General features: G+C 47.4%; 31 protein-coding genes across 31 annotated transcripts; 14 read left to right on the top strand and 17 right to left on the bottom strand.

Annotated features, from left to right (window-relative positions):
• Positions 1 to 7,560: 7,560 nt before the first annotated feature.
• Positions 7,561 to 8,278, top strand: DFJ58DRAFT_846336 (uncharacterized protein; the record flags this gene model as incomplete). The annotated part of the gene is made up of 4 exons (XM_041393293.1): positions 7,561 to 7,700; positions 7,896 to 7,908; positions 7,959 to 8,112; positions 8,163 to 8,278. 4 exons carry the CDS (start codon positions 7,561 to 7,563, stop codon positions 8,276 to 8,278), a joined length of 423 nt encoding a protein of 140 aa, XP_041237811.1.
• Positions 8,279 to 21,189: 12,911 nt separating this feature from the next.
• Positions 21,190 to 21,504, top strand: DFJ58DRAFT_862205 (uncharacterized protein; the record flags this gene model as incomplete). The annotated part of the gene is made up of 1 exon (XM_041394066.1): positions 21,190 to 21,504. The coding sequence occupies one exon, from the start codon at positions 21,190 to 21,192 to the stop codon at positions 21,502 to 21,504; it is 315 nt and encodes a 104-aa protein (XP_041237810.1).
• Positions 21,505 to 23,768: 2,264 nt separating this feature from the next.
• Positions 23,769 to 25,029, top strand: DFJ58DRAFT_734176 (uncharacterized protein; the record flags this gene model as incomplete). Its single annotated transcript, XM_041386444.1, has 3 exons — positions 23,769 to 24,059; positions 24,112 to 24,237; positions 24,283 to 25,029. The coding sequence occupies 3 exons, from the start codon at positions 23,769 to 23,771 to the stop codon at positions 25,027 to 25,029; spliced, it is 1,164 nt and encodes a 387-aa protein (XP_041237809.1).
• Positions 25,030 to 29,012: 3,983 nt separating this feature from the next.
• On the top strand, positions 29,013 to 31,130 carry DFJ58DRAFT_862195 (Mmp37-domain-containing protein; the record flags this gene model as incomplete). The annotated part of the gene is made up of 4 exons (XM_041394065.1): positions 29,013 to 29,177; positions 29,569 to 30,093; positions 30,148 to 30,706; positions 30,759 to 31,130. The coding sequence occupies 4 exons, from the start codon at positions 29,013 to 29,015 to the stop codon at positions 30,899 to 30,901; spliced, it is 1,392 nt and encodes a 463-aa protein (XP_041237808.1). The 3' UTR covers positions 30,902 to 31,130.
• A 76-nt stretch (positions 31,131 to 31,206) lies between these two features.
• Positions 31,207 to 31,942, bottom strand: DFJ58DRAFT_815193 (uncharacterized protein). The gene is made up of 3 exons (XM_041391686.1): positions 31,781 to 31,942; positions 31,513 to 31,728; positions 31,207 to 31,456 (listed from the first exon to the last, which is right to left on the bottom strand). The coding sequence occupies exons 1-3, from the start codon at positions 31,910 to 31,912 to the stop codon at positions 31,235 to 31,237; spliced, it is 570 nt and encodes a 189-aa protein (XP_041237807.1). The 5' UTR covers positions 31,913 to 31,942; the 3' UTR covers positions 31,207 to 31,234.
• Positions 31,943 to 35,572: 3,630 nt separating this feature from the next.
• Positions 35,573 to 37,748, top strand: DFJ58DRAFT_734171 (cytochrome P450; the record flags this gene model as incomplete). The annotated part of the gene is made up of 15 exons (XM_041386443.1): positions 35,573 to 35,584; positions 35,631 to 35,772; positions 35,823 to 35,952; positions 36,007 to 36,198; positions 36,248 to 36,314; positions 36,367 to 36,399; positions 36,462 to 36,569; positions 36,627 to 36,756; positions 36,810 to 36,823; positions 36,873 to 37,062; positions 37,113 to 37,169; positions 37,220 to 37,244; positions 37,293 to 37,429; positions 37,490 to 37,622; positions 37,676 to 37,748. 15 exons carry the CDS (start codon positions 35,573 to 35,575, stop codon positions 37,746 to 37,748), a joined length of 1,443 nt encoding a protein of 480 aa, XP_041237806.1.
• A 2,690-nt stretch (positions 37,749 to 40,438) lies between these two features.
• On the top strand, positions 40,439 to 42,759 carry DFJ58DRAFT_862165 (cytochrome P450; the record flags this gene model as incomplete). The annotated part of the gene is made up of 12 exons (XM_041394063.1): positions 40,439 to 40,907; positions 40,958 to 41,087; positions 41,136 to 41,327; positions 41,377 to 41,528; positions 41,582 to 41,697; positions 41,755 to 41,884; positions 41,938 to 41,951; positions 41,999 to 42,188; positions 42,239 to 42,295; positions 42,346 to 42,370; positions 42,425 to 42,561; positions 42,623 to 42,759. The coding sequence occupies exons 1-12, from the start codon at positions 40,697 to 40,699 to the stop codon at positions 42,757 to 42,759; spliced, it is 1,491 nt and encodes a 496-aa protein (XP_041237805.1). The 5' UTR covers positions 40,439 to 40,696.
• Positions 42,760 to 44,643: 1,884 nt separating this feature from the next.
• DFJ58DRAFT_136642 (uncharacterized protein) lies at positions 44,644 to 45,723 on the bottom strand. The gene is made up of 4 exons (XM_041378829.1): positions 45,483 to 45,723; positions 45,397 to 45,423; positions 45,269 to 45,346; positions 44,644 to 45,213 (listed from the first exon to the last, which is right to left on the bottom strand). Exons 1-4 carry the CDS (start codon positions 45,549 to 45,551, stop codon positions 44,848 to 44,850), a joined length of 540 nt encoding a protein of 179 aa, XP_041237804.1. The 5' UTR covers positions 45,552 to 45,723; the 3' UTR covers positions 44,644 to 44,847.
• A 3,266-nt stretch (positions 45,724 to 48,989) lies between these two features.
• Positions 48,990 to 50,021, top strand: DFJ58DRAFT_136614 (uncharacterized protein). The gene has a single exon (XM_041378828.1). The coding sequence runs from the start codon at positions 49,179 to 49,181 to the stop codon at positions 49,803 to 49,805; it is 627 nt and encodes a 208-aa protein (XP_041237803.1). The 5' UTR covers positions 48,990 to 49,178; the 3' UTR covers positions 49,806 to 50,021.
• A 1,754-nt stretch (positions 50,022 to 51,775) lies between these two features.
• On the bottom strand, positions 51,776 to 53,948 carry DFJ58DRAFT_734167 (cytochrome P450; the record flags this gene model as incomplete). The annotated part of the gene is made up of 12 exons (XM_041386442.1): positions 51,776 to 52,029; positions 52,081 to 52,217; positions 52,266 to 52,290; positions 52,341 to 52,397; positions 52,448 to 52,637; positions 52,684 to 52,697; positions 52,751 to 52,880; positions 52,937 to 53,052; positions 53,106 to 53,257; positions 53,307 to 53,506; positions 53,560 to 53,681; positions 53,732 to 53,948. The coding sequence occupies 12 exons, from the start codon at positions 53,946 to 53,948 to the stop codon at positions 51,776 to 51,778; spliced, it is 1,614 nt and encodes a 537-aa protein (XP_041237802.1).
• A 2,124-nt stretch (positions 53,949 to 56,072) lies between these two features.
• Positions 56,073 to 57,575, top strand: DFJ58DRAFT_709451 (terpenoid synthase; the record flags this gene model as incomplete). The annotated part of the gene is made up of 5 exons (XM_041383803.1): positions 56,073 to 56,280; positions 56,342 to 56,380; positions 56,432 to 56,606; positions 56,657 to 56,939; positions 56,993 to 57,575. The coding sequence occupies 5 exons, from the start codon at positions 56,073 to 56,075 to the stop codon at positions 57,377 to 57,379; spliced, it is 1,092 nt and encodes a 363-aa protein (XP_041237801.1). The 3' UTR covers positions 57,380 to 57,575.
• A 66-nt stretch (positions 57,576 to 57,641) lies between these two features.
• DFJ58DRAFT_668688 (uncharacterized protein) lies at positions 57,642 to 57,812 on the bottom strand (the record flags this gene model as incomplete). The annotated part of the gene is made up of 1 exon (XM_041382727.1): positions 57,642 to 57,812. The coding sequence occupies one exon, from the start codon at positions 57,810 to 57,812 to the stop codon at positions 57,642 to 57,644; it is 171 nt and encodes a 56-aa protein (XP_041237800.1).
• A 565-nt stretch (positions 57,813 to 58,377) lies between these two features.
• Positions 58,378 to 60,582, bottom strand: DFJ58DRAFT_734165 (cytochrome P450; the record flags this gene model as incomplete). Its single annotated transcript, XM_041386441.1, has 11 exons — positions 58,378 to 58,673; positions 58,725 to 58,862; positions 58,911 to 59,042; positions 59,093 to 59,282; positions 59,331 to 59,344; positions 59,398 to 59,527; positions 59,584 to 59,699; positions 59,753 to 59,904; positions 59,954 to 60,142; positions 60,192 to 60,321; positions 60,372 to 60,582. The coding sequence occupies 11 exons, from the start codon at positions 60,580 to 60,582 to the stop codon at positions 58,378 to 58,380; spliced, it is 1,698 nt and encodes a 565-aa protein (XP_041237799.1).
• Positions 60,548 to 61,462, bottom strand: DFJ58DRAFT_815122 (uncharacterized protein). Its single transcript, XM_041391685.1, has one exon. The coding sequence runs from the start codon at positions 61,133 to 61,135 to the stop codon at positions 60,752 to 60,754; it is 384 nt and encodes a 127-aa protein (XP_041237798.1). The 5' UTR covers positions 61,136 to 61,462; the 3' UTR covers positions 60,548 to 60,751.
• Positions 61,463 to 61,599: 137 nt separating this feature from the next.
• On the top strand, positions 61,600 to 62,889 carry DFJ58DRAFT_136519 (proteasome complex subunit Rpn13 ubiquitin receptor-domain-containing protein). The gene is made up of 5 exons (XM_041378827.1): positions 61,600 to 61,972; positions 62,077 to 62,336; positions 62,389 to 62,400; positions 62,451 to 62,608; positions 62,673 to 62,889. Exons 1-5 carry the CDS (start codon positions 61,939 to 61,941, stop codon positions 62,728 to 62,730), a joined length of 522 nt encoding a protein of 173 aa, XP_041237797.1. The 5' UTR covers positions 61,600 to 61,938; the 3' UTR covers positions 62,731 to 62,889.
• Positions 62,793 to 63,148, top strand: DFJ58DRAFT_815119 (uncharacterized protein). Its single transcript, XM_041391684.1, has 2 exons — positions 62,793 to 62,844; positions 62,888 to 63,148. The coding sequence occupies exons 1-2, from the start codon at positions 62,806 to 62,808 to the stop codon at positions 63,068 to 63,070; spliced, it is 222 nt and encodes a 73-aa protein (XP_041237796.1). The 5' UTR covers positions 62,793 to 62,805; the 3' UTR covers positions 63,071 to 63,148.
• A 165-nt stretch (positions 63,149 to 63,313) lies between these two features.
• DFJ58DRAFT_668710 (uncharacterized protein) lies at positions 63,314 to 63,463 on the bottom strand (the record flags this gene model as incomplete). The annotated part of the gene is made up of 1 exon (XM_041382728.1): positions 63,314 to 63,463. A coding segment is annotated over one exon (150 nt), but the record flags the coding sequence as incomplete, so codon positions are not given.
• A 701-nt stretch (positions 63,464 to 64,164) lies between these two features.
• On the bottom strand, positions 64,165 to 66,246 carry DFJ58DRAFT_668679 (cytochrome P450; the record flags this gene model as incomplete). Its single annotated transcript, XM_041382725.1, has 10 exons — positions 64,165 to 64,340; positions 64,392 to 64,549; positions 64,645 to 64,708; positions 64,759 to 64,948; positions 65,072 to 65,191; positions 65,248 to 65,363; positions 65,417 to 65,568; positions 65,618 to 65,806; positions 65,856 to 65,985; positions 66,036 to 66,246. The coding sequence occupies 10 exons, from the start codon at positions 66,244 to 66,246 to the stop codon at positions 64,165 to 64,167; spliced, it is 1,506 nt and encodes a 501-aa protein (XP_041237794.1).
• Positions 66,247 to 67,039: 793 nt separating this feature from the next.
• On the top strand, positions 67,040 to 68,438 carry DFJ58DRAFT_908239 (adhesion regulating molecule). The gene is made up of 5 exons (XM_041395098.1): positions 67,040 to 67,425; positions 67,487 to 67,498; positions 67,549 to 67,706; positions 67,764 to 67,876; positions 67,926 to 68,438. Exons 1-5 carry the CDS (start codon positions 67,135 to 67,137, stop codon positions 68,270 to 68,272), a joined length of 921 nt encoding a protein of 306 aa, XP_041237793.1. The 5' UTR covers positions 67,040 to 67,134; the 3' UTR covers positions 68,273 to 68,438.
• Positions 68,439 to 69,828: 1,390 nt separating this feature from the next.
• DFJ58DRAFT_815100 (Arl8a protein) lies at positions 69,829 to 71,147 on the bottom strand. The gene is made up of 11 exons (XM_041391683.1): positions 71,023 to 71,147; positions 70,924 to 70,969; positions 70,822 to 70,866; positions 70,619 to 70,764; positions 70,533 to 70,554; positions 70,396 to 70,476; positions 70,288 to 70,346; positions 70,204 to 70,237; positions 70,141 to 70,149; positions 70,069 to 70,094; positions 69,829 to 69,993 (listed from the first exon to the last, which is right to left on the bottom strand). The coding sequence occupies exons 1-11, from the start codon at positions 71,058 to 71,060 to the stop codon at positions 69,954 to 69,956; spliced, it is 546 nt and encodes a 181-aa protein (XP_041237792.1). The 5' UTR covers positions 71,061 to 71,147; the 3' UTR covers positions 69,829 to 69,953.
• Positions 71,148 to 74,230: 3,083 nt separating this feature from the next.
• Positions 74,231 to 75,484, bottom strand: DFJ58DRAFT_917285 (uncharacterized protein; the record flags this gene model as incomplete). Its single annotated transcript, XM_041395523.1, has 7 exons — positions 74,231 to 74,378; positions 74,495 to 74,512; positions 74,573 to 74,711; positions 74,769 to 74,862; positions 74,932 to 74,951; positions 75,015 to 75,157; positions 75,404 to 75,484. 7 exons carry the CDS (start codon positions 75,482 to 75,484, stop codon positions 74,301 to 74,303), a joined length of 573 nt encoding a protein of 190 aa, XP_041237791.1. The 3' UTR covers positions 74,231 to 74,300.
• Positions 75,485 to 76,370: 886 nt separating this feature from the next.
• Positions 76,371 to 77,865, bottom strand: DFJ58DRAFT_846320 (uncharacterized protein; the record flags this gene model as incomplete). The annotated part of the gene is made up of 6 exons (XM_041393292.1): positions 76,371 to 76,550; positions 76,798 to 76,822; positions 76,940 to 76,985; positions 77,400 to 77,544; positions 77,590 to 77,656; positions 77,699 to 77,865. The coding sequence occupies 6 exons, from the start codon at positions 77,863 to 77,865 to the stop codon at positions 76,371 to 76,373; spliced, it is 630 nt and encodes a 209-aa protein (XP_041237790.1).
• DFJ58DRAFT_815067 (uncharacterized protein) lies at positions 77,701 to 78,833 on the bottom strand. Its single transcript, XM_041391682.1, has 3 exons — positions 78,534 to 78,833; positions 78,227 to 78,467; positions 77,701 to 78,170 (listed from the first exon to the last, which is right to left on the bottom strand). The coding sequence occupies exons 2-3, from the start codon at positions 78,400 to 78,402 to the stop codon at positions 78,098 to 78,100; spliced, it is 249 nt and encodes an 82-aa protein (XP_041237789.1). The 5' UTR covers positions 78,403 to 78,467; positions 78,534 to 78,833; the 3' UTR covers positions 77,701 to 78,097.
• A 42-nt stretch (positions 78,834 to 78,875) lies between these two features.
• On the top strand, positions 78,876 to 83,073 carry DFJ58DRAFT_815064 (mitochondrial protein Pet127-domain-containing protein). Its single transcript, XM_041391681.1, is given in 13 exon segments — positions 78,876 to 79,593; positions 79,658 to 79,873; positions 79,936 to 80,005; positions 80,059 to 80,191; positions 80,248 to 80,394; positions 80,656 to 80,784; positions 80,908 to 81,030; positions 81,127 to 81,249; positions 81,394 to 81,491; positions 81,554 to 81,797; positions 81,855 to 82,146; positions 82,210 to 82,658; positions 82,678 to 83,073. 13 exon segments carry the CDS (start codon positions 78,924 to 78,926, stop codon positions 82,804 to 82,806), a joined length of 2,823 nt encoding a protein of 940 aa, XP_041237788.1. The 5' UTR covers positions 78,876 to 78,923; the 3' UTR covers positions 82,807 to 83,073.
• An 8,968-nt stretch (positions 83,074 to 92,041) lies between these two features.
• Positions 92,042 to 93,391, top strand: DFJ58DRAFT_136028 (WD40-repeat-containing domain protein). The gene is made up of 4 exons (XM_041378826.1): positions 92,042 to 92,594; positions 92,648 to 92,740; positions 92,799 to 92,954; positions 93,007 to 93,391. The coding sequence occupies exons 1-4, from the start codon at positions 92,211 to 92,213 to the stop codon at positions 93,301 to 93,303; spliced, it is 930 nt and encodes a 309-aa protein (XP_041237787.1). The 5' UTR covers positions 92,042 to 92,210; the 3' UTR covers positions 93,304 to 93,391.
• Positions 93,392 to 94,420: 1,029 nt separating this feature from the next.
• On the top strand, positions 94,421 to 96,804 carry DFJ58DRAFT_749379 (cytochrome P450; the record flags this gene model as incomplete). The annotated part of the gene is made up of 14 exons (XM_041387652.1): positions 94,421 to 94,631; positions 94,682 to 94,811; positions 94,861 to 95,049; positions 95,098 to 95,249; positions 95,302 to 95,417; positions 95,467 to 95,596; positions 95,655 to 95,668; positions 95,717 to 95,734; positions 95,775 to 95,907; positions 95,958 to 96,014; positions 96,142 to 96,279; positions 96,336 to 96,468; positions 96,527 to 96,624; positions 96,737 to 96,804. The coding sequence occupies 13 exons, from the start codon at positions 94,421 to 94,423 to the stop codon at positions 96,612 to 96,614; spliced, it is 1,509 nt and encodes a 502-aa protein (XP_041237786.1). The 3' UTR covers positions 96,615 to 96,624; positions 96,737 to 96,804.
• Positions 96,805 to 98,786: 1,982 nt separating this feature from the next.
• Positions 98,787 to 100,054, bottom strand: DFJ58DRAFT_734156 (uncharacterized protein; the record flags this gene model as incomplete). The annotated part of the gene is made up of 5 exons (XM_041386440.1): positions 98,787 to 99,320; positions 99,389 to 99,504; positions 99,539 to 99,563; positions 99,615 to 99,817; positions 99,865 to 100,054. 5 exons carry the CDS (start codon positions 100,052 to 100,054, stop codon positions 98,787 to 98,789), a joined length of 1,068 nt encoding a protein of 355 aa, XP_041237785.1.
• A 126-nt stretch (positions 100,055 to 100,180) lies between these two features.
• Positions 100,181 to 101,015, bottom strand: DFJ58DRAFT_734155 (uncharacterized protein; the record flags this gene model as incomplete). Its single annotated transcript, XM_041386439.1, has 3 exons — positions 100,181 to 100,414; positions 100,464 to 100,772; positions 100,839 to 101,015. 3 exons carry the CDS (start codon positions 101,013 to 101,015, stop codon positions 100,181 to 100,183), a joined length of 720 nt encoding a protein of 239 aa, XP_041237784.1.
• Positions 101,016 to 101,335: 320 nt separating this feature from the next.
• DFJ58DRAFT_668681 (uncharacterized protein) lies at positions 101,336 to 102,268 on the bottom strand (the record flags this gene model as incomplete). The annotated part of the gene is made up of 1 exon (XM_041382726.1): positions 101,336 to 102,268. A coding segment is annotated over one exon (933 nt), but the record flags the coding sequence as incomplete, so codon positions are not given.
• Positions 102,269 to 105,012: 2,744 nt separating this feature from the next.
• DFJ58DRAFT_734153 (uncharacterized protein) lies at positions 105,013 to 105,701 on the bottom strand (the record flags this gene model as incomplete). The annotated part of the gene is made up of 3 exons (XM_041386438.1): positions 105,013 to 105,041; positions 105,098 to 105,309; positions 105,364 to 105,701. 3 exons carry the CDS (start codon positions 105,699 to 105,701, stop codon positions 105,013 to 105,015), a joined length of 579 nt encoding a protein of 192 aa, XP_041237782.1.
• A 276-nt stretch (positions 105,702 to 105,977) lies between these two features.
• DFJ58DRAFT_734152 (uncharacterized protein) lies at positions 105,978 to 107,878 on the bottom strand (the record flags this gene model as incomplete). The annotated part of the gene is made up of 2 exons (XM_041386437.1): positions 105,978 to 106,376; positions 107,783 to 107,878. 2 exons carry the CDS (start codon positions 107,876 to 107,878, stop codon positions 105,978 to 105,980), a joined length of 495 nt encoding a protein of 164 aa, XP_041237781.1.
• Positions 107,879 to 109,377: the final 1,499 nt, after the last annotated feature.

The following is a 109,377-nucleotide window of genomic DNA, read 5'->3' as shown; positions in this document are numbered from 1 at the left end:
AAGAGATGGGAGGATGCGTCGAGATGTTAGAAATAGAAGTTGAAGGCATCAAAAGTTGGGTGCACACTTATGTCATACCAGACGCACCCTATCACCTGCTTTTGGGACACCCTGGCAGAAACTCGTTTGCCTTTCCAAGGTCGAAGACACAGACAAGGTATATATCATGATCCAAGACCCTATGAATAGTTCCAACACTTGTACCATAGAAACTCTCCCCTGTCCTTGGCCGCATCCATCCCTTGCCCTCACCACTGCAGCCATAATCATTCCAACTGATCAGCCAGCTCTACCCGCCCTGCATATCCCACCGACCAGCTCAACAGATATTTATCACACAATCAAATCAACCAATTTGACCGATATATATCACACCACCCTACTGACCAGCTCAAAGGACATTTATCATGCAATCAAACCAACCAGCTCAACTGATATCTATCATGCCATCAATCCAGCCAGCTCAATGGATACATATTGTGCCATCCTACCAACCAGCTTGACTGATAGCTATCCTACCATTCCACCAATGAGTTCCACCAACATATCCTCCTACCAACAAGTTCCACCAACACATATCATGCAATCAAATCATCCACACCTACAACACCTATTCCCATATCCCATCTCACCTTCACCTCCTTTGCCAAATTTCTTCTTCAATCACACTTCAAAATCAACCCAGCTCACTGCACTTTCGCCTACAAGAAGGTGGCCAACAAGGTAAAGCCTGTACCTATGACTGTGCCAGCACATGCGTGTATCATCTGTTGATTGAATGAAGATCCACTCTTCTCACTTTCTTCTTTATCTACCACTCCTCCTGAATTTCTTCCTGGCATCTGACTCACCTGAGAATGAATGAATGAGCTCAGGATCCTTCAAAATGACTTTCTCTTGCCCGAAGAATGGAAGCTCGCTGTACAGTACTGATGAACAATGAGTTAGCATTGGCCTGGGACAAGTTGGAGAAAGGCCATTTTTGGGATGACTACTTCCCTCCTGTGATTATCCCTACCATTGAGCATGTACCTTGGGCACACCGTCAGCCTCCCATTCCTCCAGGTATCAAAGAAGAAGTAATCAAACTCATCAAATCAAAGATCATGTCCAGCGTTTATGAACCGTCAAACTCATCCTATCAATCTTGCTGGTTCTGCATTGCGAAGAAAAGCAGAGCTGTTCAAATCGTGCATGACCTCCAACAGCTTAATTCCATCATGGTCAAAGACACTGCAACAATGCCTTATGTCGAGTTATTCATGGAACAATGCACAGGCTGTTCAATTTACTCAATGATGGACTTATTTGTAGGATTTGACCATCGAGCCTTAGCAGAGGAGTCTCGCAATATCACAACCTTCCAAACCCCTCTTGGCACTTATTGTCTCACAGTCCTTCCCCAAGGCTGGACTTATTCCCCCTCTGTCTTCCAAAATGACATCGCATTCATCCTTCAAGCCAAAATTGAAATTGTGCCAAACTTTCAAGATGACATCAATGTCCTGGGACCCTGCACACAATATGAGCTTCCTGATGGCTCATAAGAGCTCATTTCTGAGAACCCTGGCATTAGAATGTTCATTTGGGAACACGTGTGGACGTCAATTGAGTCCTGTACTGTCTTAAGCATGCAGGAGCCACCATTTCCGCAAAGAAACTGTTTCTATGCATTCACAAAGTCCTCATCATTGGACAACTCTGCAACTATGAGGGACACATCCCAGACAAGACCAAAGTCTCGAAGATTAGGAACTGGCCACCCTGTACAACACGAACCGAAGTTCGTGGATTCCTCAGCACTGCAGGCACAGTTTGAAACCGGATCAAAGACTATGCCAGGATTGCAAGACCCCTCACGAACCTTACATGTCTCAACACTCCTTTTGTGTGGGATTCATCCACACAAAACACCATGGACTCCCTCAAAGACGCAATCATCCATTCTCCTGCAATTCACCCCATCGACTACTCCTCCTCACTCAAAGTCATCTTAGCAGTGGACTTGTCTCATATAGTGTCCAGATGGATTCTTTTCCAAGTCAATTCAGAAGGTTGTCATTGTCCCTCAAGATTTGGTTCCATTACTTGGAACGAGCATGAGTCACAGTACTCTCAAGCCAAAATTGAGCTATATGAGTTATTTCGAGCCTTGTGTGCAGCAAAGATATGGCTCATAGGATTTAAGATCTTCTCCATCAAAGTGGACACCAAGTATATTCACGGTATGCTTAATCATCCTGATATTCAACCTAACGCTGCTGTCAACTGTTGGATCACTGGCATATCCCTTTTCAACTTCACCCTCAGACATGTCCCTGCAAACAAACATGTAGCACCAGATGGCCTATCTCGACAACCCATGGCACCCAGAGACCAAGAAGACCTTGAGGAGATGCAGGAAAACATGGAAGACTTGATAGATGAAATTTTAGGATGTGGGATGTGGATAGTGAAGGAAGTTGATAACAAGTGGTTAGCCAAGATGAAGAACAGCAGACTCATCCTTATGACTGCGGGACTCCCACACTCCCTTCATATTGAACCTCCCTCCAATGACATCTTGACATGCCTCAATAATGAACTTCTTGCCATTCATACTTACCTGGACACACTCTCCTTCCATTCCTCAACTTCCAGCAAAGATCATATCTGTCTTGCCAAACGGGCACATCAGTTTTTCATTCAACGAAAGTGTTTATGGCGAAAAGAGGCAGGAGGATGCCACCAATTGATAATCTTTGCTCCAGAACAAGCTTACATCCTTCATGATGTTCATGACAAGCTCAGCCATAAAGGCTTTTACCATACTCAACGGACAATTGCAGATCGCTTCTGGTGGCCCTCCCTTGACAAGGACGTCTCCTGGTACCTTAAGACCTGTCACCAATGTCAAACTTGTTCTGTCAAAAAAGTTGTCCTTCCTCCCAACATCCTGATTCCTGCAACTCTCTTCCAAAAAGTTTTCACTGACTCTATGTATTGCCTGCAGCCCATGGATTTTCCTACATCATTCAAGCACAATGCTCATTGACTAGGCTACTTGGCCCGAATTTAGAATGTTGAGGAGAGAAACTGGGAGGACACTAGGTGCATTTTTATTTGAAGATATTCTTTGCTGGTGTGACAATCATATTTCAACTGGGCTTGTATGAAGCCACTATGCAATTTGCGTCCATACCCCATGTTGTCTGACTCACCCCTAGTCATCCCCAATGCAACCCGACAACCCCAATGCAACCCGACAACCCCAATGCAACCCGACAACCCCAATGCAACCCGATGATCAGACCTGCTCAGATACCCTGTGGACTCATCCTACCTATGTCCTGTCCAGTCATGCTTTACCCCACTAGGTGTGTAGTCATTTATTTTCTTATTACTGATGCAGTAGACAGCGCTATTACATGTATTCCCACTGGCCACAGCACCTCATGGCCTTTTACATATTTTGTCAGCCACGATGATGTGCTACTACTTTTGCCTACAGTACTCCAGACTTTCACATAGCTAGTTAAATAGGACTCAGTAGGAGATTGTTGTGAAAGAGAAATAGCGACTAGGCCAGTTAGAAACTAGCGCTACTTATCCCAATAGGCGTGAGTGTAGTATTCGATCCAAGAGGACTGCTATTGAAGCAACTCCCTACTAATATGCAAGGGAAGTGATAGCGCGAAGGACTAATAACCTATAGTGACCTAAGACCAAAAACCAATAAGTAGCGCTATAGCGATCAGCGACAAGTGAGTTCCGACAGAGAAATGTGCGTATAAGTGAGAAGCGCTATCCAAGCTGTTTTATGCGATAGCGCTATGCGACATCCAACTAGCGACAGCGAGTAGAAATCAAAAGGAGTGAAAGCGAGGAGTAAGGTAAGACAGTGCAAGTGAAATGCCCGATAGCGACTAGATTATAGCTCAACTACCGATAGCGATCCCAACGTTGCGAAAGTCAAACTTAAGAGGGAAACTTTAGCGATGTGCACTTAAAGCAAGTCAAGCGACACACTGTGGTGTTCAAGCTCGGGCTAGCCTCGCAGAACCCCATTTCGCTATAGGAGTCAAGCAGCCTAGATATCCACATCACATCCATACACCACTTTCTTGCAAAGTCTCAACTCACTCGACTCACCTATGTCGCGCCGGTCTATGTCCGACTTGGCCGATACAGATCTGTGGTCTCGGTCTCTCGCAGAAGAGCCAGGGTTGTCTTAACCGTCCCTTGCTTGTTGGATCGGCCATCACGCACCTTGGCCGACCGTTCCGTCCCATCGGTACCAAATCCTCCCATGTCCTACCCATGTCCACCTATCTCCATTGGTGCGTTTTAAGCTTATTTTACTATTACTGAACGAACAGCAGGCATTATTACATGTATTCCCATGGCCGCAGCACTCGTGAGCCTTATTACATATCGACCCGAGTACCTCGTGTTTCGCTACTACTCTTGCCTGTGCGATTCCGGACGTTCACGCAGTTAGATAAATAGGACTCAAGTTCGTATTATCCACTACTTCCCTTCCTTGGACATTCCTGGTACTGTTGTAGGAGTCACCTTAGTTAGTCTTTGATTGTGCAATTGATCCCCTTTGCCTTTATCATCGGACGTGCCTTGACTGCTCTAAGTGCACTCTATCTAAGGTTTCTATATCTAGGCCTTGTGAGATCCGGACCGCTACCGGTAGTCTTACGTCGGCAACCCATACCTAGTCTTACCTCGTCATACCTAGTTATACCTGGGCTCTCCTTACCTTGGCCTAGACTTACCTGCTGCTCATCGGCATTGGACTCCTCACCTCGCATCGATATCTTGCATCGGTGTCTTTCATCGGTATCTATCTCACGTCAGTGCCCTTCATCGGTATCTCATGTTGCGTCAGACATTCTCGGACTCGGACCTTGGTCGGTTGGATATCTCAGGTCTTAGATCTTAGTTTCTTCCTTTCTCTTCCCTCGCACTATTAGAAGGAAGTGCTTCAATAGCAGTCCCCTTGGGTCGAAGTACTGCACTCGCTGTGGCGATCACAACCTGGCAGGCACATATAAGAAAAGTGCTCAACCAGTATAAGTGAGTCTCAGCTCTGCCTAGCTGCTATACTCGCAGAATGCAAGAACGTTCGACCCTAAAGGAGAAGCAAGGAAAGCAAGGATCCACGGAATGATGCTGAACAACCCTGGTGAATGGTGGTGGAAGCGCGAGAAATGCACTGAAGGCGCGCGCAGGAAAGCGAAGTGCGAAAGTGCGCGGAGCACGGGAAGGTAGTGCAAGCGGTGCACAGGTGTAAAAGATATATACTGAGACTGATAAGAGGAAAAGTGCGGATCTTGACGGATACTGATAGTGCCACTAGCTATAGACTGATGCTAGGGCCTCAAGACGATGATGGACACATGCATTGCATGGAACTAACTGGTGATAGATACTGAGTGGTAGGAAGCTAAGGTGGAAAATGGTAAGAAGCTAAGGTCCAAAAGTTGGGTGTAAAACGAACATGAAGGTATGTAAGTTTTACCTAAGTGCTCTCCCAGGGCTCGGAGCCGAATAGGGAGCACTCTAAGTATGTAAGTGAGGTAAAGTGATGTAAAATAAGGGTGCATAATGAAATGGGAAGTGTAATATGCCAAATATGGTCAGATAATGAAAAGGGACATACATACCAAGGGACTGGTTGGATGATGGATGGATGCTCCTGGATGCTGTGTGACGTAGTGCGCTTAAGCGCGAGAAAGCGCGCAAGGCGCGCATGCGGGAATGCTGCGCATAGTGTGGGAAAGTAGCGCGCCTATGGTGTGTTTTTGCGGGAAAGTGGTGTGCTCTATAGGGAAGTCATAGTGGATGATAGTGCAAGTTGGCCATGAAGGCCAGTTGTCAGAATTTGTAAAATGAGCCCATATGAGCCCACAGAAAGCAGTCTCTACATCGCACCCATTAGGATTTAGCAAGTTAGTTGGTATACCCAGCTGACTACTATTTTCTTTCACCACACGATCAAAGAGATTGGCAAGAGTGGAATCGATTGCACCAAGACTAGGATATAGCGACTAAAGTGACTCCAACACCAGCAAGGTCCAGGGAAGGGAAGTACTGTACTGTATGTGCGACGGGTCATTTTATCATACTGCGTAAGAGTTTGGAATTGTGTAGGCAAGTATAGTAGCGACACTGGCGAGGACATGATTAGCGACAGGTAATAAAACATGCAGCGCTGCAGAACACAAGGATACATGTAATAAGACCTGCGACTGATGAGTAGCGACATTTAAGGAAAATAATGCACCAGCAGAGGTAGGTGGACATAGGCAGGACATGGGAGGATGGAATACCTAGGCGTCGGACCGGGTAGCGTGCTGTAAAGAAAGTGGTTCCAAAGCGATAGCTTGGGAGCTGAATAGCGCTGGTGACTAGCGCCTTACTCTTTTCCTCTAGACAAGGCAAAATATGCCTATGACACTCATATGCACCTAGCACTGGTATGATTGTCACATCTGCGGGAGACTCGAATACCAACTGTCCCCAGTTGGTCTCATGTCGCGACTTGGACTTAGCAAAATTTTTGTCCATTGATAAGGGCACATGATCAATGGCGACCTGATATGGAAGTGATGATCGGGGTGCGGAAATTTGATAGAAGCGGTGGACACAATCAATAAGCCGGAACAGTGGGTGGAAGTGTAAACACACGGTGGTCGTGATTGGTGGACTAGAACAATGCAAGGAATAATAGGCATGCGGTGGTCGCGAAGAGTGGGTCGGGGTCAATGGAAGTGTGGGCTGGATCGCAATTCCCTATAAGAACCCTCCGACCTTTCCTTCATCCGCTCCTTCATCTCATACTTTCAATCATGTCTTCATTCACCTTCTCAGAAGTCATTAACCCCAACGTCGACAAACTGCAATGTGCCTTTGCTGACCTCAGACTTAAACTAGTGCACCTGGTCGAGGCTATCCCCGAGGACCACTGTAGGGATTGGATTCTCTCTGGGTGCAGACTGACACTTTTACTTAGCCTTACTTACTCTTACTTTCCCTTGTTTATGTTCGCATTTTTACTGCTTACATAAGCATCAAATCTTCGCCCTACACTTCCACTCACTAGCTGGACTTTCAGTTATATTTCTGGTAGCTCTCCTTCTAGGATTCAGTAGCTTCCCCAGACTTGCAGCTTATTAGTTTTAGTAGTAGCTCAATAGCTCACTATAAAGCTCCTGATACACAGTCTTGCCTCATTGTCTGGAGTGACATTTTCATACCCTTTCTCTCTCTCTCTCTCTCTCTCTCACACACACACACACACACACTCTCTCTCTCTCTCACTCTCTCTTGAGCTTAGCCTAGTCAGAAGTCCTTTGGGCTCATACTGCCCCTGCTCTCCTGTCTTGCACTGGCAGCAGCCTTTTATCTCTTCACTGCCCTGAATTGATCCAGCGAAAGGAAGAGTGGGTCCGTGACTGGACTAAGCTTGTGGTGAGTTCCCATTTCCGACTTAGCTCTTTTCTTGATTTCTAACTCTCTTTACAGCAGGAACTTAGCGACAATGCGCTAAACTGCAAGACATATAACATGAACCTTCCGCTCTCATCGGATGAGGTCGCATTTGGTCGCAAGGTGGAAGAGGCCAACAAACTATACTCTGGTCAAGTCCATGCCTACAAGGTGGAGGTCCAGCGACTTGTGGACGAGCAGGCGGCGCTTGAGCGGGAGTAGAGTAAGGAGCAGGAGATGGAGTTAGAGAAGGAGAAAGAGAAAGAGAAGGAGACAGTCGGGCGAGACAGATGAGGCCATGGGCGACGCGGATGCCGACGCTGAGCGGAAGGGGAGTTGGATGAAGAGGAGGTGGATGTTCGTCCTCTGTTGGTCACTAAACACGCTGCAACTGTTGGCGCTGTGGCGGGTAGGAGGAAGCCATTGGTAAGTGGGATCGGTTACCTTGCCTTTGGCATCCTGACTTCGGTTTCTAGAAGACCCCACGCGCTGTTGTGCCTGTTGTGCATCCTGTCCCTTGCGCTCGATGCGTAAAGGCCAAGAAGCCTTGCGTTGGCAAGCCAGGAAATTCCTGTGAGCTGTGCAAGGATGCTTGCAAGAAATGCGAGTACTCTACTCATAGGCATGGAGGTAAGTGGTCCCGGCTTGTAGGGTCGCAACTTTACTGATACTTGTCGCAGTCGCAAAGGAGAAGGGCTGCTGCATGCGCTGTTGCGCAAAGGCAGCGGTAAAAGGCGCCCTCTGCTCCCACTCCAAGTTCCTCTGCGGGGCGGTGAAGGATCTTCAACTCAGCTGAGGGTGCAGCTGATATAATTGTTGAAGGGAGGAAAATATGAGTGCGATATGTTCATCCCTTAGGGGAAGCGGAGAAAGCAAATATCCACTGGTCAACTCTAGGGGGAATGCGCAAAGCTCGTGATAAGGCGGAAAGCGCGGGAACAAAGGCGCTATAGGCGCGCGAAGTGCGGGATAGTCGCGCGTCGAAAAGCGGAACTGGGTGAAAGCGGTATGCGAGCGATAGTGAGATGTTAAGACGTGTACTGAGACGCTGATAAGACAACTGATGTGGATATGGCCACTAGAGCTAACTGCTACTAGGGCTTGCGATGATTTATTCAAAACATAATAAAAACTCGGAGATGGTGACTGTCTATGATGATGGTGGTCTGTGGTAATGTGTGTTCTGTAAAGTAAAAAAAATGTGTAATGAAAAATGTGTACCAAGTGAAAATAAACATGGTACGATGTTGAAATAAATGATAAATGGAGAAATGCATACCTGGGAACTTGATTGGACATGGGAAAACACAGTGGGAAGTCAGGCGCCCTATAGCGCTTAGGCGCGGGAAAATTCGCCTAAAGCGCGCGCAAGTCGCGCAAGTGTCGCCTATGTCGCGGAAGTGTCGCCTAAGTCGCGTGCGTCGCGCGAACGTCGCGTTTATCGCGCTAGTGTCGCGTTGCATACATAGTATTGTAGACTCGACCTACAGTGCAATATATGCCATTGTGAGGCTACTCAGGATCGAGTCTCTACAGCGGGGTGTCCTTATCCGCCATCCTAGGGAGACTCCAGAGGATGGGACTACTGCCAACTCTGAAGATGAGGAGGAGGAAGAAGAGGAGGAGGAAGAGGAAGAGTCGGTAGAGGACTCGCAAAAGCGGAAGTCGCCAGAGAGTCGGGAGGTTGAGTTCAACCTCTTGGCAGATGCTGATGCCGACAACGAAGACATCTATCTGGAAGGCAAGGTGCGGGCGCTATACACCAAGATGCTGACTATGCAGGGGATGCTTATGGAAATGATGACGGAGGTGGATTCCTTGGTGGTGCGCTGTAAGAAGAGGAGGAGGCTTCGGTAGATAGGGTTCCCTAGGTCGCATGTTTGGACTTTGTTAGCGCTAGTGTACAATGTAGACTGGAATTAAATAGCGCATGAATTGGAATGTCGGTCGCATGAATATCCTGAGTGATCGCATGTCTTGGTCCAGGTAATCTTGAATCCTATGTCCCATGTCCAAATCCAATGTGCCGATCCTAACTCCACTGGGTGCCTAAGAGACAAGTAAGGTAAAATGAGCACGCGGTCGCGATGCAGAAGAAGGTGAATGATACTAGTCGCAGTCGGGTCAATTGGTGGGATACCACCTGACTTGGCTTCTTTGTTGCGCTTCCTTGTCTATTCCTCCTGTCGCTATTTGTGCACAACTTAATCCCTAAACCATGTCAATGTGCGTGGTGCGCTGCCTATGCGTTCAAAGAGAAAATGTATGGTAATTGATCTTTCGCATGAAATAGTCCAATCCTTTGTAATGTCTGTGTTGCAATATAAAGTCTATGCGCGGATGGCGCGCAACATATGTGAGTCCTTTGAGAGCAGAAGAATGAAACTGAGACACCAGACTAAACCCAGGGGTGGAACTGAGACTATCGTACTAAGAGCGGTATTGTTTTTGTGTTTTTGTTTTTATGAGAGAAAGCAGATGTCGGGAATGGGTCTATTGGCGGTGTTTGAGGAGTGCTGGCGGTTCATGCATCGAAGTCGAAATCGAGCACTTCGTCGGGTGGTTCTTCTATGTCTTCACTTGCTAGAGTATTCAGTGCTTCATTGTCTAGACCTGTGATGCTAGTAACTGAGACTTTAGTTTCGCTGCACAGAAGATAAGGGAGTAGGCAGAATGCTGCATAGTGCAGTCGGGACACAGAACCATCTAGTTCCACAAGGATGTATGACCCGCCCTTAGTGCAGTGGATGACTATCATAGGACCTAGATAGCGTGGCTTCATCTTGTGACTTAGCTTGTACTCAACCTTAGAGTTGTGGACTAGAACGAGTGCGCCAGGCGCGAAGTCGTAATCTATGATCGAGCGACGATAGCGCTGCTCAAAGTTGCAGATAGACTGATAGCGTGCCTTGAGTACTTTCTCCTTGATATTGTTGAGGTCTTCTTGTCACTTCTGCAGTTGTCGGGCTCTCCATGCGACTAGATCCATCGTTGAAAAGGTGTCTTGGTCAGGTAGCACTACTAGAAATGTTCCTTCAGCAAGGTCAAACGGAAAGATAGGCTCGACGCCATGAACCATGAAATAAGGCGTAAGTCCTGTCGCTTGATGAACAGTGATGTGTTCTGCCCAAAGTACTGAGTGCGCGGACTGATACCAGTGCGCCTCATCCCCATCGCAACTTTTCATGATGGCCTCCCGGACATCATAGTGATGTCGCTCAACAATACCATTAGCTTGAGAGTTGTACGCTGAGACATGGATCGGGTGAATTCCATAGCGGGCTGCAAGTTCATCAGCTGCTGCACGGAACGCAGGTCCATTGTCGGTAATGATTTTGGTAATAGGTCCCCATCTGCAAAGAAGTTCCTCGAATAAGAATGCGACAAGGGTTTTGGTATTCTCCTTGCGTAACATGCGCCATTCTGGATATCCGGTTAGCGCGCAACGTGCATGGACTAGTCGGTCGAATCCGCCTGCTTTAGGCATCATCATACAATCAATATGCACTCTCCTGAAAATACCGCCTGGGATCGGGACAGTCGGAGGAATGTGCAACTTGCAACTTTGCCTGACTTGGCATTCATGACATGTCCTATTGTACTATTTGATGTCATCAATAATCATAGGCCGCCAGAAGCGTAAGAGAAGTCGGGCTCGAATTGAATATACTCCCTTATGTCCAAGGTCGTCATGTGCTTCCTTTAAGATGCAAAAATGTTGCGATTCGAGAACTACTAGCTGGTGCTTTCCTTGAGAGTTGTGTCTCCACAATTTCTTGTCGAGGATGAAGTACCGTGCAGCGGATGAGACAAATGACTTGTAGTCGTCATCCGATAGGTCTGTGGGTCGCTTGCGGGTCTCTAAAAAGCATTGGATCTCGATTAATCTGGCGTCAAGCGCTTGTGCATTTTCTGAGCAGGGTATGGTTAGACTTGCGGAATCGGGTTCTAGGGTGTTTAGGTATGCAATGAGGGCAGGTAAACAGGTCAGCGGGTAAGGTACAGGGTGCGGCATATGGGTATCACATGATATCAGCTCCTGCACCTGTGATAGCACAACTACGATCATTCAGAATTTCGATGCCAAAAGAATATGAGCAGTCAAGCCAATCCTTGTGATCATCATCCTCGTCAGGATCTTCCTCAGTGGGTGGTCTCCTTGAGAGTCTGTCTGCTCCAGTATGCTTGGTAGCGGGTACGTGAACAAGCGCGAAAGAAAATAACAATATACCTGCGATCCACTGATTGATGGTCGCATTAGGCTGAAGGTCAGGGTTATTGATCATTCCTTTAATATACTTCGCATCGACCTCAACCGTAAGGTTGGCGACACTGAAGATAAAACGTGAACTGCGCGAAGCGCACGAAATAGGCCATAAAGCTCAAGTTTCGCTTGAGAGTAGTGACTTTCGACTTCCGTGAGGGATATGGATCCGAAGCGGTTTGGATAGCGCTTGCCATCTTCCCTGACTTGAAGGAGGATAAACCCTACAGCGATGCAAGAGGTGTCAACAGCAAGGATAACTTCGCGACCGCACTCATAATCAAGTGGAAGGAGTGCGGGAGATTCTAATATTGAGTCCTTCAGAGTCTGCATAGCTACCTGTTGGTCTTCACCCCATTCGAAGGGTACGTCTTTGCGGGTAAGATTGGTAAGGGGTTCCACGATCTTGGAGAAGTCCTGAATGAAGATGCGTAAGACTCCGCAAGTACCTAGAAAGCCCCGCACTTGCGTGACGGTATGACATTCCGGCCAATCGCAGATCTTTTGCACTTTGGAATCTTCCGGCACTCGCCCTTCGAAGGTACACTTGTGTCCGACTATGACAGCGGTAGGAGTGGCTAGAACAAACTTAGTAGTGGATATGGTTACACCAACATTCTCAAGTCGCTGGAGTATGCAGTTGATGACCACACAATGCTCCCATATGAAGCGACATATGCCCTGGTTTAGCGCTATGGTTTCGTATGAGCCGTCAGCTCTTTGATACCGCGTTTTAACCAACTTGACAGGTACATCATCAATAAATGGCGATGTGAACTCTGGAATTTTGTCCTGCAGAATGAAAGCGGTATCACCTTGGTATACTTGTACCGCGTTAGCATGACCTTGCAGAAGTGTTGTCAACCGATGCGGGCCCAATGGCATTCCAAAGGAAGTGAGGTCACGTGATTCCTCATGTAGCGCGCACTGGTCGTAACCTGAATATAAGTCCATCATACCATATACCGCATACCCGGCAAAGGATTCAGCTAACTGTTCGACAAAAGGAGGGAGGGTTGAGTCTCGGATAGTTACTGCTGACACGCACGAAACCTGTTTCGTACATGGTCATGGCAAATTTATGATACATGTAACTCCTTACTATAGTCTATGCACTTCCCCTGAATTTTCTATACCTTACTTCAATTTACTTTGGACATTTCTGAGCATGTATGTATCACCAAGATACGACTTAGCGGTTCAAATTAAATACTTAACGTACCCTTTATCCTTTCCATAATTCTTTACTTTATTTACCCCTATGACAAACATATGCCATGCCACTTCATTTGTATTTGTGTACTTAAAGCTGTGGTACCAAACAAGTTGACAATACAAATAAACAACTTTGGATTGGTAACCAAACAGATGAGTCACAATGAGTCACAATGAGTCACAATGAGTCATAATGAGTCATGTCTGCTATGACTCATACTGAGTCATCTTTCTTACTAACTCATTCTATGACATTCCATGACATTCTATAGTTCTTTCTCAATAATTCTGACACATTCTGGAATATTCTATAGTACATTAGTAATCAGTAGCACAGCCACTAGTCTAGTAGTATATCAGGGGGCTCATTTTCCCCTCTTTTGAAGTAATCAATTTGATTCCCAAGTATTAACAGAGTGAAGCACAGTTAGGGGAACATAGGGGAACATTCTTTCACCCCTTAGATTCTTTGTCCCCATTATTTGAGTGAACATTCAAGTGAATATCAGGAGAAATATTAGCTTATTCAGCTCCATTGTTTTGACATTATACTTCACATTCTTCAGAAGTATCTGGCCACATTCTTGAGCCACATTTGATTACATCATCTTCAATTAGCACATTCTTAAAGCACATTCTTCAGAAGTATTTGGCCACATTCTTGAGCCATCTTTGATTCTATTGTCTTCAATCATTCTAGTTCTCTTTTAGACACAGGAAAAGTTCTGTGGGGAGAATTTCATGTATTATTCATCAATTAGGGTAGACACAAATAAGACCTACAATCTGTCAACGAATATTAAGAGCTTGGCCACTTAAGACTACATCAAGAAGGTGTACTCTATTCTGGACTGCGTCATTACTCATTGTGAGATCCTGAGCAGCAGAGAGTTGGTTTCAAGGCCACGTATTGGGACGATCCCGCTAGTGAATTTGTTCTCCATTGCTGAAGTATAAGTAAGGAATATCCAAGAGGGATATAATATAGCTTTAGTTCATTGCATACAGCTGCAACATATTATTCTAAAGGTTATAGCACTACCTTGTGCTACTTATTGGTTTCTATCGTTATTAGTTTCTATCATTTCTTTGCCCCTTTTACATCACTAGTGTTCGCTTGAAAAGTTCAACACACCTTGTCCCCCACGAACGACCACGTTATCAACTGTTGGTAATTGTCTGAACCATTGACTGTGGAGGATTGTGAAATTTGGAGAATTTTCTTGCCTTTCACATCCTAGTAAGACACCGTGTTCAGCGGTTGAAGATCGTGAACTAGGTGCAATGATTTTCTGTCTTTCTTGACTATGCAGAACCAGCGCGATCGGTATGCAGCAGTAGACAGTTCGTATACACCTGATTGGATCTTTTCTTTGATGATGCGGATAACTTCTCCAAGGGTTGTGGGCAGGATAGGGATATTGCGTTGAGACCAAGGAATGTGAGGGATGGTAGGGATTTTGTATGGCGGGAAATATGTTTCATTGAGATGGCCGCGCTCGGTCGCGTCCCATGTGAATGCTAATTCATGAACCTGAACAAGCCAGCATATAAGCTTCAACTCGTCGGGCCATAACCAATTAGTGGGGTCTAAGTCCAATTTGTCCGCTCTTTCTTGAGTGAAGCAGACACCTGGAACGAAATCAGGCGGGTGGGTAGGCAGTGTAGGCATGCCGGTCAAAGGATTGTCAGGTAACCGTCGCGTTATTCTATATTCAGGGGGCATAGAAGTTTGTACCGTGTGGACTTTCTTCGTGACTGGCTTGTAAACCAGCGCGCGTCGGGTCTTGTCAAAGGAATATACACTGTTAAATGTGTCGACGGACGTGCGGTCAATTACTGAGCAGGTAGAGACGAGGTGGGTATATTGCGCTGTAAATAGCACAGCGGAAAACGAGTCATGTTTGCTCCGTAAGAGCGGGTGATGCGCGGATGGTGCGAGACGATAGTTAGAACCAGAAAGTAAAGTATTAGGACGTGAAATAAGAGAGAGGGGCGGGTGTGTATGAGTCCATTTGTCTCCTCACGGTATGAGCAGATCATCAATCATCAAAATCCCTTCTTGCAATCGCTAGGAGGCAGGTGCGACCCTTTTTTGCATTCAGGACATCTCTTTACCCAGCAGTTGGTAGGAATGCGGATTACCTTCCCTGAGTTCGGGTCGTTCAGAGTGATGTCTTGTTCCCCATTGGGCAAATGCTCAGTGTGACAACTGGTAAGCGTGAAGAACGGGTGACCTAGCAAGATCTTGAAGTTAGCAGTCGGAACAACTTGGACCTGGAACAGCATTTCTCCCATGCCAAAGTCTAGCGGAAGATTCTCTATAACGCCAAGCATCTCGTCGGTAGAAGTATTGACTGATTCCATGACCAGTTTATGGTCAGATCTTAATGGAATGCCGCCAAGCGACCACCAAACAGATCGCGGCATTACAATGCACTTGGCGCCCTGATCAAGAACACAGAAAAGAACCCGGCCATGACTCATAACCGCTCTGATACATCGCAGTGACTCAAAATGTTCAGCAACAATGCAACCATCGTTGCTCCTTTGCAAACAACCATCGTACTTCCTCAGGAAATTGTGCATTTCGGGTTGGCTGTTCAGCTCGTTCACTGATACCGACCTGACAGTAACGCGCTTGGTGGTAGTCATTTCATTGAGCACCTTGTGGACGTCAGTAGATACTGCAATCAACTCCCGCATTGGTATGCTGATGCTGGAGTCTAGCATCCAATTGATTACCTTCTTGTCAGCTTCCTTATCTTCAAGCGGATGGGTATACCTAAACTGCGTAGAGGAGGGATTAGCGGTAGGCAGATCATAGGATGAAGAAGAGGTCGCGGGTAGCGATGATGAGGATGAAGTACTAGGTGCGGATGATGAGCTTGCTGGTGTCACCACTACTGTACCTTTGTTAGGCACACTGGTGGTCTTCGACCCAGATGCCTTAACCTGCGGAGATGCGACTTCCTATACTACGTTGGTAGTCTTAGAGGATGGTCCCAGTTTTGGGTGTGGCGGAACATTAACGCCTTCAAACCGTACATTCTTACCCTTGTCCTTGCGGTTAGTGCGATCTGCTTTCACCGCTGCGAATGCATCGCGGGCTCGGGTTGCTTCTCTCTCTAGGCGGGCTAATTTTTCATTGTCGGAATTGCTATCCTCTACACTGGTGCATGTGTGCATGAATGCGCAAGGCTCGATATCCAGAGTCGCTTGAGTAGTGGGCTCAGCGTGACAATACATCAACCCTAGCACTGTCAAGTTAGAACCTGTAGCGGGTCCATCGCGCAGGAATATGTCTATGCGCTCCTTGAAATTCCCGTCAGAGAGTCTTCCAGGGATGTTGCTACCATCGGGCATTACAATTTTCTTTTCCGGTGTGATGTGGATCTTACCCTCGCTGGCATATTGGTCGCGTAAAGCACAGCAGTTCGTATAGTGATCTCCTCCGTAGAAATAACACGCATTGTTGGAGAGAGGTCGCGTCTGGCTATACTCCCGCTTTACCACAGTTCCTGTGGCGGGTTGCTGATTAGTGGCAGATGCGCTAGGAGGTGAAACAGCGACTGCCGTAGGTGCGATACTGGGTAGCAAGAATACCGCTGTGTCGTATACTTCTTCCAAGGTGTATGGGTCGTCAGGATGGTGGTCGACTAGCTTGATCTCTAGCCTTCGCTTGATGGTGGTATTGGCCGTGGAATGGATTCCTTCTAAGTAGCGACCAAGCTCGAGTTCTGCTATCCTACTCTTGTCTAGGAGGTATTGCAAAACGTGAAGGAACTTGCAGTAGAACTGTCCAAGTTCTTCCTTCGAGCAGATTGGTTTGCGGACATGTTCTCTGCAAAGGTTTTCCAAATCAGTGTGTGCATAGCGATGATCGCCTTCGCATCCTGGGTACATAGCCTTGATGGCTTCGACAAACTTGTCCCAATCTTTACCTTTCGCGGCGGGTCTTGATGCCCATGTTTCCGATTAATCTATGGGCGTGTATCAGATCGCAGCCTTGATGCACTGCTCAGCGGTAAGTCCTGCATAGTCAGCAAGTAATTCCACATCCTCAAAAAATGGTATGAGGCGCATTGGTGTGCCATTGAACTTTGGCGCAGTGTTGGTTCCTCTAAGAGGCATCTTGAATGGTGCAGAAGACATGATGGCAGGTTGGACAGGTTGAGCGGGTTGAGTGGGTTGAGCAAAAAGAGCGGGTTGTACGACTGGAGGAAGGGCAGTAGTAAATGGTGCTGTCGAGGAAGATGCGGTATGGATAGCAGGGTCGGGTATGGACGGAGGGAGAGTGCTTAGTCACTTGTGCGGAGACGGGATAGAGCTAGGTATGAAGGAGGCGGGTATGAAAAGGTTCTGCCTTTTGGGTGACTCGTCGCAAGACGGAGTAGAGGGGGGTAAGTGATGATGCAGTGGAGGGAGTGTCTACAGTAATGAACGGAACTCGAGGGAGTGGAAGGTAATGTGATGTTAATTGTCCAAGGGGTTCTTCCTCTTCTTCGAAGTCGGGAGTAAGATGGCAGATAACAGTAGCTTCTGAAGATGAGCAGGATCGTGAGTCGAATGCAGTGCACTCGACTTCTTCGTTGGTGGAATCTATTACTGAGTAGAAAAAATCTTCTTGCGAAATGTCGCTAAGATCGCGAGGTTTTTGGGTCTCGGTAGGTCTAGGCGGTGTGCCTTCCAGCTTCAAATGGCCCCCTCACGGTGGGCTTCAGTTGTGAAATAGAAATAGCGACTAGGCCAGTTAGAAACTAGTGCTACTTATCCCAATAGGTGTGAGTGTAGTATTCGATCCAAGAGGACTGCTATTGAAGCAACTCCCTACTAATATGCAAGGGAAGTGATAGCGCGAAGGACTAATAACCTATAGTGACCTAAGACCAAAAACCAATGAGTAGCGCTATAGCGATCAGCGACAAGTGAGTTCCGACAGCGAAATGTGCATATAAGTGAGAAGCGCTATGCGACGTCCGACTAGCGACAGTGAGTAGAAATCAAAAGGAGCGAAAGCGAGGAGTAAGGTAAGACAGTGCAAGTGAAATGCCCGATAGCGACTAGATTATAGCTCAACTACCGATAGCTATCCCAATGTTGCGAAAGTCAAACTTAAGAGGGAAACTTTAGTGACATGCAATCAAAGAGATTGGCAAGAGCGGAATCAATTGCACCAAGACTAGGATATAGCGACTAAAGTGACTCCAACACCAGCAAAGGTCCAGGGAAGGGAAGTACTGTACTGTATGTGCGACAGGTCATTTTATCATACTGCGTAAGAGTTTGGAATTGCGTAGGCAAGTATAGTAGCGACACTGGCGAGGACATGATGTAGCGACAGGTAATAAAACATGCAGCGCTGCGGAACACAAGGATACATGTAATAAGACCTGTGACTGATGAGTAGCAACATTTAAGGAAAAATAATGCACCAGCAGAGGTAGGTGGACATAGGCAGGACATGGGAGGATGGAATACCTAGGCGTTGGACCGGGTAGCGCGCTATGGGAGAAAAGTGGTTCCAAAGCGGATAGCTTGGGAGCTGAATAGCGCTGGTGACTAGCGCCTTACTCTTTTCCTCTAGACAAGGCAAAATATGCCTATGACACTCATACGCACCTAGCACTGGTATGATTGTCACATCATACTTCACCACTCTGTAGATGGGAGAAATTCCCTGATACTGGTCACACTACCAAGTCTCTACCCCTATAACTGCTGAATATACCTGATTTCCTCTCCTTACGATCTGAACCTCAGTCACTCATTATCCCTAAACATTCCTTTGCATTCCAATCCTAACCCCACACTTTTCCCTACTCATCCCTTGCTTTCCCATCCTCCCCGATCCCCAAAACATCGGACTCGATAAACCCTACGTCGGACTTCATCTCCTACCTTCAGACTCGTACCTTCCACTCTCGGGTTTCATTCCTTGTGTAGTACTGACATATTCTAACTTAACTAGACAGCAGGCCCCTTTAGGGTCAAACACTCTTGCTTGCAAGTGAAGCAGCTAGGCAGAGCTAAGACCTCATATACTGGTGAAGTACTTTTACTAGTGCCTAGTCAGGTTGTGATTTCCACACCGGTGGGTAGCTGTAGAAGAGATTGTAACAGATAATGGGTCTCCTTTTGTTGCTGCACTTGCTTGGCTCGTGCACAAGTATCACATCTGGCACATTCGCATCTCAGCGTACAATTTGAGGGCAAATGGCCTCATTGAACACTCGCATAGGACAATTCAAGACTCGCTCGTCAAAACCTGTAACAGCAATATCACTCAATGGCCAACTCTTGCTCACTATGTCTTTTGGGCTGACCACATTACAACATGAAAATCCACCAGTCATACTCCCTTCTTCATGGCACACAGCATAGAACCGCTCCTACCCTTCAATATCACCGAAGTGGCATTCCTCCTTCCCGATATTCCTGTTCAACTCTCCACAACCCAGCTTATCACAATACAGGGTCGTCAATTAGCTAAACAAGAGGAAGATTTAGCTGATATCCATGGCCACTGTCCTCTTACCTAAGGGTCTTATGTACGCTGCTTGTATAGTGACAACACAACTATACAGGATAAGACCTATTGCCAGTCCTTGAGTACATGGTCTATGACTTTTCTAGTTTTTGTGGTAGATAAAGTGTGAGTTCTTGGGAGGATTTATTTCAATATACCTTCTTTCCTTGTTCCTTGGTTAGTTTAAAACAATTGAATTCTGTATACTGAGTCTACAGTATGAAATATGTCTGAGAGTTAGCGTGCTCATGAATTGTGTAGCATGAAATGTGTAGCGTGAGTTGTGTCTCCCTTCCTGTAAAAGAGAGAGGAAAATAGTATGGGTTAAACTCAGTTAGATTAGCTGATAGATTGCATAATCAACCCCTGTAAGGTAGTATATAACTTCAGGCGATAATGTCATTATGATATATCAATTACCTGTAATTGTAGAAGGGAGGTGTTATATCCATGCCTGTAAGCCATAGACATAGACATATGATATATCAATGATATATCACTTGCCCCCCACCTTCAGTAACCGCATTTAGTGTTACATAATAAGCGACCTGAAGCGGTACTACCTTCCAAAATATACCCACAATTGGATATTTCATTATCCCAGACATTCCCACACTCCCTTTACCCCCCTGGTCCTCCTGCTTCACTGCAGCACTCCCTTCAATTGCTATTTGCTTGTATGTAGTAGAATAGCATGTAAGTAGATGTAATAAGTCAATAAATCGCTTTTTCATGATCTGGGAGCCTGTATAGCCTCCACAGGCCCCAGGGTGTACTACAGTACTCTTGGGCTGAAACAGGTCCGCTTTTTTCTCCTTCAGCAGGGGATCAATCATGATGGTAAGTAGCATGTATTAGAGTCCAAATAAACATATTCCACTGCTTGGTTGAGCCTCTAAAGTGTCCTGCATCACTAGATAGCTTATATACCCCTGAAAGCATAAATCAGTCCGCATTTTTTGCATTTTTTGACATATGGCCTTGTAGTAAATAGGCTGAATACAACATATATATATGTATATACAACATACTACAAGCTCAAGACTTCAGGATGAGCACTTGTTGTGCTACAGCCTGACCTCTCTCCATGTTACCTACTATGTGAATTTTTTTCTGGAATTTTGCACACTATACTCTCAATCCATGGTGAATTCTTCTGTAAATTAAATCCTGGAATGAGAATTATCATAGCTATAATATCCCTGCATTGCCCTGATGTCAGAACTGCAAGAAAAAAATTCACATAGTAGGTAACATGGAGAGAGGTCAGGCTGTAGCACAACAAGTGCTCATCCTGAAGTCTTGAGCTTGTAGTATGTTGTATATACATATATATATGTTGTATTCAGCCTATTTACTACAAGGCCATATGTCAAAAAATGCAAAAATGTGGACTGATTTATGTTTTCAGGGGTATATAAGCTATCTAGTGATGCAGGACACTTTATAGGCTCAACCAAGCGGTGGAATATGTTAGTGTACGGTCAAATAGAGGGGTGTTAATTTACACCTGTTAATTTACACCTGTGAATTACGGTTGATCAGCATGTGAATCTCAGATGGCATTGTGGGGGTGTGAATTAGGGTGAATTAGGGGGTTTGCCATAGGTATGTTTGCTGGGATTGCCACACCGTTCTGATCAGATCTAACCACAATGTAGCATACTGAAATGCACCCATTTACAAGCAGGTCAACCCCATGGCAGGCCCAACTCTCACAACCACCAAATCTGTTACTGGAGTCATCACCTGTGCCACAAAGCCTCCTCAGAATATGGTAACGTGTGCTGCCCTTGCCCTACAAAGGATTTTGCAACACGAGTATGGAGATTCCTACGAGGCTGGAAAGTATCCTGATCCAGTAGTCGAGATGAAGCTGCACAATCCTATGCTCGCTGAGTTCAGCCCCACAGATGCACTGGTTTCTTTTCGCACCCAATTCAAAGCCTACATCAAGGGTGAGGACCCATTTAATTGGAAGATGAGAACGAATGAAAGTGCTCTTGGCTGGTAGAAAGCATTGCAAAAAGACGAGTTAGCTAATGTTCTTGCAGTAAGTCTGCGAGGCTCCCGCATCCAAGACAAGTGACTAAGTATTTCGACAGCCTCTTGCAATCAAGGCTTTTTCAGTGTCTCCAACATCCATGCCAGATGAATGCATCATGTCAATGATTACTTGGCTCAACTCTCCTCAATGAAGTAGGCAGGAAATTGGTACTCTTCAAGATCATATCAAAATCTGACAATGGCATGGTTTCGATTCTAATGTGAGTAACAATTTCCATGTGTTCTTCTCGGTGTGACAATCATATTGGCGCTAGGCATGTATACCTGCATAAGCCTTCAATAGGTGGACCAAAGTTATCCCTCATATTATTCACTACTCCCCTATCAGCAGTCTTCACTTGTCTCAGCCATAACCCTTGTCCGACGCTATTCCGCACTTTCCCGCACTATGTGCACACATTCCCGCAGCGCTATCCATGCTCCCGCGACTTATCCGACGCTATTCCCACGCTTATAGCACTATCAGAACTACCAGCAATGTGTCTATAGGAGCATTAGTGCATGTCTGCTCTATCTAGCGCTTGTTCCCACACTTAGCGCTTATCCAGCGTGCTGTTCTCGTGCTCTAGGATCCACCTGAAATGTCGGAATCCATCCATAGTCCATCCTACCTCATTGGTATGTAATTTGCCTTGCCTCGAGTTGTAACAAGTGCTACAGTCTTATTACATGTATATCCTATCCCTTCCGAGTCCGAGATGGTATAGTTTACTAGTATAAGAAGCCTATGGTGACTACTTCAACATTACTTCCCTTCGACTGTATTTCCTTCCCTTAGGTTTTACTTAGAAGTAGTCACCTTTAGTTGCGCTCTATAGCCCCTATTGGTTTACCTTGACTTTCCTTACCCTTGCAATCAATACCCTTGATCTCACTTGCTATCCAGCACCCTCCTTTGACTCAGTGTCTGCTTGCTTCCCTTCTGCTCTTTCTCGCGCATTAGCACTCTATCTTGCAACGCGCTATTCCCGCGCTTTAGCGCTCTTTCAGGTCTTTCAATCTTAAGTTGTTCTTGGTAGCTATTCCCTTGGGTCAAACGTTCTTGCATCTTTGTTGCAAGTATAGCAGCATAGGCAGAGCATTAGACATATACTGGCTGAGTACCTTAACAAGTGCCTAGTCAGGTTGTGTTTTTCACACCGGGTTCTGCACCAACAAAGAAGGCTGCCACTAAAAACCTGTCCTCATCTGTCCCCAACCCTTCTGCTTGGGACGAGTGGAAATAATTCACCTAATTCACCCTTATTCACCTTAATTCACTCTAATTCACAGTACATTTGACCTAATTCACCTGTAAATTAGCGTTGATTTACAGACCTGTTAATTTACTGTAATTCACGTGGTGAATCTGAAGGCCTCTGGGCGCATTGCTAATTTACCCTGTGAATCTTGGACAGTTCCTAATTGACCATACACTAGAATATGTTTATTTGGACTCTAATACATGCTACTTACCATCATAATTGATCCCCTGCTGAAGGAGAAAAAAGCGGACCTGTTTCAGCCCAAGAGTACTGTAGTACACCCTGGGGCCTGTGGAGGCTATACAGGCTCCCAGATCATGAAAAAGCGGTTTATTGACTTATTACATCTACTTACATGCTATTCTACTACATACAAGCAAATAGCAATTGAAGGGAGTGCTGCAGTGAAGCAGGAGGACCAGGGGGGTAAAGGGAGTGTGGGAATGTCTGGGATAATGAAATATCCAATTGTGGGTATATTTTGGAAGGTAGTACCGCTTCAGGTCGCTTATTATGTAACACTAAATGCGGTTACTGAAGGTGGGGGGCAAGTGATATATCATTGATATATCATATGCCTATGTCTATGGTTTACAAGCGTGAATGTATCACCTCCCTTCTACAATGACAGAGCATGATATATCATACTGCCAGGATATTGTGGACTACTCACAATATTAATGTTACAGCGCTGTGCGCCATAAGGGTAAGGTTAGTGATCCCAATTTGGTGGCTTATATCATTGTTTGGCTGCAACTTGACACCTTGGACTTGACATCCTAAGGTCCTGTTTGGACAGCGAAATACAAAATTCAGAATTCGATATTCATATCATGTGACTCACCCGTGAGAGTTGCCAGCTCATCCGGGAAGCGCTGGGTCAAAGCAGACATAGAGGTAACTCTGATAAGTGATGAGTCGTACTACGAGACATTGTCTTAGATCTATTCATAACTTTATACCTACCATGTCTGATTTGTCGAGCGTGGGCTCTGTTCGTTCCCGTGGATCAACCATGGTGGATGAACCGATGGTCTCGCAAGACAACACTGCATCTCGCAAGCTCGCCGCACATTGGGAGCTGGACGAAGAAAGTGAACTCATCGCCTTTCTTGCAACTCGCGGGGCTGAGGCTGGGGATAACGCAACTTTCAAAAACTCAGTATACTCTGATGCTTCCAAGCACCTCAACGCATTATATCCCACCTACAGGGGCACTGCCAAATCCCAGTCATCTTGCAAAACCAAGTGGAACAACGTGAGTTTTATCATTATCTATCTATCTACTACAGTGCCTCATATTATTACAGCTAAAGAAGAGTTACAATGTCGTCAAGGACATCAAGTCGCTCTCCGGTTTCGCATGGAGTGATGAGCATGGAGCTGGAGTCACGCCTGAAACTAGTGGTGTCTGGGACGCACATGCCAGGATAAGAGTGTCCAATTTCTACCAGAATTGTCTTGATGTTGTGTGTCCTTAGGCGCATCCTCTGTCTAAACCATTTGCTCATAAAGGATTCCCTCATTATGCTGCTGTTGAGGTGCTGATGCCATCCGCCGCCAAAGGAAAGTTCGTGACCCACCAGCCCCCTGCTAGGAGGGTCCCATCTGTTCCTATGGCTGCTTTGTCCTCTTCGTCGATGCTGCCTCCATCTACGACGCCCATATGCACACGCCACATACTTCCTTCCCCCTCGGCCTCTACCTCCAACTCAATGGATCTCTCAATCCTCGCTGATGCTGCCACTGCAATCGCAGTGGCTGGCCCACAAACCTCACCAGCTGCACCTACCTCCACTTTCACTCCTACCACGAGTGACTCGAGGCTTACAAGTGCCAGCTGGGGTAAACGCAAACACAGCGCATTGGATAACGTAGAGTCATCATGCAAGCACTCTCACCCCCCCTCCTTAGCTGCCAAGGCTCAGCAGGAGGGTAGTGCAGCTCTTGCCTCTATCACGCAAGTTTTACCGCAGGTTATTGACTCATTTTCATCATCATCATCCACCCAACAGGATGAACGCCCTCCTCCTACAACACTTGGCTGTGCAATCACTGCTCTCTGTGACACTGAAGGTTTGCAGTTGGATGATGTCTTGGTCCTCACCAACTTTATGACCGCCAATCCAAATGAAGTGGTAGCATTCCTTGCCTTGAAAGAAGGGCCAGTGTGGAGGACATCTTGGGCGCAAAAGAAGCTTGCAGCTCTGCGCAGAAATGCTCGCTGACCAGTAGATTACTTCGTCGTTCATGTACAAATGTATGTAGATTGCAATGAGAAAAATTTATCTACTGCGCGCTTTTATTATTCCATTTGGTGAAGGTAGAAGAGGGGAAGTCACAAAGTACTAATCATTCTGGGCAATGTAATCCGCCCACATTGCAGCTGCTATCTCATCACGGCGCGCATCAGCTCTTCTCCTCTCTGCAGAACTTGGCGGCCCATCAGCAAGCTCCCCCCAAGCATCATTCCCTCAAACGACGTCTGCTGCAACTTCCCCATTCACATCATCAGCGTGAAAGATTTCAGGGATGTCAGCATCATAGTCATTATGGAAAACATCAGGATCCTCTTTGTGAATGAAGTTGTGCAAGGCGCACAGTGCCAGAGGTATGAGGGCCTGGATCTCCATGCTGTATTCTGGGGGCATCTGCAATATGCGCCACTGGCGCTTCATCACCCCAAATATGCATTCAATCGCATTCCGGAGGGAGGAATGTCGAAGATTAAATAACTCTTTAGCGTTCTGCAGGCTTGAACACTGGTAAGTAGCAAAAATAAATTGAGAGTAGGAAGACTTACGAATTATCCGCCAAATGCCATTCTTTAAGGTGATAGTGTACACCCCGATAGGGTACAAGTAACGCGTCGCAAGTTCCGAAGCCTGCGTCCGCGAGGAGGTATCTACCTTCGGGGATGCATAAGTCATGTCCACGCACATCATTCCAGATAGCCGCATCAGAAGATGAGCCATCCCACCCGGTGAGTCCATATATGAAGCAAAAGTCAAAGTCGCATATGAACAGGCAGTTTTGGGATATATATCCCTTGCGATTACGCATGTATGCGTGATCGACGAGTGTGGCAAATGCCCGGATGTGTGTCCCATCGACAGCGCCAATACACTTATTGAACCGACGAAAGCGATGGTCGTTAGTGATTTCTGGAGGGATGGGGGTATCCGCAGTTGGGAAATGAATTTGAGAGGAGTAGAAGGGATCATCTGAGAAAAAGAAGACCATATCCTTGAAATATCTAAGCAATAAAATTGAGATGTACCGTTATATGAGCTGGTTTGTTATTACCTGGATATTGTCTGGGGGGACCATTGGAAGCGCTCACCAACATGGTGAGTTGAGAGACCGGTCACGCAGGTATATAAAAAAATAGCTAGTTGTTCCTCTACCGAAACACCATTGCGAGACTGCTCAAATCCATTCTCCTGGAGAACTCACAGCAGTTCCTCAAATACTTCCAAATTCATGCCCAGATTGTGCCAGATCCTGTCTGGATGGCCTGTCATGAGTTCCAGAACCCAAGCATAGCCTGTCAAAGCAGAGGTGTGGTATGGAATTTTTTCCCGGGGGGTTTCGAAGAGGTTGTAATACAGGGCTGATACTTGTGCCACTATACAAGTGATAAGCAGCATGAAACGATGGCTGCGAAGGTTTGCCTTGTTGTGAGCTTTGTGCCGGCGTAGTAGGGCATTTGTGGATTGTTCAATAGTATTGTAGGCGTGTCGGGCGACGAGGATTGGATCCATACAGGCAAGTATATACAGGGGACAATGATAATGATATTATCAAAACTAATACACCTTACCGTATGTTATCGTTGCCTTGACCCGGCGCTTCCCGGATGAGCTGGCAACTCTCACGGGTGAGTCACATGATATGAATATCGAATTCTGAATTTTGTATTTCGCTGTCCAAGACTCCAAACAGGACCTAAGAATTGAGCACACCTCTTCTATCCCCACCTATCGCGGAAGTAGAAGCTTCTTCCGAGTTGACCAGTCATTCTCAGGCGTGGACCGTGGCATCACGAAAACGAAAGAATCTTCTTGGGTATGTAGACCTCCCTGTCACACCAGCGGAGCAGTTGAAATTCAAAGCGCACACATGTGGGTCATTCAAATTTATCCATGCACTTCTCGTCATTCGTACACACAAGCTGGCGAGACACTTCCCACACCGTTCTCCCTTACTTTATAAATAAGTGTTTTGGATGTCCACCGCCGCACTACTCTAACCATGGTCCCTGCAGTTGAAGGTCGCCTTGCTATCCTCGTCATCTTCTCTATTTCCTTTGTTGTCGTCACTGCCCTCAGGTGGTTCATTAAGAACAGACAGACCAAACCTTCCCTTCCTCCTGGCCCAGTGCCAATCCCGTTGTTAGGGAACATTCTATCTATCAACACCAAAAAACCTTGGTTGACTTACACTCAATGGCATGCTGTTTATGGTATGTAGAAAGACAGTTTACATTTTGTAGTACAAATCATTCTCTTAGGGGACTTGGTATTCGTGCGGATTCTAGACCAGGATGTAGTGGTGATCAATTCTCAGCATGTTGTACAAGCCTTACTGGACAAGCGCTCTGCGATTTACTCCGAGCGACCATACATGGCCACAATCGAGCCGTGTGTCCTTCTAATATCCATGTGTTCAATCAGTCTGACTTTTATATAGAAGTGGCTGGTCGATCAACTTTGCATTCACAGGGTATAATGATGAATGGCGTCGTTGCAGACGACTCTTCCACCAAACTTTCCGTCCCGACTCTGCATGCAAGTTTCGTCCGATGCAGATGAGACAGGCTCGTGAGATGATCGTCAACCTAATTGAGGACCCTCAACATTATCATTCCCACTTTGCAACGTCGGCCAATGTGTTTGCAAATATCGAGTGATTATTAACTTATCCACAGGTTCACGTCATCGATCGGGATGTCTACTATATATGACTACCAGCCCAGGGCTCGTGATGATCCTATGGTTCAAATCATAGAAAATGCACTGATGGTTGGCCTTCATGCGATGACCCCAGAGAGAGCAGTACTGCTCAAAGCCTTCCCCTTCTGTAAGCTCAGCGTTCTTTCTGATGGAAATAGTTGACATTCTGTCCCGTCACGCAGTACTGAAGTTACCTGACTGGTGTTGGGGATCCTCAATCAAACGCGATGCTCGAGCTTCAACCAATCACATGAGGGAAATAACAGACGTACCGTTTCGGTATACGCAGCAGCATATGGTGAGCCTCTGTTGGTTTGGTCCCAGACACTGATTCTATGCATGCAAAGGCCGACAGCTCGTCACTTGGACAGTTGTCAATGGTGGCAGAAAATTTACGACGGATGGAGACGCAAGATGAGGCATCAAAACCAATGTTTGAGGCTACTTTGAAGAGAACCGCTACCACTGCTATGATGGGTTTGTGACCTTTTACGAGGGACGTTATGCTCTTGACAAATGCCTGCTATGCAGGTGCATACGAGACGGTGAGCAGATGTCCGAAACACATCGTGTGCCACTCAACCTCTTTACAGGCTACTTCAACCCTGATGGCTTTTGCTTTCGCTATGGTGTCTTACCCAGATGTTCAACGACGCGCACAAGCAGAGATCAACTCAGTGATTGGAAGAGATCGCTTGCCTACATTTGAAGACAGAACATCACTACCATACGTCGAATCAGTTCTGCGGGAGACTTTGCGATGGCTGCCTGTTTCACCTCTTGGTAGTTTTCCCCGCTAATTGATCTCGCCTTCACTGAAGACGGTCTTACAGGCATGCCACATGCTGCCTCGAGTGATGATATATACGATGGCTATTTCATTCCAAAAGGTCTGCTGTTTTCAACGTCCAAACAACGAATCATTTTCAATATTTCACATCAGGAACAACCGTCATATACAATACATGGTCAGATACTATGATTCTCCCCAGCTTTCAGGATACTAATGTTACATCACAGGTGCATTTCACGGGATGAAAAGCGGTACCCTGAGGCATCTCGTTTTATGCCAGAGAGGTTCTTGGATGTTAACGGAGCATTAACCGATGATGACCCTGCGGGATATGTTTTCGGCTCAGGCCGGCGTGCGTGTCCAGGTTGGTTGAGTTATCTTGTTGTCGTGTGATATGTGATGAGATATTCTTTAACCAGGCCGGTACACTGTCGATGCCACTCTGTGGTCCGCTATTGCGATCATGTTGGCCACAGTCGAATTTTCTTTTGCCAAGGATGACCAGGGCAAAATGATCGACTTCATCCCGCAATTCAGGACGGGACTCACTCAGTATTTTATTTCCTTGTCATTCTATCCTCCTAGCACTAACAGTTTCATCGTTTTAGCTCCGTCATGGCCTTCCCTTGTAATATTTCACCACGTTCTCATATCCATTCAGAACTTGCGGGTCTTCTCTGAACTGGGCTGTAGTATTATGCATACAAAGAGTCATCTGTCAGAAAGTAGGTTTTAACAATGCAGTGCCCCAGCTATAGTGATACGAAGTGTGTAGTACTATTCGATAAAAATTCATGTAACCGGTTCTCAGACTTGCGGCCTCGATCGGGACGTCTTAATTGCCGGACTACGCGTTGTGGCCGCGAAAACCGTTCATAGTCACGTGGTTTACGTGCGATTGAGAGTGAATCCAATTCTGCAGCCACCATCATCATAAGACTACCATCGTCGGTGTCATCTGCCGCTGTCGTCGTGCAGTATGTTATCCACCACTCGCTCATCAGCTCGCCGGGCATCAGCTCGTCGTCTACAATGTCCTTTCTCGCTCATTAACCACCGACTCCACTACTTCTCAAACTGTCCTCACTCCACCGCTTCCCCTCTCAAAGTCAGAGACAAGCAAGCCTCGTCAGTCACGATTACATCCGCGCCCGCGTCCAGCCGTTCTCCACCAACGACAAGCGCTCCCAACTCTTCCTGCAAGCTTCGGGCGGAACCAAGTCCTGCCGGTCCCAGACTCCACTCGGGCCCTTCTGGAAGATATCGTAGGATCATTCGAAGCGCCCATTCGATATGCGTTTGCCTATGGATCTGGCGTTTTTGAGCAGGCTGGGTATGAGAAACAGAAGGACAAGGAAGATAGGCCAATGTTGGACTTCATATTCGCGGTCACACATTCGGATCACTGGCACTCAATCAACATGCAACAGCATCCCGGTCATTATCCTCTGCATGCACGCGTACTAGGGTCGTCGTTTGTCTCCAAAACGCAAGAGCTCAGCCCTGGACTTTGGTTTAATACTTTTGTGCCGATGAAGGGGGTCGTACGTCACTGTCGTTCATACCATTCCACTGTTCGCTTACTTTTACTGTCGTAGAATATCAAGTATGGGGTAACGACCGTCGACTCGCTATGCGCTGACCTGCTTAACTGGCGCACACTTTATCTTGCTGGGAGAATGCACAAACCTCTACGGATCATCAAAGACGATGCACGCGTACGACTGACTCAGCAAGTCAACCTCACCTCTGCGCTTCGCACCGCCCTTCTCATGCTCCCGGAATCCTTCACTCAACGCGAGCTATTCTCAGCTATAGCAGGAATAAGTTACTCTGGTGACCCTCGGATGGTGCTCCCAGCTGAGAATCGAGGAAAGGTGGAGAATATGGTTTCTCGTCAGGAGGACCAGTTCCGGGAGTTGTATTGGAGGCTTGCGCAAGGCCTTCCTGGGGTCCGGTGGGCGGCGGGTTCCAAGAGCGTGGAACAGGATATCAGTCCGCATGCGAGAGCAGCGCACCTGAAGAAATTGCCGGAAGAGCTCTTGAAGCACGTTCATCAGCGTGCCGAGGGGCGTGGTCCGCCTAGAGAGGCGGATGATTGCGCTTATTGGCTCCGTATCGCAGGCGACAAGGAGCTCCCCTCGATTCTTGAATCTGGTATGTTCTTCCATTCCGATCTTGAGATCTTCATGCTGATGATCCTTACCAGAAATAACCAAGATCGTGCGGTACCCAGCAACTGTCCAGTCACTAAAGGGCATAGTAAGCGCCGGTGTGGCTAAGAGTGCACGATACTCTGTAGCCAAGGTCAGCAAGTGGTGGAAAGGAACCTCTTTTTTGAGTTCGTCATAGTGCGGCGCATATCCTCAAGGTGACCCAGTGACTATATGATAGTGATAGTGATACCACATCCCCCAACTCCTACTCAACGATATAGACACAACCTCTCCTTTCATCCGTCGAAACAGGAAACATCTGTAGCTTTATAGTATAGCTGAGTATTACACTAGGACTGTTATGTACTTTGCCTAGTCGGTCTTACGATCTTTGTGTTGAAGTATATATTTAATTGTCGAGAACCGAGATGAGGACTTTAATCAGGTAGAACTCAATCAGAGATTGGAGAAAGAGATATAAGCACAGAAGAACCAGCAGTAAAGTGAAATAGTTGCTGCATCTGTATTATTAACCATTGCTGCATGGAGGATATGCACAGCAGAGAAAAAGCACGAGACGAGCCAACAACGTGAGGAGTCGCGACCGTACTGTTGGTGCACCCGTTGTGGTAGTACCTGGGGCAGGTGTCGTGGATGTGGCGGTGGCAGCAGCTTGATGTTGCGATGACGACCCCTGGCCATGGGTCTGGTTTTGCTGCTGCTTTCTATTTTGTGGAGCGACTGCCAACGGCTGTAACCAAAATATTAAACCACGGCGAGTGCAAACGCAGGCAAAGAAATACATACTTTTCTGTCCTGTACTGTAGCAACTTCGACAACATGCGGACCGCGACGAGAGAAGATGCTTTGCCTTGGGCGTCGCTGGAGTTCGATTGCTTCGTCGGTATGGGAATGAGATTGGCGAAAGAGCGACATCACCCTATCGAGAAGCGCGCGCGGACTCCGCAAAGAACTCGAAGGTGCGCGGGAGCTGTGACGATGGGTATTGCGTGCTGTAGAGGACTGAGGGCAGAGGTTAGAACATGAACTGAATCAAACAATGCTTACGACGCACATGATCACGATCTTGCGCGTCATCGAAAAAACCTAGCGGTACTCCACGGAAGTCCTTGGGCTTACCTGGCTGTCGTGTAGCTTTGTTCTGGAATGCTAGTCTCAGAATGATTAAAAAGTTTAAGAAACACATTACATACGTTCAGCGACGACTTTCTAGCTGGAACCTGTGAGTAGATGAATTAGTCTGGATTATCGTGGTTTTTACCGAAGAGTTGCGAAACTCACATCAGGAATGGACAGTAGGTCTTTGAGGCCAGCTTCATCGAGGATGGCGTGGATGTCCCACACGTACACATTGTTATCCTCGCAACCAGTGACTAACAGCTTTCCATCAGCAGAAAATGCTGCACAGAGCACAGCTCTTTCGTGCTCGAGGGGGAGACCAACTGGGAGGTTGGTGTCGAGATTCCATAGAAGCGCTGTGTGATCCCATGATGCACTCACAAGGAGGCGCTCGTTCCGAGACAAGGCGATGACATGGACCCAGCTCCTATGACCCTCGAGTGTGGCGATTTTCTGCAAAGTGGATGTGTCGAATATCATAATTGACCTCATGGACCCCCCCGATGAGCTTCTTTCCATCCGACATCCATGCTACGCTGCTAAATTCCTCTGGTACAGTGGAGACTTTGGAGAGTAGGTTCGCCTGTCTTCGCATCCCAGATATTTCCTGCAGTCTTGTCCACTGTCGCAATTTTTAATGAGTTGGGTGAATAGATCGCTTCCCAAGTTCCACCAGATCCGGTTTCAATTTTCAGGATGTTTTTGCTGCCCTTGATATCCCACACTCTTGCTGTCCCAGAATCCCCACTGGCATCTCCGGATCCGCTCAGACTCGCTACCATCTGTACTCCAGCACACTGAATGCACAGAATCAGTATGCGCTGTCCATTTATCGATGACCTTCCCCGTCTCGACATCCCACAATCTCACTTTCCCATCAAAGCCCCCGCTTGCCACAGTGGTACCGTTTGGAGACAAAGCTATGGCTCTCACGAGGGTCTTATCCCCCTCATCTCGCCAGTCCTTGCCCACCTGTGTGCCACTCTCCAACTCCCATAGTCGGAGTGAGCCGTCATCCGAACCTGTGATGATACGTCGTCCGTCTGGCAGGTGCACAACACCTCGGACATGTTGGGTATGGCCTCGTATCGTCTTGCAGGGCGTGACCGCCATCATATTACTGATCGAGGAAGATATGGTAGGTGCTCGGGGTCTCAAACACGGTAGATCCTGGACTATGAATGCGAGCAAATCAGCCCAGGATATTTGACCCAGAACGAGTTATCTGGCAATCTGGCAAGGGGTTGATGGCTGATGAGTTGACAGGACCACTATTGTCAAGAAAGCACAAGGAAAAGCTGACAAGAACGCCTGCTTACAGGAAACCGCTCCTTATCGATTGACCACCAGGACGGTTTTGAACTTTTGGCGCTATGTATGCATGCGTGGTGTAATACGAGAACCCGCAAAAGATCTGTGCTATATCAGCCTAAAGTACTTATCACTTACGAGAAGCACCTACTCAGAGTAACTCGCAAAGACGGACTGTAAACCAAGAGGGTGGGAGGTTGTTTTGGAGTTGAGGAAGTTGGGCACTCATTCGTCCAAGTTGTCTTTTAAGGACCAAGTCTTCGACCGGCGCTATGTGCTGTGTGCGTCTTCCGGTACGTAAGGCGCTAAGTTAATGGCCGCGACAAACATTCGGCTGGGTGTCGCACTTCCTCTCATTTTCAGCAGCCATCCTACTGAATATGATGTCTTCATCCCACGTCACATCCAATACCAATACCCCACCGAGCAGAGGAAAGAACAGTCCTAGGCTTTCATCCGACTTCATCCTCTCAGACTCCGAGACTCAGAGTAATTTGGAACACTCTTCTCTGAACAGTTAGCGCATACTATCGAGCCCACCGGAAAACTCACAGCACTGTCACGGTGGGAAGGGGGGCCCATGACTCTGAGTAGGAGAAAATGTTGAAGACAATAGGGAGCGCGGCCACTGACTCAGAAACAAGCGCAATGAATCAACAGCCATCCTACTACATTGCATGTGGAACTTGGTCGGTCGGACTGGTTAGCCGGACCTTGATGTTGAGTTCTATTCTTGAGATTGTACTACAATACAAAAATGCTGCGCTTGTAGTACGTCCCGAGACTCAAGGTGAAAGTATTATGTAATTGAAATATGTTGCACAAGTTTCTTTCTCAATATTATCTTCCGATGTCCAAGCTCAAGCTTAGGCTCATGCACGTGTTTCAAGTGCGGAGAGCAGCTTGCTTGGCGGAATGGACCCCGGGCCGGTCAGGACTGTCTTCTCATACTCGCCGATCGGATCCGCTCAGGGCCACCATCTATTGTACGTGTGCCTTGTTGATTTGTCCCTGACATTTCCCGTCTCCGCACAATATTACTATCCCTTCCGCTTGTAACAGTCTTCCCAATGCTATGTTGACACTGCTGCCTTGTCATCCTCATCTCGCCAGTCGTCTCCTATCTGTGCACCGCTCTGGATTCAGAGGTCCTTCAAGTTGGAGCGAACCGTCACTTGAAAATGTGATCCGTTCGACAGGCAGCTGCACAACCGAACCTCTTGTGATCGAATTATTCTGTACAGGCTTTTCATCTGCGAGATGACAATCTGAATCCTACTTTTTTCGGACGACAAGATGGGCGGTGTAACGTTGAGACCCGGAGCGCCAACCATGTCTTCTCGAATCTCCAGACATAGCATACGCTAGCGATCACGCCCTGAAAGATGATGCGAGGCCACACCGGAGTCTTGTCAAGTGCGAGGCCACACCGGAGTCTTGTCAAGTGCGAGACTTCGGCCCATCATTGAAAACTTATATCAAGAACCATCAACTGTTTTCCTTCTATGGTCTGACTACGAGAGGCTACCATTGCAAAAGGAAGTTCCACATCAAATGGAGGGGGACACACGTGAACAACGGCATCAAGTATCTCCCGTTTACCCGGTCATGTTGTTAATAACATCGTAAGCAAACTTAGCAAACCTTGACGTAGCGCCTGCACAAGCGTTGCACAATAAGGTACACATTCTTGACCAGTTCATTCTGAACAGACATGGTGCGCATGAGAGAGGGACTGCAGCTCCCCCTGCATGTAGCACCATCACATCTTATGGTTGTGCAGGTCGGTCATGACTCATAGGTTGTTCGACACTTTACTTGCGACGCCCGAGAAACTTACCTGGAGCGCCCGCTATGCCGAGGCCGGTGGCGCGATAAACACGTCAAATTCTTTCACCTGCTCTTTTGTATTCTTCAGTCTCTTCCACCACTCTGCAAGCACGAGGTATAGGGAACCACGGTGAATGATCGTAAGGTCCGTCCCGTTCTCAGGATGTGTGGTCTACTATCGTGATAATTTTGGCTACAATGGACGCCTTTTCAGTCAAAGATAATGATGATCAGGGCGAGGTTATCGACTTCACACCCCTGCCCCAATTCACAACTAGACCTACTCATCAAGTTCACATATTTGTGATGTAGATTTGACATTGGCGGACAGGTAATATGTGAGTGTATTCTCCAAAATTAACTCCATGTCTATGTCGAGTTTAAACTATAATAGCATGAATTTGAGATGCTGGCCTCGTTTTCTCAGCTGCTACACTGAATTTATCCTTCTCAACTCTTCAGCCCTCTTCCGACTCCGGCACTTCATGGACTCCAGGTACGGGATCTGATAAGTGGCTCCCCGTGGGCCGTGTAGTTATAAGGTCTGTTTCAAGCTTTGGATGTATATCCGCGTACTGCTCTAAACATGTTTCCTTCAGTTGGTATCCTCGCCGTCTTACCACTTTCCTTTGCTGTCATCATAGCCCTCAGGCGGTTCAGTTGAGAACAGACAGAGCAAACCTCGCCTTCCTCCTGGCCCAGTGCCGCTCCCACTGTTAGGGAACGTCTTATCTATTGACACCAAGGAGCCTTGGTTGACTTATACGAAATGGCGTGCTGCTTATGGTACGTGGACCAATAGTGTGGGCCATATATAGTGTAAATCATTCTACCAGGAGACTTGCTCTTCATGCGAATCCTGGACCAGGAAGCGGTCGTGATTAATTCTCAGCACGTTGCAGAAGCCTTGATGGACAAGCGTTCTCGGATTTACTCCGATCGACCATACTTAGCCACAGTCGAGCCGTGCGTTCTTTTAATTTTAATTTTTTTCATTCAACCAGTCTGAGGTGCAGCTAGATTTGGCTGGTCCACGATCACCTTTGCATTCACAGGCTATGGTGACGAATGGCGTCTTTCCCGACGACTCTTCCACCAAACTTTTCGTCCTAACTCTACACTCAAGTTTCGCCCGGTGCAGATGAGACGGGCTCGTGAGATGATCGTCAACCTAATCGATGACCCTCAACATTATCATGACCACTTCGCAACGTCAGCAAATGTATTTCCCAATATCGAGGGATTACTCACTTATACACAGCTTCTCGTCATCGGTTGGGATGTCTGTTATATATGACTATCAGCCCAGCGCTCGTGATGATCCTTTGGTACGAATCGTAGAAACTGCAATGGCTATTGGCTTTGAGATGGCGACCCCAGAGAGAGCAATCTTGCTTCAACTCTTCCCCTTCTGTAAGCTCACTCCTGCTGATGAGAAAGACTTGACATCCCACACGCTCACGCAGTATTAAAAGTTACCCGACTGGTGCTGGGGATCTTCCATCAAACGCGATGCTCAAATTTCGACCGATCGTATGAATGAAATGAGGGACTTACCATTTCAATCTGCGCAGCAGCATATGGTGAGAATCTTTATTTAACCTAGTTCGAAGCTAGACGCTGAATGCATGCCTGCAAAGGCTGAAAACTCGTTTCTCGGCCAGTTCTCAATGGTGGCAGAAAATTTGCAACGAATGGAGAAACAAGACGAGGCATCCAAGCCAATATTCGAGGTTGCCTTGAAGAGAGCAGCTGCAGCTGCAATTTTGGGTACGCCACCTTTTTATAGGAGATGTTATACCCTTCACAAACATAATATGCAGGTTCATATGAGACGGTCAGCGGATGTCCCGAACCATATCGTGTGCTGCTTAACCTCTTCACAGACCTCTTCGACCTTGATGGTTTTTGTTCTCGCCATGGTATTGTATCCAGATGTCCAGAGACACGCACAAGCGGAAATCGACTCGGTGGTCGGAAGAGATCGCTTACCTACGTTTGAGGACAGAGCATCACTACCTTATGTTGAATCAATTCTGCGGGAGACTTTCCGATGGCACCCCATTCTACCTCTCGGTAATCTTCCTTGCTGTGTGATTCTGCCTTTGCTAAAGATAATCATGTAGGCGTTCCACATGCCACTTCGAGTGACGATACATACAATGGTTTTTTCATTCCGAAAGGTCTGTTGTTTTTGTTTATTGATCATATCATTTGTAACACCTCACATCAGGAACGACCGTCATGTGTAACGTCTGGTCAGCAAGATTTTTTACAGATTTCAAGATGCTGATGTCACATTGCAGGGCCATTTCACGGGATGAAAAGCGGTACCCTGACGCATCTCGCTTTATGCCAGAGAGGTTCATAGACGTTGATGGTGCCTTGACGGATGATGACCCTGCGGGGTACATTTTTGGTTTAGGCCGGCGTGCATGTCCAGGTGGGTTGATCCACTTCACTGCTATATGGCATGTGATGAGCCAATCCCTTCTTCAATTAGGGCGGTATGCCGGTGATGCCTCTGTGTGGTCTGCTATTGTGACCATGTTGGCCACGGTAAACTTTTCTTTCGCCAAGGATGACCAGGGCAAAGTGATCGACTTCACCCCTCAATTCAACACGGGACTCATTCGGTACTTCGTTTCGTTACCCCGTCCTCCAGTCACTGACAGTTGCATCGCTTTAGCTCCGTCAAGATATTCCCTTGCAATATTTCGCCACGTTCTCATGTCCATTCAGGACTTGTGGATCTTCTCTGAACTTTATTGCAATATGTATATGTATACAAAGACTTATCTATCGGAAAGCAGGTAACACAAGCACACCTCGCAAAGTGCATTTAGCAGGACGCTGAGTCCATGAATTGTAACTCATACTTGAACGCAAGAAGTCAACATGTACAGTATGTATGTATTCAGTTATACTCGTATGTATGCACTATGAATGATTTGGGTTGCCATATCCACATGATCGACCCAGCTATGCGGTTCCTCGAACGTGCCCACTCAAACTCTGTAGTTACATGTGTTGACTTCAAGTTCGACATTGATATTCCGAGTGTCAATGTATATTAGTAGGTCTTGCAAGTGGGCACTGGCGGAGCGCTACGAATAACCCGCGAAATGTAACGATAGGTGGACAAGATACCAGTACGCAAATAAAAAGGTGCGAATGCACCCCACAAGCCTCGCGACGAGAAAACACGATTCTCGGAGTAGCAAAACTTGAAGGTGTAGAGAAAGAGATGTAGAACTCGAAGCAAAGATGGGATGATTGTCCGCACGTGCAGTATCAATGGCCATTGGCGTTGGGAGATGCACAACAGAGGAACAGCACAAGACGAGCCAACAATGGGATAGGTCAGGACTGTGTGGTTGCTACATCTGGTGTGATGTTAGTAGTAACACCCCTCCAAGCATACCATCGGGCGATGTCTTTGAGCTCGACTCCTCGCCGGCCAATAACACGCGCAGTCGTAAGCGGACAGCAGTCTCGCCGGCTCCCGTGTTAATCAATACCTACTGATTCATTCGTGGACTCACTGGCCCTTTTGCCTGATGCATCGCTAGCCAAGAACACACGCAGCCGTAAGCGCAGTGGCATCGCCAACTCCCGTGTTAGTCTCTCGCAAAAAAGTGACGAACAAATGCTGATGTTACGGATCTCGATGTCTGGGACAAAACCGATGACGAGACTAGTATATTTATGTTCCCCTCTTCATTCAATTTTATTCGCAAATTCACTGACCTTTTAGCTGTATCCAAAGCTCGGTGGAATTCCGCTGCATATGATCACTTCACGATATCTTTACAACATTGCTTGAAAGCTCACAGCAGCCGCGATTATCTCGAGTTCAAATTTACGTGCTGCACCGACCCTGTCAACATCACCAAAAACGCATACAAACTGGACAAGGGACGAAAAGCCTCAATCGGGGCATCGAAGAATATGTGGTGTCTCGAACCAAGGTCCCAATGCGAAGGGTGCCCAGCAAATCATTAGCGGCTCGATTTCAAAGTATACACCTGAGGCCCATCGTGCCCTCATTGCAATGCGATGCGCTGTCAACAAGAAAGAGCAACGAGATTGTTATTGACTCAGACTAAGCTTGGTACATACTTTATTTTGTTGCTCAGCACATGTACATACCAGTTTCGCGAAATATGTCCGCTCACCCGCGACGCTCTGACCCGAGTGGGTACGAGTAGGCCTTTGAAAATTTCGGTACCCGCGGGTCGGGTGCGAGAATGACCTAGGTCGACCGTCGACCCATGTCATAGCTAGGCTAGGTAGAGAATATATTGAACCATGGCGATATCAAACGTATGCGACGAAAGTCGTCCTGCACTGCAAGGACTTCAACAGTGAGAGGACTGCGACGAGAGACTCAGATGCTTTACCTTGGGTGTTGTTGGAGTTCGGTTGCTTCGCCGATTCGGGCGAGTTGAATAACTTGAATTGCAGGAAGACTGCGCAAGACTTCCTTTTTTGGTCACACGTGCGTGAAATTTTTTGCCACTTTTCTCAAACAGCTGTAAGTGACTTGTAACTTGTACGAACTTCCAGCTATACGACCTATTACAGATATTTAGCGTGGTCAAGCTTTGGTCAAAAGCCATGGCATTACGCTCACAAATATTAGGAACTTCCAACTCAAAATTGAAATAGCTTATAGCTTTTATTACAGTGGGATAAGACTCGCTAGAGCGAGTAACTTGAACGTAGCAAAGAGAATGACATTGATATTGATTGCACTGTTTCTACATACACGAAGTTCGACCATGCAGCACTGCAAGAAGACCGACAGTTTACAGCCCGTTTTCCCTCGATGAATGCTCCTAAGTCATCTACTCGAAACTCACCGATATTCCTCTGACCCTCGATCGCACTCCCCTCTTTGAAACCATCGGTTAAAGGTCAACGGCATGTGTGGTGCGTCCGAGTAGATGTCCCAAGGTCATGGCTAATCTCTTTTTCCAATAGTGCCGCGTCAATGCCTCGTATCAGGTGCGTAAAGACCGCGTCAATATTAATTTCAGTTTCTTTGTCAACGCAATGCTTAAGTAAGCCGGTGCTGGACTAATCGCTACTTCGACACTTTGTTATCTGATGTATCAGTGACCCGACAGCTAGGTGGCCCTCCCCTGATTTACTCCCTTTCCCAACTTTCTCCGTTGTCCAACGTTTTCCCTCGGGCACGTTTTGCAATTTTGGATGGCACAGGTGAGTCTGCTTCAATGGCGGCACCTCGAAGAGGTGTGCTTGTATTTGCGGGAGTTCACATCATACTGCGATACAGCGATTTAGTTAATTCATTACTGGACATGCTTTTATCCAAGCGAGTAGGACTACAAAGGGAAATTCCGTCCTCCGCGGAGCGGTACTCCTTACCAAGTTGCGGAACAACCGTACAGTGACTGCCTATTGAGGGTACTGGTGTGCTGAAGAATTTCACATGCGATCAAGACTGTATATTACTCGACTATTACTCACGAAATAATATGACAGGGAATATAATCGATCGGTAACAGCATAATATGCTGACCTCGTTTTCTCAGCAAAAATTTACTCTCAAGTGAAACATTCTGACAAAAAATCTGTCGGGATTGAAATTGGGGCCTTCATTGATCTGGGTTCCACGGGATTTCTCATGGGTCCTTTATAAGACCTGTTTCGTGCTTCGGATGATCTGCTCACTGCTCTAGACATGTATCCTTCAGTTGATGGTCGCCTTGATATCCTCGCCGTCTTACCACTTTCCTTTGCTGTCATCATAGCCCTCAGGCGGTTCATTGAGAACAGTCAGAGCAAGCCTCGCCTTCCTCCTGGCCCAGTGCCGCTCCCACTGATAGGGAACACCTTGTCTATTGACGGCATGGAGCCTTGGTTGACTTATACGAAATGGCATGCTGCTTATGGTACGTGGACGAATAGTATGGCCCATATGTGGTGCAAACCATTATATCAGGAGACTTGGTTTTCGTGCGACTTCTAGGCCAGGGAGTCATATCGATCAATTCCCAGAATGTTGCAGAAGCCTTGTTGGACAAGCGTTCTGAGATTTACTCCGATCGACCATACTTCGCTACAGCCGAACAGTGCGTTGTTTTAATATTTTTCATTCAATCAGTCTGAGATGCAGCCAGATTTGGCTGGTCGGCGATCACCTTTGCATTCACAGGCTATGGTGACGAATGGCGTCTTTCTCGACGACTCTTCCACCAAGCTTTTCGTCCTAATTCTGTACTCAAGCTTCGCCCGGTGCAGATGAGACGGGTTCGCGAGATGATCGTCAACCTGATCGATGACCCTCAACATTATCATAACCACTTCGCAACGTTAGCCAATGTGTTTGCAAATATCAAGCGATTGTCAACTTATCCACAGGTTCTCGTCATCAGTTGGGATGTCTACTATATATGACTACGAGCCCAGCGCTCGTGAGGATCCTCTGGTTCAAATGATGGAAAATACAGTGGCTGTTGGCCTTGAGATGACGACCCCAGGGAAAGCAATCTTGCTTCAACTCTTCCCCTTCCGTGAGCTCACTCCCGCTGATGAGAAAGACCTGATATCCCACACCCTCATGCAGTACTGAAGTTACCTGACTGGTGCTGGGGATCTTCGATCAAACGCGATGCTCAATTTTCGACCGATCATATGAATAAAATCAGGGACTTGCCGTTTCAATCTGCACAACAGCATATGGTAAGAATCGTTTTTTAATCTTGTTCGGAGCTAAACGTTGATTATATTCCTGCAAAGGCTGGAAACTCGTTCATCGGCCAGTCCTCGATGGTGGCAGAAAATTTGCAACGAATGGAGAAGCAAGACGAGGCATCCAAACCGATGTTCGAAGTTGCCTTAAAGAGAGCAGTTGTAGCTGGTGTTATGGGTACGTTACCTTTTTGTGAAGGTTGTTGTACCCATGACAAATATACTATGCAGGTTCATATGAGACGGTCAGTGGTGTTCCAATCATATCGTGTGTTGCTTAACCTCTTCACAGACCTCTTCGACTTTGATGGTTTTTGTTCTTGCCATGGTATTGTATCCAGATGTCCAGAGACGCGCACAAGCGGAAATCGACTCGGTGATCGGAAGAGATCGCTTACCTACGTTTGAGGACAGAGCATCACTACCTTATGTTGAATCAATTCTGCGGGAGACTTTCCGATGGCACCCCATTCTACCTCTCGGTAATCTTCCTCGCTGTATGATTCTGCCTTTGCTAAAGATAATTATGTAGGCGTTCCACATGCCACTTCGAGTGACGATACATACAATGGTTTTTTCATTCCGAAAGGTCTGCTATTCTTATCCGTTGAACGAATCATTTGTAATATCGTATATCAGGAACGACCGTCATGTGTAACACCTGGTTAGATACTATTAGACTCTCCACGGGGTTCGAGATGCTGATGTCACATTGCAGGGCCATTTCACGAGATGAAAAGCGGTACCCTGACGCATCTCGTTTTATGCCGGAGAGGTTCCTAGACGTCAACGGCGCGTTGACGGATGATGACCCCGCGGGATACGTTTTCGGCTTAGGCCGGCGTGGATGTCCGGGTGGGTTGATCCACTTCAATGCTATATGGCATGTGATAAGCTAATCCCTTTTTTTAATCAGGGCGGTATGCCGGTGATGCTTCTGTGTGGACTGCTATCGTGACCATGTTAGCCACGGTGGACTTTTCTTTCGCCAAGGATGACCAGGGCAAAGTGATCGACTTCACCCCTCAATTCCACCCCGGACTTGTTTGGTAGTTTTGTTTCGTCATCCCATCATCCAGTCACTAACAGTTGCATCGCTTTAGCTCCTTGATGGTATTCCCTTGCAATATTTCGCCACGTCCTCATATCCATCCAGGAGATCTTCTCTGAATTGGATTGCAATATATGTATAGAAAGACTAAATACTGTACCCAGTCTCAAACTCTGTAGAAAAATGTGTTGAAATGAGCTGGCATCTAGTTCGATATCGATATTCCGAGTGACGATGAATGTTAGTAAATGGAAATATTGGTGGAGCGCTACGAACAACCCACGATGTAATGGGACAAGGATGACGGTCCTTACATAAAAAGGGGGGTGCTAGCCAAAGAAAGCAAGAAAGCATATGAATACAGTGAAAAGCGAGAGTTCCAGGGGAGAAAGCGGCATCCTTCACCCTTACATAGACTGATGAACGAATTTCAGATTGATCCATCCAAAATCGAGAAGATCGAACCGGTCAGACACTACCCCAAGTGGGAACCGGACGTCAACACGCAGATCGCAGAATCAACGCAGCAAGCCGTAGAAGACGACATACTCGCCATGGAGGACCTACGGGTATATTCGGACGGATCTTCAGTAGACGGGGGAGTAGGAGGCGCAGCAATACTAATGAGGGGAGAGGAGGTGATGAGAAGGAAGCGATTGCATTTGGGAAGCGATGAAGAACACACCGTATATGAGGCCGAGCTGGTAGGGATGATCCTGGCAATCCAGCTGTTGAAAGAGGAAGGAGGCAACGGGGGGGGGACAATGGCGCTAGGAGTAGACAACCAAGCAGCGATACTCGCCATGACAGCATTCCAATCAAGACCAGACCACCACCTAGCAGACACGTTCCATGACGACCTGCGCAACCTGATACCCCACAAGGACGGGAGAAAACTAGTCATCCGGCAGTCACCGGGTCACAAAGGCATACCAGGCAACGAGGCAGCGGACGAGGAAGCGAAGAAAGCCGCGTCAGGAGACTCTTCAGATGCGCACGAACTCCCTAAGTCACTCCTGACCAGAAACGGCGCGATCAGAATCCTCCCGCAAAGCAAATCCGCACTCAAACAGCAGTTCTATGGCAGGATCAAAGACGAAGCCGCTAGCATCATGAAAGAATCACCCCGCTACACCCGACTTCAATCCATAGATCACACGGCCCCGTCCAAGAAATTCGCCAGCAAAATCGCAGACTTACCAAGAAAACACGGAACGCTGCTCTTCCAACTACGCACCGGCCACATAGCACTCAATAAACACCTTCACCGCATAGCCCGAGCGCCGTCGGCAACATGCCAGGAATGCCACGCCCATGAAGAAACCGTCCACCACTTCTTATTAGTATGCCCCAATTTCATCAGACAACGCAATGCACTCCGTATGGAAGTAGGACCACGCCAGTTCCACATCAAGTATCTTCTGAACGAGAGCAAAGGAATTAGAGCCACACTCAAATACATTGCGCGCACAAGAAGGATGGAACAGGTCTTCGGAGACGTCACCCCCCCCCCCCCCCCCCCAAAGGAGAAGGAATGAGGTAGAAAGAAAGAGGAAGCAGCCAGAGGGGAGGAGAAGCGCACCCAAGATGTAACACAATATTCCAACGCCTTAAGACGGCGTCACCGTCCCTGCTCTCGCACGGACCATTGATTAGTATCAACACACCAGAGCCACGACACATATTTAGCAAAGTACGATATTGTAGGTAGTGTCCACCATAGGGCCCCGCCCCACAGGACAATAAACAAGGATCCAAAACAAAACAAAAAAAACATAAAAAGGTGCGAACGCACCCCACGAGCCTCACGACGAGAACACACGATTCATAGAGTAGCGAAGCTTGAAGGTGTAGAGAAAGAGATAAGAGATAATAAATAAGAGCGCAAAAAAACTCGAATCAAATATGACTTAGTTGTCCACAAGTGCAGTATCAATGGCCATTGGCGTGTGCAGGAGATGCGCAACAGAGGAACAGCACAAGACGAGCCCACAATGGGATAGGTCGGCACTGTGCAGTTGCTGCATCTGGTGTGGTGATGTTAGTACCTGGAGCGGGTGTTGTGGACGTCAAGGGAGCGGCAGGCTGAGTTAACGATGACAACGCCTGGGCTCGCGATTGCCTATGCTGCTGCTGTGTTCGTTTTCCTGGCCGCAGAGCGACAGCCAACGGCTGTAGAGAATATATTGAACCATGGTGGTTTCAGACGTATGTGGAGGAAGTCGTACCTTTCTGTCCTGTACTGCAGGAACTTCAACAGTAAGATGACTGCGACGAGAGAAGATGCTTTGCCTTGGGTGTTGTTGGAATTCGATTGCTTCGCCAGTTTTGGGGCGAGAATGTCGAAAGAGCGCTGGAATGCGGCTGAAGAGCGTAGTTCGACTCCCAGAAGAGGTTGAGAGAGAGCGGCGGCGGCGCGCAGAGGAACGATGATGGATGTCGCGGGTCGCGGACGACTGAGAGCACACATGTCAGAACGAGAAGTGATTAACAAAACCGTTGAAAACACACATGGGGTGCGTCATCGAAAAAGCCTGGCAGTCCTCGATGGGCATTCTTGAGCTGGGCTGGGCGCCGTGCTGCATTACTCTAGAACATCGATCTTAGATGGTTGGAAAGGTTAAAAACACATCACGCACATTCCTTAACGGGCTTCCAGCTACGATCTATTACGAATAGGATATTATCGTGGTCTTTGGTGAAAAGTCATGGCATTTACACTCACATTAGGAAGGGACAGTAGGTTTTCAAAACCTGCTTGTTTAAGGATGCCACAGATGTCCCACACGTACATATTGTTGTCGCAACCGGTGACTAGTAGCTTTCCATCAACGGAAAAGGCTGCACATCTCACATTGCCTTCATGCCGGAGAGGTGCACCGACTGGGATACTCTTGGTAAGATTCCACAGACGCACTGTCTGATCATCAGATGCACTCGCAAGGAGGCGGCCGTTCTGAGACAAGCATAAGGTGTGGACATCAAATGTGCCGCCCTCCAAGATGGCGACCCGCCGCCAAGTGGCAGTGTCGAATATCCTAATCGAGCCATAAGACGCGGAGACAAGCCTCTTTCCATCTGATGTCCACGAGACCACGCTCCAAACTTGATAATCGTGTTTGAGTGTAGCGAGCAGCTCGCCTGTCTCGCTATCCCAGATTTTTACACCGCTCTCGTTGTGTACGCCAGTCGCGATTTTTGTTGAATTGGGTGAGTAGATGACTGTCAACACCCACTGGCTCCCGGTCTTGATTTCCAGGACTGTTTTCCCGCTTTTGACGTCCCGCACCCTTACCGTCCCGTCGTCGGATCCACTAACCACTCGTTGACCATCTGTACTCCAGCCTACTGACCGCACCCAATCAGTGTGCCCTGTCCATTTGGCAATTACCTCCCCCGTCTCGACATCCCACAACCTCACTTTTCCATCATCGCTTCCGCTCGCAACGGTATCCCCGTTTGGAGACAATGCTATGGTGAACACCGCTGCCTTGTCGCCCTTGTCTCGCCAGTCGTCGCTGATCTGTGCGCCGCTCTCCAAGTCCCATAGTCGCAGTGAGCCGTCTTCCGAACATGTGATGATGCGCCGTCCGCCAGGTAGGTGCAGAACACCTCGTACCTGGTCGGTATGGCCCCGCATCGTCTTCCTGGGCGTGACCGCTTGTGTATTATCAGTCAGAGAATCCATGATGGCGCTCTCAAGTGGATTATGCAAGAAGCCCGCCTAGATATTTGAATGAGAATGGGTTATCCGACAATGACAAAGACAGTCGACTGGCCCATTTCTGTCAATAAAAGCACGAGGTATAGCTGACGAGAACGCATGCTTACAGTAATTCAGCCTTGACCCACAGGATGGCCTAGGGACTACGTATGTAGGTCTTGCTGTGGTGTAGTGCGAAAATATTTGCGCTATCCAAGTTGCCGGTAAGCGAGTAGTCGCTTTACAGCCTAGAGTATCACTCACCACAAATTGTTCAAACCAATTTAGACACTCCGATCACCAATGCGAAGGACGGACTGTACACTGAAACGGTGGACGTTTGGTTTGGAGCCGAAGAAGTTGGGTATCTGTTGTTTTAAGTCATGTACTATGGTGTGTATCCCATGTGTTATCCACGTGTTTGCATCACAGCTCAAGTGCTGTGTTAACGAATCACTCAGGTCTTCGACCGGGGCTGTGTCCATCTTCCTATGTATGTAATGGATCATATTGATCAGTGTTGACGATGAACCCGTCCACTTCAACTTTTCTTTCAGCCAATTTCGAACTCGATGATGTCAAATTATATTCGTTTTTCTGATGTAGACCCCTCCCTCGTCACACTCTATACGAGATTCGTGGCCTCACTGAATTTCAATACCCTGCGAATCAGTCGTTGACCAACTCAGGACGATCTAACTTCGCACCGTACGAAAGAAATTAACATTGTCACCTGGAATGATTTAATTAGGTTTATAAGATGCCTTGTATTTTGTGTGCGGTATGTGCAACCCCGTGATTACAGAAAGAAGAGCGCAAACATCATGCTACCACAGTACATGCAAATACAGAATCCGGGGCGCCACAACTACAAGGGTAATGCTGCGCGATAGACGAAAGACGAAAAAAGCAGGTCGCACCAAGAGTAGGTCACCTCATCTCTGATCCGGAGTCAAATGCGACCCATACAATCGACATTGGAAGGAAGGGTCTAACCCCATCTAACGAGTGATCACAAACTGACGCCTGGTAAGGACCATGGTACCACTGACCGAGTTGCCTATAGCCCGACCCTCTCAGTCGGTGTCCCGAGTGCTTTGATACATCGTATCCTCACGGTGCAGGGACTTGCGAAGTTGATTATGATGCGGAAAACGACAGGTCTCCTTTAAAGGGATCGACCCCTTCATTGAAAAGGTGTCAGCCTGGGCAGGTACTGCTTGTGAGGCAGTCCTACAGTACTACGTTCGACGTATCGGCAAAAACATCCATAAACGTCTTGCTTGATTACATTAGCCCACTCTTTGCAACTTTTGGAGACATACTGCAACGCTCCATCAGATGAGAGCTTCTCATATGCCCCTCTTATCCATGCTTGCTTCCGCCTGTCGGCAGTAAATAATCTTTCCAGAGGGCCGCGGGACGTTCGGTTCTTCAGAGATCTCTGTGTCTGCCGTTTAATCTATTAGCAGCAGTGATGCACACATGGCTAGCGACTTGGATATGATATCGCTCGAAGGCGCCCGTCCTCTATCCTCTGCTCTCCTTCGAAGATTGTGATTGCAAGAACAATGTGAACTTTCTTCTCACAGAAGAATTCGTGGAACTTCAAGCCAGTGAAGCGTAGCAGGGGCTGTGCCGGCTCCAGCGTAGAATAGAAGCAGATCAATGCCACCTTGTCTATCCAATTCGTTAGTGACCCGATAGGTGCTCTCGACAGACTCAACGAGCCCTTTGGTTCTCGCCTTGGGTTCCTCGAGTCCAAGAGTATTGAAGACATCATCATAAGACTCGTCGCTCAAATTGTTGGTGTACTCTTTCCAGTGCAGCATGCAGCGTTGACTCGGAATGCCAGGAGATATGTGTACCACCTCTCGCCATCACGACGGGGTTGAATGTGAACTCTTGCCTCCCCTCGTAGTACGACGATTTTATGTTTGTCGGAAGATACGGCACACAGCATATGAAAACTTCGTACCTTGCAGCCATACAGCCAATTTAGGAGGGACTGTCAGAATACTATGGCGCTTTGTTAAGTGTGTACTACGAACCTATCGTATCAAAGACAATTGAATGCAGATCAAGTTTCTTGTGCCCTCGCGCAAGCCCTAATCTGCCAGACTCCCGAACGCCCGATAAATCAACTCAAGGTAAACTTGTGTTGGCGGATGTGAATGACTCTTCCTTCTATCAACGTCTGACTAGATGGGAGAGCAGTCATCCTATTCATGCTAGGTTTTTTCTGCAACTCATACCTGCAATTGATGTGTTTTGCAAGTGTGGGTGTCTACCAGAGAAGACAGTCGTTCCTTCTTGGCTTGGATAGTCAATGTCAATGCACATGAGCAGAAAATGGTCCTGGGCATTTGCTCAGGTATTAGGAACCCTCTGGCAACGGTTAGGTTCGACGCACTGCCCGAGTCTCACGATGAGCTGACGACGTTTGTCGGAAAAAAGCCAGTTGAACAAAGTTCGCACCAAAGATGGAAAGAGCTGAACGGAAGTGTTCACGCTCTTTTTCTTTTTTAACTTTGATATCTAGCTGGGCCCAAGGTGGTACGAGACGCAGTGGTTACTCCCAAAATCCTTGAATCAGTCTGACTCTGAGCTGCAGGGATTGTTACGACCGCAATATTGTTGCCTCCTCTTTTATCATTGCTCGAAAATCGGGCTTCCCAGGCTTCACCAGGCTCAAATTTTATAGCTCTTGTTCCAGGCATGCCGCAGACACGCGCAAAAACTACAGCGTCCACTCATACCCATGATATTTCATCGTCATCTCCTGCACCAGCAACCAATTCTTCGCCAACTCGTGCTACACCGTATACGCGTTCCAAGGGACCTGCGGCAGCATCAGCAGAACCGATTAACAGTACTAGTACTGCTCAGCCTCGCGTTCGTACACCACTGACAATCCGCTTGCCAAGAGCATCAGTTGCAGGACATTCAACGACATTATCTATCACAAATAACGCTTCTAAATCGTCTCTTACCGCCTCTGCACCCGCTATTGGTATCAATATTGGTGCTGGTGCTCCTATTCCCACCTCATCCATACGCACCCCCATACCCGCACCTACCCCACTGATACGTACACCACCGCCAACGACATCCAATGTATCACAATCTACATCCACTGCTCCTCTACGGCCTCCTCCGTCCGCGCCTACGCCAGCTACCTCTGCACCAAAATCTGCACCTGTATCATCTGCGCACTTACCTGCTCCACCTATTTACACTTTCCCACCACCCCCACCACCTCCAAATCATGTCGCCGACCCTGCAGCTGCAGCGCGTACCTCATCGACCACACAACTCCCCGCATCTGTGACACCCAACTGCTAATGCAGCAGCCTTATCAGCCCTATCCGCGCAATCCGCAGCATTAGCAAATACCTCAGTTTCCGCTTCTCCGCGTTATCCTACTCCTCCTCCCGCGTCATCACACGCTTCACTGTCCACCTCAACTACTCTACGTCCTGTTCAGCGCTCGCTAGCAATGGCTTCTGAGTCGCAGCTTGCTCGCCGACCTCAGGTTCAATATCCCACTCCATCCTCAGCAGGAGCCTTACCTTCCCCAGCTTCTGGCGTAGACCCTGGGTCTGATTATGCAAGGGATGCAATGGAAGTGGATACAGAAGGCATTTCAGCGATGATGAATAGTCACAATAACTCGGTATGTTGTTCTCAGCCATTCTGGCCTGTTTATTCGTTCAACTTGTTTCCAGACAGGTCACAAAACATCAGACAAACATCGTGAGGCAAATAAAAAATACAGGCAGCGGCTGAAGGAAAGAATAAAAAATGGCGAGATGTATGTGTTCCCCGCCTCAATCCAACTAGCTGACGTATTGATTCCCATTAGTGATGAATTAGAAGCTCAGAAAATGAAAGAGAGGAAGCGTGTTAATGCCCGTAATTCTCGGTGAGTCGAACATATAACTGCTACGTCGCTTCATCAATTCAATCATGTTGGTAGTGCGCGAAGGAAGCTGGCGATGCGCAACGAAGCAGCTAATGGCTCCATGTCAAGTGTCGAGCCAGGCCCGCTTCTCGGTCCTAGCATCCACCCATCTCTCCCTCCATCCGTTGACCCAACCCCAGGTCCTGGCGATTTCATGCTATGCCTCCCTGATACGAATCCACCAGTGGGGTCTTACTACTCCACCACATTCCACGAAATTCTTACCAAAGCTGACCGCAACAGCGCGAGCAGCGACGGCGCGAGCATCACCCACCCACACTTCGAGCCCGATAGCCACCCCAATTTTGACTTCGACGCCGCCATGCCCCCCGCTCTCTTCCCATTTACCAAAGCCCGAGATTTCCGCGATGCCTGTACGATGACAGAACCCTCTCCAGACCTCCCAAAAGAAAGCGACCTCTCTTCATCTCTAGAACCCATCGCCCCCGCCCTCGCCCGTCGTCCCCACAGACAACTCACCCCCGAACGTCTCCACGATTTCGCCACAAATCCACTACAGCTCGTCAACAAAGCCTTCCTCCTCATCGTCCCTGATCCAAGCAGCACCCTCGGAAAACTGGTGTTGTGTAAAGTCCTCGAGTACCGGGTGTCTTCTACTGGACATCGGTTTCTTGTGCAGTTCTGGGGGGATAAGAAGGCCAGCGAGATGGATGTGAATAGGATGATGGAGGTGCTGGAAGGTGGGTACGAGATTGATCCTCCGTCTGCTGGTCCTAGTGCTGGACCTCAGGGGGTGGGGTTAGCGGGGAGGGTGTTTGGCGCGTTGCGTTCGTTTACTGGATTTTAGATACTTGCAAGAGGTGTTCGTATCACCTTCGTTTCATTTGTTCGTCTTGTTGTTTTTCATTATTTTTCCTGTTATTTCCCCCGAGGCTGTTGTGCGTTGTATCCACTTTGTTGTTGCACTGCACTTCTCGCGTTGCTTTGGCTGGTGTGGATATACTTTTTATCTGCATACTGTTATTCATCTTTGTTTGTTATTTTTTTTTCTGTTTTATGTGTTACTTACTTGTTACTTACTATGTCGTTATCGTGTTGATATTGATAGTAATGACGACGCGGTTTCCTTGCAGGCGACGTAGTCGGACTGGAGTAAGTCTGATCAAGCGCCAGTTGCACCGTACCGTGAGTCCGTGACGTCTACTCAGTGAACTGTCTTCTATCGTGTTTGCCTACGAGACTATACTTGATACTCAATTACGTCTCGTGCACGCAAGCAGGTAGTCGAATGCTAGTAGATGATACATATTTCACAAAACAGAGCTAAGTAAAAATTTGCGGAGAAGGGTCAAAAAAGTTGTCGAGTGTCATGCTCCCGTTCGGAAAACATCTACAAGTTCTGAATGGGCGCGAGAGCGTGCTGAGATATTGCAAGGGAAGACCATAGGGGAGCTATAGCAATAGAACTGTTAGTGACAAGAAGATGGAATGATACGAGAAAAACCAAGTACTGAATGAGTCCCGTGGTGAATCCGGGGGTGACTTCGATTACTTTCCCCTGGTCATCTTTGGGAGAAGAGAACTCCATCGTGAACAACATAGTAACAATAGCGGACCACACAGAGGCGTCAGCAGCATATCGGCCTGATCAAAGAAAGTATTAGCTCTATACGGTAATGAAATAACTCAACCCACCTGGACATGCACGCCGGCCAAAGCCGAAAACATATCTAGCAGGGTCATCGTCCGTCAGTGCATTATCGACGTCCAGGAACCTCTCTGGTATAAAGCTAGATGCATCGGGGTACCGCGTTTCATCCCGTGAAATGGCCCTGCAATATAACATCAAAAATCTGAAATCCGGAGAGGATCTATCTGACCATATGTTGCATATCACAGCTGCTCCTGATGTACGATATGACTAAATATTTGTTCACTAGACGAAAACGGCAGACCTTTGGGAATGAAGTAGCCATCGAATATATCGTCGCTTGAAGTAGCATGTGGTCCGCCTATAAGATTGTGTTTAGTGAAGGCGAGACCACTCGGCAAGGAAGAGTACCAATGGGTAAAATGGGGTGCCATCGCAAAGTTTCGCGCAGGACTGATTCAACGTAGGGTAGCGAGGCTCTGTCTTCAAATGTAGGCAAGCGATCTCCTCCAACCACTGAGTCGATCTCCGCTTGTGCACGTCTTTGAACATCTGGATACAATACCATGGCGAGAGCAAAAGTCATCAAGGTCGCCGTGGTCTGAAGAGGTTAAGCAGCGGACAATATGATTCGGACATCTGCTGACCGTCTCATATGAACCTGCACAGATATCTATCAAAGAACACAACGTTCCTTATGAAGAGTTGACAAACCCATGATAGTACTAACAGTTGCTTTCTTTAAGGCAGTCTCGAAGATGGGTTTTGACGCCTGATCCAGCTTCTCCATCCGTTGCAAATTGTCTGATACCATAGAAACATGGCCGAGGGACAAGTTTTCGGCCTTAGCAAGTACATGATCAATATCTAGGACCGAACTAGATTTTAAAAAATGCCCACCATATGCTCCTGCGCATATTGGAACGGCAGGTCCGTCATTTCAGTCATGCGATGGGTCGAAACTTGAGCATCGCGTTTGATCGCGGATCCCCAGCACCGGTCAGGTAAACTCAGCACTGTATCAGAGCGCGAAATGTCAAGTATTTCTCATCAACGAAAATGAGCTCACAGAATGGGAAGAGTTTTAGCAAGGTTGCTCTCTCTTGGGTCATGACCTTAACGCCAATAGCCATTGCATCTTCTACGATTCGAACCAGAGGATCATCACGAGGACTAGTTTGGTAGCCGTATGCCACTGACATCGCAACTGATGACGAAAATCTATGAACAGGTTGATAATCGTTCAAAGTTTACAAACACATCGACTGACGTTGCAAAGTGAGAATGATAGTGTTGAGGGTCATCAATTAGGTTGACGGACATCTCACGAGCCCGCTTGATCTGCATTAAACGGAACTTGAGTGCAGAGTCGGGACGAAACGTTTGGTGGAAGAGTCCGCCTGCAAAGACGCCATTCGTTGCCATAAACTGCTGCTGCAAAGTTGACTGACCAACCGAATCTGCCAGGGCCTGTATTTCATAAGGATGAAGTAGAAGAATGTTAAAAGAACGTACGGCTCGACTGTGGCTATGTATGGTCGATCGGAGTATATGCGAGAACGCTTGTCCATTAAGGCTTCTGCAACGTGCTGAGAATTGGTCACCACGACTTCCTGGCCTAGAAGTCGCGCGAAAACCAAGTCTCCTGATATAATTATTTGAATCACATATGCACTATACTATCTCCCCACGTACCATAAGTAGCACCCCATTCGGTATAAGTCAACCAAGGCTCCTTGGTGTCGATAGATAAGACGTTCCCTAACAGTGGGAGCGGCATTGGGCCAGGAGGAAGGCAAGGTCTGTTCTGTCTGTTCCGAACTAACCACTTGAAGGCTTTGATGACAACGAGGGATGCGGGTACTAGTAAGACGGCGAGGATAGCAAGGCGACCATCAACTGATGGAAACATGGTTGGACAGATGCATGTGTAGATATTCGGTGCGCGTTATAACTGCACTGAGAGTCGCTTACTACACATCCTGTACCTAGCGCGTCAGAAGAAAAAAAGTTACAATATCAGATTGTAGCTCGACAATAGAGTGGAGAGGATACGTCAAGCATAGTTTCAAACCTCGAAAAACGACGGCGATCACAGTGACTGAGTCAGTACCTATGGATCTAGAAGACATTGATGCCCTAGCTACGGGTAATCAGACTTCTTTTTGGGAGCAAAGCAGCGCTCCTGTAAGTCTGATTCAGATCATTTGATATTTATTGTCTCCGTTAGCCATCTACTAGGTTCCAGCTCTCCCTATATTCAGATGTGATTAGGGGTTGCATAGGTGCGAGGGAGGCTATCGCCTAACCCACCTCGAGATTTGATCTCACCATTCTCCACTTAAGTTAACCGGTGGAGATTCGTACATTTGAACAACTGTCGGCGTTGCCGACTTGTGACCGTGCGGAGCGAGTGGATTTAGTTTATTTGGGCCAACAAGATATAACTTGAAATACATTTTGATTCGAATGCGACACGGTGACCTTTCAGATGACTTTGATTTTCGCTGACCCGGGACGTCTGCGTCTCCACATTAGAGTAGCCGGATAAAATTCTTCATGGACGAGACACATTACAGGACATTGGATAATTCAGAACCCCTTACATGTAAGCACGAATAGCCGCCGGCATGTTGTCCTGTGTTCTTGCGTTTTGTTTCTCGATATCGATGAAGGCGTTTGTTGTAAGCTAGACGAAGTCTCAGCGGAAGTGTTAAACAACGCTGATATTTGCATTTACCTAGACGAAGTCTAGATTACATTTTAGCAAGAATGAGTACGAGTATTAGTGATATACGTACCTCAGCGGAAGTGTTATGTAAACAACGCTGAGGTAGAATCGGATATGGAGAGGTACGAGAAGAGAAGAAGCCACCGGTGGTGGTTACCCCGGTGGATGGTGGTCGAAGGTGATGAAGATCAAAAAAGAAAGAGAAGTCCCGGAGGCTAATCCTCCGGGACAAGACCATGCGTACGTATCGTATCGTCCAACAGCGTTGTTGTTGGATACACGCTAGATATGTGGAGGGATACATTATGTATGAGTGGTGATTGTAGTAAGAGAAAACTATTATGATTAACTGCACAGGAGCTATACATCCCAGATTTCATGATGTCGTTTTTTCTTCGCTGTGTGAGGTTCCTTTGTTTTCCATAACAAGTCTTTGTTTGTTCAAATCACGCAACATTCTAAGTGACCTTGCTCCGCACGGTAACTATAAGTAACTCACTCCGATTCGGACGGTTTCTGGTAACCTGTTATCATTCGGATCTTTCACGTTGAGAATAGTCTAAGAGCAATGGAGACACATAGGAAATTCATGTGAAAAAAATCGAAGAGATTGGGTGAGGACGACAGAACGGAGAAGAATTTCACATATGAGAAGATGGCAAGGGCCGGTGGAGTCGGGAACTGGCGCGTCAGCGGCGCTACGATCCGATTCGACAAGCAGATTTTAGGGTTTTTTTTTTCGTTGTGAATGACGTGAGGGCGTCCAGACTTTGTTTGCTCGGGGTTTGAGTTCGAAGGAACCAAGAGAGGTCTGAATGATAACAGGGTACCACCCGGTGTCACACCCGAGTACTTGTATCATCCACAGAAATCGCCAGGGACCACCATACCACGAAACGCACATTAACGGCCCCGCGGATTGGAAGACTTGCGCATCTAAAACGGCCGGCGGGAACGGCGGACTGATGGAGGTCACCCCTCCATCAGGGCAATTTGCGAAGTCGGAGATGCGGTGGGGGACACAGGTGTCCCCCGTTTCTAGTTAGTAATGTCCTACATAGGGTACTGTACCCCACATGGACATGAATTGGTTTTTTTTTAAAAAAAAACAGGGTACCATTACGATAGAAATCCGGGAGTAAGCCCCCCGCACTCCAATAGGGCCATGTCCAACATAGGGTCTACGACCCCAAAGGACAATAAATATGATGGTTTTTTTAATTAAAAAAAACAGGGTACCAGCCACCGTATAAATACAGCCGCCAGGGAACGTATAAACGCCAGCCAGAGAGCCTTCTGATCAGCATGTTTGTCCCCTATGATGGCCCCACTGCTGGGGAATTAGCTAGTACCAAGATCTTCATACCTGACACGGTCTCCGAAACGTGGCCATGGCCCCGTCGTCTCAATCAGCACTATCTCGAAGTCAAGGTCGAATCTGCAGCTTGGTTTGCGAGCTGTAAAGCCTTTAACAGTGCTACAGTACTAGATGCCTTTGAACGCATCCATTGCGGTAAGACATGGTTGCATGATAGTCCTGTCAACATGCATGTTTTTCACAAGTCATTTATTAGATCTCATGAGTTGTTTGGGCTACCCAATCGCGAGCAAAGGTGAGCCATGATTCCAACCGATAACTTACTGAGAAACCCATCCACTGGTAGTGCATCTTCGTAACATCTGCAACATAATAAGGATTTTATACGTCATAGATGAATACTCAGATGTGTCAAAGCCAAGTGGTGTCCGCGAACAGAAGAACGCTATCATGGATGCTTTGCATAACCCCCATAAACCACGTCCCAAAGGAGAATGGGTCGGTGGAGAAATGATGCGCCAGTGAGTGCTTTGCTGTTTGATATTCAGTCAGAGATTTATCTCAGTGACAGAACCTGGGAGCGCACCATACGCGATGCTAGTGCGCAGTCACAGAAGCGGTTCATCACAGTACTCGACTCATTTCTAGAGGGCATGATACAACAGGCAATTGACCGAAACGAACATCGTATCCGTGACATTCAAAGCTACATCGATGTGCGCCGCGAGACAATCGCAATGAAGGTTTTGTTCGCTCTTTTGGAGTTGGGCCTGGATATCCCAGACGAAGTCATGTCCCACCCGACAATTGAGACCATGGTTATCGCATCCATGGACATGATCATTATTGATAATGTCGGTGATTTTTCTGGTGACCACGCTAAAGACACTCATAAAATGTATGACAGGACATTGCATCCTACAATTTGGAGCAAGCACGAGGAGATGCTACTCACAACTTCATAACGATTATCATGCGCGAACTTGATATGGACGTCAACGGTGCCATGTTATGGGTGGCGGATCTCCATAAGGAAAACCAGAAAAAGTTCTTGGAGGCGATGGCAGCCGTTCCAAAATGGGGAGAGCCCATTGACTCGCAGATGAGAGAGTACTGCGATGGCTTGGGAAACTGGGTGCGCTCGAACTATGAGTGGAATTTCGAGAACGAGAGGTACTTTGGGACAAAGGGTCCAGAAATTCAAAGTAAGAAATGGATGACGCTGATGCCGAAGGACTGCCTGAAAGATTCTGAAGAGATCGGACCTGTACATGTTGATTACTCTCTGTTATAGTATCACGATGAAGCTATATGTACTATCACATACCTATGTATATCTCACATGCTCTCTCCTTAAGTTTTCAGATAGTCCCTCCTCGCTACAGCGCTTCTCGATCTAGTCGAGGAAGTACGCCGCAGCATCGTACCCTGCGTCCTACTTCTCCTCAGCTCTAGGTCTCCAGTGTGGTAGTGCAAAACCAGCGTGAAGCGGTGAGCCTTACGAAATCTACCAGTAGTTCGGAAGGGAAGACAACATTTGAACTCAAAGGAGGATATCAGAACGTGCACACCTCGATAAGACACCCTGGACATGTCTCTTTTGCACTGGACCGATAGTGATCCACGACCTCGTGAACCAGCACGCCTAGTATTTCATGACGTGCGCACTGCGCGAGCCTGGGATAATTTGACCCAATCAAGGGAGAAATTGGTCTCTTTCGTCTCATGCGGGCCCAGAGTGTATGCCATGCTATTGAACGGTCCGAGAGCGAGTGTAATGGTCTTGACCCTTGGAATGCAGATCATTCACAACACATTTATAGTGAATTGAGAATGCGTAGCACTCACTGGGTTGGGGCCGTGAGCGGGGTATACAGTCAGGTAGAAGATGCTTCAACTGCAAGCTTGAGTGCTTCCTCTGGGCGACAAGTCCTCCATCCTCAACACGAAATTGGGTCATCCAAGATGGCGGGGGCAGGAGATCATGAGGAGGTATGAGTAAATGGTGTTATCACAAGCAGACGAGCAAATGAGGGTGCCAGATTTGAATAGCTTCCTTTATAGGGTGTGTGAGTTTCGTTGTCTCGAGGTACTTAGTACTCAGGAGTCGACTGTACAGGAAATGAAAGTTGCGTCTCGCGCACGCGCAAGCAGGTAGTTGAATGTCAGTAATGTTACATATTTCACATGGCATGTACACGAAACAGATAAGTAGAAGGGGTCAAAAAAGGGTTGTCGAGTGTTTGACACATTAGTCAAGTAGTGAAGAAAGAAGGAACATATGTATACGATTCATTCACCTGAACACATGTCATACTCCCGTTCGGAAAACATCCACAAGTTCTGAATGGGCACGAGAGCGTGCTGAGATATTGCAAGGGAAGACCACAGGGCAGCTAAAACGATGGAACTGTTAGTGCCGAGGAAATGGAATGATACGAGAAAAACCAAGTACTGAGTGAGTCCCGTGGTGAATTGGGGGGTGAATTCAATCACTTTGCCCTGGTCATCTTTGGCAGAAGAAAACTCCACCGTGGCCAGCATAGTAACAATAGCGGACCATACAGAGGCATCAGCAGCATGTCGGCCTGATCAAAGGATGTATTAGCTCTATACGGTAATGAAATAACTCAACCCACCTGGACATGCACGCCGGCCAAAGCCGAAAACGTATTCAGCAGGGTCATCATCCGTCAACGCATTATTGACGTCCAGGAACCTCTCTGGTATAAAGCTAGATGCATCGGGGGTACCGCTTTTCATCCCGTGAAATGCCCCTGCAACATAACATCAGTATTTTGAAAGCCAGAGAGGGTCTATCTGACCATATGTTAGATATGACGGTCGCTCCTGATGTACAATATCACAAAATATTTGTTCACTGGACGAAAACAGCAGACCTTTCGGAATGAAATAACCATCGTATGTATCATCATTCGAGGTGGCATGTGGAACGCCTACATAATTTCCTTCAGCAAAGGCGCAATGACACAGCGAGGAAGATTACCAAGGACTCCGACGGGGTGCCATCTCCAAGTTTCGCGCAGGACTGATTCAACGTAGGGTAGCGAGGCTCTGTCTTCAAATGTAGGCAAGCGATCTGCTCCGACCACCGAGTCGATCTCCGCTTGTGCGCGTTTCTGGATATCTGGATACAATACCATGGCGAGAGAAAACGTCATCAAGGTCGACGTGGTCTGTGGAGGGGTTGAGCAGCAGACATTACGATTCGGACATCTGCTGACCGTCTCATATGAACCTGCATAGACATCTATCAAAGAATACAACGTCCCTTGTCAAGTGTTGACGAACCTACAATAGCAGTAGCAGCTGCTTTCTTTAAGGCAGTCTCGAAGATGGGTTTTGATGACTGATCCAGCTTCTCCATCCGTTGCAAATTGTCTGATACCATTGAAACCTGGCCGAGGGACAAGTCTTCGGCCTTAGCAAGTACATGATCAATATCTAGGACCGAACTAGATTAAAAAAGATGCCCACCATGTGCTCCTGCGCATATTGGAACGGCAGGTCCGTCATTTCAGTCATGCGATGGGTCGAAACTTGAGCATCGCGTTTGATCGCGGATCCCCAGCACCAGTCGGGTAACCTCAGCACTGCATCAGAGCGCGGAATGTCAAGTCTTTCTCATCAACAACAATGAGCTCACAGAAGGGGAAAATTTTAAGTAATATCGCTTTCTCTGGGGTCATTACCTGAAGGCCAATAACCAATGCACTTTCCGCAATTCGAACCAGAGGATCATCACGAGGACTAGTTTGGTAGCCGTATGTCACTGACATCGCAATTGATGACGAGAATCTGTGAACAGGTTAATAATCCTTCGACGTTTACAAACACATCGACTGACGTTGCAAAGTGAGAATGATAATGTTGAGAGTCATCAATTAAGTTGATGACCATCTCACGAGCCTTCTTGATCTGCATCGGACGAAACTTGAGTGCAGATTCGGGACGGAAAGATTGGTGGAAAAGTCGTCGGGCAAGACGCCATTCGTCACCATAGCCTGTGAATGCAAAGATGTCCGACCAACCAAATCTGCCTGTACTTCATAATGATGAAATAGAAGAATGTCAGAAGAACGTACGGCTCGACTGTGGCTAAGTATGGTCGATCGGAGTAAATGCGAGAACGCTTGTCCATTAAGGCTTCTGCGACGTGCTGAGAATTGATCACCACGACTTCCTGGCCCAGAAGTCGCACGAAAACCAAGTCTCCTGATATAATTATTTGCATCACATATGCAGCATACTATCTCCCCACGTACCATGAGCAGCAGCCCATTCGGTATAAGTCAACCAAGGCTCCTTGGTGTCGATAGATAAGACGTTCCCTAACAGTGGGAGCGGCACTGGGCCAGGACGAAGGCAAGGTTTGTTCTGCCTGTTTTGAATTAACCGTGTGAAGGCTTTGATAAAGACAAAGGATGCAGGTAAGACGGCGAGGATAACAAAGCGACCATCAACTGAGGGAAACATGGTTAGAGCAATGCGTGGGTATATTTTCAATGCACGAAGCAAACGTTATAAGTGCACGGAGAGTGGCCGCTTACCACATCCTGTACTTACCGAGATTATCATTTTCGAACGACTTCCAAGCCCTGAACAAACAAAATCCAGACACCCTTACGTGAAGAATGTACGAGATTTAATTGATAGTATTAGTGATGGATGAACAATTGAACAAGGGTGGCCAACAAGTGAGTATGCGAGACAATGTAATTATACTCAGCTGGTACCTGCAAAATATGGCACGCTCGTGCTGGTCGAGCGAGTACAGCGGGGTCCATATACGTAGAAGATGAGTGAGCGCTGGAAGGTGGGGACAAATCTGGAAGAGTATATGAGTGAGTACTGAATGCATGCATTGAACAAAAGATCGCGAATGAGCTTTGCAGTGGTCTCGCTCAGTGTCACTGTTGTGCCCTCCCTCCTTCCGAAAAGATTCAGAGGCACCGGATGATGGAATATAGGGCTGAGCGCCAAAATGGGTGCCACGCGTGATGCTGGACGTCTGATGCGCTGCATGCATGTAGGTTGACTGAGGTACGTTACTAGGCGCTGAATTACAGGAGCGCCGAGACCCAGCTAGTGGATAGTGTGGATAGTGTTGAAGGCGTGGCTGTGGAAGAGGGGGGCGGAAACGAGGTTGATGTAGAAGGAATGTGTGCTGATGGAGGGGAGGCTACGTTGAGACGGGGAGGAAGAGGTGCACATATATTTACGGGAGACTGAAAGCTCGGTGATTGAGTCGATGAGTATCAAAATATGGCATTGCATATTGGTACATAGCCATGGATATCTGCAAATACAGATTATCATGGACACGCTTGAAAATGCACCATCACGGCCAGCGAGGTATGATACTTAGACCTCATAGCGCGTGTTTTTCACTTTTTTTATGAAACCGAAACTCACGCCTGTCACACGAACCCATTACATAATAACTTAAGTTACTTATTGAGAAGACGTCTTCACAATTTCCAAACTCCGATACGCATTACGCGTCGTTTGACGACCAGCTGAGTTTATAATGTCGGTCGACCTCACTAGTACTAGTGGCCGAACTATCCTTGCCTTCAAGGCTGGTCGTGCTTTTCGACGCGCTGGAACCAACTTCGTCGATGCCTCTGTTGGAATCCGAGAGATCCGAGACGAGGAACACTGACAGATCCAATACAGGAACGGACAATGAGTGAGAGGTACGAGCACAAGTCAAAATGGACAAGGGCGAGCGACGCAGTGAGGTCGGCTCGCGTCCTGCAAATATTCATGTTTCTCTTTTATATATTCAGTCGTCAACGTACTTACTACAAAAAGCGCCAGTAGTAGCGCATGGACATCTCAGTTCTTTTCAAGACACTGAGATGTAAGTCCAAATCGTCACCTGTATTTACCAAGTCTAACGCCTCCTAGTTTACTTGTCCTTATAGGTAGACATACCGTTAACGAAGTTCTTTTCAAGAGACTGAGATTTTACTTGTCCTTATAGACTCCTCGTCCCTCCCGCTCTTAAAGATATTATCACCGCAGCCTCCCCCACCAAAGGCGCGATTATCTTGACCAATGAGGACGGCCTCATACACTTCATGTGGAAAGACCGAATGACAGGGGAAGTGGGCGAGGATCTAATCTTGTTTCCTGGCGATGCAAAGTCGGAAAAGGTTGCGCAAAGTAGCTGGGGCACGAACTATGTCCTCAAATTCGGCGAGAGCTCCGACCAAAAGCATTTCGTATGTGTCTCACTCCAAGTTTTTGGTTTTTTATTGGCTCATTCTATGTCAGTTCTGGCTGCAGGTGTGTTTTTGCCGCCGAATTCTTTTGATATATATCTGATGCTCATGCAGGACTCGTCAACACGCCGTGATGAGGAATTCGTGACGAATTTGAACAGAACCCTCGCTGATCCCAACATTATCGCTATCTGGGATATGCGCAACGTTTACCCAGCGTCGGAAGTCTCTACATTCGCTGCTGGTACATCCACTCCTCAACCCTCGACAGTGTAGGTCCTACTTTCTTTGCAGAATGGTGGGCGACTCATATGTACATCATAAAATGTATGACAGGATATTGCATGCTACAATTTGGAGCAAGCACGTGGAGATGCTAGTCACAACTTCATAACGATTGTCATGCGCGAGCTTGATACGGACTTCAACAGTGCCACACTGGCCCACGTTATGGGTGGCGGATCTCCATATGGAAAACCAGAAAAAGTTCTTGGAGGCGATGGCAGCCGTTCCAAAATGGGGAGAGCCCATTGACTCGCAGGATGAAAGAGTACTGCGATGGCTTGGGAAACTGGGTGTGCTCGAACTATGAGTGGAACTTCGAGAGCGAGAGGTACTTCGGCACAAAAGGTCCAGAAATTCAAAGTAAGAAATGGATGACGCTGATGCCGAAGGACTGCCTGAAAGATTCTGAAGAGATCGGACCTGTACATGTTGATTACTCTCTGTTATAGTATCACGATGAAGCTATATGTACTATCACATAACTATGTATATCTCACATGCTCTCTCCTTAAGTTTTCAGATAGTCCCCTCGCTGCAGCGCTTCTCGATCTAGTCGAGGAAGTACGCCCCTGCGTCCTACTTCACCTCAGCTCTAGGTCTCCAGTGTGGTAGTGCAAAACCAGCGTGAAGCGGCAAGCCTTACGAAATCTACTAGTAGTTCGGAAGACAAAATTTGAACTCAAAGGATGGTATCAAAACGTGCACACCTCGATAAGACACCCTGGACATGTCTCTTTTGCATTGTACCGATAGTAATCCACGACCTCGTGAACCAGCACGCCTAGTATATCGTGTCGTGCGCGAGCCTCTGATGATTTGATCCAATTGAGGGAGAAATTGATCTATTTCGTCTCACGCGTGCTCAAAGTGTATGCCATGCCATTGAACGGTCCGAGAGCGAGTGTAATGGTCTTGACCATTGGAATGTAAATGATTCACAACACATTTATAGTGAATTGAGAATGCGTAGTACTCACTGGGTTGGGGCCATGAGCGGGATATACAGCCAGGTAGAAGATGCTTCAACTGCAAGCTTGAGTGCTTCCTCGGGGCGACAAGTCCTCCACCCTCAACACGAAATTGGGTACCATCCAAGATGGCGGGGGCGGGAGATCATGAGAAGGAATGAGTAAATGGTGTTATCACAAGCAGACGAGCAAATGAGGGTGCCAGATTTGAATAGCTTCCTTTATAGGGTGTGTGAGTTTCGTTGTCTCGAGGTACTTAGTACTCAGGAGTCGACTGTACAGGAAATGAAAGTTGCGTCTCGCGCACGCGCAAGTAGTTGAATGCCAATACATGTTACATATTTCACATAGCACATACACAAAACGGGGATGAGTAGAAGGGGTCATAAAAGGGTTGTCGAGTGTTTGACAGATTAGTCAAGCAGTGAAGAAAGAAGGAAGATATGTATACGATTTATTCACCTGAAAACATGTCATACTCCAGTTCGGAAAACATCTACAAGTTCTGAATGGGCGCGAGAGCGCGCTGAGATATTGCAAGGGAAGACCACAGGGCAGCTAAAGCAATGGACCTGTTAGTGACGAGAAGATGGAATGATACGGGAAAATCCAAGTACTGAGTGAGTCCCGTCGTGAATCGGGGGGGTGAATTCGATCACCTTGCCCTGGTCATCTTTGGCAGAAGAAAACTCCACCGTGGCCAACATAGTAACAATAGCGGACCATACAGAGGCATCAGCAGCATATCGGCCTGATCAAATAATGTATTAGTTCCATAGGGCAATGAAACAACTCAACCCACCTGGACATCCACGCCGGCCAAAGCCGAAAACATATCTAGCAGGGTCATCGTCCGTCAGCGCATTATTGACGTCCAGGAACCTCTCTGGTATAAAGCTAGATGCATCGGGGTACCGCGTTTCATCCCGTGAAATGGCCCTGCAATATAACATCAAAAATCTGATATCCGGAGATGATCTATCTGACCATATGTTGCATATCACAGCCGCTCCTGACGTACGATATCACTAAATATTCGTTCACTAGACGAAAACGGCAGACCTTTGGGAATGAAGTAGCCATCAAATATATCGTCGGTTGAGGTAGCATGCGGTGCGCCTGTAAGATTGTGTTTAGTGAAGGCGAGATCACTCGGCAAGGAAGAATACCAATGGGTAAAAGGGGGTGCCATCGCAAAGTTTCGCGCAGGACTGATTCAACGTAAGGTAGCGAGGGTCTGTCTTCAAAAGTAGGCAAGCGATCCCCTCCAACCGCCAAGTCGATCTCCGCTTGTGCGCGTCTCTGAACATCTGGATATAATACCATGGCGAGAGCAAAAGTCATCAAGGTCGACGTGGTCTGAAGAGGTTGAGCAGCAGACAATATGATTGGGACATCTACTGACCGTCTCATATGAACCTGCACAGATATCTATCAAAGTGCACAACATCCCTTGCAAAAAGGTGACGAACCTACCATAACAGTAGCAGCTGCTTTCTTTAAGGCAGTCTTAAAGATGGGTTTTGATGCCTCATCTAGCTTCTCCATCCGTTGCAAATTGTCTGATACCATTGAAACCTGGCCGAGGGATAAGTTTTCGGCCTTGGCAAGCACATGATCAACATTCAGTACAGAACTGGACTAAAAAAAATGCCCACTATATGCTCCTGCGCATATTGGAACGGCAGGTCCGTCATTTCAGTCATCCGATGGGTCGAAATTCGAGCATCGCGTTTGATCGCAGATCCCCAGCACCAGTCAGGTAGCCTCAGCACTACATCAAAGCGCGGAATGTCAAGTCTTTCTCACCGACGAGAATGAGCTCACGGAAGGGGAACATTTTAAGTAGGGTTGCTCTCTCTGGGGTCATCACCTTAAGGCCAATAGCCAATGCATCTTCTACGATTCGAACCAGAGGATCATCACGAGGACTAGTTTGGTAGCTGTATGCCGCTGACATCCCAACTGATGACGAGAATCTATGAACAGGTTGATAATCATCCGAAGTTTACAAACACATCGACTGACGTTGCAAAGTGAGAATGATAGTGTTGAGGGTCATCAATTATGTTGACGATCATCTCACGAGCCCGCTTGATTTGCATAGGACGAAACTTGAGTGCAGAGTCGGGGCGGAATGTTTGGTGGAAGAGTCGTCGGCAAAGACGCCATTCGTCACCATATCCCGTGAATGCAAAGACGACCGACCAACCAAACCTGCCTGTACTCCATAATGATTGACAAGAAGAATATTAGAAGAACGTACGGCTCGAGTGTGGCTATGTGAGGTCGATCGGAGTAAATGCGAGAACGCTTGTCCATTAACGCTTCTGCAACGTGCTGAGAATTGATCACTACGACTTCCTGGCCTAGAAGTCGCACGAAAAACAAGTCTCCTGATATAATGATTTGCATCACATATGCACTATATTATCTCCCTACGTACCATAGGTAACACACCATTCGGTATAAGTCAACCAAGGTTCCTTGGTGTCGATAGATAAGATGTTTCCTAACAGTGGGAGGGGCGTTGGGCCAGGAGGAAGGCAAGGTTTGTTCTTTCTGTTATCAATGAACCTCGTGAAGGCTTTTATGACAACAAGGGATGCGGGTAAAGCAGCGAGGATAGCAAGGCGACCATCAACTGAAGGAAACATGGTTAGAGCGATTTGTGGGTAAATATTCAATGCACGTAGCGGACGTTATAACTGCACGAAGAATCGCTTACCACACCTTGTACCTGGCGTGTCGGAACTGGTAGGAGACTAAGCGTGGAGAAGGATAATTCCCAGGTCAGTGGGAGGGGGGGCGTTGTCTAACGCAAAAAGTTCCCATCACTAATGCCATTGACATTGACAAGATGTGCCAGAATGCTATGCCAGGTATACACCCGCCATATACTGTCTCGAGCTCTGGTGTGGCCAAGTGAACTGGGGCAAGGAAACAGAGTGAAACTTAGGTAATGTGAACAGAAGACAGGCCTTCCATGAGTTGGGCGTGGGCTACAGACAGTCTCGTCAGATTTCTCATCAGAGATTCGTATGGAGACCAGGTGTGTGCAGAGGGGAGGATGAAGAACTCCCATCCTACTAAGCCGCGGGCAAGGCAATGCCGCAAATGAAGGCACACCCTTTAAACCAGGAAGGTAAAGCAAGCCCGAAATAACTAGAGATTTTCCGCGTGCAACGGTAGAAAGAGCGCCAATAGCGGAGGAAAGAGTCGGAGGAAGGCAACGTCCGCTAGAGCTTTGACCGGAGCTACTAGGTAGCAGTAGTGTAGGGAGCAGAATTACTTGAATTTACATTATATTAATGTTGCCTTATCCCATCTACAGCTGGCATGTCCGGATGGTGACTAGGACTCGTATTGGGGCTGTAAGCCCTGATTTTGAGCAAAATTTGTCCATCTGGCCTGGGCCCTGTACACCTATTTTCAGGAGTCCTGGGTTTACTTGGGTACCATCTTTAGAATTTCCAAACTCCGACGCGCATTACGCGTCGTTTGAACAGATTCTTTACAGCAGTCTAAATTTCATAGCGTTTATAATGTCGGTCGACCTCACTAGTACTAGTGGCCGAACTATCCTTGCCTTCAAGGCTGGTCGTGCTTTTCGACGCGCTGGAACCAACTTCGTCGATGCCTCCCCCACCAAAGGCGCGATTATCTTGACCAATGAGGACGGCCTCATACACTTCATGTGGAAAGACCGAACGACAGGGGAAGTCGGCGAGGATCTAATCTTGTTTCCTGGCGATGCAAAGTTGGAAAAGGTCCCGCAAAGTAGCTGGGGCAGGACCTATGTCCTCAAATTTGAGAGCTCCGACCAAAAGCATTTCGTATGTGTCTCACTCCAAGCTTTTGGTTTTTCATTGGCTAACTTCGCTCCCTCTATGTCAGTTCTGGCTGCAGGTGTGTTTTTGCCACTGAATTATTTATATATATATCTGATGCTCATGCAGGACTCATCAACACGCCGTGATGAGGAATTCGTGACGAATTTGAACAGAACCCTCGCTGATCCCAACATTATCGCTATCTGGGATATGCGCAACGTTTACCCAGCGTCGGAAGCCTCTACATCCACTGCTGGTACATCCACTCCTCAACCCTCGACAGTGTAGGTCCTACTTTCATTGTAGAATGGTGGGCGATTCATGTACATCATAATATCTAGACAGCCAATCGTTCCAGCGACTAGTGATTCCACACCAGCGGGTACCACCCCGGAACAACTCGCACAACTTCGTGGGATTGTTAGCTCGATGACCGGTTTCGCGAGTGAAGATGGTATCTCTATTTCTCAATCACACTGCATCATCACTAACAAATTCCACAGAGCTTTGGTTGACAGACGTCCTGTCCTCACAAAATTTGCTTCCCCTTTTCCAATCGCACCCTGAACTCCTTCCAGCACTCTTCCCTCTCCTTCCACCTGAACTTATCCCATCGTCAGACGCTACACCACAACAGGTGGTAGAGATATTGCAGCGTACGACTAACTCTCCACCTTTCCGCTCGGCTGTGGCGCAGCTTGATCGGGCACTTCGGACGGGTGCCCTTGGTGAATTTGTGAGGAGCCTTGGTCTCCCTGAGAGTGCTGCGACGGGTGTTGGCGCGTTCCTCGCTGCTATCGCTGAACAAGCAAGACAGGAAGGTGCCGAAGAGCGGATGGAAGAGGATTAGGGAGCGTGATGGTCGATTGGACTTTTCTTTAGTTACCACTGCCATTCCAAATGCGCTGGGATTCCTTGGTGTTGATGTGCAAGCTTATACATTTACTGTTTTGTTTGTTCCGTGAGACTTCTTTGCGGGAAACTCGCGGTAGGAACAATGCAGCGGATGTACATATGTGTTGCCGAGTTGAATTCATGCACAGGAGCTAAGGTGAGTGTTTTCTGTTACATCACATGATCACCGACAGTGACAATTGCTCTGAGGCAAGACGTTCAGTCGCAGGATACGTGGCGTGAAGGACAGGCTGATTTACTGGATGGCTTCTTCCAGTGACATACCGATTAACGTAATCTACATGAGCGACATGCAGTTTGTCATCATGTTTCGCATTGTTGTCTTTCAAACTCAACATTTACATTGGCAGCTCTTCATCTATGCGGCCCTCTGTGCGCAGTTTTTGCAGTGTCCGCGAGCACGCGGACATATTATTAGGTGGCGACACTCGAGATATCACTGAAATCTTTGGACAAAGTCTATCTGAGACCAACCAGGCTCGCCCATCGCGTTTTCAGTGGTATGGAAAAGTACCAGATCTGGCATTCAGACGCGAGACGTCCGAGATTGCTTGCGTCGGACACCGATGATGCAGAGGACGGCAGGACACATCAATCAAGTGGAATCGGCAAGTGGCAACAATATTTTCGCCAGCGAGAGCGATGTCATCGAGAAAGTCACCACCTGTGTCATTCTCCTTCCAACATACACCTCGAATAGCAATTATATCTTCCTCCAATTTCTCTTCTGCGCAGGTGGTTTGTTGAAGGAGTTTGCTAGTGCTTGCGAACGTCTGTGATCAGCCTTGTAAATCATCATTCTTCCATTTGTATCAGTGCAAAATTCACCGTATGCGAAACCGTAGTGGCTGGTAGCTGTGAGCGCACTACGCCAAATTCTCCGAGAGGCCAATTCTAACAAGGGTCTGCCTGGGCAGCTCGTTCATACCAACACATGCTTTGTATGTCAACCCTGGACACATTTTCGTGGGTGGTACTTCGTGCCGTCGCTCGCTCGGAGCTCCACGCGTTTGGCAATTGCACTTTGCAATGTGTAGCGTATATACTTACGAACAGACTCCACACAAAAATTGAGACTAGAAACACCTGCAAGCTCATCGATGCCATATGAGGTTGAGTTGTGTGTTACAAGTGCAAATCACAACGTGAATAGGCTCCTATAGTGAGGTTGTTCTGTGAAACAATGTGGGTGACTGTGCACTCTGCGGGGTTAGGACGTGATTCCCAGCTGAATATATACGTAATGGAGGTTCGGAGTGCATGTATTTCCAGAGTATTTTGAAAGTGAGCGACGTGGGCTATCTCATCATATACCAAGTGGGGAAAGGTATGCGCAACAATATGAGGGAGCTGAAAGGCAATCGCTGATCATGAATTGAGCAACGCGGTGCGGGGTTCGAGGGATGAGTCAGGTATCGTCAATTTAATTCGTTCAAAAAATTTGAATCTGACGCAGTTCTTCCCAGTCCCCATGCCTTCTCAAGTCGTGGGTGATCTCATAATAATATGTCTGCATTAATACGAATGTCACACAATATGCTTCAATCCTACTAGATGTCTGAAAATGGGTAATGTTGACTGCGTTCCATAAACCATGTGGTGAGTCGGGATAGCACCTAATGACTACGATCTGAGAGCCAGCGGAGGACTATGTCCCTAGAATAGACGATCGTACAATTAGTCAAGAATTCGAGGTTCAAGATGAGTTCATGATAGAGAAGTGGAACGCACAAATTATGTTGGCTCTTCATCGAACACTGATAGAGAGTTAGCGCACACGGTATCCAGTATGAGAAGACTCACCGAGTAACACTAAAACGATATCTCATGAGTGCGTTGAAAGCATACAATAATTCTAAGACGTACTGAGACTGGGCGGTCTTGTATCTTGTCCAGTTGACTTCCCTCAAGATGAGTGGGTATGCAGTACTAAAGACTCTCTCTACTCACAGGTCGTGTATAAGATCCTTGACAGATGCATGCGAAGGAACGTCATTCTTGTTTCCAAGCTGTGTCAATGTAAGCAACGCTAGAGATGCCCCGAGGTAGTAAACTCACCACCAAAAGAGGGACACCTGCTAGATTCGGCTGCGCTAATAGTTGGTGCAATTCGAAACGTGCCGTGTCGAACTTCTCTTGCTGTAAGTAGCATGGGCGTTAGAGCTGAAACCTACCAATTACATAGTAAAGCCTACATCAGCTGAGTCAACTACGAATCTGCGGCGAGAGAGCATTCTGCAAATGAAACCGACTATCAAACGCAAAGAAGCGGACGACGTACACGACAGCATCAACTCCGTTACAATAACGCTCCCACATTGAGCGAAACTTGGGTTGTCCTGCGACATCCCATATCTTCAGGGTTACAGCGCCTTTGCGTACCTTGCGGTAGTTGAATGCGACAGTTGGAACAACGTCTTCCGACCACTAAGTGAGGGTAAGCCGCTTGGGCGAAGGAAAAGCCCGTGAATAGAACAGTCGCACCTGCCCCGACCCGATGACATTCACAAACGAAGTCTTTCCAGAAGCCTTCGTGAAGGCATGTCAGTACCATTTTCTGAACTTGGAATATACGAATCCACGCACCTGCAGCCCAACCACAGATATTTCAGCGGCTTTGGAGAAGAATATGCTGCGGTATTCAATATGTGAAGCCTTGTCCACTTCAAGAGAAGGCTAGCTTACCTACTAAACCAGGAGAGTATCGAAGATATAAAGGTCATGGTGGACTGTGCTCCGTGCTCGACTGCCGAGTCCTTGAAGTTTGAAGCTTTGAAGGTCACAGTGATACTATTAATGATGATACAGACTTCATGGTGCGTGGGAATTAGATACTAATAAAACTCCCGCAGCCTAGGCCTCGATCAACTTCAATTGACTTTCATTGGTTACCAACAGCTGGAACCCCCACTAGTTTAATTAAGTTTTATGGTAAGCTTAGAAGTCGGAATTACCGCATGGTTCATGGCAGAACGATGTACATGTGAGTCTTCAACCTTGTCTGCTCAAGTCCCGTTTGCTGGTAATATCACCCATCTCACGAGCAGATCCGAGTCGTGTTCGCAATAAAATGTCACGGATTACATCATCTGGTGAACAGCCATTACATATGCCGTATGTAATGTGCTGTAGAAATTCCTCCTTTTCTCAGGACAAGATCATGACTACAGAGGCTTCGCATATTTCCTCCACTTCTACGACTGTTCGCCGTAGGAAAGATGTCAACAAAAACTTGAACAATGCGGAAGATTGGGAACGTTGCTAATCACCGAATTTGCACCATTTCAGTTTTTTCTCCTTGCCGCTTCTACCTACTTGTGGAACTGAGTAAATAAAATAAAAGGGTCCAAATACCTCGGTCGCGCGAAATACCCTTGAATGGCAAGGACGCTCTGCCTGGACAGTCCACGAGTGAAGGCGAGAGTCCGAGTCTGATTATGCTGCGGAACCTTGGGCTATCAGCTGTCTCAGCTCAGATACACTACTTCTACTTGTCAGTCCCCTTGCTTTCCATTCATTCGGTCCAGATGATGGATATATATATGTATGTATCTCGATCGGTACTTTACTTTGACGGTCGTGCTTAGCAGGATGGGCTCCAACAGATCATTGCAAGGATGCAAACCCGACGCACAATTGGCAGTCGCATTGGCGGAGCATTACGATGGCGCGGCTCCGACCAACGTACGTATGGATGCAATTTCAGATATCGTGGTCGATGTCTCATTAATAGTGAGCCCCAATTCTCTAATTCTCTACTCCCCGCTCAGCACACCTCATCTCTTTGCCATGCTCATTTGCGATATAGGCATATAGGCGAACCACGAGTTTACCGTGGCCCAGATGGACAAATGCGCCTCTGAGCGCCAATGACTTACAGCCATCTGGGGTTCATCCTTCACGGTCACCTTTTCATCATCTGTGTGCTCAGACAGCGTAACTCCGCAAACACGTGGAATCATTGTGTCAGCTACTCCAACCGTAGTTACCATCAAGGACTGGGTTGGTTGCTAGACATTGCAGATAATTTCAGCCTGCCACTTGGTGCAAGTGTGGACGGGCGGTTCACTGACTTCCACTAGTGATACAACAAGAAATGAGTTTGTCTACATAAGCTTCGTCTTAAATATACTTTGAAACAGCATAACTAGCACGACAGATCGTTGACCACATTTCTCCTCCCTGCAGAACACTCGGCATGCATTTCCCTACACAGTACTGCTAGTTGGTACATGTAGGCGCTCCTGGAATGCAGTCGAATTCACGCTAGTTTCTGCGTCGGAGTTGGCCACGAGTTTTGCATGATATTCTCGAACGCTAAGGATGAGGCGGGGTCCCAGCACAAACAACTGTACGCCCAATAAAATTTCAAAAGCACCCTGGGTTCTAATAGAATTTGAATTCTACAGAAATGATGAGCGGTGGTTACAAGCAAACGTCAGCGACAGGTCGGCGCACCAAGAACTTTGGAGAGAGATTAACAAGCTCAAGGCAAGAGACGCAAAAAAAGCTAGCCCATGTGGAACTTGAGCTGAAAAAGACGAACACTTTTACATTACAAGCTCACCTTGCAAAATAAAGCACGTGAGATTTTATCAGCACTCTGAAACAGTCCCCTATGGTCGATCCTGTCGATGGGCCGAGTCGTCGCAGGTCACGGAAATGTTTCATAGTAATCCAGACTGAAAGACACAGTGCAAGGACCTCCCAAACAGTGTCGAGCGTCCAAACCATTGACATCAGAAGCGGGACATCCCCCTCATATCCAAAGTCGCACAGATACGTTCCAGAGAGTATCAGCCCCTCTGGTGGTTGTCCAATGAGCGGTGTTTTTCAAATCAACAAGTAAAGCTTACCCTCTACAGTATCCTTGAGGCCTCTTGCCGCGATTACTCCGCAGGCGATGTGAACAGCCAGGAAGATGACAACAAGGAAGATAAGCATCCTCCTAGATCTCTGATACATGGCATGCAACCGAGCAATCATGATGACTTGCATCGTGTTTCAATCGAGTCAATATCATTGAGGTATTGCAGCTCACCGCCCAGCATGGCAGCTATGGCTGCATTTGTCACATTCTTTGCGTAGTACATATTATTACCTGAAACACTCAATTAGTGATCACCATCATAGTGGGACCAAACGGTGCGACTCACACCTATTGAGTCATTATGTCGAGCCAAGTGAAATGGTCAGAATCTCACTCACCCCTACATATGAGTGTATTCATTGGATAGGAACGAGATGATTGCGGAATACTCACTGCATCTGTCAGGGAGGCCGATGGCATATTTTCTGTGTGCCGCCGGTCAGAAGAATCGAACACAGTGCATATGAGACATACCCAGAAGGTTGATACTGATAACGAGAGATGGGCTATTAGTACAGTGCCAACTTGTTGGCCTCAAACACATACACAGAATATGGTATTCCAATATAGCGTATCTAGAACATTTTGAAGTCAGCACAACTTGCCAACCACGCTATAGCATAATATGAGGTACGAACAAGCAAATACATGACGGTCATGAGAGACCAGCGTTGCCTCTGTCGCGAATTTATTGTATTTGTTACTTCTGACTCGGATATGGGACTCTGTCACTCACCCAGATGAGTTCAATCTATGACACCGTTCTTAGCAAGTTGGCTACTCCGGCAATAGCACTGACGTACCTCTTGTCCAAGTGTTAGAACTGGAAATATGATGAGAATATCAGCGGTTTTCGAACACTGTCCTGCTCACCCCAATCGTATACCACCACGATGCCGGTGGCAACTGCAGAACCGCAAGTCAATGTTAGATAGAGACATCGACTGATACGACGAACTTATGCAATAGCTGAAAAAAATATTCAAACTGATTATCGGCCACCAACTGGGATCATTTGAGACTACGGTCATATTCGAGAGTTAGGTGAGAGCGAGTGCGATATGTTGGGGGCTATAATGATCCAGTGTTCGTGCTAGATATACCGCCATTCAGTGCTTGTATCGCTAAAATGGGTATGATGGAGAAGGATATTTAATCCTGCTTCAAAACCCTTGATTGGTTGGAGTAAGTATTGTTGGATATTTCGACGTAATCTGCAAGTCTCGCTATTACTATTCATTAATATTCATTCTTTTATCTTTACGCTCACTTACTGCGCACACGTACAATAGCACGCTTCCATCGCTAACACGGACAGGTATATAGTCCTCGCATCCGCGTCGCTTAACAATCACTAACACTTACCGTAACCTTTCGTTTGACTTCGCAGGTACTGATAATAATACCAAAATCGATTCCTATCAGACTGAGCCTTTCGTTTGTCTTCGCAGTCCTTCCGTCCGTCGCTACTCGTATCAAGTGTTGCGGTGCGAATGAGCAAAAACTGGAAGTCCTCGATTGAATCAAAGTTGATTTTGAATAGTAAACCAATATCACGTACGTGAATATCAGGAACCAACAGCGATCTTCGAACCAACAGCGATCTTCAGGCCAACAGCGATCTTCGGGGGTGACAATATTGGTGATGAAAAGGACTAGACAAACGTCAATTTATCATAGTTGTGTCAGTGTCTAGGTATCATACAATAAAACAAGAGACATACCCTCAGTCGTGGTCAACGAACTGAGGAAAGAGAGAAAAGAGAGACGGAACGACTATATGATGGTTTGAATTCCTGTCCAATACTCCGCTGGGCCGCGTCGCGTCGTCACGTGCATGTCCCATGCGCCAACAGTGATGAAGATATAGTATGTCCGCCTGAAGATCCTTGATCGGTCGAAGTAATACGGTATTGCAAATGTGCGTTCTCTCGGCCTCGGTGGTCTCACCTGAGGCGTATTAATCGCTCTCTTATAGTGGGTCCCATTCATGCCTTATTCTACCACCCGTTCACTGGAGCTGCCTTGAATATACTTCGAAATCCATAGACAACTCAATTTCTGATTAGTCTCTCCTTCTAGTCAGACCAAAAGAGAAAGAAGTCAGTCGTTCCTTATGTATGCAATATCAACAGCAACGCTGCCCGTGCCCTCTGATCATATGTCTCAACTTACTACCATCGCCATCACACTCACACACACTCTCTGCCCGTTTGCTTCCTGTGCAAATGAGTCTAGGGACAAAGGACCCATTAGTGTCGTCTTCAACTGCCACATTTTACGTTCATCGTTGTCACAAGACTAGTCGTATCTAGGTGACCTCATCAACACAAGGTACTACAGCATCATGATTTTCCGCGAACTTTCCTCTAGGATATATTCTTACTCTTCGTGATCCAGCACTGTAGCACCTCCCACTCCATTCATACAAACAATCCAGATGGGTAATACAGTGATGACCGGTTAACCAGGAAGCGGACTCATTCAAGTTGCCTTATCGCTTTCACTCGCCGGTTTCACGAATCATTGCCATCAATTCAATGCTACTCCTTCTTTCCAGTTCCTCGCGCCCCATCCGCTATTTCCCTCACACTTTATTCGTTTTCACAATCATGATTTCCACATTCGCCCGAGTCAAGTTCAGATGGCAGATGTCACAGTGGTTGTGTCTCCTTCTCCTCCTTTCTTCGTTATGCTCAGATAGATGATAGATCTCGAATGGATATGATGTTTGTAAAATCCTTGGGGCTATCAGCCGTCTAAACTCAGACACGCTGCTTTTAATTTCCTGCTTCACAAAACTTTCGTATCACGTTCCACATGTTCGGCCCAGACAGATGATTGCACAGATTTTTTGTGCTCAGACAACTGGTGTCTTAGTGATACTTTGTCAAGCGCGCTTTACTCCCCACCCAGCACATCACATATCCCGCATCCGTGATAGATGGAAATACTCGAGCCGTAAGTTTTTGAAAACCATCATAGTACTCCGTTTCATTAAATCATACTTGAACACAGACGATTGTCGTTGACGACATGACTATCTGACAGTGGTCAGCGATGGGTTGGTCCAATCAGATGATTGACGCCCAATTAGCTGACTAGTGGTCTCCAGGATGTCGACATCCTGCTTCTACCCTTCACACTCGATTCGGAACTCCTCTCATGCTACCGAGATGGATGACGATGGTGGATAGGCATTTTCGCCTGATCTGACACATTCAACCATCTGGGGTTTCACGACTACCTCTTGATTCTTCTTTTGCTTTGCATGATAGAGCTCGTGCATCTGATCAAGGTATGGATACCAGAATATCACGGTCTGCGTCTTGCTGATACTTTTCTAGGTGCGCTTGATGCATTCCGACTCGAAGCCCCGATTCTCTTCAACTCTACTCCCTACTCAGCACTTTTATCTCCTTGCCGCGCACATTCATTCGTGACAAGATAGAGGCATATACTCACCTCGTAAGTCTCTGTTTTAAAGTGTCATGCTCGATGTGGCTGAATTATTCTCGAACAGACGTCGATCAGCAAAATTAGCAGGAGGGGCTCCGGTATATCATTGCAAGGACGCAAACCCGACGCACAATTTGCAGTCGCATGGGCGGAACACTAAGATTGCGCCGGTCCGATCAACATATGTATGAATGCAATTTCAGAATATTGTGGTTGATGTCTCGTTAATAGTTAGCTCCGGTCCTCAAATTCTCTACTCCCCATTCTGCACACCTCATCTCATTGCCATGCTCATTTGCGATATAGGCATACAGGCGAACTACGAGTCCGCGTGGTTCATTCCTTTTTCTTCTTCATGGCCCAGGTGGATGAAGACGCCTCTGAGCATCCATGAGTTGCAGTCATCTGGGCTTCATGCTTCACGCTCACTTCTCTGTGTGCTCAGACAGTGGAACTCCGCAAACACGTAGAATCAGCTGTCTGGGCATCAAGGGCTGGGTGGATTGCTAGATGTTCTGATAATCACTTGGTGCAAATGTGGGCAGGCGATTCACTGACTTCCAGCAGTGATACAACAAGAAATGGGTTTGTCTAAACACCATAACTTAAATAAGTACTACGACGGATCCTCGACCAAATATCTCCTCCATGCAGAACGCTCGGCAAGCATTTCCCTATACAGTGCTACTAGTTGATACATGTACACGCTCCTGCAAGACAATCAAAATCATACTAATTTCTGCGTCGGAGTTGGCCACGAGCTTAGCGTGATACTCTCTAACGCTAAGGATGAGGCGTGGTCCCAGCACGAACATCTGCATGGCCAATAAAATTTGAAAAGCACCATTGAGTATCTGAACTCCCGTAGGCTTTGAATGCTACAGAAATGATGAGCAGTTGTTGTCAGTGACAGTTCGACTCACATTGAGCTCTGGGGGGAGAGAATCAAACTGGAGGCAAGAGACATAAACAAAGCTAACACGCGCGGAACTTGAGGGGGAAAAGATAAGCACATTCACATTACAAGCTCACCTTGCGAAATAAAGCACGCGAGATTTTATCAGCACTCTGAAACAGTCCCCTATGGTCGATCCTTTTGATGGGCCGAGTCGTCGCAGGTGACGGAAGTGTTTCATAGCAATCCAGACTGACAGACACAGTGCGAGGACCTGCCAAATAGTATTGAGCATCCAAACCATTGAGGCAAGAAGCTGGAAGTCCTCATCAAATCTATAACCGCATATATATGTGCCAGAGAGCATCACTTCCGCTGGTGGTTGTCCAATGAGCTGTGTTCTTCAAGTCAACAAGTAAAGCTTGCCCGACACAATATCCTGGTTATGGATCTCGAAGAGGGAATTCAGGATTGCTTACTATCTGCAGATTCTGGGACTCTAATAGTTTTTTTTTAAAAAAATTTTGTCCATTGGGTCAATGTACCTCCAAAATGTTCTTCCGACATCCTCGCTTGCCAGTCTTGTCATTCACCACTGGCGCAACCGATCTGCCAAGCCGATATTAGTTGAACTTCCATCCTCGCCATGAAGTTCTGCCACGCACATTGGTATGCACCAGGCGCAACCAAACTGCCAAACCAATAAAACTTCAAGCATTGCCCACAAGATTATTTTCGCAATATAAAAGCAAGCCGTGTTTAGCGTACCCCTCACCTCAGTGACATTAGTTAGCAAGATTCCCCTTTGCAAAGCCCGTATCACCTTGTACAAATCATGCATTTCTCCTTTGTCGTCGTCCTTACTGCTTTGGCAGCATGCATGTTGTTGCCCAGGCTTTAAATGCGCTGATAGGAATGTGAGTATGAGCAGTTAACTTTACTTTGCATCCAGGATTGAACCACATTGCTCACCTTGTAACGCCAATAGATTGAAAATCAATGACACTGTATTTAGGCTGCCCACAGACGGGCTGGCATCCAGTCAAAGTGACACAACTGGAGAGCCTGAGTGAGTCGTGTTTAAATTCTACTTTCGCATTGGCGCCGTTGTTGATGGCACGATACCCAGTTCGTTGCTGACTTGATCAATGTGGTTGCTTCTGGAGCCTGGATATATAAATTTTACTGGTGCATGGACAATGGTGTCAGCACCTGTGAACAAACGTTCAATATGAATCTGATTTTGACTGTTAAAGATGTATGACGTATGAGCGGTTTGATGTTATGTAAATAAGTGCCCATGAAAAAGCTTTTCATCAAACTCCGAGTTGAAAGGCTCAAGCTTTGAACTACGACTCTCGGATGCGCCGTCTTCACTTACATGCGCGCTCCATTGCTATCGGTGGACTCACTTGCAGAAAACGAGCATTTGGTGTTTCTGCGGGTGTTTTAAATGCCAACTCGGACGCAGACTCAAATCGAAGCCAGAGCCAGAGCCGGGACCAGAGTCAAAGCGTGGACTTGGGAAAGGATGATAGCCGAAGCAGAGAGACTGTGAATGATGAGCAGGCAAAACAGGGTGGTCATGGAGACATTCTTGAGAAACTGTCGCGCTCTCTGCGTAGCCAGCGTGACCCCTCGCGCAACCACGCAAATAGCTCATGCACCACAGAAGAGCACACTGATGCTAAAACCACCAGCTCTTCTTTCAATCTTCCCCCTTTGATTCAGGAGATCACACAAAAAATCGATAGTGCCGTGGAGGAGACGATCAATTCGTGTATTCGAAACCCTCAGCATGTCATTCCGCCGGCAGGTGTTTCGAAGAGAAGAAAAAAGGAAAAGCAGCCAAGAAAAAAGAAGGCGTCGGGAAAAGGTGGTGCTGGCGTACGACCTGCTGTAGAATCAGCGCGTGCTTCCCTTGCAGGGTTCGATGCAAAGCGTGCAGGGGTGCTCCAGCTACTGTTGGAAGGTTCTGGGGAAACCAATCGTTTGGCGAAGGATGGTTGGACGACAGGGTGGGGCGAGGACGGTGCGTTTTCCATGAAATCACTGTTAGTTTTGTTTTTCATTCAGTTCTGGTCTATCATGCGAAGCGCTTCGACCGGGGGAGAATGAGAATTATGGATTGCAGGGGTCGTTCAGTGGCGATGGACGACAAAGTGGGATCAAGTCCCCGGGACGTGGGCAACCTCCGCATATACGCCATCCCCTACCCTATACCCGCCGCGTAGAGGGTCTCTTCGACGACGCGCGGGATCTGGATGCTGCTTCGTCAAGCGGACCGGGCTCTATCAATAACATACTGGAAGGTTCGTGTCATTCAGCAACATGCACAAGGTTTTGAAGGTGATTCTAACGTGTGCATCCGCAGATATTGACCCACCCTCGGAACACAAGCCTATTGCGCGGCTTGCGCATGGGCTTGATAGGGTGTTATTTAAGTGCGTCTTTCTGCCCTGTGAATTCTCCATGCCATGTTAACTCTATTTCCTAGCCCCGGCGTCCATTGGCTCCAAGATCCACGCTCACGTGTATATAATTTCACGCCTTGGCTTGAACGCATACCCAAAGTCACAGATTTCGCGTTCGAGCGCGTCACTGGGTTCATACGGAGTTCTCAGGATGATGTACGTTCGATCCCTGCTTTTTCTATCTACAAAATCCTAGAACACTCACTCTATAGGACCTTCATACCCTCGCCAAGATCCACTCTCGACCATACGTTGGTTCCACTTCCTCCCTCACCGGTCTGCTCAGCCATATTTACTTCCTCATCTCTGGTGGGAAGGAAGTAGATACGAGTGTTTTGAGCGGCGCTTTCGCGCATGAGGTGGGTGATTGTTTACGGTGCCTGAGACTGATTTTTTGGGCATGGATTTTATCATTTTCTTCCAAATCCGTGTGTTGCGTAGTGCGGTTAAATGTGCCAAATATCAAGCTCTTGTCATGCGACGTATACTCTTTTGCCTTCACGCGCGGTCTATACTAGCTTCTTAATCATTACATCTGACTACACGTTCCTGGACGCGTCTATATACCCTCCCATTCTGCTTACACACGTCTTCCAATACTTGCTGACATCAATTCACAGCCAACGAACTTTACCCCAGGCCAGCGAATGCCCGTATCAATCGTGTTGCGATACAAAGACGGTGTATGGGCAGTCGACTCCGGCAAAGATGGTGATGATGACAGCGAGAAGAATGTATTAACTTGGATGGTGAGTCGCGCAGGCGCATTTGGTTCTGTTTTTCTTTGTTCCTTTTCACTTTTCATCCGTGATATGCGAGTTGTGAATTTTTATCTGCGTATCATATAACTAATGCCTGCGTTCGCATCACAGGGCACTCTCCTGGAAAAATTCCTGACAGTTCCGGAACCTGAGTTCAAGACTCTCCTGCGTTCCTCGCCCGCCCCAGCAGAAGGTGAGGAGGATAAAAGGAGGGAGGCATATCGGTATGCCAAGGTACGTTTTGCTCCTACGCTTTTTCGCGCGTTGGATTTCTGACTACGTCTGTGTTATATGGTATGGTTGACTTGCTGACTGATATCATGGGATCAGAGCAATCGCTTTTTGATGCGTTCCCAACTCGATTGCGTCGACCCGCGCTTACCAGGAACAGGCGTTTTTGATGTCAAGACCCGTGCTGCGGTGCCAATCCGACTGGATTTGCTGAATTTCGAGGTGCGTACTTTTTTGTTTGGGTCTGATTGCCATCCATCATTGTGATTCTATTGGGATACATCATTTATGCATCACCAACGGCTCGGTGTCTTCGCATCCATACTCTGAACTGGGATTATGGTTAACGGATTTCGTTGAATGTAGGAGAACTCAGGTTACCTCATTCGCACGCTTCATGGACCACTGGAGAGCTTCGAGAAAGAATATTACGATTTGATTAGAAGTGCATTTCTGAAGTACAGGTGTGTTGACGCTCCACACTTTTTGCTTCCTCTCGTCTTGACCTGACACCATCCCATACCAGCTTCCAAGCTCGTATCGGCAACATGGATGGCGTATTTGTTGCTTACCATAACACGGCCCGCGTTTTCGGGTTCCAATACGTCTCGCTCGAGGAGATGGACGCACGCTTGTTTGGACAAGATGTAAAACCTGCTGGTGTTGTTAACGGCGATAGTGCGCCTACCAGGGGCGCGCGCATATTCGAGAAGTGTGTGAAGGTGCTAGAAATGGTGATGGATGAGATTGTTGGAGTGTTTGGGGAGAGGGTGAGTCCGCTTCTTTGTTTTCTCCAACTTTTTGTTGACTAGTGTGATCGTGGTTAGAGCGTGAAATGCACTTTCGAGACACGGGAGCGCTCGCCAAAGATGAATATATGGGTAGAGCCTGTCGAGTGGGATGCAGAGAAAGAAGGCAAGGGAAAGAACCTAGTAGAGATGAAGGAGGCAGAGGAGGAAACGAAGGTCGCGGAACAAGGGAAAGACGGCGAGGAGGAGGAGAACCGAGTGAAGACAGGGGAGCCCCCAATCGTTCAGATCGACGTAGAGGTGCAGAACTTTGTCGCTGGCCAGCCTGTACGGGGCTCAAGAGCGATTGATGTCGCACCTGACGAGAACTGTGCGTCATCACATATTTCTTCCAATTTCGTCATTATGCGTATTAATATTTTCGGTGTTCCAGGGATTCTCCATTGGACCATCTCGCATAGCTCGCTGGAAGCCTCCAGAATTCGGGCCAACCTCGCATCTGCGAAAGACAGGCAGTTCCGTGCATGGAATTTCCCAGCAAATATCAGCCGACCGGAGGAGATGGAGGCATGGTGGAATGCGCTGGATTTTGGCAAACGGCAGAATGCTGCTTCCCCTTCAGACGAGGGTGAGGAAGTAGCAGCAGGCAAGCCACACGATGCGGTGGCAGGTGACGAAAGCCCTGTCGTAATGCTCGAGGAGAACAGTTTGATAGAGGAAGAAGGACCTGAAGCCAACGAGAATGGCGCGCCGCCGTTCAATCCCAGGCTCTTCCGACCGGCGTCGACGAATATTGAGGCATTGCGCCAGTTATCAAGAGACGGGAGGGAGGAGACTTTGAGGACAGAGGCCGAGGAAGAGGCCATGGGAAGGGAGAAAATCGTTTGGGGTCTTTCTGGAGAATGGAGGTGTTGCGAACAGTGAAACCAAGGAAGTGCCTGAGGATGGCAGTTCAGCATCTACCGTTACTCAGGCTTCAGAAATGGGGACAGTCGACGCGGTGGCACAAACTAGCGAGGAGAAGAAGTGAAAACCGAATCTTTCTCATATCACAGCGCGCTGTCGGCGACCTTACTTTCCTTTAACAGTCCACGACGCGGTGTCCAGTGCACTGCAAGTGGACAAACCAGTATACCTCCAACTAATCATTGCATTATCATTCAGTATGTGCACGCTATATTTTTGTGCGATTTACGTTTAGGTGGATATCGCACGTACAACTCATGATAGCATATACCACACTACATGGGTAATAATAAACACAACACCTCTCTGCGTTCTGGATAGGTGCTCGCCATTGCGGTCCAAGTTGGAAAGAGAGCGGTCATCATCCACATTCGGTCGTATTCACTAGGTAGTGAAAACAACTGTCAATGGCAAACGCAAATCAATAATACATGTTGCGCGTTTTAGGACAATGTGAGGGATGGAAGAGCGCTCTATAGGCTGTGACAAGTCTAACAATCAGGCAATCGTCCCTTCCTAGTAACACGAAAACCTGATCTGAGTATCCCACACAAAGGAACAGACGATTGGTCCAACAGGCAACATATGTGGGTTAGGTGCTCCAACACGGAAATATTTGGCATGGTTGTGAGCAGGAAAATGAAAGGCTGGATTGGGAAGGAAATACGCACTTGGCCCACAATGTGGGGTTATCATAAAGAAAGAGCTTGTTGAGAGGTGGTAGATCGGCGCTCATATGTCCATTATAATTGGGATAATTGTGGCCAGCGTCTTGGTAACCTTAAGCACTCAAATGAGCTAGGCATCAACGTCGGGCCCAAGAAGACTCACTGGCAATCATTCAAACACATTCGCATAATTAGTAAAGATGTCGGCCATCATCCTCCTGCGTGTCCATCTATGTACCGAATATTGTGGTGACTTGCTTTTCATCTTTAGGCATTTGGTGGCTCCGAGACGTAACTTTGCTGCTGAACTTCTCCATGAGCCTTTTACTCAGTCGAGCAAACACGCGCGCGCTATCTCGAATTCCTCGTGTGCCAAACTCTCCGAGGCAGACCAGACTGAATTGCAGTTGTCCTGTTGTCTCGTCCCTGTTCCAATTTCCTTACTAATGCTTGTTTTCTTGAAGGGATTTTTTGCCTTCCGTCGTTGTTCACCTCATTACATGGCCGCGTAACTTGCAGGCGATGCTGTGTCCGTTGTCTCTAAGCCTGCTTCGCATGAACGAGTTTCGCGTTGACCTCTCTATTTATATCTCCGTCCAGTTGCCCGGGACTTGCTGCGGCAATCGAAAGTATGTTCCGCCTCGGCATCGACACAAAACAGGAGCGCACGCAAACTACACATATCAGAATGACATGGCTCGGTCTGCCACTTTCAATCCTCCCACCTTTAGCTTCCTAATCATCCTCGGTCCCCTTTGGAAGAGCCAACAACCGAAGGAGTGTTCATCGATGAGAATTCAGCGAGGCTGTGGAGGTTAAATCATCTGCCTGACCGTCAGACTCACTGTCCTTAGCTTGCGTGCATCCTTCTGGCCTCCAGCCCCATCAATGTATCATTTGGTGGTGAATCCCGACAGTTTTGGTTAGTCTGTCGAGAATCTAGGTTGGCACGTACACATCTCAGGGATATACCTCATATTTCTGAGACGATCCGCACGAGGCGTGAAGGTGAATTCTATTTCATGGACGGACTGCCACATAAAAAGGAGGTTTCGGCGCAATAACTGGGCCTAGTTAAGACGGAGCTCTGAGGATCTATACACTGCAAAAATGTTGTCAGCAGGTTTCGAACCGACTGCAAGAGAAACAGATTTTGATTCTGTTGTGATAACCACTTGGTTAAGACCAGTTAAGATGAGCCTCCGGGGAATCCATCCATGAGCGAATGACAAAGTGTGTTCCAACAGAAATAAACCTTGTGGTCGGCAGGTTTCGAGCTTGCGCAATTCCGACAGAAACATATCTCGATTCTGTTGTATTAACCACTTTGGTCAAGCGAAGTTGAAATGAGCCTCCGAGGAAAGGTCCACCAGTAAATCTTTAAGGCGTGTTCTGAGAGAAAAAACCTCATCAGCAGGTTTTGAACCTGCACTGATACAGTCCAAGAGACAGATTTCGATTCTGTTAGAGTAACCACTTTGGCCAAGGCGAAGTTGAGATGAACCTCTGAGGAACTGTCCATCAGCAAATCTTCAAGGCGTGTTCGGATATAAAAAACCTCGTCAGCAGGTTTTGAACCTGCACTGGTAGTGACAGTCCAAGAGACAGATTTCGATTCCGTTGCAGTAACCACTTGGGCCAGGGCGAAGTTGAGATGAGCCTCTGAGGAACTGTCCATCAGTGAATCTTCAAGGCGTGTTCGGATAAAAAAAACTCATTGGCAGGTTTCATACGTACGTTGGTCGGAGCCGTGCCATCGTGATGCTCCGCCAATGCGACTGCAAATTGTGCGTCGGGTTTGCATCCTTGTAATGATATGTTGGAGCCTATCCTGCTAAGCACGACCGTCAGGGTAAAGTACCGATTGAGATACATACATACATATATCCACCATCTGGACCGAACGAATGGAAAGCGAGGAAGCTGGAAAGTAGAAGTAGGGTGTCTGAGCTGAGACAACTGATCGCCCAAGGGTTCCGCAGCATAATCAGACTCGGACTCTTGCCTTCCGAGTCACTCGTGAACTGTCCAGGCAGAGCGCCCTCAGGCTTGCCATTCAAAGGTATTTCGAGCGACCAAGATATTGGCACCCTTTTGTTTATCCAGCTCCACGAGTAAGTAGAAGTGGTAAGAAGAAAAAACTGAAATCTATTTCTGAAGTAGTTGTAAGCTTTGAAGCCCACTTTGAACAGGGACATACAAAATCATGTGACGGGCGCGTCCCGCGTTATTTGCTTCAGTTTTCTTTTGCTTTTACTTCTCTAGTCCGGTTGTATTGTCTATCTTGAGCCATTGAGGCATATTCATACCTGAAGCCTGAGTCGTGCATAGCGTAAATGGCAAAATACACGTCGTCGTTATCGCACTTTGTAGCCAGTGGCCACAAACTAAATTCTTAAGTTCGGTCTTGCCTCGGTTCCATCTCGCTGTTCCAACGTTCATGTTGCACACTCGAGTTCAACTGTTGATATAAAGCTTGGTTGTTCGATTATGGCCACAAAGTCCAATTCTGTACAAATGAACGCACAACGAATCCGAAGAGTAGGATGATCAGATATGCCAGATAAGGCTTCGGTTAGACCCACAAACTTGAAGGGAGGGCGGGCAGGCGTACTTGTCGAGAGAATCTGTCGAATGCACCAGCAATCAGATACACCATTTTGCCACCACTCCACGGTTTTTGCGGCTTGCTTCTGTTTGGATTCATTCGAGTTTATCTAAATGGAATGAATTCTCAGCGACGCGATACGACAGAGTTTGGCTTTGAACCTACATGTTGGCTTAAGGTGTGCCTGAGAAGCCATTAGGTAGTCGCTGAATGGATTCTTCGCTAATGGCCCTTATTCACGCTGTCTACCATTGATAACGCCTGTGAGTCGATCGAGGCTTTTCTGCTGAATGACCAAGGGTCGTACTAGATAAGAGCAAAACGTGCCAGACGCGTGCCCACCCGATATCTTCCATCAGCAGGGAAGTAGTAACGAGTCGTGCGTGAAGGGTGAAAGTCGGCTGTCGTTGTCCTCGGCGGGGATTATTTACATTTGGCGTCGGATCAGATCATTGGATATCCATGTCCATTCTCGCTGTGGGTGTTTCTGGCACTATATCGCTGATCGACGTCTATTCAAGCGTGATTCAACCATATCGAGTATGATGGTTTAAACAGAGACTTACGAGATGGGTATATGCCTCTATCTTGTCACGAATGAATGCGCGAGATAAGGATATAGAAGTGCTGAGTGGGGAGCAAAGAAGAGAACTAGGGCTTCGGGTCAGAAGGCATCCTTGAAGCGTACCTAAAAAGTATCAGTAAGGTGCCAACCATGATATCCTGACATTCGTACTTTGATCAGCTCTATCATGTAAAGCAAAAGAAGAAACAGGAGGGAGTCATGAAACCCCAGATGGTTGAATGTGTCAGATCGGTGAGAATGCCTGTCCACCATCATCATCTGGGCCGCAGGAAATGAGTGCCGAATCGTGTGTGAATGGTAGAAGTAGGGCATCGACGTCCTGGAGACCACTAGTGAACTGATTCGGGTGATTGAACCAACCAATTGCTGACCACTGTCAGATAGCCATATCGTCGTCCACAATCGACTGTGTTCAACCATAATTTAACGATACTGAGTATGATGGAGAATTTCCATCTATCACGGATGCGCATGGCAAGGATATGTGATGTGCTGAGTGGAGAGTAAAGAAAGTATCACTAAGACACCAGTTGTCTGACCACAAAAAACATGTGCCACAATCATCCATCTGGGCCGAACATGTGGAACGTGATACGATTCGAAAGTTTTGTGAAGCAGGAAAGTAAAAGTAGCGTGTCTGAGCTTAGACGGCTGATAGCCCCAAGGATTTTACAAACATCATATCCATTCGAGATCTATCATCTATCTGAGCATAACGGAGAAAGGAGGAGAAGGAGACACAACCACTGTGACATCTGCCATCTGAACTTGACTCGGGCGAATGTGGAAATCATGATTGTGAAAACGAATCAAGTGTGAGGGAAAGAAGTCGGCGAGTGAAAGCCATAAGGCAACTTGAATGAGTCCGCTTCCTGGCCAGCCGGTCATCACTATATTACCCATTAGACTCATTTGCACAGGAAGTATTTACGTTCAGATGGACAGAGAGTGGGCAGTGCAAGTGTGATGGCGACGGTAGTAAGTTGATATTTAGGAGATTGATCAAATGGGAGCAAGTAGTTCTATAAGAGCGGTAAGGGGAGCTGTTACGCCTCAGGTGACGCCACCGAGGCTGAGAGAATTCACAATTGACTACATATTTTCATGCAGAACCCCTCACTGCCTTGTTTGCACATGTTGCATTCGCGTGCAGCTGGTTTGATTCAATCGAATCATTTTACTAGATTCACATTTGCAATACTTACTTCAACCAATCAAGGGTCTTGAAGCAGGATCATCTCATCATGCCCATTTTAGCGATACAAGCGCTGAGCGCTGAATGGTGATATATCTAGCACGAACACTAGATCGTTATAACCCCCCTACATATCGCACTCGCTCTCACCCAACTCTCGAATATGACCGTAGTATCAAATGATCCCCGTTGGTGGCCAATAATCAGTTCGAATATTTTTTTCGCCTATTGGATAAGTTCGTCGTATCAGTTGGTGATGTCTCGATCTAACATTGACTTGCGGTTTTGCAGTTGCCGCCGGCGTCGTGGTGGTATACGATTGGGGTGAGCAGGACAGTGTTCGAAAACCGCTGATATTCTCATCATATTTCCAGTCCTAACACTTGGACAAGAGGTACGTCAGTGCTATTGCCGGAGTAGCCAACTTGCTAAGAATGGTGTCATAGATTGAACTCATCTGGGTGAGTGACAGAGTCCCATATCCGAGTCAGAAGAAAAATAACAATAAATTCGCGACAGAGGCAACGCTGGTCTCTCATGACCGTCATGTATTTGCTTGTTCGTACCTCATATTATGCTATAGCGTGGTTGGCAAGTTGTGCTGACTTCAAAATGTTCTAGATACGCTATATTGGAATACCATATTCTGTGTATGTGTTTGAGGCCAACAAGTTGGCACTGTACTAATAGCCCATCTCTCGTTATCAGTATCAACCTTCTGGGTATGTCTCATATGCACTGTGTTCGATTCTTCTGACCGGCGGCACACAGAAAATATGCCATCGGCCTCCCTGACAGATGCAGTGAGTATTCCGCAATCATCTCGTTCCTATCCAATGAATACACTCATATGTAGGAGTGAGTGAGATTCTGACCATTTCACTTGGCTCGACATAATGACTCAATAGGTGTGAGTCGCAACGTTTGGTCCTACTACGAGAGTGGTCACTAATCGGGTGTTTCAGGCAATATTATGAACTACGCAAGGAATGGGACAAGTGTGGTCGTAACTGCTATGCTGGGTGGTGAGCTGCAATACCTCAGTGATATTGACTCGACTGAAACACGATGCAAGTCATCATGATTACTCGCTTGTATGCCATGTATCAGAGATCGAGGAGGATGCTTATCTTCCTTGTTGTCATCTTCCTGACTGTTAACATCGCCTGCGGAGTACTCACGGCAATAGCAGTCAAGGATATGGTAGGGGGTAAGCTTTACTTGTTGACTTGAAAAACACCGCTCATTGGACAACCACCAGAGGAGCTGATACTCTCTGGAACGTATATGTGCGGCTTTGACTACGAGGGGGATGTCCCGCTTCTGATTTCAATGATTTGGACGCTCAATACTGTTTGGGAGGTCCTTGCACTGTGTCTTTCAGTCTGGATTGCTATAAAACATTTCCGTGACCTGCGACGACTCGACCTATCGACAGGATCGACCATGGAGGACTGTTTCAGAGTGCTGATAAAATCTCACGTGCTTTATTTTGCAAGGTGAGCTTGTAATGTAAATATGTTCGTCTTTTTCAGCTCAAGTTCCATATGTGCTAGCTTTTTGGGCGTCTCTTGCCTCGAGCTTGTTGGTGAATCTCCAGAGTTCTTGGTGCGCCGACCTGTCGCCGACATCTGCTTGTAACAACTGCTCATCATTTCTGTAGAATTCAACTTCTATGGGAGTTCAGATACTCACTATGGCTTTTCAAATTTTATTGGCTGTGCAGTTGTTTGTGCTGGGACCCCGCCTCATCCTTAGCGTTCGAGAGTATAACGCTAAGCTCGTGGCCGACTCCGACGCAGAAACTAGCATGAATTCGATTGTCTTCCAGGAGCATGTACAAATATCAACTGGCAGTACTGTGTAGGGAAATGCTTGCCGAGTGTTCTGCAGGGAGGAGAAATGTGGTCAAGGGTCTGTCGTGCTATTTATTTAGGTTATGCTGTTTCAAAGTATATTTAAGACGAGGCTTATGTAGACAAACTCATTTCTTGTTGTATCACTATTGGAAGTCAGTGAACCGCCCGCCCACACTTGCACCAAGTGGCAAGCTGAAATTATCCGCCGGGACATCTAGCAACCAACGCAGTCTTTGATGCCCAGACAATTGATTCTACGTGTTTGCGAAGTTCTGTTGTCTGAGCACACAGATGATGAAAAAGTGACCGAGAGGCATGAACCCCGGATGGCTGTAACTCATTGGTGCTCAGAGGCGTTTTCATCCATCTGGGCCATGGTGAAGGAACAGGAATGAATCACGCGGACTCGTAGTTCGACTGTATGCCTCTATCATGAACGAGCATGGCAAAGAGATGAGGTGTGCTGAGCGGGGAGTAGAGAATTAGAGAATCGGGGCTCACTATTAATGAGATATCGACCACGATATTTTGATATTGCATCTATACGCACATTGATCGGACCCGCGGCATCGCAATTTTTTGCCCAAGCGACTGCAAATTGTGCGTCGGGTTTGCGTCCTTGCGATGATCCGTTAAGCCCATCCTGTTAAGCAAGACCGTCAGATTAAAGTACCGATCGAGATACATACATATATTCACCATCTGGACCGAGAGAATGGAAAGCGAGGGGGCTGGAAAGTAGAAGTAGCGCGTCTGAGTTCAGACAACTGGTATAGATAGCTCAAGGGTTCCGCAGCATAGTCGGACTCTCGCCTTCAAAATCGCAGACTGTCCAGGCAGAGTGTCCTTACCATTCAAGGGCATTTCGCGCGACCAAGGAATTGGGACCCTTTTGTTTATCCAGCTCCACAAGTAAGAGGAAGCAGTAAGAAGAAAAAACTTCCGTTCTATCGATACGAAAGTAATTGTAAGCTTTGAAGTTCAAGGGGCCGGACACTACAAGGAAATACAGAATCACGTGACGTGCGCGTCCCGCATTATTTGATTTAGTTTCTTTTACTTCTTCTGCTTCTCTAGTCGGGTCCAATCCCCGGCTCGCCTGACCAATTTGAATTCCATCTTTACTTCTTATCTGAAGGAAACAACCTCGTCCTATCTCTGTGAACCTCTTGTTGATGGCGGAATCATTGATCGCATTCTGGGCACTACAACCACGGCATAAAGTACATTTGGAGAAGGCAAAATCATCGGGCAATCACGACACAAAGTACATTTGAAGAAGGTAAAATATTGGGGCACGGCGTTCAAAATTTCTTGCGTAGCTGTTCGTTATGGAGATCATTGCTGGCCTTGCGTTTCCCCTTGGAATCCCACATGCAGTTGGTGAGTTTGTAGCAAGGTTTGTGAAGAAAGATGAAATGGTGAGTGATACAGCGATTTTGGGTGGTGGTTTCCCATGTACCGATATACAGAAATATGTGCCTCACGCAGATAAGTATCGAGCATTGGTGAGATGATGGGCACCTTCGGGAAGTAGTTGGGTAAGGAGAGACAGCTTGAGACGTTGACAAAGATATCAGAATGAAGTTGTGTTGGGGATGGTCGTAATAGGGCATATGGAGGTGTGCGGTGATTTCATTATAGAATGAAAGATTGTAGGTAATGGAATGCGACTCGTGATCAGAAACGAGGCTTGGGCGCTTCAGTTGCGCAGCCTATGCTTGAAGCGAACACGGGGATAACACGTGTAAAACGTACCAGCTCAAACTTCCAGTGCACTTTTGATCTAAACGCCCTTTGCCTCTTAGTGCCAATACGTCGGGAGCAACTGAAGAACGTATCGTTGTAAGTGATGATTGTGGACTTTGTTGGATGGCAGCTAAGACGGAGCTGCACCCAATAGTTGATTATGTCTTCACCCATTGTTGAAATACAGAAGGCATCAGCGATCACACCCCACCAGAAATTTGAAGGACATACCGATGTGGTCCTAGGCGCCATACATCTGCCAGGCGGACAACGGATGATAACATGCTCAAGTGATGGCTCGCTGCGGGTATGGAACTTGAAGAGTGGGAAACAGATAGGAGATGACTGGCGGGACGGGAAAAGTGACGCGTGGACCATAGCATTGTCTCCGGACGGGAAGAAAGTGGTTAGCGGGAGTGATGATGGCGGAGTGAGGTTGTGGGACATCGACACATGCAAAGTCATTGCAAAATGGACGGGGCATACAAATATTGTGAGAACTGTCTGCTGGAGTCGAGATGGTCAGCGAGTCTTGAGCGGATCTTACGATGGAACTACAAGACAATGGGACGTGAAGAACGGGGAGACAATCCTCGCACCAATCAAGACAGGGCATGAATGGGTGAACGCAGTCGTCTACTCGCTAGACACGACCATGTTTGCAACCGGTGGATCCGAACAACCTGGGAATAACACTGGAGATAACAAGTACTTGGTCAAAATCTGGGACACAAAGACCGGCGAGCTTGTCGCTACTCTCAAAGGACACACAGATTCGGTGTTGTGCCTGGCTTGGACCCCAAATGGAAAAAACGCTCATCTCCGGGTCATTTGATGACTCAATTAGGACATGGAGTAGTACAACCTGGAAGCAGCTAGCAGTGCTGGAAGGGCACGCTACTTCTGTCCGATCCATTGCAATTGCAGTTTATCCAAATGGCCGCATCCTCGCAAGCGCATCGTGGAACGACACAGCACAATTATGGAACCTCGACAACAACCAGCCCATCAGTTTGCCCCTCGAACATACAACCATGGTGTTTTGTGTGTCATTTTCGGCAGATGGAACGCTACTAGCCACTGGCTGCGACGACAAAAATGCGTACACTTGGGATGTTTCTGCGATAGTAAAAGGAGCTGGCCTCGACGAACTTCTATTGGACCAGCACGACAAGTCCCTACTTGTTGTATGTGACACTTTCATCACAAATCTCATTGCATTTAAACATATGCATTATAGGCTGATGCTACACAACATCCGGTCCGTCAGCCAATCAAGGTCTCCAATCGCGTACCCCAAGGGTTCTTTGATGACACACCACATCGTGCTCGCGTACGTCGCTCATGCTTCATCTACATAGTCTTGGTTTTCCTGACCTTGATGTTCTCAGTCTTCTGCGCGACTCGATCCCAACAATACGCCATCACGACCCCGCATTTTTCACTGGGTTCGAAACCTTTTCTCTGCCAGACTCAGTAATGCAGAAATCGAGCTGCGTGAGCGTGGCTCAGCGGTCGTCGACGTTCCGTATGCCAAGGGCAAACGTGTATGTCATTTCGTTCTTCTCGAATATTCGAACTCCATCTCATATCACCTAGAGGAACGCGTCAGCACGAGAAAGACGGATGATAATAATTCCACTGAAATCCAAGAAACCTGCTGCAAGCACCTCATGCCGTCCCAATAATAACACCACGCAACAATCTACTGGTGCGGCGGCCCAAACATCTTTGCAAACACAGGCTGCCGTCTCCACGTCCTCCACCGCACTTCCCGTCGCTAACACAACTTTGCACACCAATCCTAACGCAACAATGAAGAACGTTGGACGCTGGACTCGTTTCTGGCTGTTTTTTTGTTGTGCCTCTCCCGAGTATACCCATGATCATCTTTAATCTATCCCATCCGTTTTCTTGTTCTTTTCCCAGATCTTTGCCAGTACATACAATGGAGACATAAGAAACTCTTCGTGGGGCAGTAAAAAGTCTCTAATCCGCTAAGTTGTCTATGGCATTTTATCGAAATTATCATGAATTAGAGAAAGTTTGACATACTTGGCCTAGCGGAGGGGTTACCTGGTGTCTCCTCTCATCGTGGTCCTCATTTTGTCGAACTTGCTTGCTACAGGGCAGGGCAGAAAGGTATACCTTTGCATGTGTTTCCCACCGTTGTGGCCAATATGATAGCTGTCCAGGCATTGGTTGTTGCTTGGCGGCCAGAACATGACAAGCTGTATATATTAACACAACAATATCACAGCCAATCGAACTTCAAAGCCCAGGCGCCTTCATCATAATGTTAGCCTGGCCCCGTCTCGACGTCCACGGCACCTCCTGCTCAGTGCTCACGATACTGATAGATATCGAGATCTACTAGATACACGATTCCGCATACCGGAAACTTTGTATTTCCGCAAAGATCTCTTGCGAATGCTCGCATAACGCTCGCATACATAGTCAAGATCTGCTGTAGTCATCGAACACCGACCATGTCTTCCCCGACCAGTAAAGAGTAAGAGCAGACCGGGTACAAGGTGTTATACACCCGCCTGGCGGACGACGCATAATGTGACTCCCTCCGGAGTGTGGGATGTCAAGAGCGGAGATACAGGCCTGAAGATGTTCAATGTATGGGTGGTGATCTATTCACAAAATTTGCGGCTGTCGGATACCACGAGGATGCAACAAAAATCTGGAATGCAAAGATAGGCAAGCTACTTGCCACATTCAAACATGACGCTCCGGTGCATGCCGCTCGCCTGATCTCACACCTTTTTCACATCTTGTGTATGTCTTGGCCTTCCATGATCATATCCTTCCTCACCCCATCTGGCCAGATCATCCGCTGCCGCTGCAGAAGTTGACGTGATTTGAGCCAGAAGCAATATATATCTGGACTATAGAAGACCCATGACCGAGACGCATAATCGACGCACAGGCGGCGATTTACTACTTCCCCGTCCTTATAAGGACGTTTGCATCATGTACAGTTTGCCAAACTACTGCTCGAATCATGGCCCCCGCAGTGAATGGTCAGCTTGCTATCCTCGCCGGCATTCCTCTGTCCTTTGTCGCGGTCACGGCACTTATGCGGTTGATCAAGAAGCGACAGAATAACCATTCTCTTCCTCCTGGCCCAGTGCCGCTCCCGCTGTTAGGGAACGTCTTATCTATTGACGCTAAGGAGCCTTGGTTGACTTATACCGAATGGGGTGCTATGTATGGTACGTGAACAGATAGTATAGGGCATATGTGGTGCAGATCATTACATCAGGGGACTTGATCTTCGTGCGAAATCTAGACGAGGACATAGTCGTGATCAATTCTCAGCATATCGCAGAAGACTTATTGGACAAGCGTTCTCGTATTTACTCCGATCGACCATACCTAGCTACACTCAAGCCGTGCGTCCTTTCAGTATTCTTCTATTCAATCAATCTGAGGTTCTTGCAGATATGGTTTATCGATCAACTTTGGATTCATAGGTTATGGTGATGAATGGCGTCTCTGCCGACGACTCTTCCACCAAACTTTCCGTCTTGAATCTGCATTGAAATTTTACCCAATGCAGATCAGGCGAGCTCGTGAGATGGTCGTCAACCTAGTCGATGACCCTCAACACTATTATGACCACTTCGCAACGTCAGTAAATGATTTTTACAAATTGAACGATCATTTACCTGTTCACAGATTCTCGTTGTCTGTTGTGATGTCCACTGTATATGACTATAATATCAGTGCTCGGGATGATCCTGTGGTACAGACTGTGATAAAGGCATTGGTTCCGGGCTTGACCTTGTTGACCCCAGAGAGAGCACTGATGCTTAAAACCTTCCCCTTCTGTGAGCTCAACTCTCCTAGACGAGAAAACATTAACATAACATGCACTTTTAGTACTGAAGTTACCTGACTGGTGCTGGGGATCCTCGATTAAGCGTAGTGCTCGAACTTCGACCGAACGCGTCAATCAAATGGCCGACGTGCCATTCCAATATGTGCAACAGCACATGGTGGGTATTTTTTTTCTTGGTTCCAGACATTGATTTGATCTTTGCCAAGGCCGACAGCTCGTTCGACGTTCAATCTTCAATGGTTGCAGAAAATTTGCGACGGATGGAGATGCAAGAGGAGGCATTCAAACCTGCATTCAAGAATGCCTTGAGGAAAGCAGCTACTACCGCTATTATAGGTAAGTAAGCTTTTTTGCAAGCAACATTGTGCTCTCGACATACATCAATATCACACAGCTTCATATGAGACGGTAAGTGGATAACTCCATCGTGTTGTCCGCTGTTCATCATCGTTACAGACTGCGGCAACTGTGATGGTTTTTTTTTTTGGCCATGGTTTTATATCCAGACGTCCAGAAACGCGCACAAGCAGAAATTGACTCGGTGATTGGAAGAGATCGGCTGCCAACATTCGAGGACAGAGCATCACTACCCTACATTGATGCAGTTGTGCGGGAAACTTTCCGATGGCAGCCTGTTACACCCCTTGGTATTCTTCCGCGCCAAGTGATCTGGTCTGTACTGAAGATGATCTCATAGGCGTACCGCATGCTACCTCGAGTGATGACATATACAACGGCTATTTCATTCCAAAAGGTCCGCTGTTTTTGTCCCACCAACAATGATCATTTATAATATCTATGATACATCAGGCGCAATCATCGCATACAACACATGGTCCGATATGTTCTTCCCAGCTTTCGTCATACTAACTTGATTGCAGGGGCGTTACACGAGATGAAAAGCGGTACCCCCGATGCATCTCGTTTTATGCCAGAGAGATTCATCGACGTTAATGGTGCGTTGACAAGTGATGACCCCGCACAATACATTTTCGGCCTTGGCCGGCGTATATGTCCAGGTTCGTCAAGTTATTTAATCCTACAAAAGATTTGCTGACAGATAGACTTTAATCAGGGCGGTATACTGCTGATGCCTCCGCGTGGTGCTCCATTGCGACCATGTTGGCCACATTGCATATTGCTTCTGCCAAAGACGACCAAGGCAAAGTAATCAGCTTCACCCCCACGTTCATCCCGGGTCTGATTCGGTACTTGAGTTCCCCGTGATATTCTATTTTCTCGTTGCTAACAGTTCCGTTACTACAGCCGTCCTGCGGTCTTCCCTTGCAGTATTTCGGCACGGTCTCACATTCATTCTGACGTTGTGGACGGTTGGCGAACTGCCGAGTTTTAAAAGAAGGGATGACGGTTTGCCCTATCTGTGGTCTGATTGAGTGACTAGAGGAGCAATCGATTGAGCATGTATTTCCTGTATACTAGGTCAGCAGACGCGATGAATAGAAATGTGTTATATAGGCTTCAATCACCCAGCGTGTCTAGCTGCTGTATCGAGGATCCTGAGACGTTTCGGTGACGGCGTGCCAGTGTCAGACTATAACGCTCTGCGTCATATGTATTTCATGTCCTCACCCGCGGTGCGTGGGTTACATCATCACCTGTTTTGGCAACTCTGCTGCCTCGCTAACGCGCACAACGCCGCCACCTCTCTCCTCGTTGTCAACCACAGCGAGCTCGTTCCCTCACAATTGTTCTTCCTTTATTCTACAATATTATTATATTTCATTGCACTCTCTCATTGAACACCTTCTCTATGCACTACCATGTGCTTGTACATACTTACAGCAAGGAGGTACGTGGGAATTTCTACTTCTCACCTCTTACACCACACTGACTTGCAGTATCCAAACAACAGCAACAACACCGACGATGACGAGGCGTACGGCCCGCCATGCTGTAGGTGGCGTTTCAAGAAAGTGTACTGTATACATTGGGGGAACCAAACCTCAAAACCAATGTGCAGGCACCGTTCAAAAACGACAACAAGAGGCCCATGCAGTCCAAGCATCACTTCTCAAAAGTAAGACTCGCTGCACTACTGATATTGCACTAACAGCGTGTTTTAGAGATGTCTTTGAGGGAACACGAGCAGTTGTTGAGTGCTGAAAACCAGCAGTCCATCGCAAACACCTCACCAGATGGACACGACCTTGCCTCCTGCACCATGGGAGCCCATTCAGTCACATTGCATGTATTATACATGCAGCAAATGTTGAAAATATGCTGTTCCACACAGGCCAGCGAAAGTTGGCCGACCGAATATCTATGTCTGTGTTTAACATCCGGCCGGTGGGCTCATGGAGTGATGGTTTTAACAGCTGGGCCCATGCATTGGGATGCTCGACATTAACATATCGGCCGAGGGCCAGTAAAATCGGTGGTGTGATATTGTCAGCTGGGCCCACACACTATAGCTACTGTGTGTACCGATCGGCCGATGACAGGGGTGAAGCATATATGTTCCTGTGCGGATTGGTCTGGCAATTGTGGGTATGATGCCATCATATGGGCTGAGAGACATGAACAGGTATTCATGTTCTCAGCCGATGTGATTGCATCAGATATGCAGTTTTGTCGACCCATACGTTTGCATCAGTTTCATCAGCCGATCTGATAGCATCAGGTATTCAGTATTCTCGGCCCATGTGATAACATCAGGCAGTTGCATTGGCCCGACCTGATGGCATCAGGTATACCTTTCCATCGGCCCATACGATAACATCAGGCATTCAGTTTCGTCGGCCCATACGTTTTCATCAGTGCCATCGGCCGACCTGATGGTATCAGGAATTCATTTCCATCAGCCCATACGATAACATCAGGCATTCAGTCTTGTCGGCCCATACATTTTCATCAGTGCCATTGGCCGACCTGATGGCATCAGGAATTCATTTCCATTGGCCCATACGATAACATCAGGCATTCAGTTTTGTCGGCCCATATGTTTCATCAGTGCCATCGGCCGACCTGATGGTATAAGGAATTCATTTACGTCAGCCCATACGATAATATCAGGCATTTAGTATATTCGGCCGACATGATAGTATCAGGTCTATCGGCTGATATGATGGCATCAGGTATTTGTTTTGTCAGCCCATATGATAATATCAGGCATCCAGTATACTCGGCCGACATGATGGTATCAGGTCTTTCAACCAACATGAGGGCATCATGTATGTATTAATAGCTGACACCATCATGTCGGCCAATGGTACTGATGCAAACTTATGGGCCAACGAAACTGAATACATGATGTTGTTGTATGGGCCGACGGAAAGGTATATCTGATGCCGTCAGGTCGGCTGATGAAACTGCATACCTGACATTATCATATGGGCCGAGAATACTGAATACCTGATGCTATCAGGTTGGCCGACAGAACTGATGTTATCATATGGGCCAATATGTAACTGAATACATGATGCTATAGGATGGACTGGTCGGTCGGTTAAAACCATCGGTTATTATCATACAATCACTGCGCTATGTAAGCCGAGACAGAAACATATTAGTCTACACCCATGTAAGTTGCGTACGATGGCCGAGGTGTCCCCACAAAATTCTGAAGGCTGTCACGTATGAACCAAGCCCACACAATGTGATCGCCGGTGTATGTGACACCATGCCTGACAAAGTGGCCAGAGCAGCCGACCATAGCGCCCGAGTTATATTGCAACCGAATACTGAGGTTAGATAATGTCATGAGCCCATTACAATAATGGCCAACACTGCTCATGACATCAAACCCTTCGGGAGTAGAACTTGGATCTCGGTGAAGAGGACATTGTCTGTTGCAAATTACAGCTGCACAATTAAACACCGAGGCCCAAAATTGCAGGCAAGTGCTCATATCACTGAGGCCATGTTCCACTGCCCATCGGGCAAGTTTGATATGTGTAGTGACCAACGCCCAATACAACTTTGGATGCATCACCCTAAGAGCAGCCGAGGCCAGTAGTGCTGCGTGCTGCATAGAGATTATAATCTCGGGACCACCTTTCCCTTTCAGGGCGGCCGACACCTTGGGGGTGAATCCATCGGCCTGGTGGTAATCTGTGTGGCTAAAATTTCTACATAAGCATTAGCATTCGGGTGGAGAAGCAGACTGACCTCCCGGCCTTGCATGAACCAACAAGGGGCTAAATTGATACATCCTGGGGTCAATTGGCATCGGTCGCTGGCATGAAAATTACCAGGGGAATGTTCTCCACTGGGTGTCCAGACCACTGGTCATGCTTTTCATCAGAAGGGACCCCATACCAATTGTAGTGTCTTCCATCTTGGCCTGTGAAGTCGGCGAATCAGTCGGCCTGATGGGTCATAATAATCAGCTCACTTGAATCCACAGGCTAATGGCATCTGGAAGGTACCACAAGATAATATGACCGGCCGAGTCCAAAATGACCGAGGGCTTCTCCAGCAAACATTCTGGCCCACGAGGAAATTTTTTCAGCAGGGAATCTTCATGTGTTGCAACCATCCCTGTAGAGCATTTATGGAGGGCCTCATTGTACCTAATCATATCAAGGTCAAGTTGGACTGAAATGGGTCAGGCAACGACCAAGCAAATGGTAGGAATGGCCTACTTGGGTTTGAATAGGCATTGGCAAGCACCCAGGCCAGATGCTGACAAGCAAGCATGGTTGGCACATCAATCGTCAAGGGAGGCGAGATTGACTGTGCGTTTCCAGCTACATTGCAATCAAACAGCTGTTTCACAAACTCGCTAGCAATGCATGTGGTATACAACGCACAGTCGGCCGGAACTGCAGTCATGACTGGAGAATAAGAAAAATCAGAGACCGATGGCTCATATACACACTGACCAAATCACATTAGGTAATACTATTCATATTTCCAGTATAATACATAATATTACTGGTGCAATAACTAGCAGCTGACTCATGGCCGGCGGGAGGTTAAGAGCGCTTCCTCCAGCTGATCCATGGGCCCTTCAAGTTCGGACATTGTTGTTGCGGCTGCCGCGGCCTTCATGGTCTTCTCCTGCAACATCCTTTCTAATGAATCGCCGAGATGTTGGACATGGGCCTTCACTGCCAGAATTTGATTGAGGAGGGGATCACCTTCCACTTGACCGGCGACTGCAGGGCCGGGCAGAAGCATTGCTCCCATAGGCTACAAATGAGAATCAGTAGCAGTTGAGCATAAAAGAGAAATGACCGACCAGTTGCTCAAAGTGATCTGCCATCATATCCAAGACTTCATTGACATCCAAGGACAGCAAGGCGAATCCCAAGGTATCAAAACAATCCTTCCACCAATCATGAACATATTTGAGAACTACTCTGTGAGTTGATCTCAGTTCAGGGTCATGAGGGGAACAGTGCGCGAAGAATTCGGCACAGAACTGCTTGCTGGTGATGTTCCTGGTTTGGAGACAGGTGAATCTGCCGATGATGCTGCAGAGGAGGTCAGTCATGGTCGGGTGAGTATTGAGCACCATGCATATGTTGATGTATGGGAAGACAAATGTCTGAAGGATGGATTAGTTATTACATGACGCTGACCGACCAACACAGCCAATGGCTGAAGAACTTACATCTGCCTCCCACTGAAGGTGCCGGACAAAGCTGGCTATGTAAGCCGGCGACCGAGGCACATGGCTTCGGTCACAGGCAATCCAGATGGCCGCAAAACGAGAAGTGGCGTACTCTAGGATGTTGGTAGCATCCAAGATTGTAAATTCGGTCAAATCATATTTTGATGAATTGGACATGATGGTTGGAGCAAGGACAAGTTGTGTGTAATAAATGCAGAATCACAAGGTTATATATAATTGACTAATCCACTGTGGCCCACTATGGCACTTACCACCACCCGAATGCAGTTGTGGCACTGTAGACCCCGGTCACTCTGCCACCCTTGCTATCCCCTTTGTCCTTTCAAAGCTATCTTGGGCTTGCTGCAAGAGTCGGAGATAAATTTGAGCCTGGCGAGCCGCATAGCACCGATGACCGACCTTCTGGTTTGCATCGGCCTCTTGCATTTGGCCGACCCATCATTGTGATTTGTGAAGAAAAAAATCAACCGTCCATATCATTTCCCGACCGACCAGCAGGAGCTCCTCTGCCCATCTATCACACAGTGCCAGCGTTCTAAGCCAATGGACACAGTAAACTGTAGTGCAAAAAATATTGACATCGGATAGGTACAGGTACATAGGCAATGAGCATACATACATTCATTCATCCAGTCATTGCTGGTGGAATCTCCTTGAATATCAATGGACCAGAACCACGCCAACGTGCTATTCCTTTGCCTGCGAGCATTTGGGTCTGCCACCACCGTAGTAGCCTTTAGGTCGGCCTTCTCCAATGGCCAAAACTTGGCCAGTAAGTCATTGGCGCCGAGGTGAATGAGTTGGCTGTGACATTTGGAGTATATCTGTACATTTAAGTGAAGGATCTTGTCCACCGAGTGCACCCGGGCCCATGCACGAGTTGACCGAGCTTGTGACTTCACCGACCGGACCATGGTGCGGAAGAGAACAGCCTTGTTGGCCAAGTTAACCCTGATGGCATGCAATGCGTCATTGGCTTGACCTTCTCTCAATAATATTTCTTGGAGCACCAGGTCGGCGACGCCCCACTCGGCGCATCTTTTAATCCCTATGTTTGAGGGCAGTGGAATCACCAGGGTCTCAGGAGTGAACTTGACCGGTGTATCATATCGGTCTTTGTTGTCCGGCCAATCAGGATTGTCAGATGATGACCCAGCAGAATCCAGTTCTGCAGCATCCAACATCATGGTCATGAGGTCCAACTGATCATATTCATCCAGTTGATCGCCAAGAAATGTCACTGCCACCCTGATGAATTCATCTATTTGACCTTGCATTCTGTCGTGGCGCCAAGCTATCACCAGCTTCTGAGCATCAGTCGGCCGCCTTCCAAGTTTCTTCACATCAATCAGGAGTGCAACTTGCACCTCCTCCAGCATTATTCCAGATGCCAGCCATGTCGCAGCACCGCGATGGATCTCACCGGCCGGCCATCTCGCTGAAGGATCTTCAACTCAGCTGAGGGTGCAGCTGATATAATTGTTGAAGGGAGGAAAATATGAGTGCGATATGTTCGTCCCTTAGGGGAAGCGGAGAAAGCAAATATCCACTGGTCAACTCTAGGGGGAATGCGCAAAGCGCGTGATAAGGCGAAAGCGCGGGAACAAAGGCGCTATAGGCGCGCGAAGCGTGGGAAAGTCGCGCGTCGAAAAGCGGAACTGGGTGAAAGCGGTATGCGAGCGATAGTGAGATGTTAAGACGTGTACTGAGATGCTGATAAGACAACTGATGCAGATATGGCCACTAGAGCTAACTGCTACTTAGGGCTTGCGATGATTTATTCAAAACATAATAAAAACTCGGAGATGGTGACTGTCTATGATGATGGTGGTCCCTGGTAATGTGTGTTGTGTCTAAAGTAAAAAAAAATGTGTAATGAAAAATGTGTACCAAGTGAAAATAAACATGGTACGATGTTGAAATAAATGATAAATGGAGAAATGCATACCTGGGAACTTGGTTGGACATGGGAAAACACAGTGGGAAGTCAGGCGCCCTATAGCGCTTAGGCGCGGGAAAATTCGCCTAAAGCGCGCGCAAGTCACGCAAGTGTCGCCTATGTCGCGGAAGTGTCGCCTAAGTCGTGCGCGTCGCGCGAACATCGCATTTATCGCGCAAGTGTCGTGTTACATGCATGATACTGTAGACTCGACCTATGTTGCAATATGTGCCATTGTGAGGCTACCCAGGATCGAGTCTCTACATCTCCTGGGGGCTTAAATTCTGAGTGTCCCCACTCAGTGCATCAAGTGGTGAACTCAAGCGAAGTTGTGATGGGGGTATGTGATGTGAGAGGAGTGTACTGCGAGCGTGTCTGAGGCGAATGTGATGAGGCGAGACTGGCAAAACAATGGCGCGCTAGGCGCGGGAGAGGCGCAGGCGTAAGGCGTCAGAGGGGCGTGAAAGCGCGGTAATAGAACAGCGGAATGCGCGAAAGTGACTCTGGTGTGTGCAAAACACAATCAAAAGCTTGGGGATGTGATGGTGACAACTGCCTGAATGATATGGAGATGACTGCAATGAGGCGAGAGTGATGTGTGTATGCGCGTGAATAAGGCGTCATAGGCGCGCGAAGCGTGGGAACATTCGCGCTTATGAAGCGGGAAGTGTGCGAATGCGGTATTCAAGTGATAGCGACTCTTCAAGATGGCGTAAGGATGCGAACTCATGATGACAATAGATGGCTGATGATGCAAGTGTGGCGTGAATGTGCTGTGGTAAGGCGCGGGAACATTCGCGCTTGAGGCGCCTGAGGTGCGCGGATGTGCGTGATAAGCGCGAATGTTGCGTATGCCGCGTAAGCGTCGCATAGTGCAGGGAAGGTGAAGAGGCGAATGTCCAGTGATATCCAAGGTGTGGAAGGCGAAACTGCGTGTTGAGGAAGTGGTCCAACCCATGTCCAAACCAAGTCCCACTAGGCGCGCTATGAAACAGGTGCTAAGGGAATGAATGACATGAGTAAAAATATAAGTGAAAAAGCGAAAGTGAAATGGTAAACTTTGCGGATGTCCTGTCCGTCTTGTCTTCTTCGTGCAACTATCAACATCTATGTCCTTCTATGCGCTAAGCGCGAAAAAAAGCGCGCGCGCGAGGCGCGTAAGGCGCGGGAATTAGGCGATAAGCGCGAGAATGAGGCGCTATAGGGGAGCATTCTAAGGTAATAATGTGCATGGTGCCACAGCATGCGTTAGAAGCGAAAATAATATCCTACTGGGTGAGGTGGGCACGAGTCTATGGGTGTTTTGTTGTTTTTGTTGTTTTCTTCTAAGCGGATCTATAAGTGTGTATATCAGTGTGTTATTAGTGTTAAGGGCGATGTAATGATAATAAAAATGAAAGGTGAAAAGCGCTGGATGAAAACCAGGGTATAAAACAAACTATATCCTATGAAAAACATGGTATATGCTGATGTTTGCGAAATGATGGTTGAAGCGGTTGAAGCGGATGAGGCGCGAGGCGAAGGCACGTGAGGCGACAGTGGTAGGCGACAGGAAATGATGTGATCTTCATCTTCAAGACTCTGCAACAACTTCTTCAACCAGGCATGAACTGAATCTTCTGCAAACTCGCGGATAGCGGCGGACTAGTGACTGGAGGGAGAATTCTTGCACTTGGTGGCGCCTATTAGGCGCGCGCCAAGGCGAGGCGAGGCGAGGGTAGTAGAGATGCACTACAGCATGATAGGCTGGCAGGCGACGCTGGCACGTCAGCGCGTTTAGGCGCGAAAATGATTATATCCTCTGGATTTGTGAGGATAGGCTGATATACTGAAAACGCGTTAGTGAAAGATGAATATGAAGCAAGATTAGGCGCGAATAAGGCGCAGATGATGAGTATGGACAATTTATCAAGGCGCCATAGGCGCTTGGTCATGAATGGTTGGTGTTTGATAGAAAATGAAAAGGTGATCTATGGACGCGATAGCGAAAACGCGAAAAATGCGAATAAGGACAAATGATGTGAAGTTAATTGTAATGATGGATGCTGTAGGCGGATGTTGTACATGCCAGGCGCGCGCCTAAGTCGCGCCTGAATGGCTGATTGAAATATAAGTCATGATGAATGCAAGGAATGAGATTTAAAAGTGATAAGGTGGTAAAAATGCGATCGAGGGAAAACTTTGGTGTAATGATGGGTGCCTTCGGCGCGAGAATTAAGGCGTTAGGCGCGCGACTGTGGCGCCTAAGTGAGGGAATGATGGTGAGCTTGATTGAAGGGGAAAGCAAAGTATTAGCAACTGATAAAAAAACTCCTTGAGAGCGAAAAATGCGAAACAAGCGAAAAAGGCGAAAAAGGCGAAGGTTGAATGTACATTGCCTCTAGGCGCGCGAACTGCACGATTTCAGGCGCCATAGGGTGCACTGGAGGCGCATCAGGGTCGCCTGAGACATGATCTATATGGTGAGTGGGTGATGTGATGCAAGGATGTTTGACTGGCAAGCGGAAGTCACTGAAAGCGGAACACGCAATATGCACGGTATTGTCAAGTAACAAGCGGATTTACCAGAGACAAACTCTGGTCAAGGTATGGCGCATTTGGAGCTCTGGCACTGCAGAATGCTCCTGAATAGGCGCGCTAAAATGCGATGGGGGTTTGAGGTCGTTGTTGATGATGGGTGATGCGATCTCCTCTAGTGGCGCGTTTAGCGTGTTCGCGATAGCGGTAGGTGCTTGTACTTCTTGCTGGGGTAAAACAACTTCGTCCAACTGATCTTCTGGGTCGCTTTGAAGCTCTGTAGGTTCGCCTACAATAGGCGCCTCGATATGGGCTGGTGCGAAAGCGATTTCAATGATAGGCGATGCTGGAGTAGGCGGAAGGGGAATGGTTTCGCGTGTTTTCATTGTACTGGCGCCATGACTGCAACTGCTGGCTGATCTAAGGCGCGTTCTGGTTGCTGAGGTGCGCCTACGAGTGGCGCTTCATGGTGCGCTTCAAGGGGCGGAAGCGGAATAGCGGATTGCGCGCTAGTAGGGCGTGTATAGCGGCGCTCAATGCCACATTCTGGGTACATGAACAAGGCGGAATTAGCGAACTCTTCGTAGTTGTTACCTTTGTAGTACTGAAACAGCTCTCTCTCGTTAGGCACAGTATACTTCAAGGCATACTTGATGATGTCCTTATCTGACAGCCCAAGTGGTTTGCGCAAGTCGTTCTACTGACTCCAGGAAGTTGACCAGCTGAGTGTAGTCACCTCCAAAACGTGGAGCTGCACTGTATGTGCGCAAAGGCATGCCAAGGGAATCTACTGGCGCATTCATAGCGTGAAAGCGGAGGCACGTGAATCGCGAATTTCGCGATTTAGGCGGAATAGCGGAAAAGGCGGATATGCGGATGCGCGGAATAGGCGAAGTAGCGGAAGGCGGAATAAGCGGAAATGTGGAAATGCGGATGAGGTGAAAATGCAGAATAGTGGATACGCGGATAGCAGAGTAGAGTTGAATAGGTGTGGATATGCTGACTGTTCCCCTTGCGGTGGGCTCCAGTTGAAGGATCTTCAACTCAGCTGAGGGGTGCAGCTGATATAATTGTTGAAGGGAGGAAAATATGAGTGCGATATGTTCGTCCCTTAGGGGAAGCGGAGAAAGCAAATATCCACTGGTCAACTCTAGGGGGAATGCCGCAAAGCGCGTGATAAGGCGAAAGCGCGTGAGGCGACAGTGTTAAGCGACAGGGAATGGTGTACTCTTCATCTTCAAGACTTTGCAACAACTTTTTCAACCAGGTATAAACCAATCTTCTTCAAACTCGCGATAGTGGCGGGACTAGTGACTGGTGGGATGAACTCTTGCACTTGGGTGGCGCCTATTAGGCGCCGCCAAGGCGAGGCGAGGCGACAGTGGTTGAAAGGCGCTACAGCACGATAGGCGATAGGCGATGCTGGCGCGTTAGCGCATTTAGGCGCGAAAATGATTATATCCTCTGTATGCGCGAGGATAGGCTGAAATAGCGAAAATGCGTTAGTGAGTGATCTATGTGCAGTGAAATTAGGCGTGAATGTGACGCGAATGATGAGTATGAATGATATATCAAGGCGACATAGGCGCCTGATCATGAATGAATGGTACTTGATATAAAATGAAAGGATGTTATGGACGCGATAAGCGAAAATGCGAAAAATGTGAATAAGGACTGATGGTGCAATGTTAAATGTAATGATGGATGATGTAGGCGGATGTATGTGTGTCAGGCGCGCGCCTAAGTCGCGCCTGAATGGCTGATTGAAGTATGGGTCATGATGAATGTGAGGAATGCAATTTAAAAATGATAAAGTGGTAAAATGCGATGGAGGGAAAACTTTGATGTAATGATGGGCGCCTTAGGCGCGTGAATTAAGGCGTGAGGCGCGCGACTGTGGCGCCTGAGTGAGGGAATGATGGTAAGCTTAAATGAAGGCAAAGGCGAAGCATTAGCAACTGATGAAAAACTCAATGAGAGTGAAAAACGCGAAATAAGCGAAAAAGGCGAAATGAGCGAAGGTTGAATATACAGTGCCTCAAGTGCGTGACATGTGCGACCTCAGGCGCCATAGGGTGCACTGGAGGCGTGTCAGGGTCGCCTGAGACATGTTCTACTTGGTGGGTGGGTGACTTGATACATGGGTGTTTGACTGGCAAGTGGAAGTCGCTGAAAGCGGAAAACGCGATATGCGCGGTATTGTCAGTAACAAGCGGATTTAGTAGAGACAAACTGTGGTTAAAATGAGGCGCATTTTGGAGCTCTGTCACTGCAGAATGCTCCTGAATAGGCGCGCTAAAATGCGATTGGGGTTGAAGGTCATTGTGATGATGGATGGCGTGATCTGTCTGGTAGCGCATTTGGCACGTTCGCGATAGCGGTTAGGTTCACATATGTCGAGCTGGGGTGAAACCACTTCGTCCAACTAATCTTCTGTGTCGCTCTGATGCTCTGTAGGTTCGCCTACAATAGGCGCCTCGATGTGTGCTGGTGCGAACACGATTTCAATGATAGGCAATGTTGGAGTAGGCGGAAGGGGAAGGGTTTTCGCGTATTTCGCCATATTGGCGCCATAGCTGCTGCTACTAGCTGATCTTGGGCGCGTTCTGGTGCTGAGGCGCACCTACAGGTGGCGCTTCAGGGGATGCTTCAAGGGGCGGAAGCGGAATAGCGGAAATCGCGCTAGTAGGGCGCGTTGTAGGCGCTTAATTGCGCATTCTGGATACATGAACAAGGCAAAGTTAAGCAAAATCTTCATAGGTGTTGTTACCTTCATAGCACTGGAACACCTCTCTCTCATTAGGCGCAGAATACTTCAAGGCATACTTGATAATGTCCTTATCTGACAGCCCAAGTGGTTGCGCGAGGTCGTTCTACTGACTCCAGGAAGTTGACCAGTTGGGTGTAGGTCACCTCCAAAACGTGGAGCAGTGCTTGCAGGTGCGCAAGGCATGCCAAAGGAATCTACTGGCGTGTTCATGGTTGTGAAAGCGAAGGGGCGTTAAATCGCGAATTTCGCGATTTATAGGCAGAAAAGCGGAAAAGGCGGATATGCGGATGCGCGGAATAGGCGGAATAGCGAAAGGCGGAATAGGCGGAGGAAACGCGATAATGTGAATAAGGCGAAAATGTGGGAAGTGGATATGCGGATAGTGGAGTAGAGTGGAATGGAGTTGGATATGTGTGGATGTGCTGACTGATCCCCTCGCGGTGGGCTCCAGTTGAAGGATCTTCAACTCAGCTGAGGGTGCAGCTGATATAATTGTTGAAGGGAGGAAAATATGAGTGCGATATGTTCGTCCCTTAGGGGAAGCGGAGAAAGCAAATATCCACTGGTCAACTCTAGGGGGAATGCGCAAAGCGCGTGATAAGGCGAAAGCGCGGGAACAAAGGCGCTATAGGCGCGCGAAGCGTGGGAAAGTCGCGCGTCGAAAAGCGGAAACTGGGTGGAAAGCGGTATGCGAGCGATAGTGAGATGTTAAGACGTGTACTGAGATGCTGATAAGACAACTGATGCAGATATGGCCACTAGAGCTAACTGCTACTAGGGCTTGCGATGATTTATTCAAAACATAATAAAAACTCGAGATGGTGACTGTCTATGATGATGGTGGTCCCTGGTAATGTGTGTTTGTGGTCTAAAGTAAAAAAAATGTGTAATGAAAAATGTGTACCAAGTGAAAATAAACATGGTACGATGTTGAAATAATGATTAAATGGAGAAATGCATACCTGGGAACTTGGTTGGACATGGGAAAAACACAGTGGGAAGTCAGGCGCCCTATAGCGCTTAGGCGCGGGAAAAATTCGCCCTAAAGCGCGCGCAAGTCACGCAAGTGTCGCCTATGTCGCGGAAGTGTCGCCTAAGTCGTGCGCGTCGCGCGAACATCGCATTTATCGCGCAAGTGTCGTGTTACATGCATGATACTGTAGACTCGACCTATGTTGCAATATGTGCCATTGTGAGGCTACCCAGGATCGAGTCTCTACATCGCCTGTCAGGTCAACAGATGCAACTCTTGTTGTTTCCTTGTCGGTGCTTTGCAGATCAACATGAGCATA

Source organism: Suillus subalutaceus, assembly GCF_016647625.1.
Source record: "Suillus subalutaceus strain FC151 chromosome Unknown DFJ58scaffold_168, whole genome shotgun sequence".
NCBI classification, from domain to species: Eukaryota; Fungi; Basidiomycota; class Agaricomycetes; order Boletales; family Suillaceae; genus Suillus; species Suillus subalutaceus.
Note: the sequence above shows the minus strand (reverse complement) of the source record. Positions and strands in the feature narration are given on the sequence as shown.

Coding starts and splice junctions, on each gene's coding strand:
- DFJ58DRAFT_815100 (XM_041391683.1), bottom strand. CDS start 71,060: ATGACCTTTATATCTTCGATACTCTCCTGGTTTAGTAG. Junction 70,347..70,395: donor CAGGTGTCCCTCTTTTGGTG/GTGAGTTTACTA, acceptor ACATTGACACAG/CTTGGAAACAAGAATGACGT. Junction 69,994..70,068: donor ATGAAGAGCCAACATAATTT/GTGCGTTCCACT, acceptor CGTCTATTCTAG/GGACATAGTCCTCCGCTGGC.
- DFJ58DRAFT_136519 (XM_041378827.1), top strand. CDS start 61,939: ATGGACATCTCAGTTCTTTTCAAGACACTGAGAT. Junction 61,973..62,076: donor TCTTTTCAAGACACTGAGAT/GTAAGTCCAAAT, acceptor CAAGAGACTGAG/ATTTTACTTGTCCTTATAGA. Junction 62,609..62,672: donor ACTCCTCAACCCTCGACAGT/GTAGGTCCTACT, acceptor AATGTATGACAG/GATATTGCATGCTACAATTT.
- DFJ58DRAFT_908239 (XM_041395098.1), top strand. CDS start 67,135: ATGTCGGTCGACCTCACTAGTACTAGTGGCCGAACTATCCTTGCCTTC. Junction 67,707..67,763: donor ACTCCTCAACCCTCGACAGT/GTAGGTCCTACT, acceptor CATAATATCTAG/ACAGCCAATCGTTCCAGCGA. Junction 67,877..67,925: donor CGGTTTCGCGAGTGAAGATG/GTATCTCTATTT, acceptor CAAATTCCACAG/AGCTTTGGTTGACAGACGTC.
- DFJ58DRAFT_136614 (XM_041378828.1), top strand. CDS start 49,179: ATGCCGCAGACACGCGCAAAAACTACAGCGTCCACTCATACCCATGAT.
- DFJ58DRAFT_815064 (XM_041391681.1), top strand. CDS start 78,924: ATGCGCCGTCTTCACTTACATGCGCGCTCCATTGCTATCGGTGGACTC. Junction 80,006..80,058: donor CTTGATAGGGTGTTATTTAA/GTGCGTCTTTCT, acceptor TCTATTTCCTAG/CCCCGGCGTCCATTGGCTCC. Junction 81,798..81,854: donor TTGGAGTGTTTGGGGAGAGG/GTGAGTCCGCTT, acceptor GATCGTGGTTAG/AGCGTGAAATGCACTTTCGA.
- DFJ58DRAFT_815119 (XM_041391684.1), top strand. CDS start 62,806: ATGGAAAACCAGAAAAAGTTCTTGGAGGCGATGGCAGCC. Junction 62,845..62,887: donor TCTTGGAGGCGATGGCAGCC/GTTCCAAAATGG, acceptor AGGATGAAAGAG/TACTGCGATGGCTTGGGAAA.
- DFJ58DRAFT_136642 (XM_041378829.1), bottom strand. CDS start 45,551: ATGTACGTGTGGGACATCTGTGGCATCCTTAAACAAGCAGGTTTTGAA. Junction 45,347..45,396: donor CTGGAAGCCCGTTAAGGAAT/GTGCGTGATGTG, acceptor TCGATGTTCTAG/AGTAATGCAGCACGGCGCCC. Junction 45,214..45,268: donor TTTTCGATGACGCACCCCAT/GTGTGTTTTCAA, acceptor GTGTGCTCTCAG/TCGTCCGCGACCCGCGACAT.
- DFJ58DRAFT_815122 (XM_041391685.1), bottom strand. CDS start 61,135: ATGCATGCAGCGCATCAGACGTCCAGCATCACGCGTGGCACCCATTTT.
- DFJ58DRAFT_815067 (XM_041391682.1), bottom strand. CDS start 78,402: ATGCATGATTTGTACAAGGTGATACGGGCTTTGCAAAGGGGAATCTTG. Junction 78,171..78,226: donor TGCGCCTGGTGCATACCAAT/GTGCGTGGCAGA, acceptor TCGGCTTGGCAG/ATCGGTTGCGCCAGTGGTGA.
- DFJ58DRAFT_815193 (XM_041391686.1), bottom strand. CDS start 31,912: ATGTGTTTCTTAAACTTTTTAATCATTCTGAGACTAGCATTCCAGAAC. Junction 31,729..31,780: donor ACGCGCAAGATCGTGATCAT/GTGCGTCGTAAG, acceptor CTCTGCCCTCAG/TCCTCTACAGCACGCAATAC. Junction 31,457..31,512: donor CTACAGTACAGGACAGAAAA/GTATGTATTTCT, acceptor TTTTGGTTACAG/CCGTTGGCAGTCGCTCCACA.
- DFJ58DRAFT_136028 (XM_041378826.1), top strand. CDS start 92,211: ATGGAAAAAACGCTCATCTCCGGGTCATTTGATGACTCAATTAGGACA. Junction 92,595..92,647: donor ACGACAAGTCCCTACTTGTT/GTATGTGACACT, acceptor TATGCATTATAG/GCTGATGCTACACAACATCC. Junction 92,955..93,006: donor CGTATGCCAAGGGCAAACGT/GTATGTCATTTC, acceptor CATATCACCTAG/AGGAACGCGTCAGCACGAGA.